Below are 144,179 nucleotides of genomic sequence, written 5' to 3' on the forward strand. Positions count from 1 at the left end.
ATGATCTGCTCGAGAACTGATACAGCTTTCTTCTCAAGAATCTCATTCTGTTTTGTTAAAGTATTTTAAAATTTGTACTTACTGTTGTTGTGTGTGTGGCCAATCCCCAGACCTACTTCGCAGGAGAGAACTGACTCCTGAGTTGTCCTTTGACCCGTACGTGTGTACACGTGTGTATGCGCACACAACACTAAATAGGTGTGATCTTACGTTTTCTACCTTTATGTTACCTAGAGTTACCTTCCTGTCTCATGGACCGCATCACTAGTAAGAATTTCCTAGACATTGCTAAGTGGTAACTCAGACAATGAGAATTCTGTTATCTTAGTGGGTGCATCTCGTCGTTCGTTAACAGTTTATAGCTCCCTAAAGACAAGAACACGTTCTCTCGGCTTGACTTCTCCTGCTTTAGGTGGCCCCAGTTTGTGGCTCCGAGGCCTTCTGTGGGCCTCTAACTCAGGGCACCACACACTCACTTTCTCTACTCACCACTCATCCCAGATTGTACTGGAAAATGAGGGGAAGGGAAAGCAGCGGGGAACCTAAGGACAGCACCACCACTCTGTCCAGAGCAGACATTCCCAGGCGGCGGTGTCTACAGCGTGCAGCAGGAGGGATGCGGACTGGCACACAGTAGGGCATGGGGACTGAACCATTCCAGAGACAGAGTGCCGGGAGAGCCAGGGCTTGAATGGCTGATCTACTCCTGAGCCTCTCAGTCATATAAGTGGAGATCACTTCTTTCCTAGAGATTCAGCCAGGCTCACAGGGGAGGGTTTCTTTCTTTTTTTTTTTCTTTTTGACAGTTTATACTAGGCACAATCTCTAATACAATCCCTATATGAACTATTCATGGCTTATTCATGTGACTGAAGGGTAGAATTATGCCCATTAAACTTTTCAAAGTCCAAAAAAGAGGCCTATACAGAGCTCATTCTGTACCTTTAAAAATACTATTTTATTTATACACATGTATAAAAAATGGCCATCCTGTCATTTTATATACATCCTGATAAGGAAACAGAATTCAGTAACATGCATTTCAGTTGTACAAAGAACACGATGGTGGAAGCACGGTTACAATGCAGAGGAGACATCGTAAGCATCGATTCTGCTCTCACTGAACAGCAGCACCCTGAAGAATCCAATCCATTAGCAACACTCATCCTTACCCGGAACACAGAGAGAGGGACGTTAGTGATTGTACTTAATTATTTTTACTAAGCCATTTCATCTTCCTCACAATGCGAAGAAATAAAATAGAATCTGAAGAAAAATATGACCTCATTATTATCCTCAGTAAAAGGGTCTGCGGCTTATGGAGTGGAGCAGAGTTCAGCAGCTGTGCCTGCTGGCTCAAGGGCCTCACGGCCCCGGTCTGACCCTCTGCTCTGGACAGATACCACTCACTTTCAGGTGCCTGCACTAACTCCATGGGAGCTGCAATCGAATGAACCATTTTTGTGGTGTTCTCAGATCTCACTAAGTAAGAAAAGATTTTATACACATAAATATAACAATTGATCTGTCTATAAATTATAGCGATAGGCTCTTCTTTAGGGTAATGTGGAAAAGCGGCCTTCTGAATACATAGATACAAGTACTATTGTGGTCTGAAGGTTGCTGGCCTGGTCCAGGGTTGCTGCAGTGAGGCCAAGGTGTGCGTCAGAACCACTGCTGGATTAAGACACTTCCACAACTTTTATCAGTTCTTCAAATAACGGAGCTAGCTCCTTTTCTAGGCTGACAATTAGTCCTAAAAAAGAGTTAAAAAATTAGAATGTTAGAAGATTTTTCATATGAACTCTGAGCTAAAATGAACCCTTTCTCCTCATGTGGCTTTTGCCAGAGTAGTTCACCGACAGAAAAGAAAGTATGAAATTATCTCTAAATTGTCAATGACATTCAACTTGTCTCAGCGTTGTAATTTAATTGGTTGGTGTAGAGAATTATGTCATTTATACAGCACCCCGTATGTATTCTGTTCAGTTTATGTCCTGTAGCCCTTCCTTTTCATAGGCTGTTACAATGGGAGTCACAAACAGCACACGCAATGCAACACTGAGCTGACGTTTCTACGAAAACCCCAATGTCTTGCCTCATCTCAAGAGCATCTGGAAGCCACCTTTGAGGTGGACGAGGCTGGGGAGGGAGGCAGGCATGTGAACTGGGAATTGAGTTCAAGAGAAAACAGAGATGGGGCTGAGGCTCTGTCAGTCCTAATCTCTCACACTGCACATAGTGCTATAAAGAATTCCAATCGGCATCTGTGGCCCTTCTAACATACCTGTGTTGGCATTGCTGCTGGCTATGAAACTCACCACCAGAGGCAAACGATTGAATTGAACCACCTAAAAAGAAAGAATTAGTAATGTTGCAAGTATACAAATTTAAACAGCTGATCATTCAACTTTCAAGGTAAGCCTTTTGTTTGTTTTTTTCTAACCTGTCACAACAGAGGAATTGTGTTGAAGAATCGCAGCTATGTAAGCGAAGGGCACCATCTACTGGAGTTAACAATGATCTAACACATACTTTATAGCATAACAAGCTCTTTATTCTTAAATTTTTAAGTACTTTTCCATAATAATTATTCCCTTTTTAAAAAATAAAGATTAGTTCAAGCTAACTATTAAAAATTCTATCCCCCTGACACCAAAATCTAGACTTATACTAAAAACAATTTATACAAAAGATGTAAAAATGGTAGTGAAATCAGAAAAGCATCAGTCACTATAAATGGAATATACAGACCTGGTAGGTATTATAGTAGCAGATGATGCTTTTGTTTTTTGAAAGTCCGAGTTTGCTGCCTTGGTCTGTTGCGAGGGCAAATGTGGATAGGAAGCCAGGTCTCAGGGCGTGCTCTGGGGCACTGTCGTTAGCCACTGCGATCAGTGATTAAATAAACGTCATGTAGAGTATGGTGGGAAGAGTTCAACAGCAAGTTTTAAAAAACACAAACCAGTAAAAGCCTAGGCACAACAGGACATTTGCCATGTTGAAAACCCTACTGCTAGCTGGGTCTCCTGTGACTATAAATACCTCAGGGACGACACGCTGCCTTACATGTAATAGAATGAATATCCTGGCCATCTCAGACGATAGTCATCACTGTACTGTACTACAGTGCTCTAGTGTTGACAGAATCAGATGGAAAATGCCTTTTGCTCTCATACAAACCTACAGCCCGATGGCTGGCTGCCAGCTTCATGTTCCTCTTGCTCGTTAAGGCTAGACTAGTGTAGTAGCTACATCAGCTAAGTATGGAGTTTCAATGGTTCACAGAGATTCTGGGAAAGAACATTAGGGCTGGAGAATCACCTGAGCCCTCTTTCTAGGGGTGAGAAGAGGAAAGTGGCTGGCCATAGCTGCCCACACTGTGTGGGTGTGTGGTGGGTAGCACACAGTCAATGGACTCTATCATGTCTTGTCACCAACTCAATGCCCAGCTCTGCACAGGCAGTGTCCTCTCTGCACTTGACCAGGCTAATGGATAAATTGGAAGAAATAAACCAAGTGACCTCTAAAGCACGTTTTAATCCTAATGTCTAGAATTACCTGATATATTTGTCCTGATGTGAAAAAGAAATTGTAAATAAAATGCATAAGATACTATTTCATCTTTAATCTTTGGTAAGTGAAACCAGCAAAGTCCACTTTGATGATGCCAGGAGATACGAACAGCAAACAACCTCAGCTCACACTACCTCTGTTACAGCAAATGTGCACCAGAGAAAGCTGAGGACTGCCAAAACCATGTTTGGTGGATTTGGGGTGGAACCAAATATGACCAAAACACACTGTATGCGTGCATAGAGTTCTCAAGACTTTACAGAGATGTATTTTTAGAGACTTCTTAGATTCTGATCAACTAAACTAATGACATTAAAATTTTAGAAAATATATTTCTAATAAAGAAGCAAAACCCCGCAAGATTAAAACCCACCAGTGGGGCTAGAGAGATGGCTCAGCAGTTAAGAGCACTGACTGTTCTTCCAGAGGTCCTGAGTTCAATTCCCAGAAATCACATGGTGGCTCACAACCATCTGTAATGGGATTGGATGCCCTCTTCTGGTGTGTCTGAAGACAGCAACAGTGTATTCATATTCATATGTATATGAATACATATATGAATGCATATAAATAAATAAATAAATCTTAAAAAAACAAAAAACCCCACCAGTGTGAGCTAGTGTCGTGGCTTAGGGGTTGGCTGCCTGCCTGCCTTGCTCACACTTTCGACAGTAAAGACTTGTTTAATGATTTGTATTGTGCCATGAGCATCCTCAGTGGATAACCAGGACTATGGTAAATGCACACAGACGCTGGATGTTACGTGGTCCAGATGACATGCAGTTCACTATGGTTCTACACCAAGTCCTCAACTGACAAAGTATATACTTCCTCAAACAACTAAAACAGTTTTTCTAGTTTGTTGAAATAAGCTGTCTATATTTTTAATTATTTAAATATAAAACATTTTTTGTCAAAAGTAAATGTGCCATATGCATGCAGTTAGCTTTACCTTTAATAACCGGCACCCCGTCTCTATCTGATACAACAATTGCATGGAGCCCTTCAACACTACAAGAAAACAAAGTTCAGTATTTCAAAGTTACTTTGATTTCTACGAATATGTATCTCCGACTCATGGTGGTACTTCTCAAGCATATAGACATTTTTTCCCCTCCTCCAGCACCGCAGACCAGGGAGCTGTATACTCTAGCAAGAGCTCTACCACCAAGCTAAGTCCCCTGCTGTTTCATGCATGTTCCTGAAAAACATGTTCGTGTGTGTGTGTGTTTGTTAGACTATGTTCCCAGGCGTGATGAGGAAATTCTCTAACTGTGCACCACTGAAATGCTGAGGATATTTACCACATGCATGTTTATTATTGAAGAGTAAAGTTTATGTTCTATCATTCCATGGTTTATAGAAGCAGAAAAGGGGTCATCTCTGACATGGTAAAAACTAAAGAACCTTTGTCTGTTCCCCTCACTCTTTCTGATTTCTGATACTGGGTTTTCAGATTTTAAGGCACTTAGTACTTCCTGATCATGTGATACTGACTCTACAATCTTAGAATCGAAGTCGAGTCGTAGTTGAGTTATTATGAAGCAAATAATCTTACACTAAGGGAAAATCACTACTATGGGAGGTGCCATTAGAAGATCTGTAGGGAGAACACTTCCCTGGGGAAGTGGCGGCTTGGCTAACTATTAGGGCATCAAGTAACTGAAAAGGAGGGGCTGTTTTTTAGGCACTGAGTAGATCTGATTTCAAAGTGTGAGTGTGAAAGAGAGTATGTGTGTATGCATGTGTATCTGTGTATGTGTGTGTGTGAGAGAGAGAGAGGAGGGGAGGGAGACACATACACAGAGAGACAGACACAGAGAGACAGACAGACACACACAGAGAGTCAGAGACCACGACCCAGTTTGCACGTGTAAGTAAGAGGACATCCTCAGGTCTCTCCGACTAGCTGGCCATGAGCTTCCAGGGATTCCCTTGTCCCCACACCTCACTTCACTACAGGAGCACTGACTTCATGTGAGTTCCGAGGACCCAAACTCAGGTCCTTACACTTTTGCACCTTAAGTCTCTACCCACCAATATGTATATGCTCATGAATTTAGAACAAACAAGCCAACCATCCCCATCTGTGTGCCTATTTGTGTATGGACATGCACGATTGTACCTTCCAAGGCCAGCAGAGAGCATCAAATTCCTGGAAACTGGATTTAGAGGTGGCTGTGAATTACCCAGCACGGGTGCTAGGAAATGAACCCATCTGTGTTTTTCACAGAGCAGCAAGTGCCCGTAACTACCGAGCCATCTCTCTATCCTCTTAAAGTCATAGTAAGTGAAAAAGAAACTTCAGTTTTGAAAAGCGTACCTTAAGCAACAAACTATGCTATAAACTGTAAGCAAGCTTTGTGTGTGCATAGGTGATGCCCATCACGCGCACACAGTGCACTCCTATCTGTGCCTGGTTGCCAGGACATAAAGACTTCTGACAGCAGATGCTTCTCCCAGCGGAGCTCAGGACTGCAGCACAGACACAAGGAGCTCTGCAACCTTGAAGTTTATAAGTATATTGTCTACTCAGAAAATAAAAAAAAATCAAATTAAAAGACAGGTGCTCAATACATTATAAAAAACGTTAGAAAAAGCTGTATAGCACAGGTAAGTTCTAATTTCCACGGTAATTAATTTAAATAGTAGCTAATATAACAAAGGAGGTAAAAAAAAAAAGTAGAATGTTCTTTTTAATGGATTACAAATCCACAGAGGTACAAGCCTAACAATGCAGAACAGCTACAGCCTTAAAGCACGCCTTTTTAGAAATCAGGTCACAAATATAGAAGTTGTTTTCAAGTCTACACACAATGAAGAGTGGTTTGAATAGATTTTACTACTAACAATTGCTGGGCTACAAGAGACATATCCATAAGAAATATTTTATTAATCAGCAAAAATCTAATGTTTACTAAAAACAACTACTTTCAATCTAATAACTGTTACATTCGTGTTAAGGACATCATACTGGGGCTGAGGGTGTAACTGAGTGCTTGCTGAGCACCCACAAGGCCCTGGACTCAGACACTGGCAGTCTACTCGCCATTCCTGCAAAGCTTCCGTAAGGCCTTTCATATAATTACAAAATACTGGGTACTGTAAAACATGGAAAACCTGAGAGTTTTAGGGGGAGAGAGTTACAACTAGATTTTAAAATACAAATTCAAGGACAATATTTAACAGAGAAAACCACATTTTATTGATACCAGGAACTATCTGACTTTGTTGAGAAGTACAGAAATAAAGTAGCTAAAATCAAGAATTCAAGAAGCGGTTGAGAGGACTACATGTTCTTCCAGAGAACCAGCTTCAACTCCGAGTATTTGCGTGTCAGCTTATAACCATCTGTGCCTTCAGTTCTAGTTCTTCTGCCCTCCACAGACATCAGCCATGGCACGGAGCACAGACATACATGCATACAAAACACCCCCACACATAAGTAAAATTGTAAAAAAACAAAACAAACAAACCAAAAATGGCAAGAATGCATATACCCTGCAAACCCACACACCCAGAAACATATCAAAGAGTTCACAGTGCTATTGTTTATTTGTTCTTCTTGTTCTGAGGATGCAGTAACCCTGTTTTCAAGAAAGGATCTGCAACTCTGACCCAGACAGGTCTCAGGCCTTATGAAAAGAGTGGTGTGATACCTTCCCTGCTGATGTGCTCTGACTAACGTTCCTGCCCCTCTGGAAGTCCTGCAGACTGAGCCCGGGGCCAAGAGTGAAACACTCTCTCACTGAGATACATTCCCAGTGTATCTTCACAATGTTATTAATCTGCACACATCTCTTGTATTAGCCCTACCTTGTGGAGCTTTCTGGTTGGTTAAAGGTGAACTGTCAGAATTCAAGAGTCAACAAACATTTACTTTCCACAGCTTATGGTCACTGTTAAAGCTCAGATAGGGAGCCAGGGGCACTGAATAAGGAGAGCAGGTGATGAAAGCATTACAACACGCACATCAAAGGAAGTCTCAAGGACTTCACAGCATGGAAAGTACGAAGGAGGAAACATGGAACGCTGATAAAGGACGAAGCACATTGATTTGTGAAGGACAGAAGTCGCATGTCCCCTATCTGAAGGTACATGACAGAAACAGACTTGATAAGTCACCCAATGTTTCTTTTGCTTTCCAGCTGCCATTTCCAATGTTCTTATTTATTGTATGTGTGTGTGTCTGGGGTCAGAGGACAATGTGTGTGGGTGGCTCTTCACTTCAATCATGCTTGCCAAACCATCCGCATCAGGCTTTACGGCAAGTGCCTTTACCCACTGAGCCATAACCTCGTGTACCCCAGGCTAGCTCTGAACTCCTGTCACTTTCCAAATGATGGAATTACAGGCCTGTCCACCATGCCCGGCTCCCTTTCACAAGGTTTTTCATGTTGTGTTTTCCTGAGCAAATGTCAGTTATCATATCTGTTTGTGTGCTGCTTAGTTTCTTGTCAAGTTGATGATACAAAGCGGAGGTCATCTAGGAAGTGGGAACCTCAACTCAGAGCATGCCTCTTCCATGAGACCGGCCTGCAGGTAAGTCTGCAGGGCAATTTCTTAATGAATGATGGATGTAGGGGTAGTACCACCCAAGGCAGGTGGTGTCGAGTTGTATAAAAACCCTCGCTGAGCAGGCCATGCAGAGCAAGCCGGTAAGCGGCATTCCTCCGTGGCTTCTGCTTCGGTTCCTGCCCTGCCCCTTCAGGTTGAACTGTAATCTGTAAGATGAAATACGCTCTTTCTCCACATGTTGCTTTCTGTCAGTGTTTTATCATAGCTAAGGAGAGCACATCAGGACAGCGTGCAGTTCCCAAAACATTTGTAACCAATAATGAGAAAAGCCTTAACGTTCTGAAAAGCTGTAAGGTCAGAAAACAAGTATTATTTCCCACAGGAGTTACTAACATTCTCCTGCATGGTTCCAGCCTGTACCTCTGTCTCCATTGCCACTCAACAGTTAGCATGCAAAGCTGTCACTGCCTGTCGGGTTGGCCATGTGTGTGAAAAAAGACCCAGCAGCTGATCTCTATAACTTGCCATTTTATTAAGAGGAAGAGAATTAAAATTAATTTTAATTAATTTAACTAAAATTAATTAAATATTTCATTAACATAAAGTCGATAATAATCATTATCTCACTTAACATACCCATGGTGTTTTCTATATACACCATATAAATCACAACCAGAACACCGTCATTCATTTCCACTAATCTATAATCAGAGTAAAAACATCAGCCATACATCCAGCAATTCAAGTAAGTCTAAATGAATGTTGGTTCATTTTTTTCAACCTACAGAGATAAACTGATAACCACACATAACCACTTACAATTTTAGACTGGGAAGATAAGAAAAAGGGTTTCACAGAATATTCTGCTAGATGACCTCAAAGGTTATTCAGTCCAATCTGATTGTTTTGTTCTGGGATGTGAAAACACAAGACATTTTCCCCTCACTCCTGTCTTATCCCTAATGATTACAAAATCTGAGTCATTTGTAGAAAGATGTGAATGTAGACAAAAGACGTGCTTGTCAACAAAGACATCTTCTTTTCAATTAAAGTGAGTTCCAATGAGTTTAAGTGGAGTCCTCTGGATCAGTAAAAGAAATCTGCTAACCTTAACACCTGTTAACTCTTTGTAAGAATGGCACACAAAGTGCAGTGTGAAAGTGAATTTGTTTTTCAACTGTTGTCTTAGCCTAGTAATTTTGGATTACGTTGACCCAGCAATTAGGTCCCAATAGTAACATTAAAAATAATGGCAAGTTTTAACCTCCTTTTCTTAAATTTACTTAAGAACTTTAAAAGATAAACTAATAAACAACTATGGTAGTGTGGTTTTTTTTTTCTTTAAAAAATGAAAGTGTCAGGAAATCTAAGTTCCAGTCCCCAGCATCTCTCCCCTGTAGAACCACACAGAAGTCATTCAACAGCTCTGGCTTCGAGCTATCTGGAAACTCAAGCCATCTCTTAGGATACCTGGGGTTAGTTTTGTATATAAATGTGGTAAATAATTACTATGAAATTTATAAAAATACTAATTTTAAAAGGAGAAACAAAATACTTTGTAAGATTAACATGTTGCACAGAATTTATTCAGCAACAAATCAATAATTTCTTACCTTGGCAACTTTTTGTACAGGAATCGCTTTAGATCCTGAAAGAGAATAATTTTTAAAAGACCATTATTACCTTGTGCTGTTCTAGCCCTGTCCCTATCCCTAAAGGACGTGAACTCACCACTTGTTGCTGGCATTTCATCTCTGATGTGTATAACTTGGGAGAAGCTAGTTAACCTTTTTCTAGGCCTCAGTTTCATTATATGCTTCGCTACATGTCTACAGGGATAATCACAGACCCTACAACCTAAGAACGCTGTCAAAGGTTAGTAAGGGCTATGTCAGTGTACTTGGAACTGGGACACACAAAAACAGATTTGCTGTAAAATGAGATCACGTGCTTCCTAATAATTTACATCCCGATGCTACCGTATTCACTTGAGAATCGTCTATAAATCTCTTCCCATGTCCTGGCATCCAGATTGCCCATGATTTTTTTTTTTTTTTTTAATGATCCCAATTCAGATAAACTACTCTAACATTCGGCTTCTTGGCAAAGATACTGACAATGTGAAGATTTAACAGGGGACACGGTTAGGACTAAAAGAACAGAAGGCCACCTTGTCTCATTGGACACTCATGTAGAAACACTCACGGACAAGTCACATAATTATGGCCTCCACTCTAAATGTGTGCTGTTTTGAACCTCTATCTCCCAAAATGAATGAGTGTCCTTTTCCACGTTACCACCATGGAACTTACTTTTGCTCTTGTCTTAAACAGACACATAGAAACGGAACATAGCTTGTTAAGGGGGCATGCGTTAGCCATCCTTTTAGACTCCAACACTGCCTACTGAGACACCAAGAGCATTATTTAGTGGGAGAGGATTCAGAGCACTGTCCTATGAACAGGTACTGACTGGAAGGGCGGCCAGTCATCCTTCAGAATTTCCAGTGCCACCCACACAGAGTTCTTGTATGCTCCAATAGGATTAGGATGTGGAAGAATATACAGTTCTCTGAGGCTAAAGCACCTTAGTGGCCCATCACAACCGGTCCTGACAGAAGCTCAGGCCCCTGTAAGTCCTTACTACAGATCCAGGAAGAGGGGCGAGGCTGAGGACGAAACACATTTCTACCTCTCTCCTCTCAGAAGCCTCATGCAAACCTCCCACCTCCCCTTTTTCTTGGGAAGGGGTGTCAACTCACATCCGCCATGATGAACCCCTTTTCCTCGCAGAATCGATCTCCACTCCTGGAAGGAAAACTTCCGTGACTCCCCCCGCACCCGAGGCTTAGTCACCCTCTTCAGACCCAGACAGCATCACGAGATCCACCCTCGCCAGGGCCAAGCGAGAGCCCTGGATCTCCGTCAAGGGAGTGGGGAGGTTCCCCGGGACCCTGCCCGGTGGCCAGCCCCGGACTGCCCACCTCTCCCCACCCACTCTGTCCCCGAGCTGAGAGGAGCGGCGACCTCTGCAGACGCACGCGCGCTCCAGCCTGGGAAGACCTGCCCCGGTGTTCCCGCAGTTCGGTCGCCTCTCTGAAGCCGCCTGTCAAGTCGCTGTCACATTACTCGTGACCTCCGCGGGATCCAGGAAGCACTTGCTGCACCTTCCAGTACCGGGATTCGGAACTTCCGGGGAGACCCGGGCGGAAACTGCGCGCGCGGCCGCCCCGCCCCGCCCCCTGGAGGCTTTTTTTTTTTCTGCGCCTGCGCGCTGCGCCAAGAGCAGCTGGGCTGGCATCTGGGGTCCTTGCACCTTAATTACCATCCAACACACCTACAACGGAAGATGGTCCTGTGCAGAGTATGCGTACACCTTTCCCAGACCCATTATGTAAATCTTTCTTTGTGAATAAAGACGTTTGAGGAGAACGAACTGAATAGCCTACTTATTAGAAGTCCCAGGTCCTTGGATAACCTAATTTACAAGCCAGTTTCCTAAGGGTGCTGCTACCCTACATGTTCTTGAGTTTTTACCTAGAAGTGCAGGAGCCATGGGCCTATGGGCTCGTTTGCTAAGTCCGTTTTGAACACGCATGCACTGGGCTGCCTGCTTTGGCTCTTGGGCCTGCATTTGTTGTATCTTCATAAAATAAAATAAAATAAAATCTGCCTATATTTTTTGTTGGTGTTTGTACATTCAAGAAAGCCCACTGTAAGGGCAAGGCAAGAAAGCTTAGCAAAAGGGAGGCTTCTCCATTTGCTTTGGCCCGGTGTTCTCATTACTGACGCGTTGATAACTCTTTCTGGTAGAGGGCGGCAATGTAATCCGCTTAGGAGACTCGGTAGAAACCCTGAGGACAAATGAAAATCACCTGGGATCTAAATACTCCCCAGTGGCTGCCTGAGCTGGGGGAGCAGGGCGGGGGGGGGGGGGGAACGGAAGCTGATGGCTTTTGCTACAGATCAGCTCTTACCTCGTGTGTTAACAGTCGTGTACCTCTAAAGAAAACGTAAGCTCTCTAGGAGCACCTACTTTGGAATTCTTTTACTAAATCGTCACTCAAGTTTCTTTTCATTTCCACAAAGTTTTAATACTTTTTATTCTTTGAGAATTTCATACAATACATTTTGATCATACTTACCCCTAACTCTTCTGCTCTAACTCCTCTTAGGTTCACCTCCAAACTGTGTCTCTTCCCCCCACCCCCCAACCTATGAAGTCCAGTTTGGGCTGATCATCTCCTGGGCCTGTGGGACTAGCCAATGGAGCATGGCCAACCTACCAGAGATCACCCTTAAAGAACACTGGCACCCCCTCTCTCAGAAGCCATCAATTGCCCATAGCCCCTCAGTGTAGGTAGGCTCACCAACCGTCCCCACTGCATGCTAGAATGTTGGCTGGCTTGATCTCCGGCAGGCCAGCTCAGCTGTGTGAGCCAGCGTGTTTGTGATAGCATTGGCTGGCCCACTTTGCATGAAGTTGTTCTTTAGTGTCTCAGCCCCACTTTTGTTCATCCTTTGGGTTTTAGTTTAAGTTTAGTTTCTCAGTGAAATCTTCCTTGACCTTTCCGGAATAGTAGAGGTACTCTAGATAAATGTTAATATATAGATAAATGTTAATAAATAAATATTAATAGATAAATGTTAAAGATAGATAGGCGTTAATAGATAAATGGGTAATTTGTGATCTTCTTACATTTACCAAAATTAAAACATTCATTTCCTGGACAATAATGTTTTCTTGATTAAATTTACACTTACAGCATTATCTTAATCCATGAATAAGTCCCAGCTCCTAGCTCATTACCTGTGACACAGCAGGGATTCATACATTTATTGAATGAATGGATGAATGAATGACTGAGTGAATGAATAAAAGAATGAACATATCGAGAGGATCCTATGCTGGGCATGGTGGGGCAGGCCTTTCTTTAATTCCAGCACTTGGGAGGCAGAGGCAGGCAGATCTCAGTAAGCTGGAGGGTAGCCTGGTCTACATAGTGAGTTCCAGGATAGTGAGATCTATATAGTGAGACTCTGTCTCAGAAGAAGAAGAAGGAAGAAGAAAGGAGGAGGAGGAGGTAGAGAAGGAGAGAAAAAAAAAAGAAAAAAGGAGGATAAAATATAATGAAGACAAGCCTTTTATGGTGAGAACACCCCCTCTTTTTATTCATATGTTGAGATAAATTACAGAGACTGAAAGACAAAAATTTGTAAATCATTCATTAGAACATTCGTTAGAAATCAAAAGCAGCTTTAAGAGTTCTCACATGAAACCTTATATAAGTCTGATATAACATTACATTTTTACAAATCAGACCTTTCATTTTTAAACCTAATTCTGAGGTCTTGAATGCACGAGGGAGCTCTCCTTCACCAGCAGCACTTCATTCTAAGTACACAGGCTTCCATGAACACCTCACCATACCTGAAAACCCATATCACACCGTGGAAATTACCTGCAGCTTAAAACAAACAAACAAACAAGCAAACAAACAAACAAACACCCTAAAACTTTAAATGGAAAGTCTCACATAGCAATCCAAAGACCCGAAGTAAAGCAAATATGAAGCACATTTTAATGCAAATAAATTACAGACACCAATTGTTTCTGTCTTACTATAGACACCCATGTCACAAACAATTCATTTGGAAGGTACTGGTGAAAGCGCTACAGTGTCACTCAAAAGTGCCTTCCTATGTTACAGTACTGCATAACCATACAGAGAAACCAGCAAGACTTGCCAGCATTTGTATCAGGTGTCTGTCGCCTCTATGCAGTTACTAGACAGCTCCATAACCAGTCACCCCAAGTTTTAAGAACTTACTACACCAGGACATTTCAAGAACCACTTCTGGATTACCAGGCTCAGAGAAATACAGTTTTACATGACACATGGGCCTTGTGATAGTAATCTGCACTAAACCATGGAGAGCAACTGAAAACATTTCACCCTGATGAGATTCTACTGACTAAAGGTCAATTTTTAAAGTAAGAACCCACCAATGGAAGCCCTGCTCTGTGCAAACAGTATGGTACTTATTAAACAATCACACATCTGAGGTATTAGCTGGAAAAAATATATACATTTATATATATACACTTATACATGGACACATCCAGAGAATATTCACAAGTCTATTGGCCCCTACACCAGCAGAAGATCAAATGAATTGAAAAAGAACCACATAATAGGAAAAAGTTACACAGAGGGCATTTACAAAAGTGTGGTTACAGAGTCCTTAATATAAGGAGCATGTTTGAATAATTGCTTTGAGGAAAATAATGTTTCCATTTATAGGAAAGTGTCTGTCTTATTGAAATGAAACCAAAGGGGGAGCCTGGATTTAGGACTGTGGTGCCTACAGATCATTAAAGGTTTGGAAAAAATTGCTTGAATCACCTGGGTCTATTTATTTTTTGTTTTTATTTTTTACTGTCTTTGAGACAGAGTCTTACAAGGTACCCCAGCTAGCCTCAAATCCATGTGTCTGCCTCCCTTGGTCTCCTAGGTGTTGGGACTACATGTATGAGCTGCCATGCCTGACTGATCTTTGCCATGGATAACTGGATGGGAGAGGGGGGAATGTGGAGGTTGTTGTCTGGTTATTCTTTTACTTTCAATGGTTTACAGAGAATTGTAAGGATTTTTAACTATTCTGATATGGCTACTAGACAGGGGGTTGTAACTATTCCATGATTAAAATTCAGGCTGCTCATTTTCATACATTTTTCTATATAAATAATAAAAAGTGTTCTGGGTTTCCTCTCAGTTTCCCTCACTCAATAAAAAGATGGATAGCAAAATGTCCAGAACTAAGATCAAGCTTTGTGTGGAGAAGCTAAATAAAGACATCCATTCCTCTTTAACCATGTTGTCCTTTGCTTAAATACTTGGATAATTGAAATGATGGCTCATTTGGCTTTCTGGTCAACCAAGAAACATTTCACTGCTTAAAAAGTGGGAACTGTTTATTTAATTTTTAACGAAGTATCTGAAAATACAGTAACAACCATATCATGTTTTAAGTACTTGTATTTCTAATATTATTGATAAAGATTTCCTTTTTATTTTACATATCAGTGTAAAAGGTTTAACACCAAGAAAAATTAAGCATAAAAGTGCATTTGAAGTTAAGGGCTGCATTCCATATTCCTGCTCTTGTGAAGACCTGACCTGACACAAAACAGTACTTTAATGCACTGGTATACACACACACACACACCTCTAATACCTTCAATTTTCTGACCAATTATTAAACATGATTATGGAATGGAAGCAGATCTCAAATGTTATTTTCATTTGTTAGATGAAAAACCTGAGATTTCTCAGCATTCTATTAACCTTTCTGGTTAAAAAAAATGACTTAGAGATGACTAGATAACTAATACCAGTGCATTCAGGAAGAAGGGAAATGAAAGGAGAAGATGTGCTGTTTCCATTCCTTCCTCTGTGTGTGTGTGTGTGTGTGTGTATACACGTGTGTGTTGTGTTTATGTATAAAGAGATAAAATTAGTAGTAAGTATACCTACTGTTTCCAAACTTACAAAAGAAAAAAATATAAACTTAATATGCAAAGGAAAAGAGCTACTGGGTAAAGATAAAAGTGGTCGAAGGAAATCAAGAAACTCCATGTAGCTAAAAATAAGACAGGAATATATTGGGATTTTTATTATAAGAATAACCAGCAAGTACAACAATCTTTCAGCTCCAGCCACACAAATACACATAAAATTAAATTCAAATATACTAACTGGTCCTTTCCACAAGACAGGAAGCACAAAGGACTCAGTGATTACTGACGAAATTTCTATGTAGTTTAAGATCCTGCACTCAGCCAACATCTCTCATGGCTACTCCCAAGTACTGTTTACTCTAACCCACACATGGTATAAACATGATGGGGTGCAGCAACAAACCTCAAGCATAATACTGTTCAAAGTCCTGTGTGACTTCATGCTGTGCTAACTTCTCTCAACCTGATAACCTGACCGATCCTCTCTATCCCACTAAAACTGGAAAAGTACACCAACAATTTCTACACATTTTCTGACAGCTAAGAGCCTTCACAGTTAGAGTGCTACACTTTAAAGTGACTTATTCTACAGGCTCAAGAGATATTTAAGATCCTCTGACATGTGCTCATGTTTACAACCTGTACTGACAGAACAGTAGAGATTAGCATGACCCTTGTACAACGATGACACAAAAAATTCAATAAGCTTCTATATTCAACGAATGAATTCAACGAATGAAAGGCAAATAGAAATTAAAAACAGACAGAGAACTACTTGAAGGAAAAGAGGGAAAGTGGGAAATGAGGCCAGTGCACATCAACACTATCAAATGTAAACCGTAGGGACCACAGGCCACATTGAAGAGGAGACAGAACTTTGCAACTTCAAATCTCCATTAAAATAAAAAGACAACAAACTGCCTGTTATATTTTGGGCCCATAGGTGAATGCTACAGTCAGCTTTTGTCAAAGCAACAAACTCTTCTTCCTCCTCCTCCTCCTCTTCCTCCTCCTCCTCCTCCTCCTCCTCTTTAGTGGGTAGAAGTAACTGGAGCTTAAAATGGTCATAGTAATGAGAAGACGTGACCATTGAGTGTTCAGTCTAAGTGGGACTTCTAACATTACCCACTTCAAGGATCTAAGAACATTATGGAACAGTGGGGGTATAAATGATGAGTGAAGTGTCTGTGGAACACTGTTTCCTGGCCATGTCACAGTCATCAGCCTTTGTGACTCTGCACAAGGTCTCTATAAGATGGAGCCTGTCCACATCCTGCCCTGAAGGGGAAGGGGCTTATGAGCCCTCTCCCCCACCCCTCCCTGATGATCTATGGCAGTTAGTGGTTGATGAGAGGAGATGCACTTTCTTCAGGGTTGCAGACACTGGTACCTATGTTCCTGTAAATAACCCTGTCCCTACATTCAACCGTAGTAAAAAGTCTTTGGGTTAGCATCATCAACAGCAACAACAGCATCATCAATAACATCAACAACAGCATCACCAATAACATCAACAACATCACCATCATCATCATCAACAACAACATCACCATCATCATCATCAACAACAACATCACCAACAACATCATCAACAACAATATCATCATCACCATCATCATCAACTACAACAAGAAGACTTGAAAAGAGAAGAGGGACGAACTGGGAAGAGGAAGCAAACAAGTGAAGTAGGGGAACAGGAAAGCGTCACAGGGGTGAAGATGACAAATGTATTATATGCACATATGAAAATGTCACGATGAAACCCACTGCCCTATATAATTAATGTGTGCTAATAAAACACATTTAAAAATAGAAGAGAAGAAAATGAAAAAATGACACGTCACCAGGGAGAAAGAGCTGTATTTTTATAGTGAAGAGCTAAAGTCTGTCTGAAGTTAGAAGCTACACAACAATCTGCGGGGTGGTGAGATGGCTCAGTGGTAAAACACTTCCTGCATAAGTCTGACAACTTGAGTTCAATCCACAGAACTGAACAAGGTATAAAAAGAGAACTAATGCCTGCAAGGTGTTCTCTGACCTCTACATGTGCTTCCTGGCACATGCACACACACACACACACACACTACAAACATAAGAATAAATAAAATAAAACCATTTCGAACAGTTGCAAGAATCTCAGGAATGGCTGAGCAACTGAATCGCAAAACCTTGAGGTTAAATGACCTGGGTTAAAGGCCATACTCAAAGAGCAAGAGGAAGAGCTAAGCCAGTGGAGAGGACCCCGGCCAACCTGGCTGCGGATGAAGGGAAACCATGGAGAGTTGCCGAGTTGAAGCAGTCTGTACAAAGCAGCATTCTTTACACCTACAGTAAGAAAACCAAGACCTAAATGAAGTGCACTGGACTTGAGAAGAAGAGCAAAGGACTTAGGTGAGCAAGAAACTGGAGAATTTAGTTGCCACAGAGCCTTGAAAACTAGAGAATTAGAAATACATATTTCAATGGGAATGTTAAACATGAGATCCACGATCTGAATGGCAAATAGAAAATTATGTGTTCCTATGAATGAAAATAGTATTACCAGGTGTGGGAGCACATGCCAATAAACCCAGCATGGGTTGGGGTGGGGAGTCAGGGTGGGATGGAGGGCAAGGCAATCTCTGTGAGATCCAGGCCAGCCAGGTCTCCATTGAGAGTTGGAGCCAGCCAGAGCTGACTCAATATTAAAACAATGATGACAACAAAGATACCATGAGCACACACTAAAACCACCATAGAAGCAGCATGTCGGTCTCCTGGAGGACCAGAGGATACTAGGAGAAGCTCCAAGCCTCATTTATCATCTTGTACCAGGGAACAAGATCAGCAGGTGACGAAGATACAAACAAATCAAAAGAAGAATACTGGCTCGATGGGATTTAGAAATCTGCAAAGTGGACAGTGAAATGACAGTTGAGGGAGGCGATTTTAATGACAGAGTTGAAAACCACAATGAGCTGTGTTCAGAGGCACACAACCCTAGGAAAACCATTCACATGGACCAAGCAGCACTGATCCAGGCTAACGGTTAGACAGGAAGTTTGCTGAAGGAAGCACAACAGATCAGAAGGCTCTGAGAATGAGGCCGGGAGTGCCCCAGACCTGTGAGTGTGACGCTAATGTGAAACTCAGCCGCAGGTTTTTCTAAGCAAAGAGCAGTGATTTTACATCGAGCCCTCCACCCTTGTGAGAGCACGCAACAGAACCTGTGCTAGAGGCAGCCAAAACTGACAGACACGGTGGAGAGGAAGGAAGTCCCTGCTGTGGAACGTGGTTATTCCTCTCAAGATTCTACTTTAGGGAGTAACAAAAATATATAAACTGACAGGGAAAGGTTTCCACTAAAGTTGAGTAGATAGATAGCATTTTAATAGTTTCGCATGATGTCTTCTGTGAAAACTTAAAGTGAACTTTTAGGTTCTTTGTAGCTCTCCCAGTTCTAAAGGTCATGTTTCTAGAAGGATGGTAGGGTTCTCCAGACCCCAAGGACAATGTGTGTAATTCAACCCACTATTATAATCAGGTTTTTCTACTGAAGAGTCTGATGGCAGAACACGAGACCGCTTGAGTTCAACAGATGACACAAATCAATAATATTTAGGGAAAAATCCTTAAGCAAAGGCACAAAGCCACTCTGCCTAACATTCTTCTTTTTAAGCAAGGGGTTGGGGACAGGAGATATGAAAAAAAGAAAATACCAAAAACATGTTTGTAATTCTTTAACTGTATAAAGCTAAACCCTTAAGCCAATACTATCATTAAACATACAAGACCAGAAATTACATCAAACTCAATGAGCAGCAAAGCTTCAAGTCCCCGCTGCATTTTCCCACTTTACATTACAGATTTCGCTACGAAGAGCTTATTCTAAAGACCTGATGAGTGGCCTGGTTGGTGGAGCGCAGCATGCTCTGATAGCTTGCTGTCAACCACTGCTCTAGCTGCTTGCTGTCAATCACTGCTTTAGCTGCTAGCTGTCAATCACTGCTCTAGCTGCTGCTCTATCTCTGCACAGGGCTACTGTGGCCCAACACACCATGCTGTGAAGTAAGCCAGCTGCAGTCAGAAAGGCACAAAGCCGGGTGTTAGTGGTCATTTTGTTCTTATGACTTATTTGTAGAAGAATCCATTTGCTTTGGGGTCCTGCTTCAGTTATCGCCATGAAACTGAATTTCCATAGGAAGAAAGTTCATCTTTTGTTTCATAAGCTCCAGTAGCCTTGAAAGACACATAAATGAACATTTGGGGCTAAAACTTTTGTTTGGTTTTGGTTTTTCTCGAGACAGGGTTTCTCTGTATAGCCCTGGCTGTCCTGAAACTCACTTTGTAGGCCAGGCTGGCCTTGAACTCAGAAATCCGCCTGCCTCTGCCTCCCAAGTGCCGGGATTAAAGGCGTGCGCCACCACTGCCCGGCTGGGGCTAACTTTTAATTACTGGAATTATGAATGGCATCATTGCAACTTACCATTGAAAACTCACTTAGCATAGTATTTATCATCATATTTTCTTTAAAGTCTATCTTATAGCATTTCATTCCTATGTATGGCTTAGCATTCATAAAACTAAAGAGCACACTGAGCGTAAACACCAGTTCACTTATGTCATTACAGATTCCGGAATATAAGAACAATATTAAAAATGTCAATTCCTTCTACACTGATATAAGATTTTACATAAAGTTTTGTTTTTTTCTTTTTGAAAAATGTTCATTGTTTAAACTCCACACACGCAAACACCTAATGGGAAATGTGGCTGTGTCCATTCCATCGGCCTGAGCCAAGTGTCTCATGGAGCTAAACACTAAAATAATTTAAATAAAAGGCAAGCGCTCATATGTGTACAAAATCATCCTAGAAATATTTACATGGCAAAGGAACAATGGAGAGTCACAAAGCTGGCAACTGCCACCGGTGTGACAATCCTCTCCAGACTTTGTAAGGAATCATATAAGAGTTTAAAGTTAAAGTAATTGCAGAAGCATACTAAAATATTTAGTTTTCAGTTCTTACTATTGAAATGAGCCAGTAGGTCATTAACAGTCCAAGATTTCAGGAATCAACTACTCAGCTTAGTCTTTAATCACATCTTCTTCAGCTTCATGGCGACATGAAATTTACAGAGAAGACAGAGTACACAGAAAGGAGCAGGCGGGACCCAGCTTATCCCCCCTTGTAGAGACTGGTCAGCCGTTCTAGCTCCTTGCAGTTCTCCATGCTCAGGGCGTCCGCCTTCCTCCGCAGCTGCTCATCACGGTACACTTTGGCCGCATACTGCATATCTGTTTCTGTATGTCAAATGTTTGCTAGTTAGTAATTATTTACATCACCTTAGTTGCTTAAATTTAAATAACACCTTAGAGAGGTTCATATATATATACACACATATAAAATGAAAAATGAAAGAAAGGAAGTACGATTCCTATAAACTATTTCACTCAGAGTTTTTCTTTTATTTAAAAGAATTTCTCTTTGGGACAGGGTTTCTACATAGTCCTGGCTGTCCTGAAACTCACTATGTAAACCAGGCTGACCTTGAACTCAGAGATCCTCCTGCCTTTGCCTCTGAGTGCTATGACTAAAGGCATGAGCCACCACACCTTTTGGTCTTTTTCTTTATATAACTTTACTTTGAACTTAGCATACAGAATCAACATCAAAAGGAAATAAGGCTAGAGCCCTGCCACCCCTCCCAGAGCCCTCCCAGAGCCCTTCCTGAGCCAAGGGGCTTAAGGGGCTTCTCTGGAATACCCTCTGGGGCTTTTCTAAGCTGTCACCCGAGAAGCAAGGCTGCCAGTGGCTGTATTTGTTGTGATTTTGTGATAATTGCAACAGTTAAGAACTTAAATTAAAACTCGTTCCTCCTCCCTTTCTTCCTCCACCTTCCTCTTCTTGAGAATGGGCTTCATTAAATAGCCCAAGCTGCCTTCACACTTGTGGTCCTTGTGCACCAGCACTCCAAGTGCCAGGATTGTGTGTGCTTTCACACATGGCAAAAATTTGGAATATATGTATACCCCACACACAAAAATGCAAATACCTACCCCCCACGTACAACTTTAAGAAATAACCATAATTCTGCCTGCTAGAACTAGGTGATAAGACCTTATGGCTAAACATATTACATGCTTGGTCACAGGAAAATCAGATTAACTGAGCAGGAAGCCTGCTCTTCCCAGATAGCTTCCATGGTGCCAAAAGGAGCTATTCAGGCTGACAAAGAATTACCAGGGACAGTGAATTCAGCTGTGGAGTCTTTTAGATAGTATATGCCCATCATGAAATAAATGCTATAGCTGTTATGGGGTCAATAACTACGGTCTGGTCAGAGTTGAGGACCACTGGACAGGAAAGGATTCACATCTGGTACTGTAAACCTGGACATAAACCTATGGCTAAAAGTCCACAGGCCTGATTGGAGGAGCTACTCTGCTGTTTTACTAAATGGACACAATGAACTTGCCTTTAAATACTTGCTTACATCCCATGATTAACATGCTGTCATCTTTGAAGAGAGAGCTGCTCTTTGCAATGGGTGGTGATGACTGCAGACTTTTTTTTGGGGGGAGGGGAGGAGAGGAGTGTTTCGAGAAAGGGTTTCTCTGTATAGCTCTGGCTGTCCTGGAACTCACTTTGTAGACCATGCTGGCCTCGAACTCAGAAATTCACCTGCCTCTGCCTCCCAAGTGCTGGGATTAAGACTGCAGACTTATAAAGTGTCAAAATAATGAGCATAAGTGACTGAGGAAGGCGCAGTTCTAAACGGGACATCACTATCGTCCCTCCAAAGCTCAGGGAGTATGGGCAGAGCTGGACAGGCTGGAGGGTGTGGGACGACATCCACCCAGCATGATGCCATTGCTGCTGTCATGAACCTGCTGTAGCTGTGATCAGTAAGATCTGCACAGCACTGGGTGCATCAACACTCGCATGGCAAAATAACACTTATCTCTGACTGGTCCAAGCCATTGTGTTAAATGCTTACTGAGCCTTCTGCTGTGATGATGAGGTATCTAGTTTAGAGAGAAGTAACTTGGACTTCTGGGTAACTTGGACTGGAGGAAGCATCATGTGAGGGAATCTACTCAACCAAATGTTTATTAAACACCGTAAGACAAGACCCACCCAGTAAGTTCTTACACTATGCCAAGTACTATATTTTGCCACATGGATAAAAATCACTACACTCAATCCTCAATAGACATGTTAGATTGCTCCCAGGATCTCCAGACACTAAGATAGAAGGATGTTTAAGTCTCTTATCTGTGTTTGCATATAACCTATACCTTGCCTAAGGTGGGGGTGCCATGCAGCTGGCTGTTACAGTGTCAGGGTCAGATTGCAGTGACAGCAGGAACATCAGCATGTAGGCTTTTTCTGCAGAGTTTGATTAACAGCTGACTGAAAACATGGATGAGCAAGGCCTCAGACACGGGGCTGACTACTTATTTATGCACTGAATCCCAGTTACAAACCAAGTCATTTCGGAGCACTCAGGTTAGGAAATTCACAATAATAATTCCAAAGACCCTAACGATTTTCTAAGATATTAAAAACATGTGACGGACTTACTCTGCTGTCTTTCTTTCCAGCAGTTATTTCGAATATTAGTCACGTAATCCTCTTCCACACTCTTTTCTACTTTTTGTAATAGTGTTCCTTTATATTCGCTTTTAAAGTCCTTACTGACGTAATAAACAACACCCAAGTTTTCTGTCTGCATTTTAATAGTTTGTCCTGATCCACTGCAAAAGAGATGGATGATTATTCTTTTAATTACGACTATATCCTACTATGCAAATCAAGAAGCAAAAAGAAAAGTAATTTCAAATTAACATCAGTATTAGTTAGCATCAGCATTAGTTAACATTAGTATTAGTTAACGTTAGTATTAGTTAATATCAGTATTACATTCTCAGAAACTGCCTCAAACCAGTTTTTACAGGGCACACAATTTTTTTTTAGTTTAGCTTCCTTTATCTCCTGTTCACTTAAATTGTTTCCCACTTAATGACATTTGTATAAGACCAATTCTTTTTTCCTCTTGTTGTATTCAAACATGGCACTTCTGACCCACACTGGGACAGATGTGTACACCACCAAGAAGAATGTTAGAAATATTCACTAATGTTAACTACTTTTTCTAAGTTTTCTTATTTTTATTTTTATTTTTTTAATCAGTCTTTCATGTGATTTTATTTTCTCCCTTCAACCATAATAATATGATATCCAAATTTTGTCTTAACTGGTGGGTCTGTAAACACAGGCTTATCCATCCTACTTACAGGCAAGGCAAACGCTGCTTCTTGAAATGGTCCCACCATGGATCCTCTGGTCATCCAACCCAAGTCACCCCTTTGTCTGGCTTTATCTTCACTGTATTGTGTGGCCACTTCACTGAATCTCATCCCAGACTTTAACTTTTCCATGGCTTCCATGATTTTCCCATGTTTTTCACACAGAATGTGTCTGACCTTTACTGCATTGCCACCACCTTTAGGACCCTGAGACTTCTTGTCAGCACTGTCACTCCCAGAGGCTGCACCTCCTTTCCCTCCTTCTCCAGAACCACTTTTCCCTTTCGGTGGCATCTCTTAAGCTGGCGGCTGAACTCTCTAACTACTTTTTAAATTAGAGATTTTCCAGGAAAAGAGTAGGCACTTAAGAGCATCACAGGACCCCTCAAAGGAAAGAAAAAGAATAGCAACAATGAAACGCTGTCAAATCTTGCTTAGCTACTTACGATCTGGGGTATAAGGAGTACGGAGGGTTCGAGACCATCAGCTGGCTTAACAAGGACACAAGGATCAGCACAATGATGGGCATGAGCTGAATGAAGACAGAGAAGCCTCCCTGTGAAGAGACCAGAGAGCAGCAGACAGTGTCAGACCGTCACAGTCCGGTGCTCGCCACATACTCTGACAGGTACTGAGGATCCCCGTGGCCACTGAGGGCAGAGCTTTCTAACCTGCTGGATAAACCCAACTTCCTGCTACGATCCCTAAAGTACACGCTCCCCAGGGCTTGAAAAGGACGATACCATCTGACCCCGTTTTTAGAGATAAGGAAGCCCCCTCCTGTCACACACACACACACACACACACACACACAAAGACGACTGGGTGTGGACTGGACACACAGCGGAGCAGCCTCAGGTCCCCTCATGTCTAGTCCAGTGTCCTTTCTATCCAGCTTTCTACAAAGGGAACTTAATCTACACAAGCAATTGCATATAGCAGCTGCCTTAGAACCAAGCAAAATCTAACACACTTCTAACTGAGGCTTTTTCAGTATCGTTTGTAAATCTTTTATGATCAATAAAAAGAAGCCACCTTCAGAACATGCAAATACAGATCTACCTTTGTCAGAATTACGCAATAGCAAACCAGAAGGACGGCAATGCTGTCGTTACCCCTACGGTGACCTCCACTCCTGCGCCTACATTATTCTCACAGGATTTCTGAGTCTCTTTTGAACACTTGCTAAGAGAAGAGTCATTTCTTTTCCTAAAACAACTTGCCCTATTTCTAGTCAATTCTAATTGCTTTCCTGAACTGGAATTTGTCATTTTGAGATTTATAATCACATTATAAACATACATCTGCTCTTTCTTCTTCTCTTTCATGCCCACTGTGTCGGTGCTGATGTTGATGGCTGTAAGCAGCCCGGCCATTTGAAAATGAATGTACACTACCTGGGAAATTAAACACAAGGTGAAGTTAGGAAGCAACCGTGAATGGGGAAAAAAATGACTGTTTCTCTGCTTTTCTTGTTGTGATTCAAAGCACACACCACCATGTCCACCCTTCTTGGGAGTTACTAAAATAATGGATATTTGTTTTGAACCCTGAATGTTTACTGTGTGATCTTCTTGCCTCCACCTTCCAAAATAGTTGTGGGCTACCAGACCCAGCTTTCTAAATTCCTTTGTGAAAATGTGGGAAAGAATTCCTCAATAAGGCCACACACAGGAGACCATCGTTGTTGGTGATGATGGTTCCTCAATAAGGCCACACACGGGAGACCATCGTTGCTGGTGGTGGTCTCTCCAAACCTTTGGGCTTTATTCGGAAAATTATGATTACTGTACTGAAATGAATCAAACCCATCTAGAAATCCAACGGCAACATTATAATTAATGTTTTTAAAATGCTAATGTATGAAAGCGGCTCACAGATGGACAGTCAAGCTCTTTTCAAATGGGGCGAAGAACCAGAAATGGCTATTGTTGACAAAATATGCTATGTTGTAAGAAACCGAGAACTGAGAATTAACTATGAAGAAGAAAAGTGTTGTTTCAAAGATTTCTGGTTGTTCCCAACATATTTTCAGTCAAAACTGCTAGTTTGGTAACGTTTCTTAGAGGTAATGTGTCTCAATTTGTTAAAACACAGGTTACAGTTTTGATCATTCATTTGTATTTTTACAACTCCAGGATGGTTTGTAAAATGCCCTATCAATGACAACCCTTTCTCAGTGATGTTAAAGGAGCCATCCGGTCAAATTCTCAGTTTGAATGAGCACCTTAAGTCAATGCCATGAACAGCTTAGAGCTTAAAGACATCATTCTTAAATTCATTTCCACAGAATCAATACACAATAAGAAAACACGAAGTAAGAAAACAGGAGAGTTTATGCTACGTACGCTATCGCTGTAAGATCTACTCAGTGGGAAACTACACTCCCTGACGGCCTCGTTCAAGTGCTTATTCCTACTACAACACAATAAAAAAGATACCTAAAAGGCTTATGTGTCAATCAGACTGTCTACTATTTCAATGGAGATACTGATGAGGACATTTACACACACTGGCATTAGCAGTCTCTAATGCTGTTTGAGGATCCAGGGAGCTAACATTGATCACCCTCCCAGGTACCAGATTCTTCCTCTAATGGAAATGGTTATGGCACACTGCTTCCGGATTTCCATTGTCTTCAGTTTTTAATAAAACAAGGTATCTGTACTCGTTAACTTCTTTTTCATTAAAGTACTCTCTAGGAAAGAGGCAGGCTTAGTAATAGTGACAGCCCCCAACATTCTCCCTCCTTTGATAGAAAGCCAGCACTGCAGAAAATGCAGGGAGATCTGCATGCTCAAGCCTGTAACTGAGGCAGGAGAGTTGCTATAAGTTAGAGATTAAGCCTGGGTTACACGTGAGTTCCACGCTAGAGTGAAACTCTGTCTCAAAACAAAACCGCCCAGATGAGAACTCTGGAAATCTTTCTGAAGTCTCTCGCTGAGGAAATAAAGTTAGCGAGTACCTGAAGGAAATCCACCGCCAAAGAAGATATTGAACAGGTCTTCGGGAGTTATGTCGGCCTCACAGCCCCGGTGGAAATTGAACCTGCCGTTGTTCTGGTGGTTACAGGCTTGCTCTTCACCGCCTGTGACGTCATACTGTTTTCGTTTCTCTGGATTGCTTAGGACAGCATAAGCGTTTCCAATCTCTAAGGAAGCAACAAATAACAACGTCGGAAAGAAAGTCTTTAATCTGTAGAAAACTTGCCAGCTTGCAGCAGCACCAACTTAAATACTGTTTGAAACCAATTGAAAAAATTCATAAAACAGAAAAAAAAAAACAAACAACAAAAAACAACAAAAACCAGTAACAATTTCTTTTAAGTATTCTATGTACATTCTGCAGCATCACACATGTTAACCATAGAGAAAGCTGGGCGTGGTGGCACACACCTGGTTGAGGCAGGAATGAGCCTGGGTGAGTTCCAGGACAGCCTGTTGAACCACAGAAAGAGACCCTGTCTTTAAAAAAGAGGATGAAAAGGAAAAAAGGACAAAAAAAAAAAAAAAAGGTTCAAAGCCACCCTAACCACCGCGGTCTCCATCCACCATGTGTGGAGAACTTACCATTTCCGTACTCCACTCATTAATACTTTGGACTTCACATAAGGATCCCAAGATTCACTTGCTAAGTAAGTTGTTTGCGGCCAGGTACTGAGCACGATATGGATATATACCATTCCAAGACATCTCCACTTCATCTCCCTTTCTTTTCGGATACTATACTACCTCCCATTTCATTTCTCAACAGTGCATTTTCCTTAAGTCAGAAAGCCCCAGGGCAGAGTAGGGACCGTCCATGCCTCCCCTGTGGTGCTCAAGGGTCCGGCATCAAGCCTTACATGTTGTTGCTGTTGTGTTTTGCTTTTGTAGTGGGGTCTCTGTACATAGCCCAGGCTAGCCTTGAACTATTAGCTCATTGTGCGTGCACATGCATAATCAGGAATGATTACAGCTCCTTGTTATCTAGAGGATTAAGTACAAATTTTATTTTGGTGTTCAAAACATTGCAAAGCACATTTCTATCTCACTGTCATTTACTGTATATAAAAGACCTTTCATTTTGCTTTAAATATTTTACTTTGTGGTAATTATAGATTCAAGTACATTTTAAAATATAAGTATCCTCTGTACTTTTTATCTAATTTCCCCTAGTAATAATATCTTATCCATTATAGCAAAAAACCATAAATGGAGAACTACCACTGACAGTCAGTAGAGCACAGAACGTTTCTGTGGCCTCTTGAGTACTCCAGTTCTCCACTTTGTGTGTGCACAATGTGTGTTGTGGGCACACAGGCTGTGGCTACAACCTGGTCCACTTGGTTCTTTCTTGCCACCTTTCTGTGGGTTCTGGGATGAAAGCGAGTTACTGGGTTTGCACGACAAGCTCCTTTATGCTAACTGAACTATCTCACTGGCCCTAAGGGGTCCTCTTTTACAACCCCATTCAACTCCTACCATAGCTGTCTTCAATCCCTGGCGATCACTAAGCTACTGGCCACTTCTCAAATGTGACCATGTCTAGGATGCTGAAAGCCCACAGTGGGGAAGGTGCATGTCTATAATCTCGGAACACAAGAAGCCGAGGCAGGACCCTGAGTTCAAAGTCAGCCTGGGTTACATGATGAGACTCTGTCACACAAGTAAAAATAACAAAGCAATATTGTATAAGTAGTGCAATATAAAAATAGGGTTATTTCATGTCAGAGAAACTCCTGGCTGTTTTCCATGAGCACAGTACGCAGACTGACCCGGCTAGTTTCCTGTCAGGGTGTGCTCCGTTTTATTACTGCATAGTGCTCCACACATGGATACCGCACTGTTGTTATAACTGCTCATCCCCTGAATGACACCCGGGCTCTTTCTAGTTTAGGGCTACCACAATGAAGCTCTATCGATGCCCTTCCCACAGGTTTCTGTATACATGCAAATGTTCCTTTCTCTGGGACAGACGCCAGGGGTGCATTGCTCAATTGTATGGTAGCTCAGAAGTCGTTTTTTGATCAACTTCCAAAGCTGTTCTGCAAAATGACTCTCATTTTACTTCTCCTCACCAATACATGAATAATCCATTTTCTGCGCCCAGAGCGGCTTGGACAGGAGCCATTGCTACCTTCTAGGTTAGCCATTATGATAGGTGAATAGCATGCTGACATCTGCATTTCCCTAATGGCTAACTATGCTGAAATCCTTTCAAGGACTTCTTTGTCACATGCAGTCATCTTCAGTCAAATGTCATCTATTTGTGTATGTTTGGTGTTGTGCAGCACACATGTGCATGTTCATGTATGGATGTATGTGTGTGTGTGTGCATGCAGCTGTGTTTGTATGTGTGTAAAGCCCAGGGGATAAGCTTGGCATTGTATCTTGTAACCTATGGAATGCCATTACTAGGGTTTCTACAGGTCCCTTCGGATGCCTGCCTGTGTGTGTTAACAGACAGCCACATCTGTTGCAAACCTGGCAGTCACTAACCATCCCCCTCTGCCCTGACCTTAACAGTGACAGGACCACGGAGGACTAAGCTGAATGAGGGACCTCCATCCGCTTTCTCGCCTTAAGATTTTACGTTTTTAATGTTGTTAATTACTTTCTTCCTTTCTTTCTTTCTTCCTTTTCTTTTCCTTCCTTTCTTTCTTTCTTCCTTTCTTTTCTTTCTTTCTTTCTTTCTTTCTTTCTTTCTTTCTTTCTTTCTTTCTTTCTTTCTTTCTTTCTTTCTTTCTTTCTTTCTTTCTTTCCGTTTGAGAAGTCTCAAACTCTAATGATTTCCAGCTCTGTCTTCCTTCCCACTCTCAGAGCACAGCTGACCTGTACATCAGATCTTCTGTTACAGCTTCATGTGCTACGAGGGCTTCTGCTTCTGCTCTGTGTGACTCTCTGGCTGTTTGAATGGGAAGCGCAATGATTCTAGTTCATCGGGTCCTTGCTCCGTCTGCCCTTTCTTCCCTTCATACATTAGCAGGGATTTCAGATCGTTGCTTCTGATGATGAATTTCCACTCTCTTCTTTACACCTTTGCTCAGACTCTGAATTGCTTTGGTGATCTTATTTACTTTTGGCACACACACGTTTGTTCTTCAGGACACCTGTATCATAGTAACATCTTTGCTACACAACTCTCCCTTTTCTGTCTTCTCCATGTGGGTGTCTAACAGACTGCGTTTTAACCATGTAGGGCCCTGGTTCTTGGAATGATAAGAGATTTTTCTATTGCAATTTGGTTATTTAGTCTCTTATGAGGCTCTGCAATCTTAAATGCTATGCTTTAATGTCTTTCTCTCCTACCATTCCAGTGCAGTAGGGGCACAGACTGTCTCACAACTTCCTTGCAGAAACAGACATCCGGGTTCCTTCCCCCTAAGACTCTGACACCATCAAGTGAGATGGGAGTGCGGAGCTCCCCAGCAGTGCTGGAAAGTGATGGGGTCTCCAGACTCATGTTAGGACTACAGTTGTCTCCTGGCTAGGGGAAGGGGAGCCTCGATGTTGCAGTCTGTGTGTTTTTGTGACACCAGGAGGCCTACAACCTTGTTACTTTGGGATGGTAAGGTGCTAAGGTCCCTTTGCCACCTCCCATTGCCTGGGCCGCTAAATCTAAACCGCCAACAGGATTAAATGAAAGCTGTCTAGGCAAGTGGTAAAGCGCCGCCAGCATCTGAGATGGGCTTCCACAATTCCATGAGTGCTCTGGCTGCATACATGGGCATCTCTGATGGAGTCACGGATTATTGATAGGTGGTGAAAGGTAGGGGTGAGGTATAAGGAAGGAGGTCACAGGAGCCATGTCCTTGGCACTGTATCTTACCCTGGCTTCCTTCTGTATCTCTCTCCAGGGCTTCCCACCTACCATCCTGTAAACAGCCTTGCCTGCATGGATGCCCTTTCCCTCAGGACAGACCGACACTTATACTTCTCAAACCATACACCAAAATAAACCCTGCCTCCCCTTCAGTTATACATGCCAAGTATTTGGCCAAGCTGGAGTGACGGTAACTAATACGCCTGGGGAAGAGAATGGCTGTTTATCTCCAAGTAAGCAGAACTCCTGATCCTCCTGCCTCTGTCACCCAAGTGCTGACGTTACAGGTGTGTCCCACCATCTGTGCTCACAAGAATTTAAACAAACATTAAACAGAAAAAGAAAAAGAAAAAAAAATCACAGGAATGAAAAGCTACAAAACACTTGGCAGACACTGGGCTTTGCTACAGTGCGAATGTTTTGGGTGAAGCATGTCTTTCTTTGAAGATGAGGGAAAAAGCCCAAAGCTGGATGGAAGTAACATCTTTTTTCTGCAAGACATGCCCTTGGGTCTACACTGCTAATATTAAACTACAAACCTAGCCCAAGCCTTGGCGCAGGATCCACAATTATTTATGAAACACACGGGTACCCTGTGCCCTCTGCTAGGATGTCCCTGTGTATGCTGACAACGAAACAGTGGACTGAAACAATCTCCAACCTTTGAAGATAATGTGTTCTAGTTTGGTGGCCTGCTTTTGTGTTGTTTTTTGCTTGTTTGATGGTGATGGTGGGTAATGAACTAAAGACTTTGTGATTGAGAGGCAAGGACCGCTGAGCTACAGTCAGCACCGAGATAATGGTATTTATGGAGAGAATGCACTTCACCAGAATGGTGTGGGAAACACGTTCAGGTATGTTATAAAAATCATTCTGGCCGGGCAGTAGTGTCGCACGCCTATAATCCCAGCACTTGGGAGGCAGAGGCAGGCAGATTTCTGAGTTCGAGGCCAGCCTGGTCTACAAAGTGAATTCCAGGACAGCCAGGGCTACACAGAGAAACCCTGTCTAGAAAAACAAAAAACAAACAAACAAACAAAAAATCATCCTGCATAATAAATATTTCTTTGCTTTAGTAAACTTAACAAGGTTCCTGGGAAAGACAACCCAGCCAGGTTCCATTTACTGTCCTAGGGAACACTTGTTTCCCTTAGAGAAGCGCAAACATAGCATTTAACTTGAGTCTTTAATCTATGGCTACTTCTCTATTCTTGAACAAAATAGAATAGAATAGAAAATAACCTGCAAACGACTTCCACTTTCCATAAAATAACGTTTCAGTGTGGTCAAACCCTTATCTACCCTATTTCCCATAGAAAGGACCAGAGTGGGGGCCCGGCGAGATGGTGCAGCAGCCAAAGGCACCGGCCACAAACTGACGATGACCTGAGTTCAAGCTCCAGGACCCAAGTGGTAGAAGGAGAGAGTGCGCTGCAAACTGTCCTCTGATCTCCACAAATCTGTATGGACACACTTCAGCACGTGTGCAGGCATGTATGTACAAAGACACACATGTAGATGGATAGATAGATAGATTGATTGATAAATAAGTATTAAAAAGAAGAAGAAGAAGAAGAAGAAGAAGAAGAAGAAGAAGAAGAAGAAGAAGAAGAAGAAGAAGAAGAAGAAGAAGACATCAAAACATTGTCTCTGATTAGGAGAACAGCTCGGTGTCTCCAAGCAGAAGACTGGCTAAGACTACGTCAAACACTCGGGAAGCACCCGACAAATGAAGCCTGCCTCATTGTGTGACCACACTGGCTGCAGGATGCCTAACTACATTTGCTCACTGAAAAGCTGTGGGTTACAGGCTGGGGTTTCTGTTCAGTTTCTAGTGGGTGAAAACTGGCTCCTGAGCCAACTCCTAATTCTGATCTCCTGTGGGGCTAATTAAAGTGGCATCTGATTTATAGCTAACCACCTGCATCCCGACTGTGTGAGCCTCTCCCCTAGAGACTATCGTCTCCCAGTCTGCTGATCAGTAAGGACTATTTCTCCCTTACAAAGCAGAACATTAAACCATAATTATGACACCCAGCCTTCACAACCATCATTGTGAGACCCCACTGACCGGCTGGCTGGCTTGGTGTGAGACATCTGTGCTGCTTCCTAAGAGCAACAGCGATGCTGCAGCACAGACACCTGTATTCTTAGTTTTTTCATAAGAGCAACAATGCTCACCTGACCGTGAGGCACAATGGGAGAAATTAGCTTAACATTCTTTGAGGCTTTGGGATTTTTTCTGTTTCGTGGCACTAGAGACCGAACATATTCTGCCACCAGCTACAGTACAACAGGTTCAGCCAGCCTCACATTCTTTGTTTGTTTTTTTAAAGTTACTTTTATTTTATGTGTATAAGTATTTTGTCTGCATGTGTCCGTGCACCTTGTGCATGGCTGGTGCCCAGAGAAGTCAGAAGATGGCATCAGATACCACAGGACTGATGTTATAGCCTCATATAAGCCATCATGTGGGTTCTGGGACCTGAACCTGGATCTTCTGGAAGAACAGCCAGTGCTCTTAACTGCTAAGCCATTTCTCCACGCCCTGTTTGTTTATTAGTTTTGAGACAGAGTCTCATGTAACTTTGACTAGCCTTGAACTTACTATGTAGCCAAGGAGACTTAGAACTCATGATTCCCGACTTCTCCCTCCCAAGTGCTGGGATTGCAGGCGTGCAGAACCACACCTGGGAGCCAAGCCTAACATTCTTAACATTAGGAAGAATTATTACTATGAACCTTTTGTTTTGTTTTTTGTTTTTCAAGGGCTTTTCTGTGTAGCCCTGACTGTCCTGAAATTTCTCAAACTCGGAGAGCTGCCTGCCTCTGCTTCCTAAGTGCTGAGATAGAAGATGTATACCACCACGGTCTGGCCTACTACTATTTACTTGTATGTATAGGAAGAGTTTGCCTGGATGCTTGCAGCACATGGGTGCAGTGCCTCTGGAGGCCATTAGAGGGCGATAGGTCCCCTAGGGCTGGAGTTAAAGTAATCCAACCTGGGTCCTCTGGAAGAACACTGTGTGCTCTTCCCTCAGTGCCATCCCTCCAGTCCAGGGAGAATTACTATTGCCAACGTTATCTGGATCACCCATTGCCAAGATCTGTTATAATTTTATTAAATCTGTCCTGATCATTATACACACATGGATAATGCATTCCGAGCGCTGACACTCTCCAGTCTCTCTTGTGCCCCTCCTGTAGACAACCTATACTGTGTCTTTCTTGTGTGTGACTGACTGAGTTTAACCAGGGCCTCCTATGTCATCACAGAGCAGGAGCCAACCATCAGAGTCTGGCAGGCTCATGAGACAATGGGAAAAGGTTTAAGTTAAAGTCACTCACGTAGAACTGTGAAAATACTGTTTTCCATAATTTCTTTTTTGAACTTTTTATTTCATGTGTGTGTGTGTGACCTGTAGGAATCAGTTGTCTCCTTCCACCACATGAGTCCTGAGCCTCACACACACTCAGGTTGCCAGGATTGGTGGCAAGTGCCTTCACCTGCTGAGCCACGCAGGTTCCCTACCCTCTCTCTGTGCCACTGTTAACTTATCTTTTTCCAGAAGAACAACTTTGGCAGTGCTTTCATTGGAATATATTATTAATTCCCAGATGTATTTTCCTTGGCAACTTCCTTCAACAAATAAATCTGTTCTGTAAACAATATCCTCCCTCCCCTCCCTGCCTCTCCCTCTCTTTGACTATGATGGGAAAACAAAAAAGAGTTTTTGCAGCACATAGCTCTGCTGGCCTGGAACTTGCTATGTAGACCAGGCTGGCCTCAAACTTGTGATCCTCCTGGCACTGCCTCTTGGAAGCTGGGATTGTAGACATGTTCCCCAATGGCTGGATTATAAACAACTTGAACGGTATTTTTATGAAAAACTAATGGAGTCTTTTTTTGGGGGGTGGGGTGGGGTTCAAGACAGGGTTTCTCTGTATAGCCTTGGCTGTCCTGGAACTCACTCCGTAGACCAGGCTGGCCTGGAACTCAGAATAAGTGGGGTAAAAGGCTTGCAGCCACCATTGCCAGTCTTCTTTCTTGAAACATTTTAACATAATCCCTCCTTTGTTCTATTCCGGGACCCCAGCACGTTACAGAAAACACCAAACCCTGGCTCCAAGGATATCAAATTCACAAGAATCAACAATCACTAAGTTAAAGGTTTCACTATGGACAACACATTAACTGTTACAATGAAACTGTAACAAAACATGAAACCATTGCTATTATTCTTTTACTTAATGCTCAAGGCATGGGAGTCCTGATGCCAGCCCTTCTATCTGCTAGGGAGAAGCTACCCTGGCTTCCCTGGAAAGGTGAAGTAAGCCTCTGCCAACCAGGGGAGGCAAGAGACAATTCTATAACTTTCATTACAACATATAAAATAGGAAATTATCAAACCAGTTACCTAATTTTCACCCCTATTTTGCATAATATTTACTAAATTCACCAAAGCTTTAGAGAAGATTAGGAAGTAAAATAGATATCACCGACAAAAGATAAGAAATCAATTTTGAAGAAGCAAAAGTAAATGCATTACTAAAAATGGATATAAAGAATGCAGAATTGTGCTTTGCCTGGCTGTGCACACTTGTGATGGCAGCGCTCAGAGGCAGGAACACTGCCAACTTCACTCTGGCCAGCCTGAGTTGCACAGCAAGACCTGAGCTCATAAACTCAAGGACTAGAGATGCAGCTCAGCGCCAGAAGCTTGTCTAACATGTGTATGGCCCTGGGTTTGACTTCTGTCATCATAAAACCTGACCAGCATCATAGAAATATTAAGAGCACTACCAGCATTCCTGGAATAGCCTGTCTAGGAAATCTCCACTCTAGGCCACGTCCAAGAAAACCTCAGTAAAACTGTTACTTTCAGTTGACTTGGGCCATATCTCAAACACTGGAAGGAAATACAAACTGTCAACCTACCTCCTCACACCAAACCAGAAGGCACACACAGTACCTGGATATTACTTTGGACTGCGAATTCCAGCCTGCAGACTTTCGCAGCCATACTGCATCTGCTCGGCTGGGTAATGGAAGCTAGTCTTAAAGATTCAAAGGATTAGCTGGACATGGTGGCACACGCCTTTAATCCCAGCACTCGGGAGGCAGAGGCAGGCAGATTTCTGAGTTCGAGGCCAGCCTGGTCTACAAAGTGAGTTCCGGGACAGCCAGGGCTATTCAGAAAAACCCTGTCTCGGAAAAAAAAAAAAAAAAAAAAGATTCAAAGGATTTTTAGACTGGTCTTAAGCTGCTTTCTAAATGCACCGGAAGAAAAAACAGATTTCATATTCTGAAACACTGTAATGGGCCATCTAGAAAAGACTGTCATGAAGTGTCATAAGTTACTTTACTTTTGAAAGCATCCGTGGCTCCAGGGGCGTGGTTTTTGTCTGGATGAAACTTCAAAGCAAGCTTCCTATAAGCTTTTTTCAAATCTTCATCACCAGCATCTTTTGTAACTCCGAGGACTTCGTAGTAATTTTTACATTTGTTTATGCTGTGAACAAAAATGATAGGATATAAATTTTAAGCAGGAACGTGGCATCACCCTGTTAGAATGGTATAAGGAGGATGACGTCACTCTGTTAGAGTGATATAAGTAGCATGATGTCACTCTCTATTAGAATGGTATAAGGGGCATGACATCACCCTGTTAGAACAGTAGGTATAAGGAATATCTGTGGGTGTGATGCAGGCTGTTTGCTCCATTCTCACTTTGGTAGACAGACCACTCCTCCACCCGTGATAATGTCCACAGCATAGTGTATCAGCCACAGAGGTAAACCCATGAATACAGATGAAGGGCAGTGACTCACTGCAGCTGAGGCGAGAGAAAGGCCTGAAAAGTGTGTCACCACTGAGGAGTAAACACTGGGAGAACTTATTAGTGCACAGTGCAGATGGAGCTGAGCATGAGAGCAGAGCCAGTCACTGCATAGGGGCTGCCCAGGGGGCCACACAGAAGCTGAATAGGAGCTCCACAGTGGCCTAAGGTCTGAAGCCCAATCAAGTAAGCTAATTCCACACCACTGTTACTGAGAATTTAACCAAGTGATTCCAAAAAGGATGGCAGGTCCTGTGTTAATAAAACATTTGAAAGCAACAATGAGGATTCAAAATTATCTGTTGTATATGATTTCCATCAATCTATTCCTAGAGGTCAGTTAATACAGTTTGTGTGTCAGAACATTCACCCACTGACTTGGAGTGCTGGAAACAGTTCAGGAATAGACAGAACTACTGAAGGGCTAGGCCAGCAGTGAGGATTCTGATGATGACCTCCTACAACCAAACAACCTGGCATCCCAAAGCTAAGGGGGGTAAGCGCTGCAGAGCTCATGGCAGACAGCACACACAGCATGCAGGGGTGACGTTCTGTGCTCATCCGCACCACCAGGGAAGGAAAAGGCCCCCTTTCCTTTGTAGCTTTAGTTATGTTCCATGGTCTGTGTCTTGAAATCATAACTGATAAGCTAACTTGAAGAGCTGGTCACTGGGAACAACACTGAGAAACTATGAGGGAGGAGGGGAAGGAGGGGAGAGGAGGGAAGTAGAGGGGGAGAGGAGGGAAGAGGAGAGGGAAAGCAGAGAAACAGGAGAGGAAAAACCCTCACAGACCAATTCAAGAAAGTGTCTAGGAAGGTTTTTTTTTTTTTTTTTTTTCCTTTCACTACTGAATGTATTTGCCACTACAGTGCTTGGTCCACAACAGGATCTCAGAAGACACTTCTGGAGTGAAGGCCCCTTACGTGCACGGAGAGGACACAAGAGAAGGCTAAGATGCCAGAAATGACAGTTTTCTTGGAGATGCCAATACTATGGGCTGATCACCAAGGACTGCAGCAGCTGGGGCCCGGAGCTGGCCTGAGCCTGTGGGACTCCCTCCATGTTCTGTGCCAAGATCCCTAAGCTCTTTGGAGCACACTAGGTGTGAGTCCCCAAAGTCTGACACTCCACACTGTTGGGTTGACTTTGGTTTTGCTTTGATCTGATTTTGACTGTGTCCTAATTCTTTCCTCTTGGAGGAAGAAAAGTACTGAACTCTTTTTTTTTTTTTTAACCAACCAACAAACAAAAATAACCAAAAAACAAAAAACAGAACCAAAAAAAAAAAAAAACCCCCAAAACCCAACAACAACAACAAGAAAAAAACAAAACAAAAAACAAAACAAAACAAAAAAAACAGGAACCCACAGTTGGCAGAATTTAAACTTTTATGGAGAGTTTGGGGTTTAGAGAGACTCTGGATATTTTATTTTATTTTATTTTATTTTATTTTTGAGATAGAGCCTATGTAGTCCTGGCTATAATGGAACTCTCTATATAGACCAGGCTGGCAGAGCTCTTCTTGTCTCTGACTCCAGAGTGCTAGAATTAAAAGCATTCACCACTGTGCCCGACTGACTCTGGATATTTTAAAGAGACTGAATTTTAAAAAAATTATTTATTTTATGTAGATGAGTATACTGTAGCTGTCTTTAGACACACAGAAGAGGGCATTGGCTCCCATTACACATAGTTATGAGCCACCATGTGGTTGTTGGGAATTGCACTCAGGCCCTCTGGAAGAGTAGTCAGTGCCCTTAACTGCTGAGCCGTCTCTGCAGCTTGGAACTCAACCTTTTTTAAAGATTGTAAGACTTTAAAGTTTGGAATATATTTTATATTGTGATGTTGATATTAATAACATCTTGAGGACAATAGGAAAAGTTATGATCTAACAGTAATTATTTGTACATTTAGTTGACCAAACGGTCAATTGTGCTGGCTAGTTTTATGTCAACTTGACATAAGTTAGAGTCATTTTAGAAGAGGGAACCTCAAGTGAGAAAATCCCTACAAGATTGATCTGTGGGCAAGCCTGTGGTACATTTTTCTGATTGATGATTGATGGAGAGGACTAAGCTCACTGGGCGTGGTGCCACCCCTTGGGCTGGGTGTCCTAGGAGCTATAAGAAAGCAGGCTAAGCAAGCCATGAGGATCAAGCCAGTAAGAAGCATTCCTTGGTGGCCTGGGCCTCCTGCCTCCAGGTTCCTGCTGACTGCTCTGCATGATGATGGACTACAAACTGCAAAGTGAAACAAACCCCCTCCTCCCCAGGCCGCTTTTTGTCATGGTCTTTATCACAGCAACAGAAACCCTGAGGCAACAGTCTAAATAGTCTCCTAATCTCTGGAGACTCTTTTTCTCAGGTACGTTTAGAAACTGTGCCAGGGAAGGTGTGGTGGTGGGAGGTGGCCCTGCAGAGCATCTGAGTGCCAGGTGCAGTCCAGGAGTCTCTGAGTGGGATACGGCTTAGCTGCAGGTTGTCACTGTAGTTTGCTTTCTGCTGTTGGGACCAAAAGGAACTTGGAGAGGAAACCGCCCATCTCAGCTTGCCCGTGAATCTGTTACCGAGGGAAAACTGGACAGTTACTCAAAGCAGGAACTCAAGCATACACACACCACGGAGGAACCCTGCTCACTCACCCCGGCTCACGCGTGATCAGCCAACTTTCACAGTACAACCTAAGGCCACCTGCCCAGGGCGGCACCGCCTCCTGAGGGCCAGTGTGCTGTAGTTACAGTTACTATTGCTGTGAAGAAACACCATGACCCTAAGCAAGCGGGGAGGGAAGGGTTGACTTCACTCACAGATCCATCCAGCAGTCCATCCTCAAAAGCAGAGAAGGCAGAAATTTGACCAGAGCAGGAACCTGGAGGCAGAAGCTAATTTAGAGGCTGTGGAGGGTACTGCTTCCTGGCTTGCTCCCCATGGCTTGCTCATCCTGCTTTCTTATAAAACCTAGGACATCAGCCCATGGATGGCACCATCCAATGGTGGGCTCTCCCCCAATGATCACTAATTTAAAAAAAATTTTTTTAAATGCCCTACAGACAGATCTTCTGGAGGCATTTTCTCAATTGAGATTCCTTTTAGATAACTGTAGCTTGTGTCAAGATGGCATAAAACTAGCCATCTCCCATATCAATGAACTCTCAAACTGGGCTCTCTCATATCAATGAACAAGGAAGACAATTCCCCGCAGATATGGCCACAGGTCAACACCATCTGGGCAAACCCTCCATTTAGATGGCCTCTTTCTACATGTTGTGTCAAGCTGGCCATATGAACTAGCCAGGACAATCAAGTATCCACATCCAGTCATGTTCCACATAAATTCCTTACCCTATGTGGTGACTTCAATAGGAATGCCCCACCCCTACCCCCCCCCCCCCGCCCCAGTCTCATATATTTGAATACTTGGCCATTAGGGAATGAAGCTACTTGATAAGAGATTAGGAGGTGTGGCCTTGCTGGAGTAGGTGTGGCCTTGTTGGAGGAAGTGTGTCACTGGGGGTGGGCTTTAGGTTTTCAAATGCTTAGGTCAGGCCCACATTTTGTTCTTGAGACCTGCAGATCTAAATGTAGAATTCTTAGCTACCTCTCTCTCCAGCACCATGTCTGATGCATGCTACCATGCTTCCCTCCATGAAGGCTAACCCTCTACAACTGTAAGCAAGCCCCAACTAAATGCTTTTTTAAAATAAGAACTGTGGTGGTCATGTGTCTCTTCACTGTAATTTATCTTCCTTTAATTTAAAGAACTGAAATTTAATAAGACCAGGCTCCCACACCTGTAATCCCGCACTCTGAGAGAGGCTAGAGCAGGAGAAGGAGTTTAGGCTCGCTCAGTCTTGGCTTCCAAGCAGGACAAACAAACAAACAAACAAACAAACAAGAACAACTGAAAACAAAAGCAAAAGGACCGAGGAAGAGACTCTGAAACTCCAGCCTTGGTAATTCAAACGAGACAGACTGCACAGGAGGGGTCCCGGATGCAGCTGTAATCGCCTGGTAGATTCCACGATGACCTTTTATGTTTAAATGCAAGGTAGTTCTTTTATAATAATGCATTAAAAACTTCCAATAAAGCTTATTTTCCTCAATTTTAAATGTTTTTCAACTCAACGACGACACAGAGCTCAGCGGCTCCACTGCCTGTTTGCTAGTTAAACAAGTTTCCTTCAATCTTCCTGTGAGTTTGCACTTACGCAACGGATGCAGGATCATTGCGTGGCTTCTCCCCACTGAACCCTGCTGTTACTGAGCAACTTGTTTGCATAATCTATCAAGACAGAGGACTTTCCTGAGGAAAATCCCCTGAGTCTAAATAAAACAAAACACCAAACGACCAGACACAGGTTCTGACCTCTCACCTGTTGCCTCACTGGGCCACATTTAAGAAGTTTACTATGACTATGTACACACTATGCAACTAGGCAACTTACAGACACCGGATGCACTGAAATATTTCAAATAACTTAGGGATTTGCTTAAAAGAATGGTTCATAATTATATAAAACATTCCGCAAGGGGATTTTATATATACATTTTATATTATATACAATGTATATTATGTGGAATTTAAGATATAATAAATCAATCAATCGGTAATACAGGTAATACTTCTAAAGCAGTTGATCGATCAGGAATTGTGATCTGGACCCTCAACCTGCACTCACTCCATCCCATCCGTAAAGACTCTTCCGACTCTCCTCAGCTTTCAACCTCATCAACAGTGTCACCTCCAATCTCAGGGACACACAGAAGCTTGCTCAGGGCTCCGCTGGCCAACTCTGATGGCATAGCTGCTCCTCTGGCTATTAGCTGTCAGTCTTTCACTCTCAGGATGTGCCATCCCCGTCCCCCCACCTACCTCAGGCAAGTCCCTTGGCCTGGAGAAAAACAAAAGCAAACACACACACACACACACACACACACACACACACACACATGCACACATGCATACTCAAGCCAGTGCTGAAACAAATATATTTCTTTTATTTATTTAAGTTCCTCTCCTGTGTATGCTCTCACACATGTATTCTCTCTCCTACACACACAAACACACACACACAGGTAGAGGAGAGGAAATATAGATTTAAAAAAGTAACAGCAGCCGGGCGTGGTGGCGCACGCCTTTAATCCCAGCACTTGGGAGGCAGAGGCAGGCGGATTTCTGAGTTCCAGGCCAGCCTGGTCTATAAAGTGAGTTCCAGGACAGCCAGGGCTATACAGAGAAACCCTGTCTCGAAAAAACAAAACAAAACAAAACAAAAACAAAAAAGTAACAGCAAATCTAGAATATTATCATTGTCCAAAACTTACAAAAACTATAGTTTTGTTTCTTGGTGATACTTCCAAGCCAATAGGTAATTCTATTCTGCAAGGCGAGAGGGGTAATCACAAAAATCACACACAATTAAAGTTGTAATAAAAAAAAAAAATCAGGGGGTGGGGCAGCTAGAGTGATGTCTCAGTGTTTAAGAGAACTTGCTGCTCCTGCAGAGGACCCAGGTTCTGTTCCAAGCATACACAACCTTCTGTCACTCCAGGTCCTGGGGATCAGACATTCTTTTCTGGTCTCCACAGGAACCAGGCATGCATGCAGTCTGTCTGTCTATCTATCTATCTATCTATCTATCTATCTATCTATCTATCTATCTATCCATCTATCTGCTCATACATCTATCTATCTATCTATCTATCTATCTATCTATCTATCTATCTATCTGCTCATACACAAAACATTCACACATATAAAGTAAAAGTAAATAAATCCAAAAGGAAGGAAGGGAGAATCCATGAAGAGTGGTCTCCTAATGTAATGTGATGCACACAGGAAATACAGCGTGGGTTAGGGCTGAGTTTCCCTATAGCGTTTCCCAAAGTCGACTTTGGCCCAGTGCAGAGCTATGGAAGTGATCAGCAGTTTCACTTAAGGCATTTGAAGTGCTTGCTACCATCACAGCAGTCAAATTTGGGTCCTCCTCCATGGTTTTATCCTGATTCAGGAATCTGTTTCCTTCACTGTGAATTCAGACACAATGATACAACCAACCTTCAGCATTCACACAGAGAGGAAAGAGATGAGATCCAAATATTAGATTCAAGGCGCGGTGACAAATCACTCTCCTTACTAGACAGACTCTGAGTCTCAAGTCATACAAACCACGTTGGGGAAAGCAATGGGAAAAGACAGAAAAGGAAGACACATGGGACAAGGGACAAAGGCCACCTCTGCTGCGCTATTTGGCTCTTTTTCGCTTGTGTTAGTTCAATCCGCTCTCCCTGAGAACCCTTGATGAGTCACCTTCAGAATCCATCACCTGCAACTTCAGTTGCTCAGAAGAGCACGCGTCCCTTAACTTTCCACAGGAAACAAAATCTATTTTGAAGCACTTCATACCTAAGATTTTTCTTTCAAGAAAACTCGTCTTATTTTTTTTTTTAAGTTAGTAAAGCTGTATGTCTAAAACCAAGCTCCTCACTGCTCAGCTCCACTGACTCTGCCTCACGCAGGCATGTATGGAGGAGACTCCCACGATAGAGAGAAGCACTGAGCTTGTCCGCAAAAGGGGCACCACGGTGTCTGAGAAGACAGGTGGTAGCCTTGCCGAAAAGGAAGGGAAGAAAGCATCTTTAATCTGAAAATCAAAAACATTGCTGCCCTTATTCTTAGCCTTCCCGCATATGAAATTCTCCTATTTTCAACTACGTATTACAACAAAGCAATCCATTCAATACTACAGTCCAAACAGTGCATAGACTCAAAGCTGAGATCATTATTTTAAAAACTCACTGTGACTTATAGCTAATTTAAATAAGTGGAAATTTCCAGAAAGTTAACTCCCTCCAGGCTGATTTCAAAATAATGAAAGACAGGACACCCAGGCAACTCCTTCATTTCCCTCTATTAAACTGTGCTATAAATACATTTTTATTTTAGGCATTGTAACGTCGATTGGGTCCGATCACAGTCAACGATCATGGTGCGGGCACACTCGAATTCACACTTACCTGAGCACACCCTCTACTTGGTCTTTGGTATAGACTTTCCCGCCTTCCCCAGCACCGGAAGTGCCGTCCTTCCCACAGCTGGGCTTGCTCTGGTCGCTGCTCCCAGGAGGTTTTCGGCAATGCGTGCTACTTCCAGCGGTACTGCCGTTTTTCATAATTATTTCCAATAACGCTGTGTAAAGAGAGATAAAGGACACTGAACCTACTCACATCAGGACACAGACACAAAGGGCTCCGGAAAAAAGACAAAGCAGACAAAATGAGGTCTTCTGGAAAGACTAAACATGGCCTTGTCCTCCTTTCTATCTTTTTTATTGGTGAGGGGAGATTGTTGTTTTGTTTTTCCCTTAGTTTAGGCATGACCTTACCGTGCGGTTGGGGCTACCTAGAATTATGTGGCCCAATCCGGCTTTGAACTCTTAACTCTGCTTTAGTTTCCCAGTGCCAGGATTACAAACACAAGCCACCAGTTCAGGCTTCATAATGTCTCTTTAAGTAACACGGTTGCTTGTCATAGCTGGACAGACAGATCTTTGTGAACTACAGGAAAGCCAGAACTACACAGTAAAACCCTCTCTTAAAACAAAACAAACAAATAAACTTTGCTGATTCTTTTAGTAGTAACTGTCTACAGGGCATTGTTTCTGAGTGTTCAAAGACATGTAAAGTTACTGAATGGAAATCCCTATCATCGAAGTATTATGACACACTTAGTGAGTCTGCAGAACACCTCCCCAAAAGATAACATTTAAAAGTAGTTCATGAGAATTATTTTTTAAAAGTACGTTTAAAAAAAAAAAAAAACAAAAACTTCTGTTTACTTCCAACAGCAACAAGAAGACACTGGTATAGGATCTTTAAAGTAGAAAAAAAAACAATCGTCAACGTGAGTTGAACAGTAATATTCTTTCAAATATACAATGTAAAAACATTTTTAAAAGGCTGGAGAGAGCATAGCAGTTAGAGTGAGTCCTGCTCTTGCAGGGGACCAGCGGTCAGCTCCTGGCACCACATCAGGTGGCTCACAGTCACTTACACCCTAGTTCCAGAGAACCTAGCACCTTCTTCAGGTCTTTGGCGGTACCAGCACACATGTGTACATACAAACACAAACATACATAGAAATAAGTATTTCTTTTGCACCACTTACAGGCACGCACTAGAAAGAATCCTATAATGTTTATAGTGCAGACAGAATGAAATCATGTCCATATGTGCAGAGGCACAAACATCCATCACTGGGTGAATAAACATAAACACCGAATGAACAAAGCAATAATAATGTCTAGGGTTGACTTTAAAATAACTTGGCAAACAGAGGCTTAACAGCAGGCACAGAGGAGCCATGAGGTAAGGCTGGATCACACATTTCTAGTGCAATTAATGATTCATCGTATTGTTTTCTTTTATGTGTCTATGTATGAGGTATGAACATTTCCGTAAAAACTAAGACTAAACAGTAAATAATTAAGCTTAACAAAATAACAAAACATGATGGAAATACAACATGACAGTAGTTTTAACACATTTCAATAACTGACAGAAATTATTAAGGATGGAATAATGTAAACTTCGAATTTATACAGCTTGGACTAACCAATGTTCAAGATGTAAAGATCAACTGTTGTTTTGTTTTTATAGACAAGGACTTAAGTAGCACAGGCCAGCTTAGAACTCGCTCTGCAGTAAAGGATGACTTAGGACATCCTACCTCAACCACCCAGGATTCATACCACAGATGTTTACCACCTTGCCGTTTAAACTGTTGTAGGGGTTTAAGTTTTTGTTTGCAAGGCAAACACGCTATCCACTGAGACATATCTCTGGCACAAAGGAATGAAAATTGACAGTGTTATATCTAGATCACAAAATCACTTCTTCAAAACTCAACAAACTAGTATCATTATGAAATATACAATACAGAAGCACCTGTGCTCACCTTTAAAGAATAAATCAATTACAAAAACGTAATTTAAGGATGGAGTGGTGGTGCACACCTTTAATCCCAGAACTCTGGAAGAAGAGGCAAAAGGACTTCTGTGAGTCTGAGGTCAATCTGGTTTCCACAGCAAATTCTGGTCTAACCAGGGTTAACCAAGTGAGTCTGATTCAAATTAAAATCAAAGAAGGAAGGAAAGAAAGGAGGGAAGGAGGAAGGGCAAACTTAAATCACAAATAGATTGAGAAGCAGAGCACGTATCATGCATAGTGACAATAAGCAGAAGCAAATATCCATCACAAGATGGGCCATCCAGACAGTAAAAAATCTATTGGGAAATAAGAGGACACTACATTTTAACATGATTATCACACAAATAACAGAGAACACATTACACCAAGCCAAGAAGCCAGGAACAAAAGACCACATACTACATGATCTCATCATGTGAAAAGCACAAGGCCTGGAAATATAGTTCACAGGCAGAGGACGGCCTAGCTGGCCTTGGATTTAATCTCCAGCACTACTGGAGTGGGGTGGTGGCTGTGGAAGAAACAGAGAAGGGGGAGACTGAGGAGAAAACAAAACAACAAAACAAAACAGAAAAACAGCAAGCAAATGCACGCTTTGAAAGTAGACTAGGTAACCAAAAAAAAAAAAAAAAAGCCGGGTGGTGGTGACACATTTAATCCCAGCAATTGGGAGGCAGAGGCAGGCGGATTTCTGAGTTCAAGGTCAGCCTGGTCTACAGAGTGAGTTCCAGGACAGCCAGGGCTACACAGAGAAACCCTATCTCAAAAAACCAAAAAAAAAAAAAAAAAAAAAAAAAGGAAAAAGAAGAAAAATAAAAAGAAAGTAGACTAGGGGTGCGAGGATGTGGAGAAAGAGGAACACTCCTCCACTGCTGGTGGGATTGCAAGCTTGTACAACCACTCTGGAAGTCAGTCTGGAAGTTCCTCAGAAAATTGTGGACATAATACTACCAGAAGATCCAGCAATACCTCCCCTGGGCATATACCCAGAAGTTCCAACCGGTAAGAAGGACACATGCTCCACTATGTTCATAGCAGCCTTATTTATAATAGCCAGAAGCTGGAAAGAACCCAGATGTCCCTCAACAGAAGAATGGATACAGAAAATGTGGTACATTTACACAATGGAGTACTACTCAGTTATTAAAAACAATGGAGCCAGGCGTGGTAGCACACGCCTTTAATCCCAGCACTTGGGAGGCAGAGGCAGGCAGATTTCTGAGTTCGAGGCCAGCCTGGTCTACAAAGTGTGTTCCAGGACAGCCAGGGCTATACAGAGAAACCCTGACTCGAACAACAAAAGAACAAAACAAACAAACAAACAAAAATGGATATATGAAATTCTTGGACAAATGGATGTATCTGGAGGATATCATTCTTAGTGAGATAACCCAATCACAAAAGAAGTCATTAGATATGCACTCACTGATAAGTGGATATTAGCCCAGAAACATAGAATACCCAAGATACAATTTGTAAAACACAAGAAAATCAAGAAGAGGGAAGACCAATGGGTGGATACTTCATTCCTCCTTAGAATAGGGAACAAAATACCCATGAAAGGAGTTACAGAGACAAAGTTTGGAGCTAAGACGAAAGGATGGACTATCCAGAGACTACCCCACCCAGGGATCCATCCCATAATCAGCCACCTATCCCAGACACTACTATATATGCCGGAAAGATTTTGCTGAAGGGACCCTGATATAGCTGTTTCTTGTGAGGCTATGCCAGTGCCTGGCAAATACAGAAGTGGATGCTCATAGTCATCTATAAGTTGGAACACAGGGCCCCCAATGGAGAAGCTAGAGAAAGCACCCAAGGAGCTGAAGGGGCCTGCAACCCTATAGGTGGAACAACAATATGAACTAATCAGTACCCCCAGAGCTCATATCTCTAACTGCATATGTTGCAGAAGATGGCCTAGTCAACCATCACTGGGAAGAGAGGCCCCTTGGTATTGCAAAGTTTGTATGCCCCAGCACAGGGGAATGCCAGGGCCAAGAAGCGGGAGTGGGTGGGTAGGGGAGCAGGGTGGAGGGAGAGTATAGGTCACTTTCAGGATAGCATTTGAAATGTATATAAAGAACATAGCTAATAAAAATAAATAAATATTTTTTTTTAAAAAGAGATGACTCAGCGGTTAAGAGCTCTGCCAGAGGGCCTTAGTTCAATTCCCAACAACCACATGGTGGCTCACAACCATCTGTAATGGGATCTGAGTTCCTCTTCTAGTGTGCATGAAGACAGAACACTCATATATAAAATAAATAAATGAATAAATAAATCCTTTTTTAAGAAAATGTAGATTGTTTTTCGCCAAGGGCAGGGGTCAGTGGGTCAGTGGGTCAGAGGAATGTGATAAGAGACAGGCATCCAATGAATCATTTTATTTCCAAGGTTTGGGAAGTGTTCCAGAATTATGGCAACAGTCCCACAATTTTTTGATTCCACTAAAAACCTATTTAACTGTGTACTTTAAATAAATCCATTATTTAGTATGTAAATTATAACAATAAAATAATTCTACATATATTATCATAGTTATATATTTAAAATTCCAGCTGCTGTTAGCAAATTTGCCAAAGCATAGCTATTTCTTATAGAAACTTCTATCATTTTCCATGGCTAACAATTAAGGGGCCATTTGACAATCTAATTGTAGGTGATATAGTAATCTATTTGTTATTAAGAAATAATAAGACATACCATATAGCTAACTTTCAGCCAGATTTCATCATGCATTTAATATAATCACAATGGAATCAGAATAGTATATGTAGCAGCAGTGATTCATAGCATGTAAATAGTAAAACTTAAAAAAAGAAAAACAAAACCCACAAATGTAGATTAAGCAATCCTCAAACCCCAAATCCTTTGTTCCTTGCTGTTGCAATAACAGGAACATACCACCCTGCCAGGCTTGGAATTTAAAATATAAATTTCTCTAAATCTCAAATAAAACCAAAGAGAATTAAGCAGTAAAGTCATAACCTCATGCACAAAATCCCCTAATATATGATGATGGGAATTAATCATCCACAGGTAAAAAGTTTTGTGTGGGTATTGAGTGTCTGTGTGAGAAGCAGAGAAGTGCAAGTGGCCATCTGCCAAGCTCATAGATTAAAAAAAAAAAAAAAATCACTTATCCAGACAAGAAAATACAGAAGAGGAATGGCTCACACACAAAAGAAACAAAATAACCAACGGGCATTACAGCCCACACTGAGGAAATGCACGAAAATGAATGGGTCTCACCCACTTATCATAGCAGGAGTGCCTGGGTCACACTTACAGTGAACTTCAGGAAACAGAATGCAGACTGGAAGGGAAGGCACAACAACAGCAGCAGCAGCAGCAACAGCAGCAACAGCAACAATAACAGCAGCAGCAACAACAATAGTAACAGCAATAATAACAACAGCAGCAACAATAGCAGCAGCAACAACAACAACAAATGAACAAGGAAACTGCAGAGAGAAATGGGGAGGACACCAGAAGGATTCTTTCCTAGCTAGATAGACATACTTTTAAATATTATACAAAACCAGGAAGATCTCTGTATATTGGAAAGGCTAAACAAACAAAGATTACATAAGTAATAGGTAAATAACTAAACAGGAAAAGAGAACAATCAAGTTCAAACACTATGCAAAGAGTTGGCATGTAAAAGGTAAAGAAATGTGATTTCTAAAGACCATCAGTGTCACCACAAATACTGGTCAAGCCAGCAGCTGACAGAGAGACACTGCTCTATAGGAAACAACAGTCAAAACTGCAACTAAGAAAGCATTGGAAACGTAATTGAGGAAAATATGTAATAAAAATATTAAAAAAAAAAAAAAAAAAAAAAAAAGAAATCACTTACCCAGACCACAGGGGAGAAAAATCCAGAAGAGTGAGGAACGGCTCAGCAGAAAAAGATGCTTGCTCAACAAGCCTGATCACCTGAGTTCAATTCCCAGAGCCATAGGAAAGGGGACGACACAGCAAACTCGAGACAGGGTTTCTCTGTATAGCCCTGGCTGTCCTGGAACTCACTTTGTAGACCAGGCTGGCCTTGAACTTAGAAATCCGCCTGCCTCTGCTTCCCAAGTGCTGGGATTAAAGGCGTGCACCACCACCGCCCGGCGACAGCCAACTCTTTAAAGTTGTCGTGCACACACATGTACACACACACAGGATAAATAAAAGAATATGAAATATCAAAGTGAGAGGGGGAGAATCCATCCAAAAAGACATGGTTGGCTGGGTGTGGAGGCACAGAAAGCAGAGCCACAAACAAGTAAAACTAACTCAAGGGCAGCCTTGTCTACACAAAAGCTAATAGTAAGACCATAACTAAAACATCCAAGACAAAGACAGCTAAATTGGACTTGAAGACGCACACCTGAAACACCAGAGCTTGGGAGGCTGAAGCAGGAGGGTCAAGTTTAAGGCCAGCCTGGACTATGCAACCCTGTCTTTAAAAATCTAAAATGCTAAGCTAGAAGGAACAAAGTTATTTAACAGTTCCACAGGTACTACACAGAGAAATAAGATGTCTGAAGGTTAGAAATTTTAAAAATGAAAAATAGAAAAACATTGAAGGAAGTGGTGAATACTGAATATAAAAAAGACAACACATGGAAAATAGAAAGCTTAAAGAAAAATATGGGAAATAAACCATAATTAGAAGACTTCTGACATATAAACAAAACATCTAAATGATATAATAAAGTATCAGAAATCCTAAAGTAAATGAAACCTGAGAAATAACAAAAACCAGAAAGTCAAACGCCTTCTACAGAGAAAACTTAGACTGTCCTCAGACTTTGCCTCTCATTGGCACGTGCACAAGACCCTGGTGTATTGTACTTGCTTACCAAGACAAGAAAGTGTGAGCTAATGACTCACTGACAGCGTGAGCCCTGACTATCTTCCTGACAGCATCTAGGATGACTGACATACAAGCTCTGAAGGGATTCTCCAGATGAGCTCAACTGGGGTAGGCAAAGCTGCTCTACCTATGGGCAGTGCTGTTTTGTGTGCTCAGGCCCTACATTCTATAAAAAGGTGAGAGCAAGGTGACCACTAGCATTCATCTCTCTCTGCTTCCTGACTGCAGATGCATGTGATACTGAGCAAGGTCAAGTCCCTGCTCCCACGTCTTCCCTGCTATGGTGCGCTTTCTCACGGACTTCTGAGCCCAAATAAACCCCCTGCCTTAAGTTGCTTCTGTTGGGTATTTTATCCCAGCAACATGCACAGTAACTTAATTCAGTCACCAAACTTCAACAGTAAAGTCACAAGTAAATTGTCTTTAGCATTCTAGAACTTGGGGAACACAGTTCCATAAACTCTCCCCATGACCCACTAGGAAACAAGCTTCAGAATTCCAAACCATATACCTTGGCATGAAACTGGTGGCAAACATCACATGGATACTTACTGAATTAAGAAGGAAGGACAGTTGAGAGAAGATAGTGTATAACAACACTGTAGTCTGATGCTATAAATCCTCTTCAAATATTCTTTAAATATTAGGCTAGAAAGTTATGGGATTACTCATTCCTCCTGTAGCTTTTGCCAGCTAAGGTTGACAGGGCCTACTGGCTTGGGCCAAGAAACATTTTTGGGGGATCAAACTGGCAGCCACTGCCAAACACATGGCTGAGACTGACATAGCCTGCATCTGTGTGATCAAGGAGTTGACTTACAATACACAAACACTAAAGTGGGAGCTAGGCTTCTCACTCAGTGAATAGCAGAGGAGACGCGGAAATAAAGATGTGGGTGTGGTGGTCTGAATAAGAATGGCCCCCACAGGTTCATTGTCTCTAGGGAGTGGCACCATTTGAAAGGATTAGAAGGATTGGTGTGGCCTTGTTGGTAGAAGTGTGTCACTGGCTTTGAGGGTTGAAAAGCCCATGCCAAGCCCCATGCCTTCTCTCTGCCAGCAGATCAGTGTGCAGCTCTCGGCTACTTCTCCAGCACTCTGCTTGCCATGTCTGTCTCCAGGCTCCCTGACACAATGACAATGGACTACCCCTCTAGACTGTAAGCAACTCCCCAAGTAAATGCTCTCTTACACGAGTTGCCATGGTCCTGGTTTCTTTGCACACATGTGTGCATGTGTATGTTACAGATACCAGAACATATATAAAAGTAACATAGCCATTAAATACAATGGAATGCCAACACAAACAACACACACACATACAAGTGTATACCTATATATTTCCCAGCTAGAAAGCAAAACAAAAACAAAACACCTACCTTTTTTTCTTTATAAGGGATACAGTGGGGTCCACCTACAGAATGTAAATGAACGCATGAACTACTGGCCTAGATGTGATTATTATGTGGTTACACACAGATGTCCTTATCTTATGGAATATATCCAGAATTATTCAGCAATGGGACAGCCTATCGACAACTACTCTAGTCATTTCAGGGGAAATAGACAAAGTGTATATATGTGTAAAACACAGGATGACTGTTTCATAAAAGCCTGAAGTCTAAGTTAACCATTTGTGAAGTACTTAGTACTCAGGAGAGCCTTGCCTTACTTTATAGTTGCCATTCCTTTTTTTTTTTTTTTAAGATTTATTATTTTATGTATATGAGTACACCATTACTCTCTTCAGACACACCAGAAAAGGGCATCAGACCTCATTACAGATGGTTGGGAGCCACCATGTGGTTGCTGGGAATTGAACTCAGGACCTCTAGAAGAGCAGTCAGTGCTCTTAACCTCTGAGCCACCTCTCCAGTCCTAGCTGCCATTACTTAACTACAGGGATAGGTCCTATAATGCTAGGAAGTGGTTTCACCACTGTGGGAACACGGAGTGTGTTTGCCCAAGCTCAGGTGCAGCTTTGCAAAATGATTAAAATGTATAAATGTGGAGAAAAACACTTTAAAGTGTTAAACTGTTTTTGATGATTATCCTGGCGGGTTAATACTGGGTACATTCTTCTGAAACTATGATGCACATGGTGCAACATGAAACAAGACAGCAATTCAAATGTAACCTGGGATCTCATGCGTTTTCAAGAGCAAGGTCTACAGTTAAAGAAGACAGAAACATAGGCTAAAAGTGTGTAAGCACCGAACTCTGAAAGCTTATGTTGACTGGGAAGGAATGATATACACTCAAAAGCCAACTACCTTTATAAAGACAAGATACTAGCTAGGCACAGCAGTGCATCATCTTTAATCCTAGCACTTACTAGACAGGCAGGCAGATCTCTGGAGTTCCAGGACGGCCAGCCTCAAAAAAACAAAGAAAACAAAACCAAACAAACAAAACAGACAGAGAGACATACACACACAAATACACACCCACAATGCATTTCCCAACGCTATGCTTTGAATAGAACCCCAAACAATGAACAACCTAGGTGGCAGTGTTCCTTGTACCTGTACCGTGATGCTGAAACACCATTTTTCCCTCAAAGAAAGCAAGATTATGAGACACAGGGCTGATTCCAGATCCAGCACAGGAAATATACAGAGGAAGCTGAAACACTGTTACACCAAAGAGCTGCATAACTAAAGACAGCTAAAAAGACATGTATAAGAACCAGGAGTCTTAATTGTTTATTATAAAGGGATTCCCACTAACCAAAGACATCAAAAATAACAAGCAGCTGTCTGGAGAGAAAGAGACCCAGGGCCTTTGCTTGAAAACAGAGAAAAGTAGCCAGGTGAGGTGATGCCCACCTTAATCCCAGCACTTAGTAAGCAGAAGCAGCCACATCTCTGTGAGTTCAAGGTCAGACTGGTCTCCCTATTGAATTCCAGGACAGCCACAGCTACACGTTAAGACCCTGTCTAAAAAAACAAACAAACAAACAAACAAAAACACACACACACACACACAAAACCCACCACCACTACCACCAAAACCGGATAAAACCAACTGTATTAGTCAGGGTTCTCTAGAGTCACAGAACTTATGGATAGTCTCTATATAGTAAGGGAATTTATTGATGACTTACATTCGGCAGCCCAATTCCCAACAATGGTTCAGTCGTAGCTGTGAATGGAAGTCCAAGGATCTAGCAGTTATTCAGTCTCACACGGCTAGCACTCGAAGGAGCGAGAGCCAGACTCCCTTCTTCCAATGTCCTTATATTGCAGAAGGTGTAGCCCAGATTAAAGGTGTGTTCCACCACACCTTTAATCCCAGCTGAAAGGTGTAGCCCAGATTAAACGTGTGTTCCTTAAACTCGGAGATTTAATCTTCTGGAATCCATAGCCACTATGGCTCAAGATCTCCATACCAAGATTCAGATAAGGATCTCCAAGCCTCCAGATAAGGGTCACTGGTGAGCCTTCCAATTCTGGATTGTAGTTCATTCCAAATATTAGTCAAGTTGACAACCAGGAATAGCCACTACACCAACCAAGACTTTATTTAGTATGTACCTCCAACATGAACTGAGTGCCTCTTTTTTTTTTTGGTTTTTCGAGACAGGAGACAGGGTTTCTCTGTGTAGCCCCGGCTGTCCTGGAACTCACTCTGTAGACCAGGTTGGCCTCGAACTCAGAAATCCGCCTGCCTCTGCCTCCCGAGTGCTGGGATTAAAGGCGTGCGCCACCACGCCCGGCTCCTGAGTGCCTCTTTACAGAAGTGTTTCAACTAAGAAATGAGGAAAATATTTGTAAAAGCTGTGGAGCTAGAGAAATGGTCATGTTGGATATTAACACGTGGCCACAAAAATTCTACGAACGGTAGAAGCACCATATGGGTGCTTGGAACTCCCGTTTCAGTGGATCTGAGACTATACCCTTCATGGGCCCCAGTATACACCTAACACATAGAAACTAATCCAAGCACACATATACATAAATAAGGAGATAAATCTTTTTAATTAAGCAAATGAAACTGAAACAAATTCTACTACTTTGGAACTCAAAATCCAGTTTTATTATCTTAAACGTGGGATTAGGAAAGCCTCTGTATTAACAATTTCTACACTTATGAGAAGATAAGGATTTATAATTATTATCTAGTTCTAGATGATAATGCGGGGATGGAGCTGGTACAATCAGGATGCTCTCTGTCAGCTCCGGGCCAGCCTGATCTACATAGTGAGTTCGGGGCAGCCAGAGCTATAAAATAGCGAGAGCCTATCACAATAAAAAACAAATAAATAAATAACATGTATCCATTCTCTTGCTAACATGCTGAAGGCATTCTTTTATAGCAATCAATATATATTCTAATCATCACTTCCACAGGTAAAATGCAGTGTGTTTTGTCAATTCTCACTCGTAGACATTTTCTCTCTCAAAAAAAAAAAAAAAATTGGTCATAATCATATAAATTTTACAATTAATTTAATTTTAAACATGCTTTACCTGTGAGTTAATTAATACAGAACACATTGCATGAACCTATAAAGGTCTTCTTTAAGGCGGGAAAAAGGGCTCAACAGTTAAGAGCACTGGTTGCTCCTCCAGAGAATCTGAGTTGGATTCCCAGGACCCAACAGCATGCTATCTTCTGTTCTACCCACGCATACACGTGTAGTCCCACCCAGACACATCCACAAATCTAAATAATGGTTTATTTAAAAGAAAACTGAGGCTCAAAAACAAATGGTGGGCCTGGAACCTAGCTAATCTGGTAGAGTGTGTGCCTAGCTGGCATAGAGTCAAGGCTGACCCCCAGCAATCTTTACATCATGTGTGGTGATGCACGCATCTAGCCTCCCAGCACTGGAGGAGTGGAGGCTGGAGCATCAGAAGATAATGATCACCCTCCCCTACCTATAGTGTTGGAGGCTAGATGTTATCTAAAAGCGAGGAGGAAGGGGGGGGGGGGAGAGAGCGTGAACAAAGAAAGAGAAAAAAAGGGGGGAGGGAGAAAAAGGAAAAAAAAAATCAAACTATTGAAATTATACTGTCATCATTCTGCCCACTAGATGCTTAATTCTCCTCTAGACTGTCAATGCCATGGCAAAAGATTTTGTCCTATTACCACTTAATCCCTAAAACACTGCCAGTGGACTTGGGAGGTGGCTCAGCTCACAACTGTCTATAACTTCAGCTCAAAGGGATCCAGTATCCTCTTCCCATCTCTGAGGGCACTGGGCACACATGGTGCACAGACATGCAAGCAGGAAAAACATCCAAACAGGCAAAATACAACAAAAATTAAACACCGTGCTGCCTGGTGCAGCGTATAGCGCGTGTCTGATAAACATCTGTTGAATAAATATGCCCTCACTGTTTGGGTGAGAAGCCTGCAACTCCCAAGTGGAAATGGGTATCTAATGGACACAGTGCTGAGTCCAAATGCAAACTCTTTCTTCAGTGCGCACATCTCAAGTATCTCACTAATAACAGAAATTCCAAAGTCATTTTCCAACACTTAACTGGATAGTACAGGAATGATTGTTGTAAGTGTTCTTATCACTGAATTTTAATTAAGCCAACTAGGGAAAGAATGGAACGATCTTTAAGGAAATAGGTTGTATAATGATTCAGATGCACAGGATATTTTAAAGTCTCTTTTCAGTTTAGGTGAGACAAAGGGAGGAAAAATTTTCTATTTTGTATTAAATACAAAGTAATAGAACCAAAAAAAAAAAAAGACAGAAAAATATGTATCCTCTGTAGCACAGATGAAAATAAAGGGGCTACTTTAACTCTTGTGAAGCAGGGAGCATTTACAAATGATCCACGCAGTAAAATGAATGCATCCGAGTGGATGCTGAATGGCCTTTCCCCTGGTTGGTCATCTTTGATTCCAATTGCCTCTGTGTTCTTAAAAAGAATAAAATACACTCTTCTCTAAACAAACAAACAAGGACAACAACAACAAAAGCATACTTCTCAAACATGGTGGTGCCCTCATGCCTTTAATCTCAGCATCTTAGAGACTGGGTGGCCAGAGCAGGTGCTCTTTTGGGACTTAGCAGGCAGCCTGGTCTACATAGTGAGTTCTGGGCCAGCTAGGGCTACAGAGTGAGGCCTGTCTCCTGGGAGAGAGAGTGAGAGAGAGAGAGAGAGAGAGAGAGAGAGAGAGAGAGAGAGAGAGAGAGAGGGAGAGGGAGAGAGAGAGGGAGAGGGAGAGGGAGAGGGAGAGGGAGAGGGAGAGGGAGAGAGAGAGAGAGAGAGAGAAGAGAGAGAGATAGAGAGAGAGAGAGAGAGAGAGAGAGAGAGAAGCTGTCAGTCAATCAGAAAGAGGAAGGATAGAAAAGAAAAAAAAATCTACACTTTACACAATCCCTATAGATTTGCTATGAAAATCTAAAGATTAGCCAGGCAGTGGTGACACACGCCTTTAATCCCAGCACTTGGGAGACAGAGGCAGGCGGATTTCTGAGTTCGAGGCCAGCCTGGTCTACAGTGTGAGTTCCAGGACAGCCAAGGCTACACAGAGAAACCCTGTCTCGAAAACAAACAAACAAACAAACAAACAGGAAAAAAGAAAAAAATCTAAAAATTAAAACTATGTGCTTAAAGCCTCACGGCAGTGAAGCTGAACCTCTCTCCCAAGTGTTAAACCACATCAATTAAACAAACCTACAAACGTAACTCAGAGGATGAGCATCTGCAATCCTTGCTAGTCAAAAGTGAAGACTCTCAGCTAGACCACGGAAAGCACGCCCATCTCAACATCAAACGTTTTCTCAGGAGAAGAGCTTGCCAGTTTATTGAAAGGTTTTATCAGATTTCCTTCTCACTTGATATGAAAATTTAAGACGACAGAAAGGCTGGAATTTGATCTTGTGGTCTCCCACTCATCACATCCATGGAAATGAACGATGGAAATGAACAGTCTAGGCAGACCCTAACCTATCCAGTCAGGTTCCTGAGCTATAGGTAAAATTCAGGAATAAAACTTCAAGTCACCCGAATGCACCAATTTCCTCCTATACAAGATCTTTATTAGGGTCTTTTCATGACTATTCCAGATTTCCCCCTCTCTTGAGTTCTTAAATTATTCCCATAAACATCTCCTGGGATACTCTGCAAAATATGGTTTTCACACAAGAGTCACATTGCTTTATTTTGGGTCACATCCACTCTTTGCTGTTATCTTCTATTTTGCTTGTAATTAAAGTGTAGAATGGCTTATAGAGACGGCAAAGTCTGTATTTGAACTGTTTTAGACTACTTCACAATGGTACCCTACCACTTTATTTGATGATTACCCCCTTAGAATCTCGTTGCCCCTGACTGTCTGTCTTCCATGCCTTCGCCTTCCCTACACCCATGACTTTCAGAGCCATAATTACCCTGCACTTTGACAGTGTCCTTTAGCAGACTCACTGGAGCTGCTTGCACAGTAGAAGCGTGGCCGCTGGAATCTGGGCACGATTTAAGGATTCTTAGATGACTGGACTTGTAAAATAGAAAAGATTCATTAGATGCTTTATATCAACTCATTCAGTCCTCTGCATACCCAGGATCAGTACACTGTACCTGCCACACAAACGACAAAAAGGCAAGGACTAGACACTGCGTGGAAAGCAGTTGGTGAAGAGCCAGGCCTTCAAAGCCAAGGTACCTCGCCCAGAGTACTTACTACTTTAATATTAAAAGTGTCCTTCCAAGAGCAGAAGACAACTGATTTAAATATATCTACATAGTAAAAGGGATCTACGGATAATTCCTGCTAATGATTTCTTGAATATGGCACCAAAAAGCTCAGACAACATAGCAAAACTTGACAAATGAAACAGACTACATAAAACTCAAGCCCCCAATGACAGTCCCCAGGGTAGAGAGATGAACAAATGAGTTCTGTAAAATATAAATGACAAAGACATAATGTCCAGAATATATAAAAGAGCCCTTATAACTCGATATCCATAACAACAGTCTGATTTTGTTGGATGGTTGATTGGGTTTTTTGGTTGGTTGGTTGGTTTTTTTGAGACAGGGTTTCTCTGTGTAGCCCTGGCTGTCCTGGAACTAGCTTAGATTGACTTTTAACTGAGCAAACAACTTAGGACTTTTCTCCCAAGAAAATACAAGTAGCCAAATGAAAAACTGTTTAACATCATTAATCATCAGAGAAATGCTATCAAAACTCCAGCGACCTGTCCCCATAGTCAATAGTGACTATCACCGCAAATAAAAAACGGAGCTGCCATGTTCTGCCAGACATTGGGAAGCTGGAACCACGCGGATCGTACAAAATGGTGCAGCCGCGCTGGAAAAACAATGTGCCGGTTCCTCAAAAATCAAAATTAGAATTACCATATGACCCAGGAATCCCACTTCTGGGTATATATGCAGAACTGAAATCAGGCTTGTAGACACTCATGCTCATAGGCACATTATTCAACACAAAAGAGGTGGAAGCAACCCAAACACCATTGACAGGTGACTAAATAAGAATTGGCGAAGGCTAGTGTCAAAGCTTAGACCTGTGCTCAATATCTACACTATGTGGGGAGAGACCTATTCCTCCGCACGCAGGCACGCACGCACACACGCTAAATAAATACCCTCCAAAAAGAAAAGGTGATATTAAATGTGTATGTGTACAGCCACACCTAGGCACACGGGCATATAAATAATAGAATACTGTTCAGCAATTTTAAAAAAGAAAATCTGTCGCGGGTTGCAATATGGATGAAATCTGAAGTTAGTAAGTAAATAAATAATGCAGACATGCAAAGTCAAATTCTGTACGATTTCACATAGATCAGGTACCAAATTAGACTAGTCATGAGAATGGACAGTAGCAAGGGAGCTACCAGGAGACAGGAGAGTACAGGGGGTTACTTAACTGGTTCAGTTTTGAGGGTGTAAGATAAAAAACAAAAAAATACAGATCCTGGAGTATGCAATTGAAAATACTTAACACTACTAAACTGTACACCTAAAAATGATTAAAATGATAATTTTTATTTCACACTTTTTACAATTAACTTTTCTTTCACTATCTTTTCCTGCCCTGTCGCAATGGTAACAAAAAGGTAAAGTGAAAATCAGCGGAGATAAAAGGCTTCAACGATGTAAAAAGAATTAAGAAAACAATAAATTAAAACAGGGGCCTGCTTATCAAGTTTCCTCTTAATCCTCTTAACCTGGAAATTCTTTCAACAACAGTTTAAATGCCATCCTATGGGCACGGGGGAACAAAAAGACAAAAACAAAAAACGGTAGTAAAGGCCTTGTAGAGATTAAAACTCAGTGCCTATTATGACTTTGCCCATTCTTATACGACCTTGGGCAAGGTATTTTCATTCATTTCATTCATTCATTCATTCATTCATTTGGCAAAAGTTTCTGCACATGGTCAAATAACACGGTACTCTTCTGAGGAATAAGAGGGGCATATAAAATACTAGGCACAACTCTTGGCGCTTTGTGAGTGTTGTGTTGACTGTAGAGTTAGACAATGAATAAGGTGAATTAAAGTAGGGTAAGTAAGTCCATAGCCTACTCTTTAGCGATGTACCGAACTTGCGGGTACTTACGGTGCCATATCAAACCAGACACTATTTAGGAATCATCAATAACTTCACCATCCCTTTCGAAAGTGGAGCTGTCTTGTAAGGGCTCTCTCCTTCTCCCTGGGAAAAGCAGTGTCATCTAAGGTATTCGAAGATACTTGCTTAAGGAACGGACAAATACAGAACCCGGGGATGGTGAAGCCCGAGAAGCCGCTGGAGTCCCCGCTCCTGACACTTCACAGGGGCCTAGGCTGATCTGGGGAGGGGACCCGTCACCCAGCACCCCACAGCGCCCCGCCGGTGTCCCTGAGTGCTGGAGCGGCCGCGGCCGGCGGGGCGCAGGGCGCGGGGGCCGTGGTCACGGCGGGGGCCGGGGCTCACCGCGCGCGGCCGGCAGCGGGTACAGCTTCTCGGCCTTCTGCAGGAAGCGCTGGGCCTTGTCGCGGTTGCCGGCGCTCAGGGCCTCGCGAGCGATCTGCACGCATTTCTCCGCCTCGTCGCGGTTGCCCTCCATGGCTCGCGCCTGCCTCGGTGTCCGCGGCCGCGCAGCTGCGAGGGGGGCCCGCCGCGGAGGAGGCGAGGCGGCCGGGCGGGGCACGGCGCGGCACGGCGCGGGGAGGAGCGGGCACCGCGGCGGCGGCCCGGCGACGGGCGGCCTCGCAGCTCCGCCTCCTCACGGCCGCCTCCCCGCCCCCCGCGGCCGCAGCGGCGCCTGCCGCGTCCCTCCCCGGCCTGGCGGACCGTAAAGCCGCCGCGGTAACCCGGGAGGGCGGGGAGGCCGCGGGTTGGCGGAGGGCGGACGCCCCGGCCCCTAAGCTCCGGTGTGGCCCGGAGCCCGCCTTCCGCGCCACCGGGGTGGAGACAGGGACCCTCAGGACCAGATCCACAAGGATCAGAGGCCCGGCCTCCTGGCCCTTAGGTATTGGGAAGCCCTGGGCCTCCGTCAGGGGGTGATTGCCTCATGGATTCGTCCTACAGGCGCTTCCTGCTTTGGATCTGGAGCCCTGGAACCCCCAACCCCCGGAGTTCCCCAGCCCTTCTCAGGGGCACATTCTGACCCACACCTCTCCTGCTACCTGGCAGGTACAATGCAGCTCTTTGGGTTAAAGCAGCTGTAAGGCAGGAAGTTCTTTCATCCACATAGGCTGCTTAAGCACCTCCTTTTCTCATGTTTGATTCGCTCCAGGAATTATGATACATGTCTTAAGGCTCAGGGAGGGGAAAGGGGTCAATGGGGTCAATAGTAATGGAACATGCCTGGCATGAATCAAGACGTGACTAGCATTTCTCACCTGTGTCTGGTCACTAAAAGCAAATTATCTATATCCAAAGTTCATTCCCTGGAGGTACTTTCGTTATACCCTGAGGGTCTCTGTACTTGTGTCCCACCTTAGGATACAGGCCCTTCCACATTACAGTTAACTGTCCACTGGGGGGGGGGGGGCAGGGGGGATGACACCAGCTACCTCTAGCTTCTGCCAAAGTTTTAAGACCCTAAGAGGTCATATGATACAAAGAAACAACAAAAGTACCACGGGGTTATGACTACAGATGCACTGTTTAATTAGTAAGCAGAGAATGTACTTGTTGCTGAGTGAGATCTAAGGTTAAGTCCCGATTATTAAGCAAGTTTAAAGCTAGTTTGGGATATGACCTTTATTGAGCTTATCCACCAGAGTGGAAACAATGTCTGTACAAAACCAAATGCTTGTTACTATAACTTCTGCATCACAATTAAAATCCAAACAGTTTTTTAAAAACAGTCAACTCAATCAAAACCCACTACTTCAGAATCAATAGCTTCTTTGAAGCCACAGTAACACTTAAATATGGTTAAGACTCGAATGCAGAAATTTGGTTGGTTGGAAGGCTAATTAAGCCTCCAACTTGCTCAAATAGAATTACAAAAAGGCAAAATTGTGTTTTTCACAGAGATACAGTCCACTGGAATCACCAACACTGGACAGCTGTTAAGAATATTTAGAGTCCTGAGATAATAAGGAATCCAGGCATCCTTAGACAGTCTTCTGTTGTCCTTTCTTCCCAATCAGCGATTTGTGGATGTGTGGGATGACACCTAGGAGAGGGACACAGATTAAGTCTACCTTCTGGATAAACATTTAAAAAACAATACATGAAATCAAAGCAGGTAAAATCCATATACAAAGTGAAAACTTGAGGGATGGAACAATGATCTTAGCAAAAACCAAACCCCATGAAACCACCCTGTACTGAGATCTCCTCTTCTAGAAACAATGGGAGTGTAAGAATTTTCTTCTTAAATAGAATGTTAGGAGTTTAGGGATGACATACCACCACCAGCAATGGTAGCTTTGATCAGAGAATCCAATTCTTCATCTCCACGTATAGCAAGCTGCAAGTGACGAGGGGTGATACGCTTTACCTTTAAGTCTTTTGATGCATTTCCTGCCAACTCAAGTACCTAAAAGGCAAAAATATAAATAAAAATCTGATGATCAATATTCCAACTTACTTTCAATCAAGATCTTTGAACCTCAATGGTGTTTATTTACCAACTGTTGTCATCCCCTACTACCTGAATGATAAAATTATGCAGAATTATGCAAAAAAAAAAAAAAAAAAAAAAAAAACCCAAACCAAAAAACCCCGAAGGGACACGCAATTGCATTTGCAGGAGCAGCACACGCTGGCCCAGCAGCCTCCTCGGCTGAACGCGAGCTCCCTCTAGCGCTCCCTCGGTCTGCGCGCCGCTCTTAGGGCCTGCGAGTTTTCTTGCATCACTTTCCTCCTTCTCTCTCGCCACTTTCCCCCGCCCCCCAGAGCTTTTCCAGATCACAGGCGTACTCCCGCTTACCTCTGCGGTGAGGTACTCCAGGATGGCTGCGCTGTACACAGCGGCGGTCGCGCCCACACGTCCGTGGCTGGTTGTCCTAGATTTCAGGTGTCGATGAATACGGCCCACAGGGAACTTGTATTTTATGCACACAAACGAACGAACAAACAAGAAAAAAAAAAAGCACAAAGATAGGAGATTCGTAAGATAAGATGATGTGCGCGCCAAAGCCAAGGACGGTGGTGGTGCACCAACGCGCCCCGCCAGTTAACACACATGTGATCGACGCCCCCCCCCCCCCAACCCCAGTATTCACTGTCTCCGCAGGGCCAAGTCGCGACACATCACTCACGCTAAGATGGAACACCCATGGAGGGTGCAGACAAACAAGCAAGGGGGGTGCAAACATAAAGGCCCGGTCACCCGACTGCGGCAGTTGCTACCCACCTGCAAGCCGGCTCGCTGCGAGCGGGAAACCGCCTTTGTCTTGGCCTTTCCGGAGTCCTTTCCAGCCTTACCGCCAGCCTGCGGCGCCGCCGACGCCCGCGAGCCCGGGAGGGACGGAGAAGATAGAATTACCAAGGCGGCGCGCCCCTCCCCCACCACGGCGCGTCCTGGAGGCGAGCGAGCGAGCGCGCGCTCGGCCGCCCGCCGCCCGCCCCGCCGGGGTCCCCGGGCCGCCGCTCGCCCCCCGCCCGCCCTTCTCCCCCGCCGACCCCTGCCGCGAGCCCGCCGCGGCTGCGCGCCCCCGCGCCGGCCCCCAGCCGCGCCGTGCGCGCCCCCCCCAACCGTCGCCTCCCGCTCGGAGCTCCGGGGCTCCCAAAACACCTCCCCTCCGCACGTCCCGACCCCATCCCCGCACGCTCCCACTCGCCGCCGCCGCCTCTCCCAGCCCCGGGGACGGCGGCCCCGCCCGCTCGGAGCCTGCAGCCCGCGGCCGCCCGCCGTCACTCTTCACGTTACCATCTCGGACCGTGCTGAAGCTCCGACGAGCGAGGAAGAGACGAAGCCAGGCGGACGCTCAGCGAGATCCCGGCGCCCACTCCTCCGTCGGACCGCGATTCAAACTGCGCCGTCTCCCGCCTTCCTCGCGCCCTTTATACTGCAGAATGTTCCCTCATCCGGGAACTCGGCCGGTTCGGCCCACCAATGGTTGCCGCCCGCCCTCGGGACGCGTCCTTGAGGCTCCAGCCAATGGGAGAGCGCAGAGCGGAGTGGTGGGGCGGGCTCTCGGGAGCTCGAGCGATGATTGGCGCGTGGGGGATGAGTTGGTTGAGGGGGGAGATGCGGCGGGACGGGGACCGGGAGAAGAAGGGGCGCCGCGGCGGGAGGGCAGCAACAGAGCGCTGCGCCACCGAGCGAGTGGCCGGTGATATCACGTGCCTGGAGGGAGGAGCTGGAAGGCTGGGGAGGAGCGCGCGCTGGCGTCCTCCCCGCTGCAGCCTCCACCCCCTTCAACTCCCCCGCGGTGCCCCGGAGACCGCGTGAGCTTCCCTCCCGGTCTAGCCTGGCCCCTCGCTGACAACCAGAGCCTCTCGGTTGCCCTCTGGGCCTGGCCTTTCGTGTCCGCAGATCTCGGTTTCCTTCAGAGTCCTGCCTTCTGACAGGTGGCTCGAAGGCGTCCGGCGAGAAGAGCTCAGCTCGTCCTCTACTTGGTGAACCACTTCCCTGATAAAAGTGTCACCTACCCCACCCCCGGTTGTTTTTTCATCTTCCTCCACTTCTGTCCTCACCTCTTGTTACCCCTCACCCCCCTCATCCTGTCTCATAACAACAGTGGAGCCAAGTTACAAGTAATTTTGTCTACACACAGGAAGCTTGGGATGAAGCGGTTTTTTATAATCAAGTCACCGGCCATATTTTTGCGGAGACTCCGCATCAATGGGATGCACCTATAGCCTAGTGTCTAAAGTTGATTTGTTGAAACATTAAAGCTATTATGTGTCAGCTTTCCTACACTAAAACATTTTGCCACATGACAAGTGTTGGTAAATGTCAGTGGGGTAACTGTAACATGATTCACAAGCAGTTACAGATGGTTCATTTAATCAGTTACAAATGCTGGGCTTAAAAAAAATAGACTTGTACACACGGTACTGTCCTGATGCCAGCCACTTAGACGTGCAGTTAGTAGGTCTACAGCACCTGCGTTTATCGCTTGCTGCTTGGAGACTATAATTATCTGAGTCTTGCGAATTTCGCATTTATATTACTTAATACGTAGCACTTTTCAATTAAACATGATTGTGTGGCCATGTGGGTGGGCGCGGGTGCTCACCTTATTACTATAGTTGTGGAAATCGGACAACTTGAGTGAGTGCTCTCTTTCCAGGGTTCCAGAGACGAACTCAGGTATCAGGTAGTCAACGCTCACACATCTAGCACCGTTGAGTTTTATCACCGGGTTATACTTTTTACATAATTGAATAGTAATATGAAGAGAATCTTGAAGCGTGAACTCCACATTATTAGTACTTAAGTTTGGGAGATTTTATGAAATTAGAGGAACTCTCTGATGCCACGATATTAATGCTAGAGGAGAGAGACTCCCAACAATATTGATTCCAAGGCTTATTGGAACTAAGGAATTGTAATGATGTCATCACATGCCCAAAACAACTGAGGCTCCTGACATCCCAGCACCTAGAAGGCTGCATCAGAAGTATCATAAGCAGAATGCTAGTCAACTCGACACCGATGGTATTTCAGACACCTAAGGACTGGCCTGCTGTGATGGTGGCAGCATACATCCTTAATTCCAGCCCTCGAGAGGCAGAGGCAGGCAGATCTTTGTGAATTCGAGGCCCACACGGTCTACACAGTGAGTTCCCAGCTACAGACTGAGGCCCTATCTTCAAAACAATATATATATATATATATATATATATATATATATATATATAGAGAGAGAGAGAGAGAGAGAGAGAGAGAGAGAGAGCCAAGCCCAGTAGGCTATCCCTGGCTTCTGATGAGATTTCTTGATATTTACCTCGCAGCATAAGTCCATTCTCTAGAGAATTCTGTGTAAGCTTTTTCCCATGGAATCCAACTAAAAGGTTGACTTTTCTTCCCTGAAGAAACTAGCAAGTACATGTGAGTTCTGTGGCGCCTCCTCCTCACTGTACTCTTAGTTCTCACCCCTTTCTGCTTGTGCCTTTTTTAATGTTTTTATTCTTATTTTTGAAGCATGATCTTAATTCTGTAGCCCAGGCTAGCCTGGGATTTTCTATATAGATAACGTTGAGCTCAAACTTGTGATTCTCCTGCCTCCGCATTGTATATGCTGAGCTGACAGGTGCACACTACCGTGCTTTTCAGAAAGGTTAGTAACCTTTGAAAGCGCAAGCCCCACTCTGCCTTTTTCACGTAGCCCTTAAAGGATTTAGGAAAACCTTATGCAGACTACATGGTAACAAGTGCTTGACAATCAGCAAATGGTCAACAAACAACTATCCTATAAGGATAATAAGGAAAGTGTGGTGATTTGAGAGAAAATAGCCCCTATGGGCTCATAATATTTGAATGTTTGGTCCTCAGTTAGTAGAACTGATTGGGAAGGACTAGGAGGTGTGGCCTTGTTGGAGGAAGCATGCAATAGGAGATCACTTTAAGGTTTAAACCGGTTAAGCCAGGCTCAATCTCGCCTGTGTGTGCCTGTAGACTGTAGATCAGGATATGAGCTTTTTTTTTTTTTTTTTTTTTTTTTTTTTTTTTTTTTTGAGACAGGGTTTCTCTCTGTAGCCCTGGCTGTCTTGGAACTCACTCTGTAGATCAGGCTGGCCTCGAACTCGGAAATCCACCTGCCTCTGCCTCCCAAATTCTGGGATTAAAGGCTTAGGATATAAGCTCTTAGCCCCACACCTGCCTGCCTGCTACCATAACGATCAGGAACTAAGCATCTGGAACTGTAAGCCAGCCCCCAATTAAATGCTTTCCTTTATAAGAGCTGCTTTGGTCTTGATCTCTCTTCACAGCAATAGAAAAATCTAAAACAGAAGGAAAGAGAAAATAACATATTCCTAATTGGTTTTTCTTGACATGCATCTTTTGATATAGAAATGGCAAGCTTAAAGGACACTCAAAGTGTGCCAATGTGGTTGAATTAAAAAAATGTCGAGCCAGGCGTGGTGGCGTACGCCTTTAATCCCAGCACTTGGGAGGCAGAGGCAGGCAGATTTCTGAGTTCGAGGCCAGCCTGGTCTACAAAGTGAGTTCCAGGACAGCCAGGGCTACAGAGAGAAATCCTGTCTCAAAAACAAAAAACAAAACAAAACAAAACCAAATAAAAAAAGAAGAAAAAGTCACTCACAGTGTTGGGCATTCAAACACTTGGTTCCAAGTCTGGGGAGATTTAGGTGGTCCAGCCTTGCTTGAAAGCATATGACATGGAGAGCAGACCTCGGGATTCAAAGTTCCACACCACTTCTATCCAGTTCAGTTTCTCTGCTGCGTGCTTGCAGTTAAAGATGTGGGGAGCTCACCACTTCCTTCTCCTGCAACCCCTGCTGCTTGTTCTGTGCCTTCTGCCCTAATGGAGACTTATCCATTGGAGCTGTGAGCCAAAAATAAGCCCTTTCTAGAAGTTGCCATGGTCATGGTCTTTGTCTCAACAGCAGAAAAGTACCTGATGTAGAAGTTGGTAATAAGAGTGGTGTTACTGTAAAGAACTATGGTTTTGGGTTTTTGTTGTTGTTGTTTGTTTTTTGAGGAACGTGGAAGAGTTTGGGACTTTGAACGTCAAAAGAGATTGCACGGTATAAGTAGAGCTTAATAGATCATCATAGTAGCCTGGAAGGCAGTAGCGCTGAGAGCCATGTAGGATATCCGCCAAGGAGAACTGCATACATGGAATGGAGCCAGCCCGAGAAAGCTGTGTTCTGTAGGCAGCAAAATTGGAGGGGCAGAGCCTTTGCTACCAAAAATAGAACTTCAGAATTTGGTATCTGTCCTGTTGAGTTTGGTCTTGCTTTGGGCTAGTATTTCCTAATGATGTTAATCCCAGTGGGCAAGAGTAAGACAACAACCACAATTTTTTTTTTTGAGTCAAATATGAAGCAAGCTTTATTCAGCGCTGGCCAGAACATTGGATGTTAGCCAGGGCCATAGCCAGGATTTCCAGAATATGGCCTCGAATTGCATTAGTTAGGGACTTATAAAAGCAAAAGCCACAAGGTCACATCCTTCCCATGTCTGTCCAATCGGGGGGCAAGCATACATCTTGACATACGTCCTGCCTACACAACCTGCCATGTATGTGTGATCTAGCACATCCTGTCCAGTTGGGGCAATCAGGCTTCTTTATGGGAGTGGAACCACGTGGCTGTTATCTCACAGGAACAACAGCCCCCAGCAGTCCAGGAAGTTCTCTGTCCTTGGGCAAGAAGGACTTACAGGTTAAAGACACTTTTGTTTTATAGATCTTTCAAGTGCAGAAATAAGAACTAAAACATAATTTTAGCCATTCCAGTGTCCCTACTCCTGTCTTTTGGAATTGTAATGTATACTCTATACCATAGAATCTTGGAAGTATGTCATCTGCTTTTTAATTTTACAGTGTGTTACAATTAAGAGCTTGCCTAGAGTCTTAGAAGAGACCTTTAAACTCTGTTGAGACTGAAAGACTAGGGCTGTAAAAGCTGGACTAAGTATACTTTACGTTATGACTTGCCCACAAGCCTATGTACTGCAGCATATTGGATCACCTGTGCTGCGAGCCCCGAGATTGTGTGCTGGAAAAAACCTGTCCCTAGTTATAGTGTGGCTCAGACCTAGCACACATCTTTAATCTGAGAGCTTTCTAAACAAGACTGAATAAGTCATGGGTCAAGAGGCAGAGCAAGCAACCAGTAGACAGGAAGAAGGGAACACAGGGAAAAAAAATAGTGAGAGGAAGTCAGGAGGACGGATAGAGAGATGAACCAGAAGTAGAAAGGAGGGACATTGAGTTGGAAGGGTTTGGGGGACAGTGTGGAGAAGGAGAGCTGGCTCTGGAGGACAGTGACGAGAAGGAGAGCTGGCTCTGGAGGACAGTGAGGAGAAGGAGAGCTGGCTCTTTCATTCTGGGAGGATGATTGAGGAGGAAGGTGAGCTTGGGTGCTTCTCTGCCTCTCTGAGCTAGCGGGGCTTCGCCACAGTGTCTGGCCCCTAGGTCTTCATTTGGTAAAAATTAAAGTTTGGGCTTTTGTTTTAAAAACACCTAATGGGGACCAGGAAATGGAATGCTGTGGTTTGAATAAAAGTGGCTCTGTCTTATGATAAATACCACCACCAAAGGCAACTTAGAAAGTAAAGGGTTTATTTCAGCTGACAGTTCATAGTCGGCTATCCAAAGAAGTCAGGATAGAAACCAAAGCAGGAGTCAGCATTTGATGCAGAGGCCATGGAGGAGTATTGTGTACCGACTTGCTCATCATGCTTATTCAGTCTGTTCTCTTATAGAACCCAGGACCATAATAGGGTTGGCATCACCACAGGCTGGACCCTCCCACGCTAATCACTAATTCAAATGCATTGTAGACTCACCTACAGGCAAATTGTATGGAGGCATTTTCTCAATTGAGAGTCCTTCTCCCAAATGACATAAAACTAATTAAACAGTGTTTCGTAGTCTCAGGCATTTGAACACTTGGTCCAAGTTGGCAGCACCTTTAGGGACACTTTAGGTAGTTTGGTCACTTCCAGTTCATACTGCTAGCTTTCTGCTTGCCCTTGACGGGGTTCCTGCAGTCATGCCTGTCACCTGCCACTGTGCTTTCTTGACATCAGGTACTTCCACCCTCTGGAACTGTAAGCCCAAATAAACTGTTTCTTATATAAGTTGCCTTAGTCACAGTCCTTTATCACAGCAATAGAAAAGTAACTGACATACGCACAGCCAGCTCACCTGTCCTCCCAGATCACTTTAACACAGTGTGATGGTTTTTATATCCTTGGACCAGGGAGTGGCACCATCTGAAGGTGTGGCCTTGTTGGAATAGATGTGACCTGGTTGGAATGGGTGTGTCACTGTGGGTGTGGGTATAAGACCCTCACCCTCATTGCCTGGAAGTCAGTATTCCACTAGCAGCCTTTGGATGAAGACATAGAACTCTCAGCTCCTCCTGCACCATGCCTGCCTGGATACTGCCATTCTCCCACCTTGAAGATAATGGACTGAACCTCTGAACCTCTGAACCTGTAAGCCAGCCCCAATTAAATATTGTTTTTTATAAGACTTGCCTTGGTCATGGTGTCTGTTCACAGCAGTAAAACTCTAACTAAGACAAGTTGGTACCAGAAGTGGGGTATTCCTGTGACAACCTGACCATGTTTTGGGGAGGACTGTGGAAGGACTTTGGAACATTGGGCTTGAATATCCATTCATTGTTAAGAGCTCTGTCAGATGTTTTGTAGGAGCTTGGAAGATAATGTTGAGAACAGTGCAGAAGATAGAGGCCTGGCTTGTGAAATTTCAGAGGGAAAATTAAAGACTCTTTTCAGGGCCGTTGCTGTTTTGATAAGATTCTGTAGTTCTGGTTAGCTGGGGCTGAAGAATCAGCTGTGATTAACAAGATACCAGAACTACTAAAGCAAAAACTTTGCATTACTGGGACTATTGATGCTGGTTAGCTGGAGCTAAGAAATTAGCGGTGATTAAGAAGAGACCAGCATCGTTGAGGTGACATCTTCTGGGAAGTGTTTTCTGAAAGCACAAAGAGGCTGTGTTCCAGAGATAGCCAAGGTTGTACTCCTGCTGCAGTGGGACTTGGTAATATGTAAGGGTCACCCAGGTGGTACTGGTTTTGAAGGCATGAAGGGGTCATGCAGAGCAGCTGAGGCTCGGCACTGTGAGAGGCCATGGAAGGCCATTGGTGAAGGTGCAGCCTCAGTTGCAATTGAAGGCCCAGGACTGAAGTTTTCACGCAGTGTTTTGGAGATGCCAGTACCATGAGATGACCACCAAGAGCAGCAGTAGCAGTACAGGCATCTGGAGCCTAGAGGACGATGCATGTGCTACAAAGGGCATGGCTGGAGAAGTGACCTAAGCCCTTGGAGGAGCCCAGAAGATCATGAGTTGAATCCCAGACATTGGATGATTGGAAATTGATTTTTGCTTTTGATTGTGACTGTGCCCTGATATTTTCCCTCTTGAGGGAAGAAACTGTTTTAGTGGAGCCCACAGTTAAGAGACTTTTAATTGTAAAAAGACTTTGAATTTTAAAAGAGATGGATATTTTAAAGAGATTGAAATTTTAAGAATATGTAAAGACTGTGGGACTTTTAAAGTTATTTAGACCTTGGGGATGAATAAGAATGTAAGGGTTGAGGCTTACTAGTAATGTGTTTGTGTGTCAAGTTGACAAGGGGTCAATTGTACTGGCTGGTTTTGTGTGTCAACTTGACACAGCTGGAGTTATCACAGAGAAAGGAGCTTCAGTTGAGGAAATGCCTCCATGAGATCCAACTGTAAGGCATTTTCTCAATTAGTGATCAAGGGGGAAAGGCCCCTTGTGGGTGGGACCATCTCTGGTCTGGTAGTCTTGGGTTCTATAAGAGAGCAGGCTGAGCAAGCCAGGGGAATCAAGCTAGTAAAGAACATCCCTCCATGGCCTCTGCATCAGCTCCTGCTTCCTGACCTGCTTGAGTTCCAGTCCTGACTTCCTTTGGTGATGAACAGCAGCATGGAAGTGTAAGCCGAATAAACCCTTTCCTCCCCAACTTGCTTCTTGGTCATGATGTTTGTGCAGGAATAGAAACCCTGACTAAGACATAGAGTCACAACGGCTTTCCGTTTCCTCAAAGTAGAAGACAGCACTAGCTTATCCTCTTTTCACAGTAATTGTCCTTAGCCCGGGCTGAGAAGGGTCTGATACAAATGTGCTACTATTTTTGAGTTGTCTTTACTGTAGTTGTGTTTATGATAATACATGTGTGTATGTGTATGTGTGTGTGTGTATATGTATGTATGTATGTATGTGTGTGTGTATTTACATTATTCAATGCCATACCAATTTTGTAGTGTACAGTGCTGGAAATCAAACCTAGGGCTTTCATATGGTAGGCAAATACCCTATGCAGTTACAGTCCCAACCCCACAATTACCAATGTAATAAATTCTCTTATTACAGAAATATATATGAATATGAAGCAGTGTCACTACTATGAACTTGAATGGCCTCTCCTAGAAGGCAGGCTTTCTGTTTCCAGTTACTGTCTCCTCTTCAGCCTTGTCCTCAGCTTTTCCTGTAAACAGTTTGAGATAATGTCACACTCGGAAATTCCAAATTTCTCAACTACGTCTTGTTTCAAATGCCTATTTTTAAGCAAAGAGGAACAGATTTCCAAGCTATTTCAAAGGATATTAACATTTATAGACAATGGCAGAATTTCTAACCAGAAAATTCATGTCAGAATCTTGATTCTCTTAGGACATGGGATGGGGGAACTTTAAGGACTCCTTCATCTGTCAGTGACTGAATTCCAAAATGTGATAAAATACAAACTTTTGACTGAGAATAAAGGAACTAGACAGCCTCTCGTTCGGCATGGCTTCACATAAAGCAAGCGCTGAGCCATGGTTTCTGCACTTATCCCATAGCTCACAGAATCAGAAAAACCAACACTGCATAACTGTGAAAGGGTCAATAAAGTGAGCACAGATCGATAGGTGTATCCGCACCCATGTCACAGCAGCCATATCTCTTCCAAACTCCTCTCATAAACATCAAGAGATGCCTTGGGGGGCTGGTGAGATGGCTCGGTGGGTAAGAGCACCCGACTGCTCTTCTGAAGGTCCGAAGTTCAAATCCCAGCAACCACATGGTGGCTCACAACCACCTGTAATGAGATCTGATGCCCTCTTCTGGTGTGTCTGAAGACAGCTACAGTGTACTTACATTAAATAAATAAATAAATAAATAAATAAATAAATAAAGAGATGCCTTGGACCTTAATTCAGTGGTAAAATGACACACTTCTCCTGACTGCAGAGGCACACAATTCACAGATGCAGAGCCTAAGTTGTAAAGATAACCAGCAAAATCTCAAGCCAGACATCCACATCAGGACAAAGATTCAGAGATTATGTATTCTAGTGTATCCTTTTCATTTTTCATGTTTATTGCTTGTTTTCTTAATTTTATCTTTTCCACCTTGTGTACGTGGGACATTGCCTGCATGTATATCTGCATACGATGTACATTCCTGGTACCCATGAAAGCCAGAAGATAGCACTGAGTTAACTGGAAATAGAGTTATAGTTATGGATGCTGGGAATTGTATCCAAGTCCTCTGGAAAAGCAGTTAGTGCTTTTAGGTCCTGGTCCATGTCTCTACTCCTCTAATAACTCTCCTAACTAGCAAAGGGCTATGGTACACAACTTTGATCAAAGCATTTACGAGGCAGAGGCAGGTGAATCTCTGTTAGCTCAAGGCTAGCCTGGTCTACAGAGGGAGTTTCAAACCACCAAGGCAACACAGAGAAACCTTGTCTTGAAAAACCAAAAGGGGGACAAAAAAAAAGGAAAGAAAGAAAGAAAGAAAGAAAGAAAGAAAGAAAGAAAGAAAGAAAGGAAAAGAAAAGAAGAGGAAAGGAAAGGGAAAGGAAAAGAGAAAAGGAAAGGAAAAGAGAAAAGGAAAGGAAAGGAAAAGAGAAAAGGAAAAGAGAAAAGGGAAGGGAAAAGGGAAAAGGGAAAAGGGAAAAGGGAAGGGAAGGGAAAAAGGAAGGGAAAAGGGAAGGGAAAAGGGAAGGGAAGGAAAGGGAAGGGAAAAGAGAAGGGAAGGGAAAAGAGAAGAGAAGGGAAAAGAAAAGAAAAGAAAGGAAAGGAAAGGAAAGGAAAGGAAAGGAAAAGAAAAGAAAAGAAAAGAAAAGAAAAGAAAAGAAAAGAAAAGAAAAGAAAAGAAGAGAAAAGAGCTAGTTTCAGGACAGCCAGTGCTACAAATCAAACAAACAAACAAAACAAAAACTAAGTTAAAAAAATCATATCAACGTTTCAAATTTTGGGGGCATTTATTGTTTTAACAAAAATGGCCTTTTCTCCTCATGATATTTCATTAGTTACTATTGTAGGTATATACTAATGATGCTCTTTAAAAGACATGGGATACAAGGAAATATGTCTGTGCATTGACATTATTTTCTTAAATAAGGTCTTATTTGCTTATATTAGTATTTTATACCTCTCCTCTCTCCAAGTAATTTAACAAATCCTATGTGTATAGTCTTTCTAACATAACAACAACATGACTATAGACTCTTAACATGTTTTGATCATTCTGTTGTCTCCATAGAATCAAGATTGTTCTGTTGTCTCCTTCTGTCTCCTCTATAATCAATATAATAATGTATGGTATACATTTAGCATAAGATATATAACACCCCCCACCCTCCAGCAATAGAGTATATGACAGCATTCGATTGGCTCTGCCAGGCAGTTAGGCTCATCGAAGCATGGTTAGCCAGTTGTTCTTTGTCAGGCAGTCTGCCAAGCAGTAGCAGCTGGAAGACAGGCCATACTGGTCATAGGTCCTTCCCTCAGTCTAGCTGAGAAGATCAGACCAGGAGGAAATTTCAAACAACGATTCAGTCATTAAGACCATATTGATAAGACGATTACACTATTACAGAGTAAAGACCCAGTCAGCCACAAAGTGGACACAGCACCTCTAGTTTACAGAACAGCAGATGCAGAGGGGTGTTTTCCAAGACTGTGTGTCTAACTGGGTTAGTGTGGCTGGAGCGGCAGGCTGCTCTAAGGAAGTGGCAGTTGTAAGACAGGTGTGACAGAGATTCTTGTTTGTAATAAATTTCCAAATTGTCATGTGCTGTGTATATTTACTGAGGACTGACCCTTATTTCAAGGAGTCTTTAAGTCTCCCTTGCCCGGGAGCAGACTGGTCCTCGGGACCTGTAACAGAAAGGAGAAGAAGAAACATATTAAAAACATAGTGCCCTTGGAAACAGCTAGAAGGCAAACGGTTACCGGTGAGGTTATCATTGTTTGTCCCATGATATAAAAAAATGCCTGTGTGGGGTCAGGAACCTGGAAGGTCATTCATAGAGTGCTGTGCTCTGTGTGTGTATTCTCTCTCAGTCAGACGCTCCAGCATGTCTGTCTCAGCTCGGCTTCCCCAGGCATCTCGGATGGATGCTGTAAGCACCTGATTTGGTGATGTCATCCTGTGCATCTGCTGCTTGCTGTTTGTTCCTTTGCCTTTGCTGGCTGCATGTTTGACAGACTCATTCACTGGAGACTGAAAGCATGATGTCATGTTTAATCCTGGTTGTCACTTGACTATATCTGGACAGAACTAAAACCTGGGTACCCAGGAGGAGTGGAAAGACCCACCCTTCATCTGAGTCATTTGAGGTTAGGAGAACAACCCTAAATCTTGGCCACGACTTCTGGTGGAAGAAAGGAAGGTTTGGCCTTTTGCCAGCTTGCCCTCACGCTCACTGGCAAGTCCATCTGTCCTGTTCCAGAGCTGTTCCTTCACAGCTGTTAGAACCCACATCTTTGGGATTCTAGTTCAGACTGAACTCCCTAGGACTCCAGCACCACACTAGGGCTACTGAGATATCCAGTATCAAGGGCTGAACAGCTACTGGATCCTTAGCCTTTCTACCAAGAGACAGCCATCACTGAGCTGCTCAGATCACAGCCTGTAAGCCACTCTTAATAAGTCCCACATAGGGCTGGTGAGATGGCTCAGTGGGTAGGAGCACCCAACTGCTCTTCCGAAGGTCCAGAGTTCAAATCCCAGCAATCACATGGTGGCTCACAACCACCCGCAATGAGATCTGACGCCCTCTTCTGGTGTGTCTGAAGACAGCTACACTGTACTTACATATAATAAATAAATAAATCTTAAAAAAAAGAAAATTAAAAAAAATAAGTCACACATATATGTATATATGTTCATTCTATCAGCTCTGTCCCTTTAGAGAGCACTGATACACACCGTTCTCTATACTGCTAATGAGCCTGTATCCATTTTCCTATATCCTCCAGCCTTAGAACTGAAGCCTTAGAACAGTCTCCAGCAGGTCATAAAATATGTTTGGCTTTGGGTGTTTTGTTTTGTTTTGTTTTCAGTTTTTCAAAAACAAAGTTTCTCTGTGTAGCCTTGGCTATCTTGAAACTTGCTTTGTAGACCAGGCTGGCCTTGACCTCACAGAGGTATGCCTGGGTCTGCCTCCCAAGTGCTGTAATTAAAGGTGTGCACCACCATACCTGGTGGTATGTTTATGTTTTGAGATAAGGTTTCAAGTAGCCCAGGATGGTCTAAACTCTTTGTAGCTAAAGTTGATCTTGAACTAATAATCTTCCTCCCTTTGCCTTCCAAATCCTGAGATTACAGACATAATACCACCATGCTTGACTAGAACACAGAATATCTTCACCCGTCATTTGCTGCTGTAGAAAAATGTCTAAGATTAAATAATAGATTTGTGTTTATTAATATTTTAAGTTAGTATACAAAATAATGGCTTGTTATTTTTCATTTTTTATTTATTGAGAAACTTGTATCAATGACTGACTTTCAAGAATTCATTATGACATTTTCACACAGAAATATATGCATATATATTGTATTTTACTCATATTCACCAACCCCCCCCCCAACTACTCTCCATATGTCTTCCCCTCAACACATTATAGTTCTAGAATCTGGGAAGATGAAGATCAAGACTCTAGGATGTTAAGCTATCTAGTGAGAGATGCTTTTTAATACCAAGCTGGCACCATCCCCGGTAGGAAGGAGTACTGTGTCTGGGCAATAAAGAATGCAAGCCCAGCTGGGCGTGGTGGCGCACACCTTTAATTCCAGCACTTGGGAGCCGGGCGTGGTGGCACACGCCTTTAATCCCAGCACTCGGGAGGCAGAGGCAGGCGGATTTCTGAGTTCGAGGCCAGCCTAGTCTACAAAGTGAGTTCCAGGACAGCCAGGGCTATACAGAGAAACCCTGTCTCGAAAAAACAAAACAAAACAAAAAAAAATTCCAGCACTTGGGAGGCAAAGGCAGGCGGATTTCTGAGTTCGAGGCCAGCCTGGTCTACAGAGTGAGTTCCAGGACAGCTGGGGCTACACAGAGAAACCCTGTCTCAAAAAACCAAAAAAAAAGAAGAAGAAGAAAAAAGAATGCAAGCCCATGAGCTGAGACCTGTCACACATCATGCATATGATCTCACTCATGAGGACAGATCCCTCAAGTGACACAGTCACTTCCCACTGTTGCATGGGGGACTGTTTAAACTTGGTTTCTGTTGCTGTGATAAAATGCTAACCAAAGCCAGCTTGGAGGAGGGAAGAGTTTATTTGGCTTTCACTTGCCTGTCACAGTCCATTATTAAGGGAAGCCACGGCAAGAAATGAAGATGGGAAGTAATTCAGAAGCCATCAAGGAAGGTTGACTACTGGCTCGCTCTTTGGTGGAATTCTCCATGACTGGATCAGCTTGCCTAGGGGTGTCATGCCCACAGTGGGCTGTACCTTTCCATACCAGCCAATAATCAAGAACATTCCCATTGGCATGCCCACAGTCTAGTTTGATGGAAGATGTTCCTAAATTAAGGTTCCCTTTTCCTAGGTGTCTCTAGTTTGTTACAAAGTTGAAGAAATCTAACCATCATAGGGATTAAATTTCAACAGTGAGTTGAGAGGGGACAAAAAACATTGAAATCACATTACTTAGTTTTCATTATGTGTATTGGTCACTTTCCTCATTGCTCTGACCAAATAACTGAGAAGAAACCACGTAAGGGGAGTTTCACTGTGGTTCCTGGCTGCTACGCTCCAGGGAAGCTTACAGCTGGGACAGTTGTTACATGATTCAGATGAGGAAGGAGAGAGGAGATATAAAGGGGTGGCCTGTAATCTCAGGACCTCTTCTTGTGACCTGCTTTCTCCTGTTAGGCCCCACTTCTAAAGTTCCCACAACCTGCCAAAATAGCACCAACAGTCAGCAGTCCAGTGTATACAGTATCAGAACATCCATAGAAATACAGGAGCCAAGAGCAGGGGCTACAGCTCAGTGACAGGAAGTGTGCAGCTCAGTGGCAGGATGTGTGCAGCTCAGTGGCAAGAAGTGTGCAGCTCAGTGGCAGGAAGTGTGCAGCTCAGTGGCAGGAGATGTGTGCAGCTCAGTGGCAGGAAGTGTGCAGCTCAGTGGCAGGAGATGTGTGCAGCTCAGTGGCAGGAGATGTGTGCAGCTCAGTGGCAGGAAGTTTGCTTCCTACATTTGAAGCTTTGGTTGTCACAGCTCAAACAGACCTGCAACTTGGGACCCAAAGGCAAGGTGGAGCTAAGAATCCTTCTCTCACACCTGTCACTCACTGGGATTACAGGTGTGTATGTCAGGGTGTGTGTGTATGTGTGTGTGGGCGCGCTTGCGTGTGCATGTGCCACTAGGCCCAACCCTCTCTGTGTAAACAGTCTGCAAAGCATATAGCTGAACAACGTTTAAGAGATCGACGTCAGTTTCAGAGGACCATTGTTTCCGCTGTCTTCTTGTGTCCTAAAATTTTGCAAAATAGTCATTAATTTCTACAGCAAACCTCAGCTCCACAGAATTCTAACTGGAAGCAGAGATTACTTCCTCCATTAATAGATTAGTCCACTTTGCTAGGCAGGTTGTCACAGCTCAAACAGACCTGCAACTTGGGACCCAAAGGCAAGGTGGAGCTAAGAATCCTTCTCTCACACCTGTCACTCACTGGGATTACAGGTGTGTATGTCAGGGTGTGTGTGTATGTGTGTGTGGGCGCGCTTGCGTGTGCATGTGCCACTAGGCCCAACCCCAACTGAGACCATTTATCATATTTCACCACAGGATGTGAAAATTTACACTGCCTCTTCATTTACTTCTTAATATCCTATCTTAAAACTGTACGCTTAACAATAAAAAGGACTGGAGAAATCAGGTGTCGTGGCGCATGCCTTTAATCCCAGCACTCAGGAGGCAGAGGCAGGCGGAGTTCTGAGTTCGAGGCCAGCCTGGTCTACAAAGTGAGTTCCAGGACAGTCAGGGCTACACAGAGAAACCCTGCCTCGAAAAACAAACAAACAAAAAACCAAAAAAAAACAAAACACAAAACAAAACAAAACAAAAAAGAACATCTGAGTGTGGTGGCACATGTCTTTAATTCCTGCACTCTTAAGGTAGAGGCAGGCAGGTCTCTGAGTTTGGGGTCAGCCTGGTTTACACAGGGAGTTCCAGTCAAGCCAGAGCTACATTGAGAGACTTTGCCTCAGAAAACAAACAAACAACAAACAAATAAAGCCGAGATAAAATGAAAACAGTAATGAAAACGCTGGACTCCGTGTTACAGGCCTACAATTCCAGTGTTAAGAAAGCTGAAACAGGAGATCGAGGCTATGCTTAGCTATGTATGAAATTCAAGGGCAGCCTGGACAGTTGAGACTGCCAATCTCTCCTCACCCCCAAGTCAAAAACAAACAATTCATTTTTTCCCTTCAAATCAAGTGGAAAATGTATAAATTTTATACACTATAGGAAAACCCAGGGAAGTCAGCTATATTGTGTCTTTCCAAAGTAGAAGTATTTATTGCATGTCATTAATCTGTGATTAAAAAAAAAAAAAGACTCATTTTCTATTTGTATCAATATGTACATGTGCCTATCTGCATGAATGTATGCCATGCGTGTGCAGATGTGCCCAGAGGCCAGAAGAGGGCACTGCATCCTTTGGAGCCGAGCAACAGGCAGTTGTGAGCCCTGTGTTATGAATGCTAGGAACTGAGCTTGGGTCCCCTGGGAGAGCATTAAATGCTTGTCGCATCTAAGTCATCTCTCCAGCCCTAACTTTGCGATAAAGTAAAAACCTTACTCATTTCAAGAAAGGGATTAGTTAGCATCATGAATTACAGAAATGTTAAGACCGAGTATATGCATATATGAGATACACACGCCTATAAATGTACAATACTTCTGCATATGACCATCTAAAGCAAAAACATCAGTGCCAAGAACAAATATCAATAAAGAAAAGAGATTAATGACAGCAGCATCAAATTAAAATGCCATTTATAATAGCAGCATGTCTTAGTTAGGGTTTTACTGCTGTGGAACAGACACCATGACCAAGGCAACTCTTATAAGGACAATATTTAATTTGGGCCAGCTTACCCGTTCAGAAGTTCAGTCCATTAACATCAAGGCAGGAATATGGCAGCATCCAGGCAGGCATGGTGCAGGCAGAGCTGAGAGTTCTACATCTTCATCTGAAGGCTGCTAGCAGAATATGGGCTTCCAGGCAGCTAGGATGAGGGTCTTAAAGCCCATACCCACAGTGACACACCAACTCCAACAGGGCCACACCTTCTAATAGTGCCACTTCTTGGTTCAAGTATATACAAACCATTGCACAGCATTTACAGATGTATCAAGGCTCAAGAACTTAAAAAAAGAAAGAAAAAAAAAACTTTTAAAACTGTCTACCCTGGACTGGTTGTGATGGCCAAGCTAGTTCTTTCTGCACAAACTTGATGGCCTGAGCTCCCTGGGAACCTATGGTGGAAGGAGAGAGCCAACCCCTGAAACGTGTTCTTTGTATTATTTTCTATTGCTGTGATAACACACCTCTTAAACTTACCCAAACAGTGCCACCACCTGGTGACCAAGTATTCAAATGCTCTAAACTATGATGACAGACATTTTTCATTCAAACATCACATACCCTCACCTCCACTCACACACTGCTGTGGCATGCTAATGCTAAAGGCGCACACACGGACACACACGCGCGCGCGCGCACACACACACACCTAAACACACACAACAAACACACTAAATCAAATCATAAATTAATAAATGATTTCTACCTGTTGTGTTTTCAATTAAGTTGGTTTCTAAATGTTGTTTGTGGCCAGTTCAAACTAAAAGGTCCATTTCTAATGCCATTGGAGTGTCACATGATTAGGACCTGGAAGACTGCCATTCTCTTCTTGGTTTGTTGTGGCAATGGATTGACTTAAAAGACTGGGGGCAGGTTTTGATTGATTGTTTTTTGTTTTTTCCAGATAGAATTTCTCTGTGTAGCCCTGAGCTGTCCTGGATCTTGCTCTGTAGACCAGGGCGGTCTCAAATTCAGAGATCCATCTGACTCTGCCTCCTGAGTGCTGGGATTAGCTGGGATTAAAGTTGTGTGCCATCACCACCTAGCAAGTTTTGAAATTGCGTTTATAAAGTATTTTTTATTCATGGTGAATATTTTTGGAGGAAGCCAAATCTCCTCAAAATTCACCCTCAGAAGCTGAACCTGCTTTAAATAATTGTTGTTGTGGAAATTCATTTATCTGTAAGATTAAGTGTTGCCAACTGCCTGGTTCAGTTTGTTTCATACATTTCCGTGGGTACCTTCTCACTTATGCTACCCTCCATGGGTTATGAGAATTGTTGCCAAGGTAAATAGACTGAAGAACAGGAAGTAGATCGTGGAAGTCCTGCGTGTTGGCTCCCCAGTCCCGTGTCCTCCTACAGAGAGGGTCAGCACGTGATTGGCTCGTGCTGATGTATACGGAGGTAATGTGTTGTTTCTATATCAAAGCTTTTAGGGAAGACATATGTAAGGGGAGGTTCTGATACTAAGGTCTAGTTCCCTAATTGATTCTTGATTTGTCAATAAAGAAGGCCGGGAACTCATTGCTGGGTGAAAGGGACAGGTTGGGACTTCTGGGTCTCAGGAGGAAAGGGCAGATGCAAGGAAGGAGAGGAGGCTTTTCAGCCATGCTTTGGGGGAAAAGGGACACAGCCACCATGTAAGACCTTGGGGACAGCTAGGGCCTGCGACTTCCTCTATGGGTGGGTTGCCAAAGATGTTTGGCAGGGGCTAATTGGAACAAGCCACTAAGTTTAGGGCAGAAGGAGAGACGGAGATAATAAATTGGTAAGGGCACGCATTTCCAGGCGGGAGGTATTTGTGCCCAGCAATTGTGCTTAGCAGGCAAGTTATGGTAATAAGGCTGAGTATGCGTCTTTTATCCCTGGATTCAAAAGGAAGCTGGGTTAGGGCTGGTTGCGATCAATCCAGGAGCTAAACCAGGTGGAACAAAGGGTAAATGAGAGGCTGGTAGCACAGCATGGCAGCTGCAGGGCAAGGCAGAAGCCTGTTTTTAAAACTACACGCAACATACATATGCCTCCATGTCGTCTTCTGTATTTGGGAGTGGTGCATGTATGACTCTAAGGCAGATGGAGTGGTAAGTCTGAATTTTCTACTTGATGGGATTTAGAATCACCATGGAAACAGGTCTGAGCATGTTTGTGAGGGATTATCTGGATTATGTTATTTGAGGTGAAGAAGATCCACCCTAAATTTGGGTGGGACCATTTCACAGCTGGAATCTCAGATAGCAATCTGCTTCCTGATTGCAGATGCCAATCATAAATAACCTGTTCACCATGACGGACAGCATACCGTTGAGATGAACCAAAATACGGCGTTCTCACTCTCCTTTCTCTCTGAGTTGCTGTTTTCATGGTATTTTGTCACTCGAAGAAGAAAAAGAAAACTAAAACATGTGAAGTTAGTTTTGAAAGATTATACTATGAGGTCCATTATTATTAGTAGCCTACCCTTATGTTTGAACTTTTGGGTTCAACCTCCAGCACAATTTTTTAAAAAAATTAAAATTTGTTTTCTTTTTTAAAAATTTTATCTACCATCTATATCTAGATCATCTATGTAATCTATCAACTATTTATTTGAGGCAGGGTCTCACTATATTCCCTAGCTGACCTGGAATTACTATGTAAACCAGGCTGGCCTTGAACTCACAGAAATCTACCTGATTCTCAAGTGCTGGGATTAAAAGAATGTCCTAGCACACCAGGAATTTATTATTTTTTAACAATACTTATAGTGTGCCTGTTGGCTCCTACCAGTTAACCCAGCACTCACTTTAGGAGTAGAAATATTGTGAGTCCCAGACCCACAACAGAGCCGTGCAAAACCACCACCACCAACAACAACAACAACAACAAACCCACTGAAAATATTGAAGGATGTGAAGGGCTCTAACAGGCTTGATCATGGCAAATGTGGTGCCCTCAGGTTTTTGCCCTTTACCCTTCTTTCTTCCTTGCTAAACACTGTTAGATTACACTCCGAAAGCTATCTCCCCCACCCCCCCAGGTCTATTTCCTTATTTGTCCACTGACTCATTTCCTAAGATGAAACACCAAGGTCCAGCAATCAAAATCCATCACTTAGTTAACATAGCCAACCAGAACTTATCAACTTCTCCTAGCACAAACGTCCCCACTTTCTCCTTAAAAACCCGTCCTGCAAAAAAACAAAAACAAAACAAAACAAAACAAAAACCCACCTGCTCCTGCAGCAGCTGCTGCTTGCCATCTGCCTTTGTGCAGTCCGGAGGCAGCCTGCTCACCCCGCCACACATACACATTGCCCCTCCGGGAAGATAAACCTCCTTTTGCTAAGAGTTTGGTGTAGGGATGCATCCTATACCAACTCCAAGGGGCCGCGCCAGCATCCCGTACAGGATAAGATCAAACAGTTTCTTGATTTTAAGATGTTCTAATGTATTAAAAAAAGAAGACATGAAGATCTTCTCTGTCTGGTTTCCACAGCTGTAATAAACATCATGACCAAAAGCAAGGTGGGGAGGAAAATGTTTTTTTTTTGTTTTTTTGTTTTTTTTTTCAGCTTGAAGTTGTAGTCGGTTGTGTAAAGAAGTCGAGTCAAGGACTGGAGGCAGGAATCTGTTAACAGGAACTGATGCAGAGGCCATGGACTGACACTACTTGGTGGCTAGCTTCACATGTCTGGTTTAGTTATCTTTTTTTTTCAACATTTATTTATTTTTTATGTATGTGAGTACACTGTAGCTGTCTTCAGACACACCAGACAAGGGCATCATATCACACTGTAGATGGTTGTGAGCCATCATGTGGTTGCTGGGAATTGAACTCATGACTCCTAAAAGAGCAGCCAGTGCTCTTAACCGCTGAGCCATCTCTCCAACTCTTAGTTATCTCTTTTATATATCCCAGGCCCACTTGCCTAAGGATAAGCAAGGCTCACAGAGGTCTAGGCCTCCCACATCAATCATTAATCAAGTCAATACCCACACAAGTGTACCTATGGGCCAGTCTGCAGTGCAGTCACAGTCTACCCTTCCTGAGGTCTCTATTCTTGGGTTGTGGCTTGTCTTCCTTCTGTTTTTTTTTTTTTTTTCTTACCAAGAACACCCTCCATGTCTGACGTAAACCAGCCAGGCTAGCAGGCTAGCTTCGCAGCCTCACTGGGTTTCCCCACATAAAGGATATTTTATTGTTGGAGGCTGGCTTAGCTGTCTCAAAAAGGTGAATTCATCTGTGTAAATGTATTTGTTGCAAATTTTATTTTTCTTGAGCTGTACTAAGATAACACTTAGAAACCTTGTGTAAACATTCATGTCTAAAAGTGAATTTAGACAACTCAGATCTGACACTGCTACTTCCCAGGTTTAATTAGCCTCTGTGAACAGTACATAAACTGCAGGGTGTGCTTTGTCAACCCTTGTGCATCTTCCCAAGATGAAATAGCAGAAGGAGTGGGTGGTAGGCGAGTGAGGATGCATCTGTAGTCCTAGAACTCAGGAGATGAAAGAGGGACTGTGGGGTTGAGGCTAGCCTGGGCATATCACAATAAGATCCTGCCTCCAAAAGGCATGGAGAATGTACGGCATGGCTTGTAGAATGGCTCCTGCACAGAGGATGGAGAGCTAAAGAATGGCCACTCTGCCATCAGTGAGGTGGTCCTGGGACTGGAACAGTGGCCTTCACAAACACATCTGTGGCATGGGCTTTGAGAAGCACACCCCTAAAGCATTCAAAGGGTCTGAAAATTTGCCACAGAGGAGAAGGGAACTTTAGATGTGTGTATTGATAACAGGTAGAACAAAGCTGACTGAGTCAAAGAATATGAACTGGTCCATATCCTATCTGGGAGCATTTATCCTGGAAAAAATGGTGGAGATGTGTCTTAGAGTTTTACTGCTGTGAACAGACATGACCAAGGCAACTCTTGTAAGAACAATATTTAACTGGGCCTGGCTTACAGGTTCAGAGGTTCAGTCCATTATCATCAAGGCAGAAGCATGACAGCATCCAGGTAGGCACGGTGCAGGAGTAGCTGAAAGTTCTACATCTTCCTTTGAAGACTGCAGCAGAGCCAGGCGTTGGTGACGCACGCCGTTAATCCCAGCACTCAGGAGGCAGAGGCAGGCAGAGTTCTGAGTTCGAGGCCAGCCTGGTCTACAGAGTGAGTTCCAGGACAGCCAGGAATACACAGAGAAACCCTGTCTCGGGGAAAAAAAAAAAAAGACTGCAGCAGAATACTGGCTTCCAGTCAGCTAGGATGAGGGTCTTAAAGCTTACACTCACAGTGACACACCTACTCCAACAGGGCCACACCTATTCCAACAGGGCCACACCCTCTAATAGTGCCACTCCCTGAGTTGAGCATATACAAACTATCACTAGAAGATTCTGAAAACAAGATCTATGCTCTAGTAATCTATTTCCTGTCACCAAGTTAAAATTCCACAGTCCATGTGGATGAGAACTTCCAGTGCCAAATAAAACCATAAAATACCAAATAACAATGACAAAACAAACAAAGCCAAACCCCAAACCACTTTGAATAAATGTTGGAACCAGGGCAAATTTTCATTTTACATAGGTACAGAATTATTCACACTGATTAAAAAAATGATTTTAGATTCACTTATGTATGTATGAGTGTTTGCCTGCCTGTGTATATTTTGTATGTATGTATGTATGTATGTATGTATGTATGTGTGCCACATTCATATCTAGTGCCTGTGGAAGCCAGAAAAGGGTGTCAGACACCTAGAAGTGGAGATACTGATGGTTGCCAGCCACTTTGGGTGCTAGGAACCAAGGTCCTCTGCAAGATCAGCAAGTGGTCTTAACCATTCAGTCAGCTATAAGGATGAACATTGATTTTAAAAATAAAATCATGTAGTAAAACACACAACATTTCCATGAAAATATTCCAGAAATAATTTGAGGATGCTGACAAGTGCCCTCTTTACTGTCTCATTCTTTTCTTGTTTGTTTGTTGTGAAACAGGGTCTTTAACAACCCAGGTTGGCCTGATACTCACTATGATGTTAGACTTCTGACCCTTCTGCCTCTGTCTCCCATTTGTTAGAATTAGGAACTATAGTGCCAGAACCCTCTTACTTCTAATATAGCAAGTTATTTTCTTTGTTGACTCTAATTTCAGCACAAAATGCAGTTTTATGTCTTTAAAAACTTGTAGGCAAATTCAGTCTCATACTGAAAGGCCCCAGGCCTTGTTAACTGTTGTTTGGATTGCTTTGAATATTTTATATTTCAGATTGAAATAAATACTCCATATTGTTATGTATTTGTACTCAGATTTCTAAGAAATTGTTTGAGATGCTTGGAGCACTTGCATTAGTGGGGAAAGTTGTTTTTTATAGCATAAGTTTGAATCTTAGAACATAATTTTCAATCATGAAGAGAAAACTAAAGAAAATCTAGACTTTTCACATACACTTGAAAGGAGGCCAAAGGCAGGACTTTCACTGTCTCTATAGATATTCCTTTATGGAATGGATAGCTGGAAAGACAGCTTAGTGGGTAAAGACACTTGCTGTCAACCCTGATGGCCTGAGATAGATCCCTTCGACCAATATAGTAGAAGAAAAAAGCCCACATCTACAGATTACCCTCTGATGCCCATATGACTCACACCCTCATACAAAATAAATGTAAGAGGCTGGAGAGATGGCTCAGCAGTTGAGAACACACACTACTTATCTTATGATTTTATTGCTGTGATGAGACACCATGATCAAGGCAACTCTTATAAGACAAACATTTAATTGGGGCTGGCTTACAGTTTCAGAGGTTTAGTCCATAATCATCATGCCAACAAGCATGGCAGCATGCAGGCAGATATGGTGCTGGAAGAGCTGAGAGTTCTACATCTTGATCTAAAGGCAGCCAGGAAGAGACTGAATTCCACACTGGGCAGAGCTTGAGCAAAGGAGACCTCAAAGCCACCCCCACAGTGACATACTTCCTAAAACAAGGCCACACCCACTCCAACAAGGACACACCTCCTAATGGGGGCCCTACCTACTCAAACCACCACAGCACTCTTTCAGAGAACCAGAGCTCACTTCACAGCATCCCCATGGAACAACTCACAACTCCTTGTAACTCCCGCTCTAAAACGATCTGTCCCTCTCTTCTGGCCTCCTTGGATACCAGATCCACACATGATACACATGAACTCAGACAGGTGTACATACATAGGTTAAATTTTTAAAAAATCTTTTATTTAAAAAAATTTTTTTTTAATGTAAAAAAAGAAAGAATGAAAGAAAGAGAAAGAAAGGAAGATGTTCATTTATTTAACTGATGACTTAAAAACTACATTATCTGGAAGGTAAACTAAAACTTTCTCTCTAACGAGTGAGCAAGAATCATGTTATGCTGCTAGCAGATCTTCATCAGTAAAATTATGACATCCGGTGACAAATGCAGAGCTAGAGTCTTTTTAAACTGAATTTTATTAATTCTTTGACAATCTAATAAAATATATTTTGATCATATTTGCATCCTGTGTCTTCCCCATCCACTCTCTCAACCCCCAGCTCCCTAATTTCCAAACAATAGCCGCTTCTCTTTCTTTAAAAGCCCATGGTACTCAGCTTGTGTTGCCCAGTCTTGTGGGTGGGACTGTCCTGGAGAGTATTGGACCTACCAAAGGTCACACCATTAGAAAATTATTGTAACACGCCCCACCCCCACCCCCACCCCCACTGCCAGACCTTAGCACAACTGACAACGTGGCAACAACACCATTCTGACCTTAGAGCCCAGCACATAGCCCCCAACACCTGCTAAAGTGGGAACAAAGATATAATCCATCAAAGACCTACTCCATAGATCCACAATGTAGGAGAATCCCTAAATGTACTCTCCTTGCTTTTTGGCTTCTGTAGTTCTGCTTCTTGAGAATTGTTCTTGCTAACTGAAGTGTGCCAACCCAGTTATGGGTTTTTTGTTTTTTTTGTTTTCCACAAAAGTCAAAACTACTGTGAAGATCGGGGCTGCATGATTTGGGCAAGTTTCCTGTTCAGATAGATTTTTTTAAAAAAAATTTATTTATTTTATGTATATGAGTACACTGTTGCTGTCTTTAGACACACCAGAAGAGGGTACTGGATTCCATTACAGATGGTTGTGAGCCACCATGTGGTTGCTGGGAATTGAACTCAGGACTTCTGGAAGAGCAGCGTTTGTGCTCTTAACCACTGAGCCATCTCTCCAGCTCTCTCAGATAGACTTACTATTCAGCTTCAAGAGTGGGTCTATGAGTCTTATGGGCTTGTCTTGCAACAGTTTATTCCTGAATGTTTACTTGTAGAAAATTTACAAATAGTTAAATAAAATCTACTTTCTTGTTGTGCAGGCTAGTTTTATGTCAACTTGACACAAGCTAGAGTCAGTGAAAAGAAGGGAGCCTCAAGTGAGAAAAAGCCCCTACCAGGTCTGGCTGTAAGACATTTTCTAAATTAGCAATTGACCTGGGAAGGCCCAGGCTATTGTGGGTGGTATCATCCCTAGGTTGGTGGTCCAGGGTCCTATAAGAAAGCAGGCTGAACAAAGTGTGATGAGGAAGGTTTTAAGCAGACCTCCTCCATGGCCTCTACATCAACTCCTGTCTCCAGGTTTCTGCACTGCTTGAGTTCCTGCCCTGATTTCTTCAATGATGAACATAAGGAAGTTTATTCAAAATAAACCCTTCCTCTCCAAGTTTCTTTGGTCGTGGTGATTCATCAAAGCAGCTGTGTTGGATAGTTTTATGGCAACCTGTCCTAGGCTAGACATTTAAGGGGAGGGACCCTCAATTAAGAAAATGCCTGTGTAAGATTGGGCTGTCGGCAAGCCTGTAGGGCATATTCTTTTTTGTTTGTTTGTTTATAGATCATGATTTAAATATTTTCAACTGTTGAAATATTCAACAAACAGAATAGTTATTTTAAGATATACTTCGTTATTATGTCTCCCTTTCCATTTCTGATTTTATGAATTTGGTTACTGTCTCTGTGCCTCTGGCTAAGGGTTTATCTATCTTGTTGATTTTCTCAAAGAACCAGCTCCTGGTTTGGTTGATTTTTTTTTTTTTTGTATAGTTCTTTTTGTTTCTGTTTGGTTTGATTATTTCCTGTCATCTACTCCTCTTGGGTGTATTTGCTTCTTTTTGTTCTAGAGCTTTCAGGTGTGCTGTCAAGCTGCTAGTGTAAGCTCTCTTCAGATTCTTTTTGGAGACACTCAGAGTTACGAGTTTTCCTCTTACCACTGCTTTCATCGTGTCCCATAAGTTTTGGTATGATGTGTCTTCATTTTCACTAAATTCTAAAAAGCCTTTAATTTCTTTCTTTCTTTCTTCTTTGACCAAGTTATGATTGAGTAGAGCATGTTCGGCTTATATATATATATATATACATACATACACATATATATATGCTTTCTGCAGTTTCTATTGGTATTTAAGACTAGCCTTAGTTTGTGGTGATCTGACAGGGTGCATGGAATTATTTCAGTCTTCTTGTATCTGTTGACGCCTGTTTTGTGACCAATTTTATGGTCAGTTTTGGAGAAGGTACCATGAGGTGCTGGGAAGAAGGTATATTCTTTTGCTTTAAAATGAAATGTTCTATAAATATTTGTTAGATCCATTTGGTTCATAACTTCTCTTAGTTTTACTGTGTCTCTGTTTAGTTTCTGTTTCCATGATCTGTCCATTGCTGAGAGTGGGATGTTGAAGTCTCCCACTCTTATTGTGTGAGGTGCAATGTGTGCTTTGAGCTTTAGTAAAGTTTCTTTTATGTATGTGGGTGCCCTTGCATTTGGAGCATAGATGTTCAGAATTGAGAGTTCATCTTGGTAGATTTTTCCTTTGACCAGTATGAAGTGTCCTTCCTTATCTGTCTTGATAACTTTTGGTTGAAAGTTGATTTTATTCAACATTAGAATGGCTACTCCAGCTTGTTTCTTGGGTCCATTTGCTTGGAAAATTGTTTTCCAACCTTTTACTCTGAGGTAGTGTCTCTCTTTGTCACTGAGGTGTGTTTCCTGTATGCAGCAAAATGCTGGGTCCTGTTTCCAAATCCAGTCTGTTAGTCTATGTCTTTTTGGGGGAATTGAGTCCATTGATATTAAGAGATATTAAGGAAAAGTGATTGGTACTTCCTGTTATTTTTGTTGTTAGAAGTAGTTTGTGTGGCTATCTTCTTTTGGGTTTGTTGGAAGATTACTATCTTACTTTTTCTAGGGTGTACTTTCCCTCCTTGTGTTGGTGTTTTCCATCTATTATTCTTTGTAGGGCTGGATTTATGGAAAAATATTGTATAAATTTGGTTTTGTCATGCAATATCTTGTTTTCTCTGTCTATGGCAAGTGAGATTTTTGCTGGGTATAGTAGCCTGTCTGTGCTGGCATTCGTGTTCTCTTAGGGTCTGTATGACATCTGTCCAGGATCTTCTAGCTTTCATAGTCTCTGGTGAGAAGTCTGGGGTAATCCTGATAGGTTTGCCTTTATATGTTACTTGACCCTTTTCCCTTAGTGATTTTAATATTCTTTCTTTGTCTTGTGCATTTGGTGTTTTGATTATTATGTGACAGAAGGAATTTCTTTTCTGATCCAGTCTATTTGGAGTTCTGTAGGCTTCTTGTATGTTCATGGGCATCTCTTTCTTTAGGTCAGAGAAGTTTTCTTCTATAATTTTGTTGAAGATTTTTACTGGCCCTTTGAGTTGGGAATCTTCACTCTCTTCTATACCTAGTAGCCTTAGGTTTGGTCTTCTCATTGGTTCCTGGATTTCCTGTATGTTTAGGGTTAGGAGGTTTTTTTGTTCACCTGCCTCTGCCTCCCAAGTGCTGGGATTAAAGGCGTGTGTCACCACTGCCTGGCTTTCCTGTATTTCTTTAAGGGAGTTATTTATGTCCTTCTTAAAATCAAGAGAAATGATTTTAGATCTGAACTTGCTTTTCTGGTGTGATGTTGTATCTAGGACTTGCTCTGATCCTATGATCCTGGGAGTGATAGAGTGCCTGAGAGTGGATCTTCCTCTGGGTGTTGTGGGACTGGCTGTGAAGTTCGAGGTTCATGCCCAAGGTCTGCTCAGGGCACTGGCCCAGACCGGAAGGAACCTGTGCCACTCGGGCATTTTCTTAATTGATGATTGATGGGGGTGGGAGAAGCCCATGGTGGGTTGTGTTATCCCTGGGCTGGTTGTCCTAGGTTCTACAAGAAAGCAGACTGAGCAAGCTATGAGGGGCAAACCAGTAAGCAACACCCCTCCATGGCCTCTGCATCAACTCCTGATTTCAGGTTCCTGCTCTGTTTAAGTTTCTATCCTGTGGAGAAAGAGGAACACTCCTCCATTGTTGGTGGGATTGCAAGCTTGTACAACCACTCTGGAAATCAGTCTGGCGGTTCCTCAGAAAACTAGACATAGTACTACCGGAGGATCCAGCAATACCTCTCCTGGGCATATATCCAGAAGATGTCCCAACAGGTAAAAAGGACACATGCTCCACTATGTTCATAGCAGCCCTATTTATAATAGCCAGAAGCTGGAAAGAACCCAGATGTCCCTCAACAGAGGAATGGATACAGAAATTATGGTACATTTACACAATGGAGTACTACTCAGCTATTAAAAAGAATGAATTTATGAAATTCCTAGCCAAATGGATGGACCTGGAGGGCATCATCTTGAGTGAAGTAATACAATCACAAAAGAACTCACACAGTATGTATTCACTGATAAGTGGATATTAGCCCAAAAGTTAGGATACCCAAGATATAAGATACAGTTTGCTAAACGCATGAAACTCAAGAAGAATGAAGACCAAAGTGTGGACACTGTGCCCCTTCTTAGAATTGGGAACAAAACACCCAGGGAAGGAGTTACAGAGACAAAGTTCGTAGCTGTGATGAAAGGATGGACCATTTAGAGACTGCTCTATCCAGGGATCCATCCCATAAGCAGCTTCTAAACGCTGACACCATTGCATACACTAGCAAGATTTTGCTGAAAGGACCCAAATATAGCTGTCTCTTGTGAGACGATGCCGGGGCCTAGCAAACACAGGAGTGGATGTTCACAGTCAGCTATTGAATGTATCACAGGGCTCCCAATGGAGAAGCTAGAGAAAGTACCCAAGGAGCTAAAGGGATCTGCAACCCTATTGTTGGAACAACATGATGTACTAACCAGAACCCCGGAGCTCTTGTCTCTAGCTGCATATGTATCGAAAGATGGCCTAGTCGGTCATCAATGGAAAGAGAGGCCCATTGGACTTGCAAACTTTATATGCCCCAATATAGGGGAATGCCAGGGCCAAAAGAATGGGAATGGGTGGGTAGGGAAGTGGGGGGCGCTATGGGGGACTTTTGGGATAGCATTGGAAATGTAATTGAGGAAAATATGTAATAAAAATATTAAAAATTAAAAAAAAGTTTCTATCCTGACTTTTTTCAATGATAAATTACAATGTTGAAATACAAACCAAATAAACCCTTCCCTCCTCAACTTGCTTTGGTTATTGTTGGAATTCAGGAATTGACCCTCAAACCATACAACCACTACTCTCAGTTAAGCAAGAAAAGTTTATTGAATGCATAACTTAATACTGAATGTTCAGGACAGCAAAAAGTACTCGTAAGCCTAATTATGGTACTAGTCTATTCTCAGGGTAGACTTTTTATAGGAAAAACCAGGTTCAGAAAGAAGTTTAAAGGGCAAGGAGGCAAAGAGTTGGCTTACTAGACAAAGTATTATCAGCTAACCTTTAACTTGATTGGTCCTGAATGAGATAAGGGTTGTGGTGAATGGGTGGTGAACAGGAGAATTTCAGAACACTGAGATAACAGAGCATGAGTATTATAATCATACTTTTTGGCTTAGTAGTAGCATTTGTCAGTGTCAGCCAGAAAAACCATGGTGAGCTCATACCTAGGTGAAGGAAGGGCTGCATTGTAGTCAGCTCTGACTCAAGATATTTTAGACATAACAGTTCATATTGACCTTTAATTTGATGGGTCCTACGTAAAGCTTTGTGAAATTCCTTAAGATTTGCAAACCTCGGGCTGGTGAGATGGCTCAGTGGGTAAGAGCACCCGACTGCTCATCTGAAGGTCCGGAGTTCAAATCCCAGCAACCACATGGTGGCTCACAACCATCCATAACGAGATCTGACTCCCTCTTCTGGAGTGTCTGAAGACAGCTTCGGTGTATTTACATATAATAAATAAATAAATAAATAAATAAATAAATAAATAAATAAATAAATAAATCTTTTAAAAAAAAGATTTGCAAACCTCATATAGAACATTCATACAGAACAAACAGGTTATGTGGTCAGGATGTCCTTGGTATAAGCCAAGTCACTTCTCTGTGACTGGCAAGCATGTTACAGCAACAATATGAAATATGAAATAGCTGGCAGACATGGAACAAAATGGATTACAGCTATTCTGGCAGAGGGGTGGATAGGGAGACAGTTATGGTGTTTCATTAGAACAATAGAAACACTAACAAAGCCAGTAATAGTAACTCTAAGACTCTCACTTTCATTGACAAAATTATATTTGTATTCATAGTAAAAATCACCCCCCACACACACACACACAGAGAGAGAGAGAGAGAGAGAGAGAGAGAGAGAGAGAGAGAGAGAGAGAGAGAGAGAGTGTTTGATTGAGACAGGGTTTTACTATGAAGCCCTGACTGCCATGTAGATCAAGCTGGCTTTGAACTCACAGAGCTCTACCTGCCTCTGTCTCCTGAATGCTGGGACTAAAGACATGTGCCACCACACATGGCTAAGTAAAACACATCTTAGCTATCAAAAGCTTTTATCACTTACCATTTATTGTTATTACTGGTGATGGTGGTGTTTTTTCGTGACATGGTTTCTCTGTATTGCCTTGACTGTCCTGGAACTCACTCTATAAACCATGCTGGCTTTGAACTCAGAGATCTGCCTGCTTCTCCTTCCTGAGTGCTGGGATTAAAGGTGTGTGCCACCACCGCCCAGATAGCTTTTGTAATTTTTATATGGCTACCAATTAGAAAAGTAAATGGTGGTTACTTTTAATTATAGTTCACAAGAGTAATCTTCTTTAGTAGGTAAGTTTTATTTGGATAAAATAAAGGAGTATATATGAAGCTGGTAAGTTATTATGTATTTATTCCCCGAGGAATTAATTTTTATTTTAACTTTAGAAGATCACCAATTACATTATAATCAAGACTTTAATTTAGCTTCAGGACAGTATGCCAAGGACGATACCCATTTCTTTTCTTCTGCTTTCTTTTCTTTTCTTTTTTCTTTTCTTCTGTTTTCTTTTCTTTTTTCTTTTTTCTTTTCTTTTTTCTTTTCTTCTGTTTTCTTTTCTTTTCTTTTCTTTTCTTTTCTTTTCTTTTCTTTTCTTTTCTTTTCTTTTCTTTTCTTTTTTCTCTTCTCCCTTCCCTTCCCTTCCCCTTCCCCTTCCCTTTTCTTCTTTTCTCTTCTCTTATTCTTATTCTTTTTTCCTGAGACAGGGATTTCCTGTAGCTCCTGCTAGCCTTGATGGCCATAAGTTATTGCTCTTTCTGCCTCTGCCTCTTAAGTGCTGGGATTGCAGACTGTGCCTGCCAATCCTTTTCAAGTGATTTCCATAAATAACCTCCCTCATGCAAACAATCCTAATGAAACTCGGTGGATCAGTCATACAGAAAGGAGATGAAAGCAGCTGAGAGCATGTAGGGAAGAAAGGGATCAACAGAAAAGGGGCTTGGGGAGAGGGCAATGGGGTAACGATAAGGAATGCTCATTAAATACGCATGCGAAAGAATCAGAAAAGAGTTTAAAGTATTTTTAATTGGCTCAAATTTTACTTTAGGGAAGCAATAACATCTAGACATTTAAGGAAAGTTCTTTTTAAAATGACTTTGCACCCCTGGGATGCAAGGGGTGCATATGTGTTTGATAAGTGTCTACCACAGAACTACATCCTATCCTTAGCAAAGATGGCTTAAGTCATGCTCTGGTTTGATACTGTAACTTAATTTTACATATTGTGTTTATACATGATAATGGGTTTGCTTGTGACAAGTGTTAACTGCCATGACATAATTTGTATTGTCCATTAATACAATATCTAAATCTTTACAATGAAGAGTCAACAGTGTGCTCAACTAGTGTGCTCTCTGTAGATTCAGTCCTATTGTGAGCGGCAGATGAGGAGAATGGTTCCACAGCCATATATATGTCTGTAGGGCTTATCATGCTGAGTCAGTATTTCTGCAACTACAAATGGTACCCACACTTTTACAAAGAAGTAGATGCTTGGTACAAGCAGGAAATATCTGTGCTTGAGTGCGTGCATGTGTGTGTGTTCTTATGCGTGCATGTGCACTCATGCACTGGAGTTCACAACTAGAGCCTTATGCATGTTAGGCAAGTGCAGACGTTGCCTGAACTAAGCCACAGGAGAACCATAATAATCAAAATCAAGAAATAAGCACTCCTGTGTTATGCTGTCCAACTGGTTCAAACCCATAGACCCCATTCAAGTGTCCATATTTGTCCCAATACTTTACTTTATTGCAAAAGAATCCATCCAGTTCTGAAACATGAAGTGCATGTCTCTGTTGTATGTAATCACTCAGGACTATGTCTCAGCCTCTCTTTGGACTTTGACACTAATTTTGTCAAATGTCTTTCAATTTCTTTTTTTTTTTTTTTTTTTTTTTTTTGGTTTTTTTCGAGACAGGGTTTCTCTGTATAGTCCTAGCTGTCCTGGAACTCACTTTGTATACCAGGCTGGCCTCGAACTCAGAAATCCGCCTGCCTCTGCCTCCCGAGTGCTGGGATTAAAGGCGTGCGCCACCACGCCCAGCATCTTTCAATTTCTAAGTGTCACGTGTTCTCCATCTTTGGCAAGAATGTTGCAACTTCATCTCTCTCTCTCTCTCTCTCTCTCTTTCTCTCTCTCTTTCTCCCTCCCTCCTTCCCTCTCTCTCCCTCTCCTTCCCTCTCCCTCCTTCCCTCTCCCTCCCTCCTCCCCTTCCTTCCTTCCTTCCTTCCTTCCTTCCTTCCTTCCTTCCTTCCTTCCTTCCTTTCTTTCTTTCTTTCTTTCTTTCTTTCTTTCTTTCTTCCTTTCTTTCTTTTGTTTTTTGAGACAGGGTCTCTTTCCATAGCCCTGTCTGTCCAAGAACTCACTATGTAGACCAAGCTTACCTCAATCTCATAGAGATCCACCTCTGCCTTCATAATGCTAGGACTGAAGTTGTGAGCCACCATTCCTGGCAGTGGCTTGTAATCTCAAATTGTCCCATTGCTCTTACTATCCCAGTATTAAGGCACCATCTGTCACACTCTTCTACTGTGAAAGTTTTCTTTTTCTTTCTGTAATTACTGAGTGGTTTTGTTGTTGTTGGTTTTGTTTCTTTTTTTTTTTCTTTTCTTTTTTTCCCCTGTTTTTTGCGTATTATTATTATATCTTGTTTGTTTGTTTTGAGACAATGTCTCAGTGTGTAGCCCTAGCCTGAACCTTACTATGGAGTAGGGAGTAGGATATTCCAGGAATAGAGTTTGGCTTCTAATTCACAGAAATCTGCTTCCTGCATGTGGGAGTTAAAGGCATGGTCCACTACACTCTGAAATAAGTGTTGTAAGGAACGAAACCTTGACATTGTTTTCTACACCTGATTTCTCATCAAATTTTCTGTACAACCACTTACTTATATTCATATAATATTCATATAATATTGCCTTAGCTTTATTTGCCAACTTGACATATCTGAGAGAAGAGGGGGAATTAAGAAACTGTCTTGTTTTTCATTTTTGTTTTGTTTTGTTTTTGAGACAGGGTTTCTCTGTATAGCCCTGGCTGTCCTGGAACTCACTTTGTAGACCAGGCTGGCCTCAAACTCAGAAATCCACCGCCTCTGCCTCCCGAGTGCTGGGATTAAAGGCGTGTGCCACCATGCCCGGCTAAGAAACTGTCTTGATCATATTACCTTATGGGCATGTCTGTGGATTATGTCTTGACCATTACCTGAAGCAGGTGGGCTTGGTCTACTGTGGTCTGTACCACCCCCTAGGCAGGCTGTACCAGCCTAGACACGAGTGTCCTGGGCTGCATATGAAACCTTGCTAAGCAGGGCATGGCGGAGCATTCCTTTAATCCCAGCACTAGGGATGAAGATGCAGTGGGTCTATGAGTTTGAGTGAATACATAGTGAGATTGTCTCAGGAGATAGGAAGAAAGAGAGAAGGGGGGAGAAGGGGAGGGAGGGAGGGAGGGAGGGAGGGAGGAAGAAAACGCAAGCAAGACTAAGAATGAGTTGGGAACACACAAGCCAGCAAACAACATTCATCCACGACTTCCCTTCTGTCATCTGTGAGCTGGAAGCTTAAGCCGAACTTCTTCCTCCTCAAGTTGCTTTTGCTGAGAGTTTTAGCACAACAGAAAGTATCTAGAACACACATAAACCGTTGTCCATTTCATCTGGTGCATACTTTCTTTTTAAACTAAGGTGGCTGGCAGGCACACCCTTCCTGTGTTTGCTCCGCCTTTCCCCATCCCCCCCTCATACCCCTAACTTCTTCACAGTTGTAGCCAGGCTTTCTAAATTACAGCTTGGTTGAACTCTAAGGTGACACCCCAGTGGTACTAGTGTGGATCTTGGAGGACAGGGGCCTTTTTTCCCTTTCAGATGCATAAAAACTAAAGTGAACTTGTTGCCTGAGGTAGCCATTGTAGTTCATACCACCTTGCCTATGAAATGAAAGGAGGTTGGCTCAGTGGTAATTACTAACTCTAAAATCCAGTATCATGGTGGGGTCGGGGAGCATTTTATCTCCTAAGAAAAGAGTTTTAAATTTTATATATATATATATATATATATATATATATATATACACACACACACACACACACACACATATATAGAGACATATATATGTCTATATACATATATAGACATATATATATATATATATATATATATATATATATATGTCAGTAAAGAATAAAATACATAAAATATTCAATGAGGACAAGAGGAAGTAGTCAGAAAAGAGATCTAATCATAAGACACCCACAGGACTCAAAGTCTAAGGTGTGGCTTTCTCTCTACCATACTGCATTTGAATGCAAAGCACTGAGTCCAGTAAGTAATTAGCATTTGAAGTAGGCTGCTGGGATTCCCCAGTAGGTAATTTCCCACTGTTTCTCTTTCCTAGTCTGGCCAATTAGAAGGCTGTACTCCAAACTACACCAGGCACCTTCTTCTGGGATCAGGATGCCTCCCCAACTTCCCCCTTCCTGCTTAAAGGGCAAGCACTCAGTCCAACAGTCTTTGAGTGAGGTTTTCCAGGACTTAAACCAACCATGTGGCCTTACCTGACATGTTAACCTGGAGGAAATAGGAAAATGAGCCAAGCAGGGAGGTGTACAACTACAGTTCCAGGTCTAGGGGACAAAGGCTGGAGAATCACCACCCTGAGGAAGGCTGCCTTCCTGGGAGTACCCAGTCAGTAAGACCTTACCTCAGAGAAAGGAAGGGGTTACATATGAAACAGAATTCTATCTACTCCTTATTTCCTTAAAGTTGTAATTATTATACTTATTTATTAAGCACGTGTACATGTGTGTGCATCTGTACATGCCTGTGTCGTGCAGGGATGGAGATCAGAGGACAAGTTTTGAGAACCAGTTCTGTTCTTTTACCTTGTGGGTACTGGGGCATTTAACTCATGTGGTCAAGTTTGAGTAACCTGAGGCACTGAACCACACTTCTGGCTCTAGCGCTGTTTGCTTATTTTTAATGTGTTGGTCTGTTCATATATCTTCAGGTGCACACATGAACACCTGTGTGTGTCTCTGTCCACTCAGCACCAGGGTTGCAAGCAAGGTGCCACCATACCAGATTATTATTATTTTCTTTTTCTTCTTCTTTTTTATTTTTAATTTATGCGTGGCATCTGAGGATCAAACTCAGGTCCCTGTGCTGGCCAGTCAAGCACTTTAACCAGTTGACCTATGTCTCCAGGACCCTGATTTACCCCTTTACAAAGGACAGACTTCTTTTCTTTCTTTCTTTCTTTCTTTCTTTCTTTCTTTCTTTCTTTCTTTCTTTCTTTCTTTCTTTCTTTCATTTTTTAAAAATTATTAGGTATTTTCTTTATTTACATTTATTTCCTCGTTTCCCCTCTGAAACCCCCTATCCCAACCCCCCCCCCCCCCTCTGCTCACCAACCCACCCACTCCCATTCCTGATCCTGGCATTCCCCTACACTGGGGCATCGAGCCTTCACAGGACCAAAGGCCTCTCCTCCTATTGATGACTGACAAGACCATCCTCTGCTACATATGTGGCTGGAGCCATGGCTCCCTCCATGTGTACTCTTTGGTTGGTGGTTTAGTCCCTGAGAGCTCTGGGGTACTGGTTAGTTCATATTGTTTTTCCTCCTAGGGGGCTGCAAACCCCTTCAGATCCTTGGGTCCTTTCTCTGTCTCCTTCATTGGGGACCCTGTGCTCAGTCTAATGGTTGGCTGAGAGCATCCATTGCTGTATTTGTCAGGCACTGGCAGAGCCTCTTAGGAGACAACTATATCAGGCTTCTGTCAGCAAGCTCTTGTTTGCACCCACAACAGTGTTTGGGTTTGCTAACTATATATGGGATGGATCCCCAGGTGGAGTAGTCTCTGGATGGCCTTCCCTTCAGTCTCTGCTCCATATTTTGTAACTTCTCCCATGGGTTTTTTCTTCCCCCTTCTAAGAAGGACTGAAGTGACTTTCTTTCTAGTTCTGTGTGGCTCTTGGGAGGAGGTAGTGGGGATGACCAAATGCTGGGCATGAAGTTTCAGTTGTGCAAGAGAAATTGGCCATAGAGATGTGCTGTATAATATTCTATAGTCAACAGTATTGTACTGTACAGTTAAAAAATATGTTCAGAGAGTAGAATGCATATTAAATGATCTTCCCATAATAAAATTTTTAAAAATTATTAATTTGCAAGATAGGCATAGTGGCACAGGCCTGTAATCCCAGCCCTTGAGAGATAGAGGAAGGGAAACCAGGAGTTCAAAGCCATCTTTGACTGTGCGGTAAGTTTGAAACCAGCCTGGAATACATGACACTCTGTCTTGAGGCCAGCCTGGACTACATGGCACCCTGTTTTAAATAAGCAGAGCAAAACAAAGTCGAGGAGAAAAGAGAAAGGAGCTGAGCGTGGAAGAACAGAGACACGAGCCTCACCACAAGTTATTTTCCCAGATACCATGTGGTAGGATCGTGCCATTCTCACCAACAGCAACTTAGGAATGAAGCAAACAGTCAGGAGGAGAGTAATGTTTGCCTTCTCAAGGTCAAATGCATAATTGCAGCTATCATCATTTGGAACGATTAACCTTTTGGCATCTAATTAAATTTTGGCACTTCAGTTCTGGTTCTGCTCTTAGCCTATGATCTTAGGAAAGTTAATTTCTCTGATTCTCAGGTCCGCAGAGTGCTGTGCAAAACATAAGCCTTCCCCTATTTGATGGAGTTGTTTTAGTATGACCTAAGTGTCTTATTTCTTCCTGTGTTCCATCGTCTGTAAAAGGACAGTGAAACATGATTTTTTTTTATCATTTAATTCTTGTAACATTTCCATAAAAAAACAAACACAGAGTATATGTCTTGTGTCCCTCTGAAGACAAAATGCCTATGGTGGTGAGTTTTGAAGATGGGGCCTTTGGAAGTCAATAAGATTAGATGGCTCACTGCAGAGGAGGCTGTAGAGGCATGGAGATTCATGGTAGTTTGCTAGCTCTTTTCATCTCATAACTTTACTATGTTAGGGTCCAATAAGCAAACCTCAAAAAGCCAAGGCTTTACCACAAACCTGGCTTCCCAGCTGCTGGGAAGGCAGAGGCAGGGGGATTGTTAAACAAGTGAAGGACTTGTTTGTGGGAAGCCTTAAGCTCAATTCCCATTACCCCCTTGCCTCCCCCAAAAGCCATTACAGGTGCCACAGCATACTTTTGTACTCAATAGGCTCTGAAGATGTGCCCTAAATATTACATTTATGCATTCAGAGGCTAGGTGAGCAGAGGGGTGGTGCTCCAGGAGTACATGCGTGTATCAGTACACGTGGAGGTCAGGGAACAACTTGTGGGGGTCACCACGTCAGTCTCAGGGGATCAAACTTAGGTCATCAGGCTTATTAGTGACATTTACCTTTGCTGAGCCATCTTACTAGCCTAAAACTTCTATCTTGTAAATTACTCAGTCTGTGGTATTATAACAACAACAACAACAACAACTTGTTAACGACCTTTGTGAGCGGTATCACAATATCTGACAGAATCAACCTCATAAGTGTAAAGGTTTGTTTTGGCTTCTGGTTTCATAGTAGTTGGACCTGTGGTAACTGGGCTGGTGTGGAGGCAGTGCACACTGATGGCCTTGTTTGGTGGAAGAAATTGTTCAACCCCTGGCAGCTGGAAAGTAAACAAAGAAGTGTGTGGAGCAAAAAGGATAAGGATCCAACATACCCTTCATGGTCATGTTCCTTGAGGCCCAACTACTTCCAACGAGACTCAATCTCGCACAGTTTGAACTGTCTAAGGGTACCAAAGGCTGGAGAACAGGTTTTTAAAACATGGGCTTCAGGCAGTAATTTTAGATCCAAAGTATAACATGGCTTAAGATAGTGTTTTTGATAAAACAGTAATGATTAAGACTATTCCTCAAGGAACAGGAGGGCTGGTGAAGAAGTTAAGAGTGTGTTTTGCTCTTCCTGATGACCTGAGTTTATTTCCAACCACTCATGAAATTGAGTGGCTCACAGCTTCCTGTGTGTAACTCTAGCTCTAAGGGATCCGACACCCTCTTCTGGACTCTGTGGTCACCTACACATATACTAGGCATACTTACACAGAAACAAAGGCGTGCAAATAACTCCTTAAGAAATATACCACATTTTCCGGGATTGTCCCAGTTTGCTTTCTGTTGCTGTGCTAAATACATTGACTAAAAACAACCTGGGGAGGAAAGGGTTCATTTCAAGCCTCTAGATTACAGTCCTTCATCAAGAGACACCAAAGGAAAAACTCAGGCAGGAGCCTGGAGGCAGGAGCTGAAGCATAGACCGTGGAGGCGGTGTTAGTTTGGTTGCTCAGCCTCCTTTCTTACCTAGCTCAGGCCCAGTAGCCTAAGGACAACACTTCCAACAGTGGTCTGGGGCTCCCACATCAACAAGCATCAAAGAATATGCCTCCCCAACTTGGCCACCATCCAGTGTGAGCTTGGGCAATTCATTAGCGAAGGTTCCCTCTTCCCAGTTGACTATGGATTTGTGTCAAGTTGGCGTCCAAAGCTGACAGTGACAGGGATCATTTCTATGTTTGTTCCGAGAGAAGAATCTCTGAATGTGCAGAGAGCAGAAACCACGAGGAGAAGGAGGCGTGAGGGTCTCTCCTCAGGCTCTTGGCATTGCTGGGGACATTAGAGAATTCGGTCTGCATAACTCTGAAGAAAATACCAACCAAACAAAAACAATAATGATTGTTGATCAAGAAGGCAGATGAGAAAGGCCACAGACCCTTAAGACTTGGGCTATGGTAATAATGGCTTACAACTGTAAACTCATTAAATTATGTAGACTAAGGAGGCGCAGCTCTCTGTGTGTCAATCATAGTTCAGTAAGGTGGTTTGTAAAGCCAGAATTTCCTTGAAAGCATCTGGGCTGTGGTTCCCACGTGCCTCTCCTTTTATGGGCTCTTTTCCCACCTCTGGAGTTGTTAAAATTCGTAAGATTTTTGTTAGTGTTTAAAGCTGTCTTGTGGCAAATTTCAAGGAGACACCCTGGCCTCTGCTAGTGCTTCGATAATACAGTGTAATGGGGATTTTATAATCCGCAAGGTTCCAGTGTAAGCAGAGCATCGAGATCACTGATTGTCGCCATGATTTATAACCTTCTCTAAACATCGCCCCCTCCCCCAGCTGCCTCCTTCTCGAGGGCCCAAACGTATTCTTCCTTCCTGGAGGCCTGTGTGATTAGAGATCTGCTCACTGTCTTGCTTGTGTCTTGACACGCGCAGTCCCTGCTGTCTAGGGTGCCTTTTTTATCGCTCACCCTTCCGGGTTTGGAGCAGATCTCCCCTGCCTCCCCCCTGATTTCTAACTCCTCTGTCTAGTGCCTGTGATGGACATTCATGGATTTGTTCTCTAATCTCTCCGGCTTTTGTCGTCAGTAGCAGGGGCTGTCAGACCGTGCCTCTGCTGTAGCCTGTTTTCTGTTGCTATAACAGAACTCCAGAGACCCATTTATAAAGCTAAGAGGTTTACTTTTGACTCTTGTGGCTCTGGGAGGCTGCAAAGCTTGTGAGCGGGCAGCCATGTCTGGTGAGAGCCCAGCGTGCATTATTTTTATCACAGCCTCTCTCTCTCTCTCTCTCTCTCTCTCTCTCTCTCTCTCTCTCTCTCTCTAACTAATCCAATCCTGTGAGAATGAGAACTCACTTTTAGGAGAAAAGTAGCAATCCGGTTAAATGACCGCACCTTAATACTGCTGCTTTGTGGCCTGAGTCTTCACATGAATTTTGGTGGACACAACCTGCCTTCAAACTACTGCTGAGCCCAAAGCCTGCTTGTTAGATCTGAGCCCTCTGGCCTTCAGACCAGAGAAGTGCTTCCAACTAGCAATAACTGAGACATGCAGCACGTAAAGCCTCCAGGATTTGCTGCTTGGCCCTCTAGAGAAAGGGTTTTTGTTTGTTTGTTTTGTTTTGTTTTGTTTGCCAGCTTTTAGTCTATAACAAATCTCTCTTCTCATCCACTGAAAACTCAGACTCAAGGCTGGGGATGACCCACTAGTCCTTTCCTAGCATACAAGAGGCTCTGGGTTTGATAGCTGTTCTAGTTTGCTTTCTATTGCTGTGATAAAATGCTGACTAAACAGGGTACATTTCAGCTTACAGGACTGTAGTCCAGTGCTGAGGTGAGAATTGACCCCGGGGATCAATGAGGAGCGCTGCTCCCTGCCTTGCTCCCATGGCCTGCTCAGCTTGCTTGCTTTTACAACCTCTCGGGCCCACTTGCCCAAGGGTGGCTGGCACCTCTTGCAGTACTGTCCCATTGAGAGACAGAATCTTTTAAGTTCAGAGTCCATTTTAGAGAACTTAAACTCAGATAACTAACAGACCAGTACTAAACATTGCTTTTCAAGGTAAGACCAGCTTGCTGGTTTCCACAACAAGACCAGCATCTCCAGGTTAATCTCTCCCAACAAAACTGGAACCTAGCTCCAGTTTCTAGGCTAAGTCCAGCAAATCCAGCATTTCCAAGTTAATTGCCAGCAAGCCTGCCCTCTGCTTAAGGACCACCAATGCAGAGGGAAGCAGAAATTGAGTTTATGGTTTGACTCCCAGCACCAGCCAAAGTCCTTCTGCAAGTGAGCAAGGTGGCACAGGTCAGGAAGTACAGATGTCTGTGTTATGCATTCTTAATTTTTCTCTGCAGGTGCAGAGAAATTCTTAATTTTTATCTGAGCCATAAGGCTATGACCTACATATGTTCACCAAGTACATTTTGTATGGGGTACCTTGACTCTGTAACATTTAAAGCTGTACTGATACTTGGTTCTGTCCTTTTATGTAGCTTGTTTTTGTTTTTTGTTTGTTTGTTTTTGGTTTTTCGAGGCAGGGTTTCTCTGTGTAGCCCCTGCTGTCCTGAAACTCACTCTGTAGACCAGGCTGGTCTTGAACTCAGAAATCTGCCTGCCTCTGCCTCCCAAGTGCTGGGATTTAAGGCCTGCACAACCACTGCCCGGCTCTTGTTTTGCTTTTAAACAGTAACCTCAAAATGAGATTACTTCTTGTAGAACAGTGAATACACCCATATAGATTAAAGAAAAACCATTTTTACTGAGAATTTATACATGCATATAGTATGTTTCATCAAATCCAACCCCCATTCTTCCCTCCAGTTCTGCCCTTGTCTTTCTGACCACTTTCCCTTCCCAGCTTCAGCTTCTTGTTTGTTCTCTCTCCCTCCCCCTCCCTTCCCCTTCCCCTCCTCCCCACCCCCCTCACTGCCCCATTCCTTCTATCCTGAGTCCACTTAGCTCTGTCTGTGCATGGACTAGGACCATCTACTGATGGGCAGGAGCCTCTCGGTAGCTGCATCCCTGAAGAAAATCGATTCTCCTTCCCCAAGTTGCTATTAATTGCCAATAGCTTTTCAGATAGAGGTGGGACCTCATGAGGTTCTCTTCTGTCTATGCTTGGATTTTAGTTGGCTTGATCTTGTATAGGTCTTGTTCATGCTGTCCCAGTCTGTACAATGGCCCTATTGTATCCAGTAAATACTGTTTCACCACAGTTATTCACTACTTATGGATCTCATAGCCTTCTTATTGCCTCTTTCTCAATGATCCCTGAGCCCTGTGGAGAAGGGTGTGATATAGATATCCCATTTAGAGATAAACACTCCACAGTCTCTTATTCTCTGTACCTTGTATGTTTCTGTATGATTGCCATCTACTACAGAAAGAAGATTTTTATATAAGGTTTGAGAGACTCACTAATCTTTTTCTGTCCTTTTACCCTAAGGTGATATCTGCCTCAGGTGGTGAGGTGTGTTTTTTGAGAGCATCAAAGAGGTAGATCTTGTTTTCTAAAAGGTACATACAGTCTTCTAGCCTTGCCTCCTAATTGGCTGAATTAAGACAATTACGATTATGAGTCACTGAGCAATGTGCATTAATATGTTATTTTCTTGTTTTGGGGTGTTTTCTTCGATCTCTTTTGATTAACTGTTGTGTAATTTTTCACTTATTTCTGTGAATAGTTGGGTGTTTTTATCCTTTTATTCAAACTGAAGTATCTCTTCCATTGTTCTTCATAGAACTGTCTTAGTGGTCATAAATTTCTTTAATCTCCTTTTGTCATGGAAAGTTTTGATTTCTCCTTCAATTTTATTATTGAAGGGCATGCGGAAGGTGGGACAGATATTATTCTGATGGGTCTGTTTATAAGTGACTTGACCCTTCTTTCAGCTTTTAATATTCTTTCTTTAGTCTGTATTTTAGCAGTTTCTTTTCTGGTCCTCTTGTACCTGAAAGAACACCTCTTTCTTTAGGTTTGGGAAATGTTCTCCTAGGAAAGTCTCCTCTGTGCTTTCATTATGTTCTTCTCAACCCCCACCCCCTTTCTCTCTTACTTGCTTTGTGATCTTAACCTGAAGGTTAGTTCTCTTCATGATATCACAGAGCTCTCTTACATTCTGTGCATCTATAGTTTTAAAATTGTATCATTGTCCTTTCCAAGTGGCCTGATTCCTCTCCTTCACCTTCCATTCCGAGTCTCTGTTTTCTACATTGCCATTCACTTGGCTCATTGAGATTTCCGTCTCCGGCATCCTTACAGTTTGGATTTTCCTCAGCAACTCTATCTCTTTGTTGAATTCTATTTTTACATCTTGGAATGACTTCCTCATTTCATTCAGCCATTTCCTTTTGTTCTCTTGGAGCATAATCAGGCCTTCTTCAGATTGTTTGCACATACTTATAATCAGTCATTGGATTACTTGTCTAGAAGACCTTCTATGCCATTCACATTAGGTGCCATTACTATAGGATTAGTGATTTGTGGTGGAACTGTGCTATCTTGGACTTTTATGTTGTTTCAGTCTGTCGTCTGGAACTTGCTCTGCTGATATATTTCTTGACTAATTTATTATCTTTCTCCTTTTAAACTGAAGCCTCTCTGCTTTTTTTATTTAAACATAATTTCAATTTTATTTATTTTTTATGTATATTGGTGTTTTGCTTACATGTATGTCTGTGCACCATGTGCATGCCTGGTACCCACAGAGATCATAAGAAAGCATGGGATCCTCTGGAACTGAAGTTAAGAATGATCTTCTGGAATAACAAGTCTGCCTAACCGCTGGCCATCTCTCCAGCTCCCCTCCTCCATCCTCCTTGTTTTTTTTTTTTTTTTAATAAAAGATTTATTTATTTATTTCATGTAAGTGAGTACACTGTCGCTGTCTTCAGACACACCAGACGAAGGCATTGGAGCTCCATTACAGATGGTTGTGAGCCACCATGTGGTTGCTTGGATTTGAACTCAGGACCTCTGGAAGAGTAGTCAGTGTGTTCTTAAACACTGAGCCATCTCTCCATCCCCTCCCCTCCTTTTTTAAAATTCCAGTGGTGGTGTTTTCAATGTTCAATAAAGGCCAAAGACATAGTAGAGATGAAATACTGGTTTTTAGGGTTGGAGGCATTATCTGAAGTCTTCATCAGGTCAGCTATGGTCTTGCGTTAGCTCAGGTCTCCTGCCCTCTTTGCAGCTTTTGTTGTGGTGTGTGGAACTTTCCACACCTCTGTGGGCCTGTGTGTCCTGTCCATAGTTGAATCTGGTTCCTACCCCAGGCCTGCAGCTTTGGCTGAGGTTGCTGTAAAATGTGGAACTCTCAGTGTGCTATGGGCCAAACCCAGAGTCAAATCAACCCTTAGCCTTCTACTTCATCAATACATGGAACTCTGCAAGCACCTTTCCCTTATTCAGGACTGGCTCCCAGTTACAGAAATACCTCACATGTTACAAAATAACTGTATCTTTAAATTTTTATTTATTTGTTTGTTTAGTGTGTGTGTCTGTGTGTCTGTCTCTTTGTACATGCTGGAGTATGACAGTGTACTTGTAGCAGTCAAAGGACTATTGCAGGAGTTGATCCTTTTCTTCCCATGTGGGATTGGGATCAGTCTTGTATAAAAATGTTTTAAATTTATTTTTATTATTTTTAACAGTGTGTATATGTGTATATATATATATATATGAGTGTAGGTGCTCATGGAAGCCACAGACATTGAATGCCCTTGGAGGTTGAGCTACATGTGGCTGTGAACCCCCTGACATGGGTACTGGGAATCAAACTTGGATACTTTGGAAGAACAATATTCATAACCTATCAGTTTGGCCCTCAATGTAATTGTATATATATATAATATATTACATTGAATATATATATATGCTATGTTTCATTAAACTTTTTTCTTTCTGAAACACTTAAAACATTTGATAGATAATTCAAATTAATTTTCAAAAGTGAAATTTCCTTTCTAAATTTCTTCCTGCTTTTTGGTAAACGACTTTTGTTGCTCTCTTCACTATATACATTATACTATACTAATGTATATACTATATACATTAAATTATTATCTTCACAACTTTAAAAGGCCAAGCGAATTAAGCATTTGTGCTTAATTTTCAGTCAAAAAAGATTACTTTCATGCTTGATAACCATCAACCTACTGCACAGTAATAGTAACAGTCTAATCTTAATAGTAAGCTATTTCAAGTTGAAGGGATATTCCTGTGTGGGGTTGTATATGGGCAAGTGTGTTCCTCTGTAAGTGCACATGTGAAGGCCAGCGATCAATACTATGTGCATTTCTCTATTCCTTTCCATGTTGTTGTTGTTATTAATTTTACCATTGCTGCAGCTTACTGGCTGTATGCCCCACTGCAGCTTCTAAGACAGATCTGGCTTCAACGGAGTAAGGCAGGGAGAAAAAGGAAACGCCAATAACGTTGGTTATGACACGGGAATTGGCCATCAAAATGGACAATGCTCAAATTGATGAATTAAAAGCAAAATATATAGGACATTTCTCCAAAATATATCAGACATCTTTCTCATAAGATACTGAGAGGAATCTTTCTCTTGCAGATGTTAACATGCTGAGTGATGACGCCCCTATATAGAGCACTGCTGAGGAGCACACATAGTTTAGGTCCTGTCGCTGAGCTCCTTCAGATCTGGAGATTGGCTTGGGGCTGGAGGAGCATGCACAGCTGGCTTGTGATTGCTTGGCTGCTCTCTAGAATCTTTATAAGCAGAATGATTGCAAAGGGGCGGGGCCTCCAGGGCTACCAAGGACTCTTAAAGTTTGTGTAGAAAGAGCAGTTTGCTCCTTTGATGGGATCGCTGGCAAGGCCTTTGCTTCTTCCATTGTTTGCCAGGTCTGCTTTGCAAAGATGCTTAAGGAAGGAAACAAGACTGAGAAAGAGCCTCGGGAATTCTAGCCCCTGCCTGTGTGAGCAGGGAATTTGCTATTTTGCAAATCCCTGATATTAAATTCCAGTAAGTACTCTGGAGTGACAGATTCTCTCCACTTCCTACTGTCAGTTAAAGAATGGAACCCACACTGGACATGGGGGTGCACACCTTTGATCTGTCCCAGACACATTGAACAGCTGTAACTAAATGTCCTCAGGTAACTGAAGAGAATAATCACTGTCATTACTGAGTATGTCAATACCTTTCCCGGTTTGACAACTGCCAAACAATACTTTTGGTTTATTTATGTCTCTATGGTATCTAGAACACAGCCTAGTAGTCTAAGCCTGGCAAACAATGGGAGAAGCAAAGGTCTTGCCATCGATCCCATCAAAGGAGCAAACTGCTCTTTCTACACAAACTTTAAGAGTCCTTGGTCACCCTAGAGGCCCCGCCCCTTTGTAATCACTATGAATAATATGGAAAAAAAAACACTCTGAGCCCTAAATTTCCATTAATGTCTCAAGCTCTTATTAAAGAAATACGCCCAGATCTCGACTCCTTCTTTTTAAAAAGAGGAACAGATGGTTGTGGTATGTTTACCCTTTAACCCATTCCACTTCTCTGTAACAGCTTTGAGAGATTCAACTGCAATGATTCAGCCTATTTCTTGTAGATTTCATTCTGTCAGATGCAAAAGTGAAAGAAGAAAAAGAAAACAGTACTGGCCTGCAAGTCTCCATTTCATAGAAAACCCGAGCTTACCTCTCTAATCTGCTTGCATTCTGTGTATCCCAAGAAGAGCACCTCTGCACCCCTGCTGTTAGCTCTTTGTTTCCCCACTGGCTACTGATTGGTACACTCTAAGCGTCCTTGGCTAGAACACTTTAATTTAAGTGAGTTTCACCTACTTCACACATTCTTGGCTTGTAGGCAGTGGAGCCAGCCCAAGGAGTTCTCTCAAATGAAAAAATAGAGACTCCTAGAAAGAGGAAACAGTGCCCTTTACTGGGTCTTCTGTCTGCAGTGGGAGGAAACAGCATGTAGAAGGGCTGTTCCAGGAAAGGAAGGCATTGAGGAGGAACAACAGGTATTTGGAGTGACAGGTGAAAAATAACAAAGACGGGAACCATCCTGATTCTGCCCCATTGGCATTCTTTGACTTTGGGGCGTGTCACAGCTTTCTTTGGCTTTAGTTTCTCCATAGAAATGTTCAGGAGTCAGGAGACTCTGGGGCTGGAGCGATGACTCTGTGGTTAAAAGCACTCGTTCCAAGTTCAGCACTGTGTACTCACACATCAGCTCATCAAAGTCTGTAATTAGAGTTCCAGGGGGTCTCATGCCCTCCTCCGGCCTCCACAGGCACTTGGTACACATGGGTACAGATGTACATGCTGATAAATCATTTATAACGTAAAAGAAAAACAAATAAAGAATGTTTTAAAGAGTCAGGAGACCCTGAACAACAGAAGTATGATCTTGGAGTTTAAGACATTCATGAGCAAGTGTGGGAAAGTGGTTTTCTTGGGCATGTGGTGAGGGGAAGGGTTGATTCAGGTCTCTCCTCTGGATTTGCTGATTGCCATCTTTTCCCTGTGTCTCCATATCCTCTCCTCTTTATAAATGTCACTGTGTTCAGATTTATTCTTTTTATAACGACACCAGTTGTATTGGATTTGGGCCTATTCTAATGATCTCATTTTAACTTTATTACCTCTGTAAAGAACCTCTTCCCAAATAAGGTTACATTCTGTGGGACTTGAGATTAGGACCTCAACATATGAATTTGGGGGATGCATGATGCCATCAATCCATGACTCTAATCTTGTGGATGATCTAAAATAGTTAACGTGCTGGAAAGCTGGGAGCCATCCCATTGGTTGTATTGACTTTTTTTGGGGGGGAAAAAGGTAGTGGTGAGTTCCTAGACAATGCCATTCCCAAATGTGGGCAGATCTGAGACCTCTCAAGTCTGTCAAAGGACGAAATTACAACAATGTCTTTCTAGAATAGAGCAATGCTTTATTTCACAAACTAGAGAACGTATTCTGTGGGCTGGGCAGAGGTTGATTTTATAGACTGGAAACAGGAAGAACATAAAAGAGGACAGAGTAGATGGACCATTGTAAAATGGCTTTCCCTCTAAGGCCAAGGATAGAAGACCCATCTGGTTGACATTGGGTTCTACTCTGGGAGGGTTAAGCCAAGGGAAATTTGGATGTTAGCTCTGAGTCCTGGTGTTGCAGAAGCATGGACAAACAGCTTAGAATGTGAGTGACATGATTTGGGTTTTCTGTCTGGTCAGCTTGAACCTCAGACAGGAACAATGGCTCTTTGAATTTTTATTGAGCAGTTTATTGAGTATGGATTCCACTATGTAGCCACCAGAGATGAGAATTTCTGATCTTCCTGCCTCCACCTCCCAAGAGCTGGGATACAGACCTGTTCGATCACGCTCACGTGCATGATAGAATTTAATTCTGTTAATTTCACTGGGTTTTCCTGTGTTTACAGAAAACCACATACAGGGTCAAGTATAAAAATGTATCATAGGAACAAAATTTCAAAACTCATAGCAAGTGTTTTACGAAAAACTTTGTTAGATTACATCCTAATTTTGAATTAATTAATTTTCTTTCTGGTGAGACTGGGCTCTCCCAATAAAGCCTAGGTTGACTTGAAGATGGTCCTGTCTCAACTGTCTGCAAGGGTTTTGGCCAGATGCCCCAGTCAAGTCTTCTTTAGCTTCCTTAGTGTCTGCATGTTCTTCATTCACATCCCTTCTTTCATTTTAGCAAATTATACATACATCACAAACTTAGCAAATTACACACAGATTTCTATCATACCCTAGACTAAAGGGAGACATTTATTCTATTTCTTCTCAGCTTCTTAGAGGAATTCGTCCTCAGCCCCCGGAAGGAGCAGGGGTCATTGTACAACATTATAGCGTCTGAAGGATTTGTGTGTGAAAGAGCAAAGCTACCACACGATGGCAGCGTGCTGAAAGAATAAAGAATTAAAAAGGCTTTCAACAAAACAAAACAAAACAAAACAAAACAAAACAAAACAAAACAAAACAAAACTGTTTTAGAAATCTGTACCACCAAAGAAGAAAGTCTGATTCCCAAACCCCTGACTCAAGCCAGTGTTCTGTTGTTGCTATCTTTTTGTTTTGTTTTGGTTTTTGGTTGTTTGTTTGTTTGTTTGGGACAGGATCTCACTTAGCTCATGTTGGCCTCAAATTTGCAATGTAGATGAGGCTGGTTTTGGATTCCTGACCCTACTGTCTGCAGATTCTAGGTTTGTGTCACAAAGTAAAGCCTCAAATCATCTCTTACAGATGCAGGAGATTAAGATTAATCAATCAGATCTCAGGGCCTAAGGTTGCAAAGGCTTAGATCTTTAATTGAGAATCAAATAATCAGGCTGATTGATACTTTAAATGGATCGGTTTGGGTAATCAGCGTAGGCATATCTGGTGAACTATAAGGAAAGTTCATGGGGATTTGCTGTGGTCTCTGATATTAATGTACAGCAGTTATGCAGCCTGATCTGGTTGCTCTGCCCAGGATGTGAAAAGCGTCCTAGGTACATTTGCATATATGCTATGTACTTTGAGTGGCTAATTAAAATATTGCAATAATGAGTTTGCTCAAGCTCTTTGCTTTATCACCTTTGACTGTAGATTTTTGTTTTCACACAGGATCTCACATAGCCCGAGCTGTTATCAAAACTTTCTCTACAGCTAAGGAAGGCTTTGACTTCTGCCCTTCCTCTTCTACCTCCCAAGTTCTGAATTATGGGTGTAGGTGTGATGTTTGTTCTGTGACAGGACAGAACCTTTCTTGGCTCTTGATAAATTTGAATCAGGGAGTTAGGTTGTCAGTGACCAGCCACCAAGGCCACCCTGAATCTGTGGCTTTTCAATCTGTTGTCTCCCATCCAAAAATAAGAAAACACAGATAAGGATCAAGCAAAGCAAACAGATTTATTAAGGGAACGAGAGGAAACCGCCTGAGAGTGGGAGGACTTAGGGATGTAGAGGCGTTGCTCTGCCCGGCAGCCTTTTATGGGTCTTATGGCGGGAACTGGATGAGGAGGTGGAAGAAATCTTTGTGGGATTGGTCATGGAAGATGAGCCTGTGAGGTATCTACACATGGTCCTTAGCCTGGAGGGGAGGGAATCTAATGGGTACGAACACTCACTTTGGATCAGCCATAGACCTTACTGCTGAAGGGAAGCTAGCTCATCACCAGCTGCTATATGTAGGCCTGGATATCCAGCCCAGGGCGGCACCAACTCAGGGCGGCACCAACTATGCTACAGCTTCACTCCAGCTCCCCCCCCCCCCCCTGCCATCCCGCCATCCCCCAAGCAACTTAACCTAGTGCTTATGAGGCTGAGGTAGGAAGATAGAGAAATCCAGGCATGGATGACAAGGTTTCCAAAGTGAAAAACAATGTGCTTCAGGGAGAAGGGACGCCAGGCAGTTAGGGACCATGCGCATCCAGTTCAAAGTTTAACAACTTCAGGTTTGCAGACTGTAAGCTTTGCCTTCAAGTATATAAGAAACACACACACACACACACACACACACACATATATATATATATATATATTAAACCCAAGGGAGTTAGCCCACCAGGAACCCATATTCCACAAACCTCCCCATCTTGTGACATATCTGTTTGCCCAACTTCCAAACACTCCTCTGACTTGACTTGACCCCTGGAGTCTTCAACAATTAGGCAATCACATCAGATGGGAAGGGCTCCCACCTATGGTGTAAGCCTCAGTCATCACCTACATTGGAATAAAAACATGGGAACTTCCCGCAGATGTGGGATTCTTTCCAATCCTGTCTTCAGGTTTTATGGCTTGCTCTGCTCGCCCATTATTATTATTATTTGCTCTTTCTTATAGGTAAAAATACCTGTCAATTACAAAGCCTCAAAAGTATGCAACCATTATACCTAATCTGTGACATTCCAGGTGAGCATTAAAGTGGCTTTGTTTTCACAATAAATACTTTATATTTGACAAGAGCAGGTGAACTTCCCCTGTGTCCAGAAAAGGAAATCGATTTCCCCCAAAGTGAAGATTTGCTCGGCTGGACTGGTCAGCACCAACACTTTTCAAGACTACTTATTTTTGAATAATGATTTTATTTAGGAAAATGCCCAGGAAAGTGAATGAGCACCCATGATTTAAAAAGCTTCAGTGGCAGTTAACTGTGTGTGTTCCAAAGCATAGGAGTCAAGTCCAGAGTCTCGAGGCAGATTTTATGTCTTGTCTTTATTAGCAGTTACAGGGGGCTTGATCTCTCTCTACATCTGGGTCATACCACCCTTAGCACTCTAGGAAGCAGGTGCCAGCATGTTCATTTTATAAACGAAGAAGCAGAACACAAGTAAGTTCTGGAACCCACCCCAGTCGAGTGATTGTAAAATGAATTATTTTTAATTTAAGTATACATAGTAAATTAACCTAGTGGCTGTATCTCTTTACCATTGCTCTTCCCTCATAACCACCCAGAGAAACCAAGATTTATTTTATGTTGCACCTCTGTTAAGGTTCGGTTTGTTGCTAGCATTGCAATGCTAAATACTAGCCCAGGTGGCCTCACGGATGAGAAAAGCCTGCACATACAGCAAATAACGCAGTGCGACCTTGCTCCTTAACTTAAAACCGTAGATTGAATAAAGATGGTGACAGCCTATAGCTGTGCGGAAGAAAGGGAGGTGGGGTTTTGCTTCCTGGGCTTGGGGTCTGAGGAGAGACCTCGACAGGAAGAAGAGGAGAGAAAATGGAGAGAGGAGTAGATGCCATGGGGTAGGTGAGTCATGAAAACATGGCCATGAGGGCTGGGCAATTGAAGTTAAGAGCAACCCAGGTGGAATATGGCAAGTCATACCTTGGGGTTACTGGTGGGGAAGTAGACATAATAGCATAGAGGGTAGATCTCTGCCCAGCTCTAGTGCTGGTGGCGCACACCTTTAATCCCAGCACTTGGGAGGCAGAGGCAGGCAGATTTCTGAGTTTGAGGCCAGCCTGGTCTACAAGGTGAGTTCCAGGACAGCCAGGACTATACAGAGAATCCCTGTCTCGAAAAACAAACAATCAAAAAGTTTACTATAAATATACAAGTTTTTGTGTTTTGAACTGAATGATCAAAGGTGGGGTAGAGACCCTGACTGAGGTTAAATACTTACAACAACACACCTCAGTATCTGGACAGTTAAATGATCTACCTCAACCTCCTATGCTAATCTGGCTACCTCCCATGCCCATCCCATGATACCCGCAGTTTAATATTGTCTAGCTCTCTCTGCTCTGAAGCATGCTTTTTCCTCATGGTATCTTTTCAGATCCTCTCCTCCTCATGGCTGATCTGAATCTCCCTCCCTCTCTCCTTCCCCTGGCTGGCAGAAGTTTCCTGCCCTATTCTCTTTTCTGCCCAGTCATTGGGTGATCAGCATTTATTGACAAGGCAGAGAATAGATGGTAAGAATTGTTTACACAAACTCGAGACAGGAGGTTCTAGACATAAGCCTTACAATGCCATGTCTGGACTGAAACTCGATATGAGGGCAGAGAAATCTGCCTTTGAACAACACAAAGATAACCTTTTCCAGGTGCACAAAACCCTTATGCCTACAAGTTGTTCTGTAACTTTATGTACTAGGGCGTCCCCGACAGAGCGGTTGTTATTGTGTAAATTCTGACATAGTAGGTCAAGTGTGGGAATGGCTATTCTATTTTTATTTTTAAAAATCTTTGAGATTGGGTCTCATGGAGCCCACCAGCCACTGCTAGCTGAGGGTGACTTGAACTCCGGATCCTCCTGCCTTTACCTCTCGCCTCCCTGGGCTGTAAGTGTGGACTGCCACATCCAGCTTGGGATGGATAGACTTTAGTGCGGGACGTGTTCAAAGGCATTGGATCCTTTGGAGCTGTAGCCACAGGTAGATGGGAGTCACATGACGTGGGTCCTCTGCACTGCTGAGCCACATCTCTGGTCCCAGATGCTATATATTTTTTTTTTTTACCAGCTGCCAGGTAAAGGTCAGCACTACTTTTGTGTGGACCATACATTGAATAGAAAAGTCCTGCATCATGTGTCCTAGTGTCTCAGCACCACTTGATTTTGTATGTGTGTGTTTTCAATGACATATTTAACTACATATAATGTCTGTTTCATGCTTTTTTATGTGTAAAGTTTAATTAAATACATATAAATTAAATATTTTATCCAGTTTTGTCTCAATTCCTGTGTATTCACAGATTATTTTCTTCTGACTTACCTTTTGTTGTTGGTTTTAATTACTTGTTCATTTCAGACAGGCTTTCATGTAGCCCAGGCTAGTCTTTAGCCTGCTGTATAGCTCAGGCTGGCTTTCAACCCCCATCCCGCTGCCAACACCTTCCAAGCACTGGGATTCGAGCATGTGCCCCTATCCTCTGATTCATCTGTGCTTTGGCTTTAGGCTCCAAATACTTCCTTCGTTCGTGTTATAATTATAACGTTTACTAAAACAGAGAGAGCTAGCCATGGTGGTGCACACCTATAATCCCAGCTGTGAGGAGGCCGCGATGAGAGGTTAATCCTGAGTTCAGTGCCTGCCTGGTCTACATTGTAAGTTTAGGCCATGCAGGACTACCCAGTCCTGTCCCCCAAAAACCAAACCAAATGAAACCCCAAAACATTAAGCCACACTTCCTCCAAAGAATAGCCAATTAGCCATATTTCACACTGCATGACTGTCTTAGTTCTGGTTTCTATTGATACAACAAAACACTATGATCAAAAGCAAGTTAAAGAGGAAAGGGTTTATTTATACTTCCATATCTTAGTAGTCCATCATAGGAGAAAGGCAGGATGGGAACTCAAACAGGGTAGGGATCTGGAGGCAGGAGCTGACACAAAGGCCACGAAGGGATGGTGCTTACCAACCTGCCCCCGATGGCTTGTTCAGCCAACTTTCATGCCTAGAAATGGCACCACCCACAATGGACTAGGGCCTGCCCCATCAATCACTAATTAAGAAAATGTCTTACAGTCTGATCTTATGGAGGCATTTTCTTAATCGAAGTTCCCTCCTTTTAGATAGCTCTAGCTTGTGTCAGGTTGACAGAAGACCAGCCAGCACAGTTACTTAGATTAATATAGCCTGGGGCCAAGACCTCTTCTACTGAGGTGAAGTAGCTTTCTGGACCTGTTCCCATCCAGCCCCAGGGACAAAAAGTGGGAACGATAGTAGAGTGTTCAGCATAAAAACAGCTAATGACAAAGCTAGTTTTAGGGGAAAGGCCTTAGTGTCTTTCTGGGTTTTCCTTGATTATTTTTTTCTGGGACATATCTTTGCTTTGACCGTAAATTAAAAAAAGAGGAAATCAGGCTTGCCAGTGACCCCTGAGCCCAGGGAGAAGACAGAAGGAGCCTGAACTGTAGAAGAAAGGACTCCTGGAAGGCTTGCCAGCCCAGAGACACTAGCTGTTGTGGTGAACACAGGCTAGTGGAGAGACCAGCTACAGACAGTGATGGTGTCCTCGAGGCTTCCAGAGCTGAAAGAAAGAATTTAGGCAGTTTCCATTACAGTTTCCATCTGCTTTTGTGTGTCTTGTGTGTGACCCAGAGTTTTTCATTAGATTTGCTTACCAGAGTGTGGGTAGGGCTTGTTTGCAGGTAACCGTGAGCCTTACCAAAGGCTGTGCCACCAAAGAAAATGCTTGTCTCCCATCAACCTGAGTAGATAATCTTCAGCAGTATTTGTATCCATGCAGTCAAATCTGTCCTCAAGCTTGCAATTCTCATGTCTGTTATTGGGTTATAGGGATGCCTCAACAGGTTTGACTTGTATTGTGTGTGTGTATATATATATATATATATACATATACATATACATATATATATAATTAATTAAACACACACACACAGAGATTTGTATTTCCCAAATCAGTCAATTAATCTATTTAAAATAAACATTAAATTTAGGTAACAAGTGAAAGGAAATAAAACTTGAGACCTGTGATTCATGTAATTTATGTCAAATAGCCCAAAGAGTTGAAGAAGTATTAAAAAAGTATAGCAAAGTAAAAACAAAATTCAAGGCTTTTGGGCCCAGGCTTGGGAGTGTAGCCTTTGTGGCTTAGTGCTCCAGGTACTGGTCATAAAACAGATAGCGACATTCCTCCACCTACCCGCTTCCTGGGTTCAATTCAAAGAATGGCACCCTGACCATTACTGGAACCTGCAATGCAAATGTGCTACCTTTAGGGGCTCTTAGATTGTTAGGGGCTCTTAGAAACTGCCTTGAGAGATAACCTGACACTTGTGACTTTATACTTCCTTGTGACTCTTAACTGGTATTTTTGGTATTTTCCAACAACGCCCTCCCCACCTCCATGAATTGTGGTTTCTTCCTTTAAATACCCCCTTACTCAGCTACTCAGCGCGCCATGGTCCTCTACCCCTGCGTGGTGTATGACCATGGGCCCGAGAACGCTCTCAAATAAAAATCCTCTTGCAGTTGCAGCAAGATCGTTTCTTGTGGGTGATTTTGGGGTGTCGCCTCTCCTGAGTCAGAACGTGAGGGAGTCCTCACGTTGTGGGTCTTTCATTTGGTGCATTGGCCGGGAAACGCGACCACCCCTCACACCCGAGAACCGACTTGGAGGTATGGGGATCCCCTCTTGTGTGTGTGCCGGCCGGTGTCTCTGTTTTGAGTGTCTGTTTTCTGAAACGAACATTGGAACATGTGCTTGTTGTGTTGGGTTGTTTGTGTCTTGTCCTATGTTTCTGAAGCATGGCGAAGTCTGAGTTCGGATCCATCTGAGTTTATTAAATTTGTGTCTTGGTTTTCGGGTTGCGAGATCGTGGGTTCGAGTCCCACCTCGTGCCTTGGTTTTACACCTGGCAGAGTGAAATTTGTGTCTTGGTTTTCGGGTTGCGAGATCGTGGGTTCGAGTCCCACCTCGTGCCTTGGTTTTACACCTGGCAGAGTGAGGAACAAGTGTGCTTCTCTGGTTTTGGTCGTCTAGGTAGAAATGGATGCTGGTGTTTGTAGACGATGGGGTGATGGGGTCTGAAATGCGCGCGCGGTCGGTATTTGCAGCTGTCCTTTTGGGCCGTAAGGACCGGAGGACTGTGGTCGGCAGACGTGCTAGGAGGACCACAGGCTGTGGCCCTGGGGGACGCCCTGGGAGGTAAGGAGAGCCAGGGACGCCTGGCCGTCTCCGGATCGGTCAGAGGGACCGAGTTCTGTTGAAGCGGAAGCTTCCCCCTCCAAAATCGTCTAATTCTCTTGCCTGCTTGTAGAGGACAAGAAAGGGTCGAATGTGTCTGGATCTGTTGGTTTCTGTTTTATGTGTTTTTGTGTATGTGTTTAGAGCTATGTGAAAATCTAAAAAAGCAAAGGTAATTCTCATAGGTGCTTTATACCCTGACTAGAGATAGTTTACACCTGAGATGTGAGAGAATGGGTTTTGAAAAAAGCAGTACTCTCCGACTATCTGGGGATAATTTGGTAAAAAAATAAAATAGAATAAAATAAAATAAAATAAAATAAACAGTATTAATTGGTCTTTGGGGCCCTGCACCTGTAGTTAGGAATCTAGTGTGGCTAGAGAAGCCCTGCTAGGAGCTGATTATAAATGCTGCTCTTATAGGGACCACCAGCTTCTCAAGTTCTTAAGTTCTATGGTAAGGGAACAAATGGCTGTTTTTCCTACAAAAATCTCTGTGCTTGTGATTATTGGATTCATCAGGTGACAAGGTGCTCCTCTCTTGAAATTACAGCTAGAAAAATTAAGAATTTTGTTTGGTTTAAATGAACAAATGTATGCGGCCATTTCATTTTTGTTTCTAAATAGTTTCAAAAGTATAAATATGTTTTTATATGTCTTGGTTATAGATTAGTGGCTCATAAGTTATTAGTTATGATTAAAAATTTGTAACATTGGTAACAAAAAGTTGACTTAAAACTGGTAACTCTGGGTTAGAGTAATTTAGAACTACAACATGCAGCATGAGACAACCCATGGGAACAGGTCTCTAAAGATACGCCTAAATTGAGTAATATTCTATGTAATTCTTATCCTAGAAATCCGATTTATAAAAGATAAGATTTAGGGTAGTGTCTTTTTGAAATATTGGCGACTACACCTTCTTGTGTTTGTGTGCAGGAACAGGCAGCCAAAATTTGTAGCAAGTAATGTTTTTAGAGTTCATTTTTAAAGAAAAAATAGATTGTTTTCACTGTTAAAATTGGGTTTTGTTTCTCAAAATTGTGGTTGTACTCTTATGTTACAAGAGAAATTAAAGGTTTCTCCCAAATCGCAGCCACCAGCCAATTCGGCTCCCTATGAAGCCTCCTGAGTGGCCTAGTCCACAACCTTCCCCTTATCCACAGCCTCAACCCCAGCTGCCGAGGGAACCCTAAACCCCTCGGGGTGTCGAGAGGCGGACCGCTGCGGGTACATGGAACTGCAGAGCACAGAGTCCGGGCGGACTCTGGTGGACCCGCCCAAACTTTAAACCCTTCAGTACTGGTCATTTTCCTCTGTTGGTATTTATAACTGAAAAACTAACCACCCCCTTTCTCAGGATCCCCAACGCCTCACAGGGTTGGTAGAGCTCCTTATGTTTTCTCATCAGCCTACTTGAGATGATTATCAACAGCTGTTGCAGATGCTCTTAACAACCGAAGAGCAAGAGAGAATTCTGTTAGAGGCTAGAAAAATGGCCCGGAAGCCAACAGCGGTTTACACAGCTACAAAATGAGATCAACATGGGATTCCTTTTGACTCGCCCCAGTTGCGACTGCGACATGGCTGAAGGTAAGGAGAGCTTGAAAATCTAACGCCAGGCTCTGGTCTCCAAGGTGCCTCGAGACAGGCCCACTAATTTGGCTAAGGTAAGAGGTAATGCAGGGGCCGATCGAACCTCCCTCAATGTTCCTTGAAAGGCTTATGGAAGCCTTCAGGCAGTTCACTCCCTTTGATCTTACCTAGGAAGCCCAGAAGGCCTTAGTGGCCTGGCCGGCCTTCATAAGGCAGTTGGCCCCCGATATCAGAAAGAAGCTTCAGAGAAAAGAGGGAGACAGTTAGGCAATCTAGTGAAAGAGGCAGAGAAAGTGTGTGTGTGAGAGAGAGAGAGGCGGGAGGCAGAAGAAAGAGAAAACAGGAGGGATCATAGACAAGAGAAAAATTTGACTAGAATCTTGGCCACAGTGATAGGAGAGAAAGAAAAAGACAGGATCTAGACAGGAAACCTGGGCAACTGAAGACCGAGCCTCAGCTAAAAAGGCTCAGCTGTGTCAGACTGAAGTTACTTACTTGAGATACACCCTTCGAGACGGGAAGTAGTGGCTAACTACGCCAAGGCAAGTAAGAAAATTCTTGGGTACTTGCTGGCTTCTACAGACTCTAGACACCTGGGTTGGCGACCTTAGCTGCCCTGTTGTACCCCCTAACCAAGAAAGGGGAGGTGTTTTGTGGATCCCAGATCGCCAGAAAGCCTTTAAAAAAATTAAAAAGGCCCTCTTGATGGCCAGCCTTTGCCTGACCTAACCAAGCCTTTCACTCTTTATGTGGAAGAGAGATCAGGGGTCACCAGAGGAGTCCTTTCTCAGACTTTGGGACTTTGAAAAAGGCCAGTGGCTTACCTAACCAAGAAGTTACACCCTGTTGCCAGCGGGTGGTTTTCTTGCCTGTAAGCTATTACTGCCATAATCTGCTTGTCAAGGATGCTGATAAGCTCACTCTGGGACAGCAACTAGCTGTAATGGCATCCCACGCTCTTGAAAGCATTATCTGAAAGCCCCCTGACTGATGAATGACTACCAACGCTCCTGTGACACATCAGAACTTTTTGTTGACTGAACGAGTGACCTTCGCTTCATTCCACCTGCTGTCCCACTGCGTGAGACTGCACCTACTCATCACTGTGCTGAGAAACTGGTACTTGAAATGATCTGAAGGATCAGATCAGCCTTGGCCTGAGGGTTTGAGCTGGTACACTGATGACAGTAGCCTCGAGGTTAAAGGTAAGCAGAAGTCGGGGACAGCAGTACGGTGGTGGACAGAAAGCAAGTGATCTAGGCCAGCAGCCTCCCTGAAGGTACGTCTGCCCAGAAAGCTGAACTTGTGACTTTGAGACAAGGTCCATAAATGGCAAAAGAAAAGTCTACACTGACAGCAGGTATGCTTTTGCCACTGTACGGAGCAATATACAGACAGAGAGGGCTGTTGACATCTGCAGAGAAAGACCTAAGATGCTGTGGCTAAAGAAAATCAGATGGCAGATCTAACTGCCAAACAGGTGGCTCAAGGAGCAATGATCCTGGCAGTCAAGGAGCCTAAAGATTATTATGACATCAGAGAGACCAGCTTTAGATACACCCCTGAGCACTATCAAGTTATGGACAGTATTTGACTTGGCCTGGGGGCCAAGAAATTCAAAGGTGTGGTTAGGTCCTTTGACTGCTATGTTACAGGACTCTCTGACTTGGCAGAAGAAATAGCCAAAAGCTGCAAGGCCTGTGCTATGACGAGGTAGAATTTACAGAAATTAAGCCAGCTAGATATTGCAACAAGTACTTGTTAGTGTTTATAGACACCGTTTCAAGATGGATAGAAGCTTTTCCTACCAGGACTGAAGATCCTAAAAGAAATCTTCCCAAGGTAATGGATCTGCCTTTGTTGCCCAGGTAAATCAGGGACTGGCCAAGATATTAGAGATTAGTTAAAAGTTACATTGTACATGCAGGCCCCAAAGCTCAGGACAGGTAGAGAGAATAAATAGAACCAAATTGACAGCGGAGACTGGCACTAATGATTGGATAGCTCTCCTACCCTTTGCTCTTCAGGGTTAAAAACACCCCTGGACAGTTTAGACTGACCCCCTTATGAATTACTCTACAGGGGGCCCCCTCCACTGGTAAAAATAGCCTCTGTACATAGTGCTGACATGCTGCTTTCCCAGCCTTTGTTCTCTAGGCTCAAGGTGCTCCAGTGAGTGAGACAGCGAGCAAAAAGCAGCTCCAGAAGGCCTGCTCCAGAAGACCTGCTAGACATCTCCACGCAGAAAACCTTGAGCCTCGGATGGAAAGGCCCTTATCTTGTACTCTTGACCACCCTACTTTCTACCTTTATGGGACCCCTTTTGATTTTGCTTCTGCTTTTCATTATAGGTCCATGTGTGTTAAATAGGCAAGTCACCTTTATTAAAACAAGAATTAATGCAGTGTGGCTTTTAGTTTTGAGATAACAGTACCATGCCCTAAAGGATCAACTATGTCAGGGAGAAGATAGTGTCTAGTTCTAAGATTAGAACTATTAACTAGAAGAAGTGGGGAATGAAGAAGTATTAAAAAAGTATAGCAAAGTAAAAACAAAATTCAAGGCTTTTGGGCCCAGGCTTGGGAGTGTAGCCTTTGTGGCTTAGTGCTCCAGGTACTGGTCATAAAACAGATAGCGACATTCCTCCACCTACCCGCTTCCTGGGTTCAATTCAAAGAATGGCACCCTGACCATTACTGGAACCTGCAATGCAAATGTGCTACCTTTAGGGGCTCTTAGATTGTTAGGGGCTCTTAGAAACTGCCTTGAGAGATAACCTGACACTTGTGACTTTATACTTCCTTGTGACTCTTAACTGGTATTTTTGGTATTTTCCAACAACGCCCTCCCCACCTCCATGAATTGTGGTTTCTTCCTTTAAATACCCCCTTACTCAGCTACTCAGCGCGCCATGGTCCTCTACCCCTGCGTGGTGTATGACCATGGGCCCGAGAACGCTCTCGAATAAAAATCCTCTTGCAGTTGCAGCAAGATCGTTTCTTGTGGGTGATTTTGGGGTGTCGCCTCTCCTGAGTCAGAACGTGAGGGAGTCCTCACGTTGTGGGTCTTTCAGAGTCGTTTGTGAGCTTTGAAACCTGGGGCTGAAAACATAGCAGAACAGGCCAGGACATGTCCTGACAGGCCTAGTGCCTCCCTATCTCCTGCCCTTCTGACAGTCTGTTGATGTTTAAATGGACCAATCATGTGAAACCTTGCCAATTCCTCCCCCAGCCCCACCCCTTTTCTATAAAAGTCCCTAGCTTCCAAGCCTCAGGGTTGAATCCACTGTCTCCTGCGTGAGATACGGTTCGACCCGGAGCTCCGCCATTATGGCTCCACCATGTGATCGACTCCTCTGTCTCCTGCCGGAGAAACGTGTTGGCCTAGAGCTCCATTATTAAACTACCTCATGCTTTTACATCAAGATGGTCGTCTGTTCGTGATTCTTGGGTGCATGCTGAACGAAAATTGAGTGGGGGTTTCCCCACTAGGTTCTTTCACAAGCAAGCAGAAACTCCTTAAGATTCAGTTAAAATAATAGTCAACAAACATGTAGTGTTAATAGTTTCGGCTTTGAGCTAGTTACCAGCAGTCACATCTGACACATCAATTTGATGGAATGATTACAGGAGTTAGTGCTTGTTTGACATTAAACATCTAAAACTCTTTAACACTTGGGGCTCAGTAAGAGCTGCTTGCTCTTCTAGAGGACCCAGGTTCAATCCCAACCACTTATATGGTACCCCACAACTGTCTATAACAGTCCCCTGGGATCTGATGCCTTCTTCTGACATCCCTGGGTACCAGGTATAGACATACATGTAGACAAATAGACATATGCATAAAGTAGATAAATAAAATTAATTTTTAAAAATTCTTAAAGACTTGATCTCTGTGTGTGCAAGTGCTAAACATTATATTATCAGTGTATCTCTCTGCTTGTTTTAACCTACTGTGTATTAAAGGTTGAATCTTTTAGCTACTGAGATGGTTCAGAGAGTAAAGGTGCTTGCCAGCAAGTCCGAGGACCTGGGTTTGAGTCACAGGACCCAGGGAGAAGAAGGCGATCATCAACTTCCAGAAGTTGTTTTTTGACCGTTCCAGATAACCCAGCCAGCAGACATGGCTATAGATAACCCAGCCAGCAGACATGTCTACAGATAACCCAGCCAGCAGACATGGCTATAGATAACCCAGCCAGCAGACATGTCTACAGATAACCCAGCCAGCAGACATGGCTACAGATAACCCAGCCAGCAGACATGGCTACAGATAACCCAGCCAGCAGACATGTCTACAGATAACCCAGCCAGCAGACATGGCTACAGATAACCCAGCCAGCAGACATGTCTACACATAACCCAGCCAGCAGACATGTCTACACATAACCCAGCCAGCAGACATGTCTACACATAACCCAGCCAGCAGACATGTCTACACATAACCCAGCCAGCAGACATGGCTACAGATAACCCAGCCAGCAGACATGGCTACAGATAACCCAGCCAGCAGACATGTCTACAGAGAACCCAGCCAGCAGACATGTCTACAGATAACCCAGCCAGCAGACATGTCTACAGATAACCCAGCCAGCAGACATGTCTACAGAGAACCCAGCCAGCAGACATGTCTACAGAGAACCCAGCCAGCAGACATGGCTACAGATAACCCAGCCAGCAGACATGTCTACAGAGAACCCAGCCAGCAGACATGGCTACAGATAACCCAGCCAGCAGACATGTCTATAGATAACCCAGCCAGCAGACATGTCTATAGATAACCCAGCCAGCAGACATGTCTATAGATAACCCAGCCAGCAGACATGTCTATAGATAACCCAGCCAGCAGACATGGAGGCTTATGTTCTGTCATTCTGGGAAGTTTTGTGGACTCATTTGTCCAATGATTTCCTCCATCCTTTCTGATCTCGTTGTGGAGTTGCTGTTGGGTTTTCCCTGAAAAGACACTCTTTTCCTATCTTCTTTGCTAACCATTTCTGCCGACTCAGTAAGTCTTTAGGAGGGAGCATGCATAAGACCCTGCTCATTGTACCACATTTAACCATAAGCCCAATTAACTATGAAGGAGCTGAAGTTTCATCAAGAACTAATTTCTCCTTAAGAACTAGCTTGTAAAGGCTAGTGAGTCAATAGGCAGTAGATTTAAGAATATCCCTTTATTTAAATATAATTCTTACATTATCCCCTTTATTATTAAAAAAAAAATACTTGTAATTTTGACACTCAGGGGCAACAAGAGTCCAAGGTCACCTTCAGATACACAGAAAATTGAAGACTAGCCTGGGGCTATGTAAGGCCCTGTTTCAGAAATACTGCTGAGCTATTCAGGTGACAAGAACTCCTTGTAAATGAGGTCTGTGACAGACAGAAGGAGGTGTGAACATCTGAGAGACAGACATTTAGGAACTGGGACTTGGAATCGATTGAGCGTGGGGGAAGTGAGGAGGGAGGGGCTGAGTCAGGAGGGAAAAGAGAGAGAACTTAATTTAGGAAATTTTGAGTTTGTGAGGGCTATCAAGTAGGAATCTCAACTGAATGCTCCAAAGGGGCATGCTTTTGAAACAGATACATCATGCTATCATCCGTACATAATACGAATTGTGATCCCAGGAGGAAAGCATACCAACTCGAGAAGAAGGTCAGAGAAGGTTTGATCAACCATTTATAGTACTGAAGAAATAAAACCCAGCAGAGCTACAGGCAGAGACTTCTCTGCAGGAGGGACCCTAGTTTCCTTTTCGTTGGTAGAGGGGTGTCTAAAATTTTTTAGATGAAAAAGCTGAGACCCAAGAGTATAATTTGTTTAAGGTAACAACTGGTTGTTTTTTTGTTTGTTTTGTTTTTTGAGACAGGGTTTCTCTGTGTAGCCTTGCCTGTCCTGGAACTCATTCTTGTAGATCAGGCTGGCCTTGAACTCAGAAATCCGCCTGCCTCTGCCTCCCAAGTGCTAGGATTAAAGGAGTGCCCCACCACGCCCGGCTCAAGGTAACAACTGTTAAAAGTAAATCTAGTTTATGTTTGTTTGTTTGTTTGTTTGTTTGTTTTATTTTGGCCTTCCCCCACCCAATGCCCTGTGTGTATACAAGCACATATGTATACAATAGCACATAGTGCCTGTGTGGAGGTCACAGGACAGTTCATGGGAGTCGGTCAACTCTTTCTTTCTTTCTTTTTTTTTTTTTTTGGTTTTTTGAGACAGGGTTTCTCTGTATAGCCTTGGCTGTCCTGGAACTCACTTTGTAGACCATGCTGGCCTCCAACTCAGAAATCTGCCTGCCTCTGCCTCCGGAGTGCTGGGATCAAAGGTGTGCGCCACCACCGCCGGGCTGGTCAACTCTTACCATGTGGATTTTGTTGTGTTTTATATTATTTTGGGGTTTGCTATAACCCCTTGTTGCCTTTAAATATCTAATAGGGGTTTCTACCTCATCTCAGACCATATTGTTCCCAGATAAAAGACAAAAAACAAAAACAAAAACAAACAAAAAAGCCGGGCAGTGGTGGCACACGACTTTAATCCCAGCACTTGGGAGGCAGAGGCAGGTGGATTTCTGAGTTTGAGGCCAGTGTGGTCCACAGAGTGAGTTCCAGGACAGCCAGGGCTATACAGAGAAACCCTATCTTAAAAAACCAAAACCAAAACAAAACAAAAACACACAAAACTTTATATTTATAATAAGCTGAAAGGCACTAGAGCTGGGCAGGTATCAGCCCTCTATGCTATTTTGTGTACTTCCCAGTGGTTATCCCAGAGATGTCACTTGCCATGTTTTGCCTGGGCCATTTCTACTCCAACAGGCTGGCCCTCGTGACCATGAGCTCATGATCCACCTACCCCATGGCAACTTCCTTCTTTTTTTCTCCTCACTCTCTGGTAGTTGCTGCCTGAGACCCCAAGCCCAGGAACCTTTGCTCTGCCCCCCTTTCTTATCCCCAGCCCAGGCTGTAGGCATTATTATTATTTTTTCTTCTTCTTCTTTTTTTAATATTTTTTTATTACATATTTTCCTCAATTACATTTCCAATGCTATCCCAAAAGTCCCCCATAGCCTCCCCCCTACTTCCCTACCCACCCATTCCCATTTTTTGGCCCTGGCGTTCCCCTGTACTGGGGCATATAAAGTTTGCATGTCCAATGGGCCTCTCTTTCTAGTGATGGCTGACTAGGCCATCTTCTGATACATATGCAGCTAGAGACACAAGCTCCGGGGGGCACTGGTTAGTTCATAATGTTGTTCCAACAATAGGGTTGCAGATTCCTTTAACTCCTTGGGTGCTTTCTCTAGCTCCTCCATTGGGAGCCCTGTGATCCATCCAATAGCTGACTGTGAGCATCCACTTCTGTGTTTGCTAGGCCCCGGCATAGTCTCACAAGAGACAGCTATATCAGGGTCCTTTCAGCAAAATCTTGCTAGTGTATGCAATGGTGTCAGCGTTTGGAGGCTGATTATGGGATGGATCCCTGGGCATTATTATTATTATTTTGATTTTTGAGACAGAGTTTCTCTATGTAGCCATGATTGTCCTGGAACTCGCTCTGTAGACCAGGCTGGCCTCGAACTCAGAAATCCGCCTGCCTCTGCCTCCCAAGTGCTAGGATTAAAGGCGTGCACTACCACTGCCTGGTGTAGGCATCATTATTAATCAATCAAGGATAATGTGGGGGGGGCAAGGTTTACATAGTATCATTTGGTATACATGAGAATCTCCTTATTGGGGGGAGGGGTGCCAGATCTTGGTACCTTGGGCAATATTTAGCATTTGAATGCATAGCAGCACCAGACCAACCCTGTACAGGTTTCTGTAATTGAATTCAGGTCACCAGTCATGGTGTCAAGTGCCGGTACCCACTGAGTCATGGGTTAGCCTATCTTTCCTTATGTCACCATCTCAAGGAGCCTTGTCTGGCCTCCATCTCACCATCTAGCAAAGGATGACCTTGAGTTCCTGGTCATCCTTGTTCCATTATAGATGTTTGTCATCGTGCCTGACCACATCTAGGCCATCAGTACATATTTGCAGTAGAGGTGTTCTGAAGAACGGAACACACAGACAGTAAGAGACGTTCTTGTCCTGGGCAGGCTCTGCACTGAGTGCTCTGGGGGTCGCTGCCCTTGATTTTCAAATGGCGGTGCAGTGAGCTGCTGACTCTAGATCCCCACTCAGTGGGTAAGGCCGATAAACCATGGGGCTGAAGGAACTTTCCCCAAGACATACAACTGGTGAGTGGCAGAAGATGGATTTAGGTCTGTCCCTGTTTCGTGTGACAGTTCCATTATGCAAATTATGTATGGGTTGTCTTCATTCTAGGAGTCTTTCCTGATTCGTGCAGCCCATTAACACCTCTGAGATGTTTACAGTTAAGTGGTTTTTTTTTTGTTTGTTTGTTTTGTTTTTCTGTGTAAGCATATTAAAATAATAATTCACACGTGGAGGCCAGAGGTGGGTGGCAGGTGTACCTTTGTTGTAGTTCACTTTTTGTTGTTGTTTGTTTTGTAGGTGGGGGTCTTACTATATAGCCCTGACTGGCTTGAAGCTCACTAAGTGGACCAACCAAGCTATCCTTCTGAAATGGGACACAAGCAAGGGACTAGAGTCGGGGTGGGGTGGGGGGAAATAAGATCCAGGAACATAAACATACTGCTGATGTAGTGACACTCTTTAGAACTGTGGTGGTTTGAATAGAAATGACTCCCATACACCCGTGCTTGAATACCAGGCCCATAGGGAACAACAATGTTAGTAGGTGTGGCCTCGTTGGAGGAAGTTTGTCATTGTAGAGGCTTAAGCACACAGTCTCCTTTTGCAGTCTGAGGCTCAAGGTGTAGAACTCTCAGCTCCTTCTCTGGCAGCATGTCTGTCTGCACGCTGCCATGTTTCCAATGGACTAAAACCTCTGAAACTGTAAGCCAGTCCCAGTTAAATGCTTTTTTTTTTTTTTAATAAGAGTTGCCATGTTCATAATGTCTCTTTATAACAATAAAACCCTAACTAGGACAGGAACCAACTGCCTAAGTCATGACTGCAACATGCTGGTGTCTGAACCCAAATAGCAAGTATATTAGCTTTCATTCCCATGACAAATGACTGAGAGAAATAACTTCAAAGAAGGAAAGATCTATTTCAGCTCATGGTTTCTGAGGTTTCAGTCCATGGTTGGCTGGCTTTCACGCCTTGGGTCCTAGGAGAGGCAGAACACTTTGGTGGCAGGAATATGTTGAGGAGAAGGCTATTTACTGGATGCTATCTGAGAAACAAAGACAGAGATAGGAAGACAGCAAGGGCCCAGGGCTAAGATCTACCCCCATATATGTAACCCCAGTGACCACTTACTTTAGATATGGCTGCTTCATGATGTTCTTACCATTTCTGGTACTAGTACCAACAGTAGGGAACAAACAAGCCTTCAACACACATGGGGAGTTTCATCTTTAAACCATACCTTGTTTGATTTGTATGATTGATAGATACTTAAAGGGATTTAGATGTTCTTTTTTTTAGATGTTCTTATTTATTTATGTATTTATTTATGTATTTATGTATTTATTTATTTATTTATTTATTTAAGACAAGGTCTTATAGATTTAGGCTGGTCTCAAACTCACTTTACGTTCGGGCTAGGCTTGAACTCCTGATGCTGATGGCTTCATCTTTTGAGTGCGGCAATTACAGTTCCAGCTCTACAAATTCAGTTAAAAATGTGTTCAGCTGGATGTCTTGACACATGCCTGCTGGTTTTGTCAGGGTTTCCATTGCTGCAATGAAACACCACATCAAAAAGCAAGTTGGGGAGGAAAGGGTTTATTTGATGTGTACTTCCATATTGCTGTTCATTATCGAAGGAAGTCAGGATAGGAACTCAAACAAGACAGGATCCTGGAGGCAGAAGCCATGAAGGGGGGCTGCTTACTGGCTTACTTCCCCTGCCTTGCTCAGCCTGCTTTCTTATGGAACTTTGGCCATCAGCCATAATGGGGGCCCTTTCCCTTTGATTGCTAATTGAGAAAATGCCTTACAGCTGGATCTCATGGAGGCTTTTCCTCAACGGAGGCTCCTTGCTCTCTGATGACTCTAGCTTGTGTCTGGTTGACACAAAAGCAGCCAGTACACCTGTTACATTAGCACATGGGAGGTAGAGGCGAGAGGATCAGGAATTGAAGGTCATTTGCCACATAGCAAGTTCAGAGCCAGCTCAAGCTCCGTGATCCTTCCTCAAAGAGGAAAACTGGAATTTTTGTGTGAGACAACTCAAATAAAACAAATGCCAGCACCTGTGAGATGCAGACACTCAGTTCGGGCTTTGAGACTGTTGAAGAATGTTACTATTTTATAAAGATTATTTCTGTGAAACTAGCATTATGCCCATATATCTTATCTTATCATATATAAATAGAAACTTAACCAATATGTTGTATTTATTCTGCAAATGAACTAACAGGACTCACAGCTATGTTATAAATATTAATAGGCAAAATGTATGGTTTTTTAGCTTTTAGTAAATCTGTCTCATGACCCTGAGCAAGACAAGACAGAGAATTATAGATTGGATGTTAATCGTAGGAGGCACTGAGGATCTTGTGTTCACAGATAAACACTAGGGAAACCTGGAATGTTACATGCACACAGGGTTGTTCCTTCAAAGAAGAGATGCATAACCTGATATCTGACCAGAATGCTGGGAGCAGATGTGGTTGACTGCATGGTGACCTTTGCAGTATCTGTGTGGTAGAGTCAACATCGGATCTTCCCACAGACCCTTGGTAAGCTTGTTTTTCTTTGTCAATCTATAGAGCTTATCTTTATGGAGAGTGTCACATGTACTTCACAAAGAATTTCAATGTAGTCATGTCCAATCTTCATTTGGCTTATTTTACTCCTTTATTTATGTGTGCTTTGTTTTGTACACAGAAATGAATTAATTATCATCAGGAATGTTTTCACCAAATAGTACTGTGCTTAAAATGTGCATAACTAAATGGCTTGGGTCAGACTCCTGTACTTTGAACCAACACTGGCTGCTTAGTCAAACTCCTTCTTGCCTCCCATGGATCGTTACGCTGCTAACTGTGGAGGTCACAGACACCCACAGAGTTAGGGAAATAAACCTTCAAAAGGAATAGCAAAAAGCACAATCTCTCTTCCTTTCTTTCACACCCCCACATTCAAACAGCGAGCTATGAGAACATCTACTCTTTCAGCGTCTGACTCCTCTGCCAGCTTTTCCCCATAGTGGCTCTGGCTGCCTCACCTCTAATGGTCACCCCAGTTTCTGTCCTTCCCCCTCTTCCATACTCTTACAGAGATAAGAATAATACTAAGAGGACATACTGGATCTTATCCTTTTAGGGATCTGGGTCCAGGGTCCCTCAAGAGCTTGCAGCCAATGTGTTTTCAGGAGCTGTTTCTTCTCAAGGTCTGAATGAGAGATAGTCTGACTCCAGGCTCACAGGACTGCTTGGCAGGCCCTGGGGCTCTGCTGACGCTGGAGACATCAGTTACTTATCATGTGGTCTAGCTTAGAGCACCATGGTAGCCAGAGTGCATTTATCTATCTATCTCCTCACTCTGTGTGTGTGTGTGTGTATAGAATTTATTAATATTAGAAATATTATTTGATTTGTTTTCTTTCCCCTGGAGCAGGGGACTAAACACAGGGCCTGGATGTTACAGTGCTCAGCATAGTGTGTTATTCTGGTGCCATTCTTCAAGGGGGATGAAGAGTGGAGGGGCCTGCTGCTCAGACATCTAAATCTATAGGGTTATAGGTCATAGGTCATATAGGTTAAGCATTCCTCCAGTATCAAAACTAGTATTTTATTGGAAAAGGTTTCTCTTTGGGCATTTCTTAGTTGTAGCTCCAGCTTTCTCAAGACATGCTCGCCAAGCCTCTTAGGGCTGAAGGGAATACTGTTGGGGAATAACAAGCTCTCACCTCTGTCACCTCTGGCTATTCACTTTCCTGAGTTCAGTGGACTCATCCCTCAAATGTTCTGTTCTGAAACGAGACAAGTTGAAGGCTTACAACAGGGAGACCATCAGACTCAGTACCAGAGTATATCTACTTTATGAACAATTTCCCATTGATCACATTGTATATGATAATATTTCTAAATTACACTTGGTTATTACACACGGCTTCACCTGTTGCTTTTAGTTTTCTTAAGACGTGAATGCAAGAAAATTTAATGTCACAAAATAAGTAAAAACAAGAACAACACTCAACCGAACAATGAGAGAAAGCAGTTCTGTTTTCAATGGAGTCCCCTTTCCCAATGATCTCTTTTAGATTTGTTCAGAAGCCTGTGTGGTGAGAGATGAAGAAAGGCATTGTGGTGGCAGAATCCCAGGTGGCATCAGGAAACACTGCCTTATGTGGTGTGGCTGGAGGGATGGAATGATGGTTTCTTGCAGAAGACCTGGATTTGTTTTGTCCCATGGAGAACAGGCTAGACTCCAATTCCTTATGTAGCTAAAGATGACCTGGAACTCCTGATCTTCCTGCCCCCACTTCCCAAATGCTGGAATCACAAGTGTGTCACCAAGCTTGACAGAGCTTTGTTGTATTTTTCTCTAGAACCAAACTAGAGTAATGATCTAAACTTTCTTGGTATTAAATTTAGCTTTGGAACTTCTCTAGTTAGTGGTGAGTTAGGACTGGAGAGGAGGGTTAATGGGGCCTTTAGCACAGGGAACATCTTGTATTCTAGGTTAAGATGCAGAAAAGCAAGAATTTTATTGAGCCTTACACAATGTATGGTATATGCCTCCAGACACTACTCTGTGCAGACTAAGGCAATAAGATTGCTTGAGCACAGGAGTCTGAGACATCCTGTGCACAACAGCAAGACCCCATCTCTATTAACAATTATAATCGCTATTACTTTATTAAGAGTAACGTGTCAGGATTATCTTCTCAATTAAAGTTTACAGCTCTTACTGGTAAAGTATTCATTAATTTGAAAGTCACAAACGGAGCTAAATTTTAGGATTCCTGGCAAGCTTTGGAAAACTTGATGCCAAGCTCCAGAATGATTTTATTGAGCAGAGAAAGATCCCCAGTTGACCATAACAGGAAGCCAGTTCAACCCACTCTCTGGAAGTCAACAGAAGTAAACACCAGGCAGCAGAGGAAGCCATTTCAGGAATGCATTCCACCGTGAAGGGAAGCTTAAAAAGGGGACCCTAGGAAAGTCCATCTGTCAGCAGCAGAAGCACCTTTGAAAGGGAAGGAGGGAGTTATGTGGCTGCAGAGCTGCTCAGTGTGAGTGTGGGCTGAAGTCAAGGCTGCTGGGCTGTAGGTATCCGGAATACAACTTCTGCAGCAGTTGGTGAGCCCCTGCCTTGACTGTGACTCTAAGAGACCCTTGACAGCATCGTCTCCATTGTAACAGGTTCTGGCAACACAAGTGTGGGCATTAATGTTTTAGCATCATTGTCCAAGACATTTTGTGAGCCCGGCAAGATTAGTTCCCATTTTTATGTTTCAGAGATGTCAATGGTGCAAACGCATCTTGGAGGAAAGATGTCACTCTGTGTGTTTTGAAAACAGAATTTGTAGTTTCTTTTGAGAGGCAAGATAATTTATGCAATGGAGAAAAATGGTGAGGGAGAGAGAGAGAGAGAGAGAGAGAGCAAGCAAACAAACTCCAATGTGATATTATACCTGTAATTGCAGCTCCTGAGGAGAGGCAAGAGGGTTGTCACCGGTTCCTTTGCTACAGTTAGACACTACTTTAAAAATCCAAGGAAATGGGGACTGGAGAGATGGCTCAGTGGTTCACAGTGCTTACTGCCCTTGCAGGAGACCAGAGTTCTGTTCCCTTCCCTCACTTGGCAGGTCACAACTGCCTGTAAGCCAAGCTTCAGGGGACTCAGTGCTGCCTTCTGACCTCCGAGGGTGGCAGGCACAGGCATGGTGCCCTTAGATGCATGCACACCAACACTCATATGCATACAATAAAAATAAACCTCTCAGTCTGTCAGTGGTGGCAATGCCTTTAATCCCAGAGTTAAGGAAAGGGGCTATCTTTTGTACTCTAGTCACAGAGCAGCATGAAGTCAAGTGGGAACTCAAGGCAGGAACTGGAAGCAGAAACTAAAGCAGAGGCCATGAAGGAAACTTGCTCCCCATGGCTTGCTCAGCCTGTTATAGACCCAGGATGGCATGCTCAGGAGGGCACCGCCTCCTGCTGCCTGAGCCCTCACACCAACCATCAATCAAGAAAAAGAGCCAGTTTTGCCTACTGGCCAATATGATGGAGACATCTTTTCAATTTAGATATCCCCTTCCTGGATAGAGAAACTAACCAGCACAAAGTGATACTGTAACAAATCTGTCCTACGCAGCTTTTATTTCCTCTGTTTTCTCATAGAAAGAAAATAACTTAACATCTAAGCTTGAGTTCAGAGCAGAGATGTTTTCAGCCAGTGATACAGTTCATTGGAAGATACATTTATGTCACTCACAAGGCCTCATCAATTTTTACTTCACACAGAGAGAAAGAAAGCCATTGGGGCAGGGGTGAAAAGGTGAGGCAGAAGAATCGTTTGTGCCGGCCACGCTGCCACATGCCTTTAATCCAGTACCTAGGAGGCACAGAGGATCAGGAGTTCAAGGTTATCTCTAGCTACTTAGGAAGTTTGAGGTCAGTCAGAGCTATATGAGACCCTGCCTAAAAGAAGACACACACACACACACACACACATACGCACACACAGAGAGAGAGAGAGAGAGAGAGAGAGAGAGAGAGAGAGAGATTAAGATTTTTGATAAATGTCACTGCTTTTCAGAAAGGCTGTTCTAGGATCAACACTATTTTATTTATAAACCACATTATTCCCCATCGTTTGTTAGTCTCTGAAGACTCGGGCAACCATTTAATATCATTTGTGAAACTGAACTGTTTTCTCCAGTTTTTCTTGACAATTTTTACTTCTTTTTAAGCCAATTGCTTATATATCCTGTGGTGGTTTAAATAGGAATGGCCCCCAAAGACTCGTGAGCGTGAATGTTTGGCCCATAGGGAGTGGCACTATTAGGAGGTATGGCTTTGCTGGAGGAAGTGTGTCACTGTGGGGGCTGTCGGGGGCGGGGGGGGGTAAACGTTGAGGTCTAGGAAGCTCAAGTCTGCTCTCTCTCTCTGCTGCCTGCAGATCAAGATGTAGACCTTTTGGGTCCATCGCCAGAACCATATCTACCTGCATGCTGCTATGTCTCCCTCTGTCTTAGTCAGGGTTTCTATTCCTGACAAAACATCATGACCAAGAAGCAGTTGGGGAGGAAAGGGTTTATTCAGCTTACTCTTCCACATTGCTGTTCATCACCAAGGAAATCAGGACTGGAACTCAAGCAGGTCAGGAAGCAGGAGCTGATGCAGAGGCCATGGAGGGATGTTCTTTATTGGCTTGCTTCCTCTGGCTTGCTCAGCCTGCTTTCTTATAGAACCCAAGACTACCAGCCCAGAGATGGCACCACCCACAAGGGGCCTTTCCCTCTTGATCACTAATTGAGAAAATGCCTTACAGTTGGATCTCATGGAGGCATTTCCTCAACTGAAGCTCCTTTCTCTGTGATAACTCCAGCTGTGTCAAGTTGACACAAAACTAGCCAGTACACCCTCCTTTATAAGAGTTGCCAAGGTCATGGCGTTTCCTCACAGCAATAGAAGCCCTAAGATACAGCCATCCACGTATTTTGTATTTATTGTTTTAAAGATAGCATCTCGCCATTTAGCCCTAGTGGCCTAGAATATTCTGTCATCATCGATGACAAAGATTTGGTTACAGTCCTCCTGCCTTGGCCTTCCGGGCCTTGGATTACAGGTATGGGCCATTGTGTTTTCACATTTTTTTTCATATTTTATGTATTTGTATGCAAATATGTGGCAGCACCTGTGCTATGGTGCACCTGTGTAGGTCAGAGGTAACTTTCTGACGTCAGGTCCTTCCTTTCAAAGTATGGGTCCCCAGGAATTAAACTCCGGTCATAAAGCTTGGTAGAGACACCTTTACCCGCTCAACCTATCTTTTCTTGTGTTAATTTTTGTTTATTGGTTGATAGTAAAATTCTAGCCATTTCCTTTTATTTCTAACACTTCTTTTCCTAGTGAGTCACAATGAGTGTGGACATAATTGTAAAATAGCTAATTCGTACAGTTTGTACCATTTTGGCGATTCAACTGTACAAGGTCGTATGAATTTTAAGTGAACTGTCCAGGATGGTGGTATACACCTGTGTCATACTGACGCTTGAGACAGGAACAGGAGGATGGCGACATGGTCAAAGGCAACCTAGTCTGTATAATGAGTTCAAGGTCTGTAAATAAAGTTATATCTACATTTCAAAGCCTCTTGGGCCCAGTTTCTATTCTGTTGGACAGTGCGGGTAGAGGTCATGTGGTCACTTCCGACTTAGGTGACGGTCCTTTTGGACAGACCTGGTACTTTACGCCCACAGTCAGCAGCCAGAAATAGTGCTGAACGGTCAGGTTACATGTCACCGGGCCTCTGAAATTCCTAGATGATCCTTCCTGTGTTTTGCTTTCCTGTGTATTTTGAAGAGAAGAGCACAAGGGTATTAATGTCAGGCAAAGCTGCAGGGTGAGTTTAAGACAAACAGGTGACTCACTTCTTAAAAAGTACTCATAACAACTCAGAAAAAAATTAGTTTTTTGGTTTGTTGTTGTTATTTTTGGATAGGTTTTTATTATGTAGTATAAACTAGCTTCTAATCCCTATCCCTCCTGACTGGAACTCAAGTCATGTGGCACCATGCCTGGCCCATCTGAGAGAAACTTTTTCAGTGATGGCGGCTTGTTGTCTATCTAGGTCTGAGGTAAGATGGAGTCACGCTTGCGAGTGTTGGGCGTGTCTTTTTTACTGACTCTGTGCTTGCTTTCTCAGAGTGTGTATTTTGTGTTTCCTTCCCTCCATCATCTTCTGCTTTCCCTTTGAGACAAGGTTCACAGGTCAACTACCTCAAGGCTGCCTTTCACATCACTGTAGGGAAACTGACAATCATGACTGAGTCCCAGAAAGTAGGACAATGACATTCCTTCCAAACCTGTCCCCATATCCTATCTGCAGTTCACAGGCACCATTTTTGATGTGGCTTCCTTCCTACCCCTTTTCTTCTGTACCCCGCTGAGTGGACTGTTGAGTTACAACAGTGGCTCAATTTCAAGACTACAAGGCGAGGGAATCAAGGTCCCTGTGTGTGCACAGAGCCCCGGACCGTGTTCTGAGGGCATTGCCCAAGCCTGGGATGAGTGGGCATGATGCCCTTTGTCATGGTAGGCAGAGCAGCAGCTGCTCATTGAGGGTGCTGAGTCCTTTCAGAGACGACCTGACTGCAGCGCAGAAATTCCAGGCTGTGTCAGTAGGAAGCAAAGTGAGTTTCTGAGGAAACACCTTTAATACAGATTTAATGACTGGCATTAAAGGAGAGAGTGCCTAAGGAAGGGGGCACCCAGTGCAGGTGCTGTGGGTGGGGCTTCTCAGGAGCCACACCCTTGTATCTTATCAGTAGCCAGAGTCTGGTTTTGGAGGCAGAGTTTTTCTTACCGTGGTCCAAACCGGCTGCACAGATCCACTTGCTTTAGTGCCTCAGGTCCTGGGCTTGCAGAAATGAGCAATCATGGTGGCTGTAGAGATATTTTTTTCTTTTCTTTTTCTCTCCTCCCTCCCTTGTATCCTTCATTCCTTTATTTGTTCATTCATCCATTTGTTCCTTCCTTCCATCCTCCTTCCCCCCCCCCCCATTCTTTTTCCCCCAAGGTGCACTGGGTAGGAGTACAGGGTGATAAGCTAAAGCTATAGTAATGGAAGCAATCCTTACTGTACAAGGCCACAAGACACTTAAGACCTATGTCTTGATTACAAAGGTCATCTTGTCCAGGTTTAGCTGGAAGAGGAACAAGATTTAATTAAAAAGGCATGTACACTTTAGCTTTAAGTATGGGTTGTTGCATTTTAACATTTGTATTTCAGATAGTTTTTTTTTAAAAAGGATATTAATAATGAGAGAGATGGCTCAGCATGTATAGGCTCTTTCTGCCTACCTTGGAGACCTGAGATCATTCCCTGAAACTCACATGGTAGGAGAACTGACTCCAAAAATTTGTCCTCTGACATCCACACAGATGCTGTGATCTGTGCTGGCCATGACACACGAAAACCAAACATGTTTGTAAATGTAAAGAATAAAGATCATTTATCTAGAGACGGTGGCATCTGCCTGCATTCTCCACATCCTGACAAATGAAGTGGGAGGCCCTCCATCTGAGCAAGTATCTGCTGCTTAGCTACATCCCCAACCCAGATTATTTGACTAGTAGAAATTAGAAATTACCACCTAGAGGCAACTATGTCAAAGTGGTGGCATCATCACAATATACTGTTTTGTGGTTGCCAGAGAGGCAGGTTTGTGGTCTATGGAACTTGCAGAAAAACAAGTTATAGGGCTTACCTCAAAGAGAAAAGAATATCAGGCATTACAGAAGATTCTAGGCTTGAGGATAGGTGAGAGTCTCTGGGTAAAATGTTTAATGTGTGTGTATACATACACACACACACACACATTATATATTGTATATATAATATATTGTATATAATGATATATATTGTATATATTATATGTATCTATAAATAAAAAAATATATATTTAAAAGATTATAGTTTAAAATCTTTGAATTGAGTGTGGTAAGCATCCCAGCAATTCAGAAATGGAGGCCGATGGTAAAGGTTTACCTTTGGTTATTTATAGAATTCAAAGCCAGCTTTATGTGAGCCTGCCTCAAAAACAAACAAATGAACAAACAAACAAACAAAACCAGTAAGCAAACACAGCTGGCTTCTGATGGTTGAAGATGATTTCTGTAGGTCTCTTTGACTTGACTATGAAGACTCTCAGGTTGAATCCCAGGTGGGATGGCATGTGCTCCCTGGAGCACCTTCAAATGCATTGAATAGACATCACTTGGTACTAACCTTTGAGCATAGGGGTCCTTGGTTTACCTTTTTATGCACCACTAACTCACGGTGTCTCCTAGAGTTGTAGAGACCTTCTTCATGTTGCTGCAAGATGGGGAAGTCTAAGTTGCCCAGGAACTTCTAGAGAGCATAAAAGCAAACTCAGGTAATGAGGCTTCAATTCAGCACTCAGAAGGCAAAGACAAGAGAATATGAACAGCCTGGTCTCCATGCATAGTTCCAGGCCAGCCTAGGCTACACAGTAAGACCCTGTCTACACTAAAGAAAATATACAGATAACAGACAAACTAATAAGTTCTTGGCAACTAAAGGAGCAAGTTTAGCTTATGTCCTGCATGCTTTAGAACAGGGATCCTTTGGTCTCCCTTGTCCACAGTGGCTTTGCAATGCTTGGGGAAACTTTCTTTTACATTTTTAAAAATAATTCTTTCTTTCTTTCTTTCTTTCTTTCTTTCTTTCTTTCTTTCTTTCTTTCTTTCTCTCTCTCTCTCTCTCTCTCTCTCTCTCTCTCTCTCTCTCTCTCTCTCTCTCTCTTTCTTTGTGTGTGTGTGAGAAGATATGAGTGTGGGAATTGGTTCTCTTCTTCCAACATGAGATTCCCTAGGGCTCAAACTCAGGTAATGAGGCTTGGTAGCAAGTATTTTTACACTCAGTCATCATGCTGGCTCTTTTGTGGACCTTCTGATGGCAGCCGCTTTGAGTAGTGGTTGACAGTGAGCTGCTGGCAAGCCTTTAAGTGGGGTGGTTTGTAAGTTCTCCAAGAGTCTGCATGAGATTTCTGCTTGGAGGATTCTCTGTTGCTTTCTCTGCCGCTTCTCTCCAGCTAAGCTCCATTTCAGCCAGCAGGCGCTCGCTCTGCGGTGGTGAAGGGAGAGCCCCTGTCTTACAGAGGTCTATGAGATCAGCTTAGATCTGTCACGCAGCAGCCACTGAAGGTGTTAAAAAGTCTCCACCAGCTAATCTGTGGCATGTGATGTTCTGCTCAAAATAGGCTTGTTTTCATGTCCCTACATTTTGATTTCTACTCTATTAGGTTTCTATGGTATTCTATTCTATTCTATTCCCGTTTTTCTGTGACAAAATGTCCTTTCTAGGAGAAAGAAATAGCTGGGAATGTTGTCGTTAAAAGCAAAAATAAGGTCTGGGAGAGGTGAATCAATAGTGAGGAGAGTATACAAACACATTGCTCTTGTAGAAGATCTGAGTTCTGTTCCCAGTACCAACATCAGGCTGCTCACAATCACCTGTAACTCCAGCTCCAGAGGATGCAATATCCTCTTCTGGATTCCAAGGATACATGTACATGTACACTGTCCCTCCCTCCACCCCACAAACACACACACACAAACATGCACACATACAGATAATTTTTAAAATAATAAAAAAAAAAAAACCCCAAGTCTAACAGATGGGAATCAAGTGGAAGACTGAACATTTACTAAACTCCTTCCATATGTAGGATATTTTCCTAACCACTGTGTAAGTATTGTAGCTCAGTGGGGTGGACCATACGCATGACCTCAATATTTGAGAGGTGGAGTTGAAGGATCAGGAGTTCACGGTGATGCTCAGCTTCATAGTCTGAGGCTAGCCCACTGTATGAGGCTAGCCCACTGTATGAGGCTAGCCCACTGTATGAGGCTAGCCCACTGTATGAGACACTGTCTCAACACCTGTTCTCCTAAATATATTACCGTCTTCTATTTATAAAGCCTTATGTGGAGGGCAGTATAATCACCCCCATATACAGATATGGGGACAGGTTTAGAGAGTTACCTGGGTCACAAAGTCAGTAGCAGATGGATTGCTTGTTTGCTTTGAATCACTTTTGATCTCACTGTATAGCCCAGGCTTTGATTTTTGATTCTTTCTCTCTGTCTCTCTCTGTCTCTGTCTCTCTCTGTCTCTCTGTCTCTGTCATCTCTCTTTCTCTCTCTCTGTGTCTCCCTTTACATTTATTTATCTTCTTAGGAATTCACTATGTAACCCTGGCTGGCCTGGAACTCCTATGGACATCAGGTTAGCTTCAAACTTACAGAGACTGCCTGCCTCTGTCCCCTGAGTGATGGGATGAAAGGTATGAGCCACTATGCCCACCCCTGTTTTTTGTTGTTTGTTTGTTTTAGTTTTGTCTTAAAACACAGGGCCTACCTATATAGTCCCTTCTGGTCTAGAAGTCATTATGTAGTTGAGGCTGGCCTCAAGCTTGCATTAAGTCTGGTCCCATTTCTGACTTCTAACATTGACTTAATTGGGGTGCTAAAAAATCTTTTCTATCAGTTCTTTATTGCTTAAATGAAGCAATCAAACAATTGAAGTGATTGAAAGCATATGCACAGTTAGACTACAAACAGGCTCATCGATGACAGGCCTTCACTTTGGCTTTGTTTTCTTTTGCTTTGAGACAGGGTCTCATGTATCACAGGATGGCTTTCAGCTCAGCTCACTGTAGAGTGGGGATGACCTTGTCCTGAATCCACCTACTGAGTTCTGGGATCACAGGTGGACTCAGCTTTATGAAATGCTAGGGACTGAACCCAGGGCTTCTTACATGTTAGATAGTTACTCTACCAATTGAGCTACATTTCCAGCCTGGGCCTTTGACCTTTGGCTTTCAGGAGATAATACGTGGGTACTAAATGTGCCCATGACTCTACAGTCCATTAGGATTGAAAAAGAACTCTCCGTTCAGTGCCAGAGTGTCATGGATTTGGGTCCTATTTCTGAAGCTTTTCCTTGCCTTTTCCTGTTCTACTATAGCTAGAAACAGATTTAAAGTGGGAGGGAGGCAAGACAACCTGAGAGCAAGAGGGTGAGAATGAGCTATTGCGTGTTTGGTTGGTTTGGAGGCATCCCAGGTTCTATGGCTACTCTTTGTCCTTGTCCTTTCCTCCAGGCTCCTGTAGGACCATGGTGGTTGCGACTCTGCTTCCAGTTAGATGTTCCCTGGCTTCCCATCTCGTTATTCTGATGCTTCGATCCTTTTTGTCATCAAGACCTGCCTGCCAATGCCTTGCAAAGCAAATCTTTGGTAACTGACTTATGCAAAGGACCTAATGAGTCTACCTTGTAGATTCTTAGTTCAGGGTTCAGTTCACTGCTGGCAAGTATGACACAGCATGTTTTATTCTCCACGAGACTTGGGTATCTAAGAGTGTTCATTTACTTTCTCTGGCAATGCTGGAGATGGACTGCAAAACCTCACTCCTGCTAGACAACCACTCTTCTATTGAGCTAGCCTCATCCCTTCTATACAAACTCCTGCGCCAAAGAAAGCAGAGAAAGTTCTCTTGCTCTTTCTCTGCTCTAAACTCATTCTGTTCTCTCCAGGCTGCAGGAGAACACACTTGCCTGTGCCAGCCAAGGCTTAAAAAACACAGTACAGTCTTTCACATGAAGGCATCACGCCGAAAGTGGTTATGTGAAAGTTGTCTGGCATGAGAAAGCAGTCACTTTTAATCAGAGGCAGACTCACAGGAAGGTAAATAGATCAAGTTTAAACTTTACTGACATTCAATTCTCACAAGCAAAGGGCCTTTGCAAGCACACTCAAAATAAGGTATTTTGGTTCCAGTTGGCTGGGATCGTTCTCGGTTTTTGACTTCTTCCCAGTCCTGTTTGTTCTCCAATCAACTGTCAGCAAAAGGCTGCATGTGGGAAGCTGGCTGGGAATACATCTAATTTGAGTTTATCAGACACATTCATTTCCTTACCCCCTTTATCCATGAAACACCACTGTACCTCTAGTTGGTAGGCATGGCCACACCCTCAGTAAGGTTACCATGGCAATTCATGATCTATACCTGACTCATACTTTTGCCCATAGCCGTCTCATGGTTGGCATGTGTTCTAGGAAATTTAGAACATCCAGTGTTTGACATAGCCATAGCATCAGAGATGTGGCCAAGCTCTAGGCTGTTATTTTGTACTCTGCATCAAAAATACTGGGGCCAAAGTGGCACAGCAGGGGGAGAATCTAACGACCTGAGCTTGAATTCAGGTCTCACCAAGATCTGAGCATGCTCCACAACTACCACAAAGTAATAATGAAAGAAGTATGTGGGTGGGTGGAGGAGAGGAAGAGGTTTCAAATGCGCTCTAGATACAATCCTAAACGTTGGCAGAAATATGTTTAAGAAAATTAATGTAAGTCTTCCTAACATTGCCTACAGCCCTACAATGTCATACGAAATTAACTCTAGTGAGTTATGTATATATGTATGTGCATGTATGACCATGTGTGAGTACATGCCACAATGTGTGTGCTTGCCAGGGAAGTCAGAAGAGGGCTCTGGATGCCCTGGAGTTGGAGTTACAGGTGATTGTAAGCGACCTGACATGGTTACTGGAAACTGAATTCTGGTCCTCTGGAAGACCAGTGTGTGTTTTCAACTGCAGAGGCATCTGGCTCTCATAAACTCTC

At 43.0% G+C, this 144,179-nt stretch overlaps 3 protein-coding genes and 1 pseudogene across 5 annotated transcripts; all 4 read right to left on the reverse strand.

Annotated features, from left to right (window-relative positions):
• Positions 1-934: 934 nt before the first annotated feature.
• Lamtor3 (late endosomal/lysosomal adaptor, MAPK and MTOR activator 3) lies at positions 935-11,292 on the reverse strand. The gene is made up of 7 exons (XM_021158234.3): positions 11,121-11,292; positions 10,856-10,901; positions 9,708-9,742; positions 4,529-4,587; positions 2,755-2,888; positions 2,288-2,351; positions 935-1,756 (listed from the first exon to the last, which is right to left on the reverse strand). Exons 2-7 carry the CDS (start codon positions 10,862-10,864, stop codon positions 1,683-1,685), a joined length of 375 nt encoding a protein of 124 aa, XP_021013893.1. The 5' UTR covers positions 10,865-10,901; positions 11,121-11,292; the 3' UTR covers positions 935-1,682.
• An 8,007-nt stretch (positions 11,293-19,299) lies between these two features.
• On the reverse strand, positions 19,300-60,622 carry Dnajb14 (DnaJ heat shock protein family (Hsp40) member B14). Of its 3 annotated transcripts, none has more exons than XM_021158079.3 (8): positions 60,337-60,622; positions 43,574-43,745; positions 36,080-36,225; positions 26,874-27,059; positions 25,211-25,305; positions 24,355-24,464; positions 23,184-23,356; positions 19,300-20,899 (listed from the first exon to the last, which is right to left on the reverse strand). In XM_021158079.3, exons 1-8 carry the CDS (start codon positions 60,467-60,469, stop codon positions 20,775-20,777), a joined length of 1,140 nt encoding a protein of 379 aa, XP_021013738.1. In that variant the 5' UTR covers positions 60,470-60,622; the 3' UTR covers positions 19,300-20,774. The 3 variants fall into 3 exon arrangements, with proteins under 3 accessions (XP_021013738.1, XP_021013740.1, XP_021013741.1); XM_021158081.3 differs by lacking the exon at positions 60,337-60,622 and adding an exon at positions 59,980-60,259; XM_021158082.2 differs by lacking the exon at positions 43,574-43,745 and having other exon boundaries at positions 60,337-60,586.
• LOC110291125 (peptidyl-prolyl cis-trans isomerase NIMA-interacting 4 pseudogene) lies at positions 23,800-24,258 on the reverse strand (annotated as a pseudogene).
• A 971-nt stretch (positions 60,623-61,593) lies between the features above and the next one.
• H2az1 (H2A.Z variant histone 1) lies at positions 61,594-63,895 on the reverse strand. Its single transcript, XM_085835498.1, has 5 exons — positions 63,734-63,895; positions 63,218-63,295; positions 62,792-62,905; positions 62,269-62,398; positions 61,594-62,032 (listed from the first exon to the last, which is right to left on the reverse strand). The coding sequence occupies exons 1-5, from the start codon at positions 63,734-63,736 to the stop codon at positions 61,971-61,973; spliced, it is 387 nt and encodes a 128-aa protein (XP_085691624.1). The 5' UTR covers positions 63,737-63,895; the 3' UTR covers positions 61,594-61,970.
• Positions 63,896-144,179: the final 80,284 nt, after the last annotated feature.

The sequence above is a fragment of the Mus caroli genome, unplaced genomic scaffold, assembly GCF_978045245.1.
Source record: "Mus caroli unplaced genomic scaffold, Mus_caroli_1 scaffold_3, whole genome shotgun sequence".
Taxonomy (NCBI): Eukaryota; Metazoa; Chordata; class Mammalia; order Rodentia; family Muridae; genus Mus; species Mus caroli.

Excerpts from the sequence above, each read along its gene's own strand:
- Lamtor3 (XM_021158234.3), bottom strand. Across the intron at positions 4,588-9,707 it reads CTGTACAAAAAGTTGCCAAG|TGTTGAAGGGCTCCATGCAA; the intron begins GTAAGAAATTAT and ends GTTTTCTTGTAG. Across the intron at positions 1,757-2,287 it reads CAGCAGCAATGCCAACACAG|GACTAATTGTCAGCCTAGAA; the intron begins GTATGTTAGAAG and ends ACTCTTTTTTAG.
- Dnajb14 (XM_021158079.3), bottom strand. The coding sequence starts at position 60,469 with ATGGAGGGCAACCGCGACGAGGCGGAGAAATGCGTGCAGATCGCTCGC. Across the intron at positions 27,060-36,079 it reads AGCCACGGATGCTTTCAAAA|AGATTGGAAACGCTTATGCT; the intron begins GTAAAGTAACTT and ends TTGCTTCCTTAG. Across the intron at positions 20,900-23,183 it reads CTGGAAAGAAAGACAGCAGA|AAACAGATATGCAGTATGCG; the intron begins GTAAGTCCGTCA and ends TTTGACATACAG.
- H2az1 (XM_085835498.1), bottom strand. Across the intron at positions 62,906-63,217 it reads CGCAGCGAGCCGGCTTGCAG|TTCCCTGTGGGCCGTATTCA; the intron begins GTGGGTAGCAAC and ends ATAAAATACAAG. Across the intron at positions 62,033-62,268 it reads AGCTACCATTGCTGGTGGTG|GTGTCATCCCACACATCCAC; the intron begins GTATGTCATCCC and ends TCCCTCTCCTAG.